The 141,943-nt window shown below is 39.4% G+C and overlaps 6 protein-coding genes across 7 annotated transcripts; 2 read left to right on the forward strand and 4 right to left on the reverse strand.

Moving 5' to 3' along the window:
- Nucleotides 1-439: 439 nt before the first annotated feature.
- Nucleotides 440-21,111, reverse strand: LOC103703668 (E3 ubiquitin-protein ligase RLIM-like). 2 transcript variants are annotated; one of them, XM_008786593.3, is made up of 6 exons: nucleotides 20,866-21,111; nucleotides 5,652-6,626; nucleotides 5,056-5,229; nucleotides 2,135-2,277; nucleotides 1,079-1,189; nucleotides 440-983 (listed from the first exon to the last, which is right to left on the reverse strand). In XM_008786593.3, exons 1-6 carry the CDS (start codon nucleotides 20,998-21,000, stop codon nucleotides 920-922), a joined length of 1,602 nt encoding a protein of 533 aa, XP_008784815.1. In that variant the 5' UTR covers nucleotides 21,001-21,111; the 3' UTR covers nucleotides 440-919. The 2 variants fall into 2 exon arrangements, with proteins under 2 accessions (XP_008784815.1, XP_026659026.1); XM_026803225.2 differs by lacking the exon at nucleotides 20,866-21,111 and adding an exon at nucleotides 18,883-19,166.
- A 15,855-nt stretch (nucleotides 21,112-36,966) lies between these two features.
- On the forward strand, nucleotides 36,967-43,536 carry LOC103699287. The gene is made up of 3 exons (XM_008781327.4): nucleotides 36,967-37,121; nucleotides 37,354-37,442; nucleotides 43,140-43,536. The coding sequence occupies exons 1-3, from the start codon at nucleotides 37,083-37,085 to the stop codon at nucleotides 43,285-43,287; spliced, it is 276 nt and encodes a 91-aa protein (XP_008779549.2). The 5' UTR covers nucleotides 36,967-37,082; the 3' UTR covers nucleotides 43,288-43,536.
- Nucleotides 43,537-51,404: 7,868 nt separating this feature from the next.
- Nucleotides 51,405-59,238, reverse strand: LOC103699278 (putative multidrug resistance protein). The gene is made up of 7 exons (XM_008781318.4): nucleotides 58,612-59,238; nucleotides 58,456-58,510; nucleotides 58,155-58,333; nucleotides 57,551-58,008; nucleotides 56,901-57,441; nucleotides 53,572-54,468; nucleotides 51,405-52,950 (listed from the first exon to the last, which is right to left on the reverse strand). The coding sequence occupies exons 1-7, from the start codon at nucleotides 58,861-58,863 to the stop codon at nucleotides 51,574-51,576; spliced, it is 3,759 nt and encodes a 1,252-aa protein (XP_008779540.2). The 5' UTR covers nucleotides 58,864-59,238; the 3' UTR covers nucleotides 51,405-51,573.
- Nucleotides 59,239-78,445: 19,207 nt separating this feature from the next.
- On the reverse strand, nucleotides 78,446-95,578 carry LOC103699268 (protein EDS1B-like). Its single transcript, XM_008781309.4, has 3 exons — nucleotides 95,074-95,578; nucleotides 80,851-81,642; nucleotides 78,446-79,364 (listed from the first exon to the last, which is right to left on the reverse strand). Exons 1-3 carry the CDS (start codon nucleotides 95,416-95,418, stop codon nucleotides 78,630-78,632), a joined length of 1,872 nt encoding a protein of 623 aa, XP_008779531.2. The 5' UTR covers nucleotides 95,419-95,578; the 3' UTR covers nucleotides 78,446-78,629.
- Nucleotides 95,579-99,356: 3,778 nt separating this feature from the next.
- Nucleotides 99,357-106,343, reverse strand: LOC103700046. Its single transcript, XM_039126687.1, has 4 exons — nucleotides 106,245-106,343; nucleotides 105,936-106,118; nucleotides 101,893-103,524; nucleotides 99,357-99,940 (listed from the first exon to the last, which is right to left on the reverse strand). The coding sequence occupies exons 1-4, from the start codon at nucleotides 106,260-106,262 to the stop codon at nucleotides 99,911-99,913; spliced, it is 1,863 nt and encodes a 620-aa protein (XP_038982615.1). The 5' UTR covers nucleotides 106,263-106,343; the 3' UTR covers nucleotides 99,357-99,910.
- Nucleotides 106,344-110,343: 4,000 nt separating this feature from the next.
- On the forward strand, nucleotides 110,344-136,293 carry LOC103699261 (dynamin-2A-like). The gene is made up of 22 exons (XM_008781304.4): nucleotides 110,344-110,875; nucleotides 111,062-111,112; nucleotides 111,220-111,340; nucleotides 111,563-111,670; nucleotides 113,574-113,635; nucleotides 113,904-114,021; nucleotides 114,176-114,518; nucleotides 115,447-115,594; nucleotides 119,404-119,505; nucleotides 119,595-119,714; nucleotides 120,419-120,502; nucleotides 120,639-120,766; nucleotides 123,535-123,619; nucleotides 123,822-123,960; nucleotides 124,326-124,402; nucleotides 124,509-124,565; nucleotides 130,757-130,904; nucleotides 131,014-131,177; nucleotides 131,864-131,977; nucleotides 132,060-132,127; nucleotides 134,033-134,205; nucleotides 135,660-136,293. The coding sequence occupies exons 1-22, from the start codon at nucleotides 110,738-110,740 to the stop codon at nucleotides 135,908-135,910; spliced, it is 2,799 nt and encodes a 932-aa protein (XP_008779526.2). The 5' UTR covers nucleotides 110,344-110,737; the 3' UTR covers nucleotides 135,911-136,293.
- The last annotated feature ends 5,650 nt before the right edge of the window (nucleotides 136,294-141,943 follow it).

Raw genomic sequence — 141,943 nt, forward strand, 5'->3', positions numbered from 1 at the left:
ATGTGATCTTAAAGTCTGCTGATTTTGTCTTCATTTCATTCTTCAGCTGCTACTAGTCCTCCAAAGGTAGAACAGGAAGAAGAGATGCACGCCAATTTCATACGACCTAATCGAGTGGCATAAAATCTACCTCTTAGCTTATATCAAGAAATTGATTTCTCCCCACAATAATTTGTTTCTCATATTGAGAAATTAGAAGATATGCTAACTAGCAACCGTATTTGGAAACAGCAATTAGTGGATATTGGTACCGTCACTGCTAAATAGGCAATGTCTATCTAACACCATGAAACTCGCCGTAGCTTATTTGAATGAAAGCATATTGAAATGAGAGACAGTTATGCTAACATTGCTTAGAATATAACAGAAAACTTCATTTCCTTTCATGTAACATTTTTAGTATTTAGAGCTTACGAGAATTTTCGAGACCACCACATGCAATATGAGGTAAATTCATAAATTTTGGGTCCATATACTATCACATGGAAGTCATCTGAACTTCAATACTACGACATTAATAATGCAAGCAGTACTTAGAATCCAAAACCTCGAATCAGATACTGATTCAGCCCTGTCACAGTTGCATCACAGATTAAGTTCCATGCAATAAAGTGCAAAGCATTTATTTAAGTCCGGAATACTGGCTTAAAACATCAGGTGACGGTAGCACAGTTCCTTTGAAATAGTTGGAACCACAATTCGCTAAGCACATCTTAGATTTTTGTGGCCAGCAACTGTATTCTGATCTTAAGATGCACCTAATTTGTACAGCGTGCGTGCGAATGCTCATGCAAGAACATCAAGACATGGTAAGATATGGGAGCTGAGGATCATCTATGGTGCTGGCGAAACATTGCTGTCAAACATTTCAGATGGCTGCATCATCAGTAATTACGCAGGTTTATTATACAAGGGATATTTACAAGTTTGAGGAGCTCTCAGCGATGCCCTCACAAACATCTCCACGGCACAGAGGGCACACCCTGCAAGATTCAGTAGTAAACAAATAATTTGATGATTACAGTGTTATATTGATAAGTTGATGCATTACAAAAAGAATGAGCAGATATGGCTATACCCATGTATTTCTTTAAGCCACTTATCAACGCATGACATGTGATACTCATGGCGGCAGGGAAGGACTCTTATTTTATCTCCATCCTCGTACTCAGCCAAGCAGATGTAACATCTGCACATGAGAGAGCAGAAAATGTTCATACCAGGTAGTAACAAAAAACTTACATGCGCACATACCCACACACAAAAGCATGCACCATTTAGCCAGTCGGATGAGAAATTATGATAAACAAGTCATCTGTAAACCAAAGATGTTTCAACCAAACCATGTACTTCAACAATAATAGAAACAGGTTATGTCAGCTCAAAAGAAATCCATTTCATGACAAACAAGATGAGCAACTAAATGGTCAATAAGAGAAATAAACTCCAGAAAATACAGATAAACATAACAAATGTGCTTGACAAGAAATAATAGTGTATGCCTTCTTATTAGAGAAATGACCCAATACTTAAAAGACAATTAAAAGGAATAACCAAAGTATCTCCACACTAAATAGATTACACCATTTTACTAACATCCGGCAGTATTAAGATATGGCATTTCTAGTTAGTTGTTGGGTGCAATTTTCAGCAAGGTCTTGCCAATTGAACTAACCATGCCACTCGTTACTTTCTTTTGCATGTTGTTTTTATCATCAAACCGTACATGGATTGGTTTAAAGAGAAAAGGGAACCTTGACCAGAAAAGGCGAAGGTAATCTCATGAAAAGAACAGTAGCATGTCTGATTCTAGCATTGAAATGTTACCGTTGCTACTGCAGATTTGTCTAGCATCAGCATCAATTCATTGATTTCACAAACAAAATCGTAATATTAGGCCAGTAAAATGGATCTCCTTAGGAGATTGATTACCCTAAAAGTTTTTTTTCTTTGATGCAATGAAATTTAAGTTACATCATCTTCAAAAACTGCTGCTGCTTCTTTTTTGGTACATAAAAACAGCTTCTTCATTAAACACTGGTTAAACCTGTCCAGTCTGAATAAGGTGATCAAATGCATGCCAATAAGCACCTGAAATTTCTAAAAAACCAAAATGACGTAGATTAAGACTTACTGTTCCACATCATCTCCACTTCGAGCTACATCAAGCTTTTCATAATTCTTGGAGGGTAATGAATTAATGACAGATTCTGGTGCTGGAAGTGAAACCATTGAAAGTGAAAGTGACACTGGCTGGCGATGGATTTCATCCAGGACCTGCAGGGTAATTAAGCATCATAAGATATAAAGAAAAATTACTCACACCAAACAATATGTCTCACGCAGTGTTTTCATTAAGGGTGGCAATGTATGACCCGAGCCGCAACCAACTTAAGAAAAACAGGTTCAGGTTTGATATAATGGTTCGAGTTGTAAACAGGTCAACCTAACTTGACCTGTTTACCAAATGGGCCAGGTTTAGGTTTAGAGTCCTAACTTGTTCAACCCATTTTGACCCGTTTAATAGTTAGGATGGGTCAACACGGTTATAATTAACCTATTTAAATAGTTTAAGACCCATTTAACCCATTTAAAACATGTTTAACCTATCTAATCTGATTTGAAATGCTTATTGAGTAGGTTATGCAGGTCCAGCCTGGTTACATGTTTAATCAAGAGGTTGGATCCAGTTTTGGATTTTTGATCCATTTAATAAACAAGTCATGCTCGGGTTGACATATTTCCGACCAAGATTTCCCGAACCGGTATGGGGGTTGTATTGGCCGACGGCTGGTTCTATACAGTATGGATTTACACCGAGCTGTTCCAGGGCATACTAAAAATAGGGAGAGGGAGGGGGAGAGGTCCGAGAGGAAGAAAAGAAAAGAGGAAGAGATAGAGAGATGAGAGAGATGAAGAGGGAGAGCGAGGGAGGGAGGGAAGGGGAGGGCCGAGGGCTAAACTCTAACCCTAACCCTAGCGGAGTGAGAGAGGGATGCAGGGGAGAGGCTTACTGAGGATGGCTAAAGGAGCTGCGAGCAACATCGAACGAGAGAAGGGGGAGGAGGTTATAACCAAACCAGTAGGGAAGGTGGTCGAACTGAGTGGTGGGGGAGGAGTCTTATAACCAAACCAACCCAATCCAACCTGCTGAACCGTTCCTACTTGCCATCTATTCAGTTTGGTACAGACCGAACCACTCAGTTTGGCTCAATTCGGCAATCACTATTTCCGACCCAAACCCTATCAATCCGATTTGACCAATTTGCCGCCCCTAGTTTTCACCCACAAAGATGGGTTTTGGAGATCAGCAGCAGCAGCAGGAGCCTTTTTGCAAATCAACTACAAAGTCAACACCTAGAAAACCAACAGAAGCCCCAATGCTTGCACATGCAGCTCAGTTAGATGAGGATCAAGCAAGGTAGATTGTGCATAAGTTGGACAAATTGGGTCAGGTTGTGTTCCAGTTGAACATGTTGTGCAAGTCCCTTCCCCGGTTAAGAGTGGACAACCCTAAATTCTGACCTTACAAGTTGAGAAAGGTAGATGCTAGTCAGCTGTTGTCTGCAACATATAATCAAGGCGGCAATAATTGGAGACACAGGAGGTGGTGGAAGATAGCAAGCAAGGAAGTACAGTACATTCTATTCCATGTAATCTTCTCCTCTCCTCCACCTGCCTTCCTCCTTTGCCTTCTCTCCTCCCAAGCACCGGCTCCGCCTTCCTTTCCTCCTCTTTCTGCTTATGTTTTTTAAATTTTTCTGATTTATTTCTAGTTTTCTATTTTTATATATTTTAACTAATTTTAACATTTTTATAACTATTTTTTAATGCAAACCACCCAGTTCCTGCCTAGGCAAACGCATACATCCTCATATGCCCCAACTATGTGCATACTATGGCCACATGCAAGAACCTTGATGATGATTAAAACAGAGGCATGAGAGTAACATCACAGATAATTAATGAGATACTTTTGAGGTATCTTTGATGTGGTCACCTGAAGCATACATGTCATTGACACAAATATATAGTTTACTAACTTCATGACAATTATATAATAAGATTGTATGATAAAACAAATAACAGAAAGGGAAACTAAAAAAAAGAAAAGAAAAGAAAAGAACAAGAAAAAGTGATATATGCTGGACAACCTCCATCCATTTTCCACATTACCCCCCAACAAGGACCTTTGATCTTTTTCAGCAATAATAACAGAACATATTGTAAATCAGTTGTATACCCATAAGCCATTTACCAAGAAGTACCACAAGAAAGAAAGAGAATAACAAGAATTTATAAAGGAAGCTAAGCAGAATATAATACAAAAAACTGCACAGGATCCACTTTGATCATTGAAAACAACAGGTATAGCCGGTTCATGTTAGATGCAATGCCAGAAACAACTCATACATACATAATGTATGTATCTATATGATTCATATATAAGTACATTGAATAGATGACCAATTTAACTTGCATCAAACCTACGAAAATGCAAAAAGGATTCAGATTTGCTAATTCAAATTTGACTGAAGAATGTAAAGCCTAATGGAACATAAGAATTTAACTCATATTATTTAAGAAAGCATCACACTAACAGGATCTATAAGTTAAACCAAGATGTACTTTGACTACCAGAATTTTTTCGGAACTATAATAACAGGGTATAACTAGTTCACAAGGAAGTTCATGTGACCAGTTATGCTCAAATGCACAGATATGCTTGACAATATCCCCTGCTGCTTCTTGCCCATCCTTTAGGTCAAGTCAATAATTTCAGCATCAAACTATCCAGTATCATCTCAAAGTCCAATAATATAGTGCAAATATGTCATAATTTCTGGGAGCAATCAAGAAAACCCATATGATATATTCAACAACAGGACAATGAAACATAATAAAAAAAACTCCACCAAGGTTATAAGTTTCAAGAAGAAGAAATATAATATTAAATAGTCATTCATATACCTACAAATATACAGTTCATACAGATTGGTCAAGCAAGAGGATAAATTAAATACAGGGTGGAACAATTAATATGAAGGAAGCTACCTCAAATAAGGCTTCAGCTAACATGACAATTCTTGAAATGCTTGCTCGAGTGCTTGACTCTTCAGTTATTAAGAGTGAATCACAAGAGCATGTACCATCTGGATGGAGACCTGATGGACAGAAGGAAGTTTGCCTATTGCTATCATCAAAGCCAGCACGAAGTCGTTCTCTTATCTGCACTCAGAAGAATTACCTGATGTGGCAGATCAAGTTCAACATAAAATGCAAGAAGAAATAACAATAAAAGACTTCAAGCTTCTTAGCTGCTTATCTTGTTTAGAAATTTTACATAATAAATCAAAGGCAGGTAATTGAGAAAAAAGTAAAGGCATCTTCACCAAGAATCAGGCTATGAAGACATCCAGATATTCTGGCGTACATATGAGCATAAGATGTGAAAGAGCAAACAGTAGCTATAACATCCAATTTTGTGAACAGATGTAAGTTAAGCATGCATGGTCACTTCATCATTATTAAGAGCCTTGATAATATCTTGATGTGCGTACACAATCTAAAGGGATGCACACACTTACCATGAGTAGCATTAATTACATGTGATGCACAACTTGAAGAAATAAAACTGGATAAAAGATCACCTCGGATCTAGAATGCCAACTTAGTCCACTTGGATGATAACGTCTCCGGCGCATATAGATGGAATCGTCTTCAACCCCACTCCCGAAAAGATCATCACCAATGTCAAGTAGCCATCTGTCACGAGATCCTAGATCATCATTATCTTCAGCTGACAAAAATATTGATGGAGAGTCAATATTCCTAGAACTGCGTCTTGAGAAAGCATCCCAAAACAGTCTCCTACTATTCCTTCTTGCATCACTGCTACCTGCTTCCCCAGTACTACTGGGCAAAGCATTGGAAGAGATACTGACCACATCAACATGAAGCACAGTTCCATTTCTTTGTTCTCTTGACCCATCAGAAGAAAGGAATGCTGCACCAGCAGAGGTTATGTTTACGGTGGGTTCTTGACCCGAAAAATTCCAAGTTGAAGAGGAATTGGAAGTAGAAGAGGAGCTAAGGATGTCCAGAACATTTGAAGGATTTTCGGTAGGTGAAATCCTGCTTGCAGGTGAATGTCCAGGTCCCAGATGAGGCACGCTATTAGAAAACCTCATTGGAGAAGTCTGCGAGCCACAATCACTTGGGGGATTATCTAGATCAATAGCTGGAGCTAATGTAGTTTCTACATTTCTCAATAATGGTTCCAAATGTTCTGGTTTTCTAGAAGTGCTTGCCGGATCACAACTACATTCTGCATGAGTAACGTCTGGGCCAGAACTTGCATCTGGTAGAGAAGGAACAAGATCCTTACTTGCAGACAGGCACTTCCCAGGATCACTAGTTTCACCATTTCTTTTTTCTGTTGAGTGCTCCATAAGGTCGCCGTTACTGTTTTGACCAGACCTCATGTGTTGACTTGTGGAGCTGGAAGAGTTATTTGCTAAGGAGGTCAGAGGAGACTCCTTCACCAAAACCTGAAGATTATTAGCTAACACTGGTTCATGAAGTGTGGATGATATCACTGACTCCTCTGATTGCTGAATTTCCATCTGCAGATAGAGAATGGCATTGTGCATCTTCAGGTCATGTGTCCTAAATCCCATTGTCCAACATGAGGTAACATTAAAAAATAGGAAGTAATTTTTTGCCAAGAACCATCATGATGCGTAAGCAACCAAAAGATAGTTACAAAAAAAAAGGCTATTGTACATAGATGAGGTAAAGCAATATTTGCATAATTTTTCTCTACAAGGGCGGGCATTTTGAAAAAGAAAAATAATATGGTAATGTTTAGGTGCTCCGAAATTCCAGTCACACATTTCACTACCACATACAAAATTTGACTTGAATATTGAATGAAAGAGGAAGCGCGGATCCACAAGACAGGTATATAAATCATGCTTTGGGCTGACATCCCATATCTAAAATTGATGCCAATAATTTACAAAATTATCTTTATGTGAAACCTATGATTTTCATCACACATGACCATGTTGATCCTTCAAATTCTGTTCTTACCACTTACACCACATAATAAATGGATTGAAACCATCAAAACAATCAGATGTAATTATTGTCTGCATTGGACAAAGAAAAAGAAGAATAATTAATGTTTTGAGCACCCTTGACGGATAATCAAATTGAGATGGTATACGCATGTACAATCAAAATCTTGGGGGCTCCTTTGAGGGGTACTTGAGGATGATAGTGTTATTTTGATGATTAACAAGCAATTATCTAGAGTATATTATAAGTTAAATTGATACTTCATTTATAAGTTCATTACTCTCAGTATATTTGTATGAATTGATATAGATACATGTCTTTGTTCATTTGAATGAATCTAACCTTGAGATGCAGCAAAGTGTAGATTGAGTCGACCCAAAGGATGATTGGGTCGACCTCGGGCACATCAAGAAGTCATTTGGCACACTTCTGCAAAATTGGCACAGATGAACAGTGAGTTGGGTCGACCCAAGGTAAGCATGAGTCGACCCAAACTTCAAGAACCTCAAAACATGAAAGAAATATGTTCTCTGGATTTACTGAGAGGGTCGACCCAAACAGTGGTTGAGTCGACCCAAGCTTGAGTCGACCCAAACCCTGAGAGGGTCGACCCAAAGGCAAGACAGAAAGGCAGACAGAAAATGGTTCTCTGGAATTACTGAGAGGGTCAACCCAAGAAGAAGTTGAGTCGACCCAAAGAATGGTTGGGTCGACCCATGGGAAGGAAGGCTGAAATTTCAAGTTTCTGTGTTTTCTGAGAGGGTCGACCCAAGGAATGTTTGAGTCGACCCAAGTGAAAGTTGGGTCGACCCAAGGACAGGTTGAGCCGACCCAAACACGGGCTGAAGCATAACGGCTAGTTCTGCAGATGTACTTTTTGTCCTTCCCAAGGTCAGTAACGGCTAGTTTTTCAAATCTAACCATTGGGGCTTGTCCAAAGGATGTGGGAAGCTATTTAAAGGGGCACTATTCATCAGATAGAACAACTTTTGAAAGAGATATCAAAGAGTACACAAGAAAACAAAAGTGCCCTAATCTTCTTCATTCAAGTGCTTCATTCAAGAATCAAAGAAAGGGGTTGAGCAGATTCAAAGAGTCATCAAGAGCTCCATCCTCCCTTGAAGAGTGAAGCATCCTTGACAAAGAAGAGCAAAGCCACTTCAAAGCGATAAATACTTTCTAACTCTTCTTTGTAGTTAATATTGTTTCATTTGCTCATTTAGGAGTTTGAATCTTTCCTTTTTGTTTATCAAACTATTTGTAAAGGTTCGTTGGTGAGCCCGTAAAACCAACAAAGGTTTTTGGTGAACCCGAAAAACCAAAGTGTATAGGTTCGTTGGTGAGCCCGCAAAACCAACAAAGGTTTTTGGTGAACCCGGAAAACCAAAGTGTATAGGTTCGTTGGTGAGCCCGTAAAACCAACAAAGGTTTTTGGATTGTGAGCCCGGAAAACAATCCAACTGTAATCCGCGAGATTATAGTGAATTCCCAAGGGGTCGCTTGGGGAGTGGACGTAGGTGCTAAGGAGAGCACCGAACCACTATATATTGTTGTGTTTGTGTTGTGTTTGTGTTTACATTTATTCTTGCATTATCTTCCATCTTTGTTCTAGTTTAACTCATTCAAATAATCTAAGAAAGCAACCACCGCACTTAATTAAGAAAGCTTTTAAAACACCAAAATTGAGAAGAAATCAATTCACCCCCCCTCTTGGATTGTCACCTTGGGCAACAAGTGGTATCAGAGCAAGGTGCTCTAATAGTACTCATTGATCTCACAATCAAGAGTTAAAGATCATGACAACCCAAGTGGGATGTGCAATGAGTGAGGGGCAATCCACAAATAGACCACCTCTATTTAATGGCACAAACTACACATATTGGAAAGCTAGAATGAGGATATTCATTCAAGCTTCAGATTATGAACTATGGCAAATCATCACTAGAGGACCTCACACACCCACACTTAACATAGAGGGCACTATCATACCCAAACCAGAAATGGATTGGAATGAGAGTGATAGAAGATTAGCACAGTTAAATGCAAAAGCTATAAATGTACTTTACTGCTCATTAGATGTAAATGAATTTAATAGAATATCTACTTGCACTACCGCCAAAGAAATTTGGGACAGACTTGAGGTCACACATGAAGGGACCAATCAAGTTAAGGAGTCTAAGATAAACATATTAGTACACAAATATGAATTGTTTAAAATGGAATCTACTGAGTCCATAACTGATATGTTTACTCGTTTTACTGACATTATAAATGGGCTTAAGAGTTTAGAAAAATCTTACTCTAACTCTGATTTGGTGCGAAAAATTCTCAGGTCTCTACCAAGGAATTGGGAGGCCAAGGTAACCGCTATTCAAGAAGCAAAGGACCTCAACACACTGCAGTTAGAGGAGCTTCTAGGATCTCTCATAACCCATGAGTTGACAATGAGGCAAAATTCAGAAGATGAGGTCAAGAGAAGAAAGCCCATTGCCCTAAAGACTACCACCCCTAAACAACTAACTGAATCGGAAGATTCAGATGATGATGAAGAAATCGATGAAGAAGGGATGGCTGTGCTTGGGAGAAGATTCAGAAAATTCATGAGAGGTAAGAATAGGTTCCATAAAAAGAAAACCTTCCTTAAAGGTAACTCAAGCAAAGAAAAGGGTAAGGACAAAGAAAAGGAAAAAGAAACTCTCATTTGCTATGAGTGTAACAAAGCCGGGCATTATAAGATAGATTGCTTGAAGTGGATGGCAAGAAAGTTGAAAAAGAAGAATTTCATGGCTGATTGGAGTGAAAGTGAGGAATCAAGTTCGGAGGAGGAAGATCATCAAGAGACGGCCCAAATGTGTCATATGGCCAATGACGATGAGGTAGATTCTGTACTTGAGTGTGATTTTACTGTTGATGAATTACATGATGCTTTCTTAGAACTCATGGAAGAACATAAGAAACTAATTAATAAAAATAAAGCTTTAAAAGAAGAAAATCAATCTCTTGTCAAAGATAAGCTAAAACTGTCTCATAACTGTGAAACATTAAGTAGGAAACTTGCAAATGAAACCAAGAATCTAATTGCTGAAAATATCAAGCAAAAAGAAGATGCTGAAAAATATAAAACTTTGGTAGATAAATTTACTCTTAGTTCTACCAAATTAAATTTGATTCTTGATAGCCAAAAAGCTGTATATGATAAGGCCGGTTTAGGATATAAAACAAATAGGAAACAAAAATTCTTAAAGAACATTTTTGTAAAAGCTAAAAGTGAAAATATTACTTGTTACTTGCTGCAATAAGTTAGGACATAGAGCATATGAATGTAACTTTAGAAAATCCAGTCAAAACAAATTAAGTTATAATCAAAAGATTAAATTCAAGAAAGTTTGAGTTCCAAAAGGAACATGGAGTACTAACCCTAAAGGACCCAACTTAGTTTGGGTACCTAAAGTTTCTTCTTGATCTTGATTGCAGGTGTGTCTTGCAGCTGACAAAGTGGAAAAACGATGGTATCTAGATAGCGGCTGTTCAAGACACATGACCGGTGACGAAGATCAATTTGTCACCTTGGAATCAAAGAAGGGTGGAGTAGTAACCTATGGAGACAATGGTAAAGGGCATATCATTGGAAAGGGTAAAATTTTCATTGCTCCATCTATTTTTGTAGAAAATGTCTTATTAGTTAAGGGTTTGAAACATAACCTTCTTAGCATAAGTCAATTTTGTGATAAAGGGTTTAAAGTTACATTTGAAGCATCTGTATGCATAATCACTAATCCTAAAGATAATAGCATTGTACTTGTAGGACAAAGGCAAAGAAATATTTACTTAGTAGATCTTCATGAGTTAGGCAAGAAAAATGGATTATGCTTAATTACTAATGAAGAAAAGAAAAATGAAACTAGTTGGCTTTGGCATCGAAGATTAGGACATGCAAGTATGGAATTAATATCAAAACTAGTTAAGAAGGAATTAATAAAAGACGTGCCAAAATTGATCTTTGAAAAGGACAAAATATGTGGACCATGTTCATTGGGAAAACAAACTAAATCATCTTTCAAATCGAAGAATGTAGTATCAACAACTAGACCATTTGAACTTATACACATGGATTTATTTGGACCTACTAGAACTACAAGTCTAGGAGGGAAGAAATATGGACTAGTTATTGTTGATGATTTCTCAAGGTATACATGGGTTTCATTTTTGGCACATAAGAATGAAGCATTCTCAGAATTTTTGAAACTATATAATAATATCATAAATGAAAAGAAACTCACCTTAGTAGCAATTCGAAGTGATCATGGTACGGAATTTGAAAATCAACACTTTGAAGAATTTTGCACTAAAAATGGAATATCACATCAATTTTCAGCACCTAGAACGCCTCAACAAAATGGGGTTGTTGAAAGAAAAAATAGGACATTGGCAGAAATGGCACGCACAATGTTGTGTGTCAAATCTTCCAAAGTACTTTTGGGCTGAAGCTATAAACACTTCTTGCCATATTCTAAATCGAGTTTTAATACGACCTATAACCAAGAAAACTCCTTATGAACTCTGGAAGAATAAGAAACCAACTGCTAAATATTTTAAAGTGTTTGGATGTAGATGTTTCATCTTAAATAATGGCAAGGAGGATCTAAGTAAATTTGATGCCAAGTCAGATGAAGGTATCTTTTTAGGATACTCCACATCTAGCAGGGCATACAGAGTATTCAATAAAAGAACCTTAGTAGTAGAAGAGTCAGTCAATATTATATTTGATGAGTCTGATAGTGAGTCTGCTAGGAAAGAAAATATTGTTGATGATGATACAGGAATTATCGACTTTGAAAAGTTGAATATTGATGACGTGCCAAATCAAGATAAGGGAGATGATTGCGTACCACCACAACCCCAAAATTTGCCAAAGGAATGGAGGTATGCATATGGACACCCTAAAGACTTAATCATTGGTGATCCATCACAAGGGGTAAGAACTCGATCATCTCTTAGAAATTTAAATGATTATCTTGCTTTTGTTTCACAATTAGAACCTAAGACTTATGAAGAAGCTGAAAAAGATACTAATTGGATAAATGCCATGCAAGAAGAATTAAATCAATTCAAAAGAAGTAATGTATGGACATTAACTGAAAGACCAAAGCATAATTCAGTAATTGGAACAAAATGGATATTTAGAAATAAATTAGATGAAAATGGATTAGTTATAAGAAATAAGGCTAGACTTGTAGCTAAGGGATACAATCAAGAAGAAGGAATAGATTTTGATGAGACATTTGCTCCTGTAGCTAGATTAGAGGCTATTAGATTACTTCTAGCATTTGCATGTTTCATGGATTTCAAATTATATCAAATGGATGTGAAGAGTGCATTCTTAAATGGTATTATTGAGGAGGAAGTATATGTAGAACAACCTCCAGGATTTGAGAATCATGAATTGCCAAATCATGTGTTTAAACTACATAAGGCATTATATGGATTAAAGCAAGCACCTAGGGCTTGGTATGATCGTTTAAGTAAATTTCTGTTTGATAATAACTTTAGTAGAGGAAATGTAGATAAAACTCTATTTCTCAAAAGAAAGGACAAAAATCTATTAGTGGTACAAATATATGTAGATGACATAATCTTTGGTGCCACTAATGATACTCTGTGCAAAGAATTTGCTGATTTAATGCATGGAGAATTTGAAATGAGTCTAATGGGAGAACTAAGCTTCTTTCTAGGTTTACAAATCAAACAAACTAAAGAAGGCATTTTTATTCATCAAACTAAGTATACAAAGGAAATACTAAAGAAGTTTGGGAATGAAAATCATAAGGGAATTGGCACTCCAATGAATCCTACTAGTAAGCTAGACAAAGATGAAAAAGGAAAGAGTGTTGATATTAAGCTCTATAGAGGACTAATTGGATCCTTGCTCTATCTTACTGCTAGTAAACCCGACATTGTATTTAGTGTAGGGATATGTGCTAGATACCAATCGGATCCTAAGGAGTCACATTTAAGTGCTGTTAAGAGAATCCTTAGATATTTAAGAGGAACTACCAATATAGGATTATGGTACTCGAGAGACTCCTGTCTAGATTTGCTTGCATATTCAGATGCTGATTTTGCCGGATGCAAATTAGATAGAAAGAGCACAAGTGGCACATGTCAATTCTTAGGAAATAACTTAGTATCATGGTTTAGTAAAAAGCAGAATTCAGTGGCACTGTCCACAGCTGAAGCTGAATACATAGCTGCTGGTAGTTGTTGTGCTCAAGTATTATGGCTCAAGCAACAACTAGAGGACTATGGAGTTAAACTAGATAATATTCCTATTAAGTGTGATAATACTAGTGCTATCAATCTTACTAAAAATCCAGTTCAGCACTCCAAAGCCAAACACATAGAAATAAGGTACCATTTTATTAGGGATCATGTGCAAAATGGAAATGTATGTATTGAGCATATATGCACGGAAAAACAATTAGCCGACATATTTACGAAACCATTGAGTGAAGATAGATTCTGCATGCTAAGGAGGAAATTAGGCATATGTGATCCTTTTTATTGAAGAAATATAAAAGGGAGCTAGAAGTCTCATGATACACTCCTCTAATTTCAAAAATCCCATGAAACATGAGTCAAATTTGTTATCCATAGATTCCTTACTCATGTATCATTGTCCCATAAAGAGTTTATAAGGACTGAAAGCAAGGAAAACTTTTTAGAAGCAAAAAGGAAGAGAAAAGAAAAAGTCTGCACTTGGGTCGACCCAACCCAGAATAGGGTCGACCCAACGTTGAGTCGACCCAACGTCGGGACCCCACTGTTAAAAGGGGACCCGAGAGCATTTCTAGGGCACTGTTTGCCCTTTGTCTTCTTCCGAAAAACCTTTTCCCCACTCTCAAATCTTCTCCAATCATCTCCAAACAGTAGATTTTCTTGAGATCTTAGAGAAATGGGACCCAAAAGAGCCGTAGCCAAGAGATCCGGATGAGTGACACGGATCCAACGGGAGGAAAGGCAACCTACTGAGCCATCTCCCGTGTCTCCACGACGTGAGGCACGTGCGGAGGGCCCTTCTCCTCCTTCCCCCTCAGTGATACTTGCAAAATTTGCGGGGAGGCCGGTTACAACGGGGAGAAGGATCCATTCCGAGTTCTTCAATCAAGAAGGGTTTCGGATTTGGGAATGGATCCAAAGGCAAGGTTGGGAGTATCTTTGCTCCCTAGATGTGGTTATCTACCCCGGATTGGTACAAGAGTTCTATGCCTTCCTCAAAACTGGTATGGGAGGGCTTGTTTCGGAAGTTCGAGGGGTTCGAATTCGAGTTTCCGAGGAGAGCTTGAGTGAGCTACTTCATCTACCCTGCATAGGAGCCACTCCGGAAAAGCCAGAAAACAAAATGAGAGCTCTACAGTTGATCATGGAAAATGAGAACTTCGACTTTTCCACGAAGGTAATAGCTAGTTCTCTTTCCGCTGAAATGAGATTACTGCTCAATATGATCAATAGGATTTTATTTCCAAAGACCGGGAGATTCGATCTCATCACAGAGCGAGATCTAGCTGTGATGGAGTGTATGATTCGGGGGATTCCCCTAAATCTTCCGGCTATGATACTGAGACAGATGAGGAAGGTAATGTGCAGCAACAGGGTATCACTACCTTATGGTATGATACTCACCTTGATTTTCCGTCAGCACGGTTTACCTCTCGAGGAGGAGGCATCCAAGAGTCTGCATCATACTGATACATACACTGCACGGACACTTATACGCATGGGATATGAGAAAGTGAACGGGCAGTGGATTCACACTGGAGCAGGCATTCAGGGTGAGGCGCCAGAGGGAGATGCACCAGAGGATGAGGATGAGGAGCATATGGATCATCCTACTGCACCCTCAGAGGCTGGACCATCGTCATCCGTTCCTCCGACAGATACGGATGAGTTCTGGAGCAGGATGACTGAGCTCATGTCAGCTCAGGCGAGGACTATCACTGACGGGCTAACGAGCCGATTGGACGTCCGGTTGGATGTCATGTCTGCTGAGATCAGTGATCTGAGGCAGCAGATAGGAGCACTCCGGAGAGAGAGAGACCCATGGACCATCTGTGCCACAGGCTGCTGAGTCAGAGATTTCGGCACAGAGTCATCCAGCTCGTCGTGCTCCACGCCAGACACAGTCTCACCAGGCTCGACCTCCCCTCGCCACGCCAGGACTAGATCCCAGCCGTTAGAGTCTCCCTAGGCTGATCTTAGCATCTATGTTTAGAGCCTAGGCTAGATATCTAGTTCTCATATGTATCTTGCTTTTATCATGTATCTTTAAATCTTGATTAAGGAACATTGTATCTGTTTTTTTTTTGTTTTTGGACATGAATGTATGAAAATGTTCCTATTTTGATCAATGAAGTTTGAAGTTTGTTGTTTATTGCATCTTTCCCATGTATCTTTTTGATGATAACAAAAAGGGGGAGAAGTAAAGAAAGAGTATTTATTTATTTTAGGAAGTAAAGAAAGAGTATTTATTTGAGGAGAAGTAAAGATCTTAGGTGAGAAGTAAAGATTTTGTGTAGATTAGATAAAGCAACAAAAAGGGGAGAAGTAAAGATATCTTTAGAGTAAGTAAAGAAAGAATAATAAGAGCAAAAGTAAAGAAAGTTAAAGAAAGGAGAAGTAGAGAAAAAGAAATAAGAATTTATGCAAGAAAAGAGAAATAATTGGGCAAACAAATTAAAAATCATATAAGAAAGCTTATACATCTAAGGGGGAGCAATTTGTAACAATGAAATTGATTAAATCAAATATTTTCTATCAAATTTCAGAATTTGGCACATATAAATTCAGAATTTGGCACGCACTTCTCGCACCCCGATACATAACCTGAAACTCATATTTTATCTCAAATTTTTGAAGTTTCATCGCTAATAAATTATAAATGAAAGGGGGAGCAATTCAAAGAGTCAAATTGGCAACATTTAAATAATATAGGGGGAGATTCCACTCTTATATATGAAAAGCTGAAATTCAGCAATTTAAACCCTTTTATAAACTGTTTTTAAAGACAAGTATCAATAGGCTTATACTCTTTATTTTGTAATCATCAAAAAGGGGGAGATTGAGGATGATAGTGTTATTTTGATGATTAACAAGCAATTATCTAGAGTATATTATAAGTTAAATTGATACTTTATTTATAAGTTCATTACTCTCAGTATATTTGTATGAATTGATATAGATACATGTCTTTGTTCATTTGAATGAATCTAACCTTGAGATGCAGCAAAGTGTAGATTGAGTCGACCCAAAGGATGATTGGGTCGACCTCGGGCACATCAAGAAGTCATTTGGCACACTTCTGCAAAATTGGCACAGATGAACAGTGAGTTGGGTCGACCCAAGGTAAGCATGAGTCGACCCAAACTTCAAGAACCTCAAAACATGAAAGAAATATGTTCTCTGGATTTACTGAGAGAGTCGACCCAAACAGTGGTTGAGTCGACCCAAGCTTGAGTCGACCCAAACCCTGAGAGGGTCGACCCAAAGGCAAGACAGAAAGGCAGACAGAAAATGGTTCTCTGGAATTACTGAGAGGGTCGACCCAAGAAGAAGTTGAATCGACCCAAGTGAACTTTGAGTCGACCCAAAGAATGGTTGGGTCGACCCATGGGAAGGAAGGCTGAAATTTCAAGTTTCTGTGTTTTCTGAGAGGGTCGACCCAAGGAATGTTTGAGTCGACCCAAGTGAAAGTTGGGTCGACCCAAGGACAGGTTGAGCCGACCCAAACACGGGCTGAAGCATAACGGCTAGTTCTGCAGATGTACTTTTTGTCCTTCCCAAGGTCAGTAACGGCTAGTTTTTCAAATCTAACCATTGGGGCTTGTCCAAAGGATGTGGGAAGCTATTTAAAGGGGCACTATTCATCAGATAGAACAACTTTTGAAAGAGATATCAAAGAGTACACAAGAAAACAAAAGTGCCCTAATCTTCTTCATTCAAGTGCTTCATTCAAGAATCAAAGAAAGGGGTTGAGCAGATTCAAAGAGTCATCAAGAGCTCCATCCTCCCTTGAAGAGTGAAGCATCCTTGACAAAGAAGAGCAAAGCCACTTCAAAGCGATAAATACTTTCTAACTCTTCTTTGTAGTTAATATTGTTTCATTTGCTCATTTAGGAGTTTGAATCTTTCCTTTTTGTTTATCAAACTATTTGTAAAGGTTCGTTGGTGAGCCCGTAAAACCAACAAAGGTTTTTGGTGAACCCGAAAAACCAAAGTGTATAGGTTCGTTGGTGAGCCCGCAAAACCAACAAAGGTTTTTGGTGAACCCGGAAAACCAAAGTGTATAGGTTCGTTGGTGAGCCCGTAAAACCAACAAAGATTTTTGGATTGTGAGCCCAGAAAACAATCCAACTGTAATCCGCGAGATTATAGTGAATTCCCAAGGGGTCGCTTGGGGAGTGGACGTAGGTGCTAAGGAGAGCACCGAACCACTATATATTGTTGTGTTTGTGTTGTGCTTGTGTTTACATTTATTCTTGCATTATCTTCCATCTTTGTTCTAGTTTAACTCATTCAAATAATCTAAGAAAGCAACCACCGCACTTAATTAAGAAAGCTTTTAAAACACCAAAATTGAGAAGAAATCAATTCAACCCCCCCCCCCCCCTCTTGGATTGTCACCTTGGGCAACAGTACTTTAATCTTTTTTGTAGACGTAAGAAACGAGGCAAAGAACCAAGCTTGTAATAACATCTAAGGTTGCCCTAAATAGGAATGGTTTGTAAATGAGGATCCATAAATCTGAGCCCAAATAATTAGAACAAGAATTGATGGTTATTATGGTTACAGTTGCTGTTTGCAAAATGGGAAAAGTAAAAAAAAACATTGTTTCCAACTTCCAAATGTGTTGTCTGACATGTCCCCATTCAAAAATCTGGAAACCTCCATTCAAGAGGAAGGGCTGCCAACTCATCCTATAAAAAAAATTCAAATACGAGATATACACAACACAAGATCTAGATCTGTGCCTCGTGCACTACTGGCCCTGAATCGGTAAATAGCAGAGGGGAATTGGCACAAGAAAAGACTGGTTTTACTCTTTGTGGCTCCTATATGTTTTTTTCTTTTATACAAAAATAGGATATTTTTTTGCCATCCTAGCGAATCCGCCCATGCTCTTGGTCCAGTAGTCAAGGGGGAAAAAGGAAAAATTATGTCCAGAGGTCGTGCAAACAGTGTTTAGAAGGGGTGTAAGTTTTCTTATAGAACTACTTAGCCTAAATATCGAAGACATATATTCAAACATTCTGCAATAGATCTTCAAAACTTGTGCAACCTCTGTTGTATAAAATTGTGCAACATTAAGGAGGAAAAGAGAAGAAAGTTTTATTGATAACAGCATGTGCAGATTGTGAACTTTACTTGCTACAAACTGCAAATGTCTTGGTTAAATGTTCTACCACAAATAAATTTACACAAAGCCTTTGCACATGCAATACTGCAATAAAAATAAGTAGATAGAAAAGGCCAGCAGATTTACTGCTTCCTGGTATTTTTACTCTTCAATTATAAGGCTACCCCTATTGTTCTCTTACATATACAGTCTTCACCTGATAGCTGAACTGCTTAAAAGATAAAAATAAGAATAGAAAAAGCCAGCACGCATGCATGCACACACACCCTGACATACGTGCATATATATATATATATATATATATATATATATATATATATAATTAAAAGTATATTCCCATGACTAAAATATCAGACCACCATAGCTGCCTAATTTCTTTAGTTGGACACCTTGTGAAAATATAAAGCAGTACTCCTGATGCAATCACGAAAACACCCTCTCCTTAGCCTGTCTTCCACCAGCCAAACCAAAGCCCAAGAAGGCCCCCAAATCCAGCAAGCAGTGAAAATAGCAAAATTCATGTAAGATCTGTAAGTTGACTATGAGATGCAGTACTGGCTTGCATCCAACTAAGGGTTAGACCAGGATGACATCAGCCTTCCTCAGCATGCTAAGTAGCCCCCATGTCCATAGGTGTCCTTCCTTTGCTATATCCCTTTCAAAGTGAGTTTGGCACTATGAGTCTACAACCACTGCATCGGATCCATACAACTGAAAAAATGCAGTGTGCATCAGGTTGGGACGCATCAGTTAGGGTGTCAGCTTATGATTTTGATGTCAGTCATCCATCATCTGACCATCATTCAATATAAAGTTAGCCAAAACTGACCATGCAGCAAATTGGATAGATTTTTTCACTTCTTTTGAGCTGCACTTAGGTTTCCAAAGCCCATATAAGTTAAAGGGTTAACATAGGTTAACCCTCCATGCATTTAGAAGTTGAAGAACCAATTAAAAGCTGAGGTCCTTTTGTGAGTATCCGCGGTTCTTGTTTTAGTATAATGGTAATGCCATAAAACCTTACTTCAAACTTTTAGCCACAAGAGAAGCCCTAGTGCTGACTCCAACCGTACAATGTACCAAACCCTCAAATATTTTTCCGTGTCAACTTCTTCAAGATACAAAAATGGGACTATAAGATGAAGGACTAAGTAATTTCTTCAGGTGATCATTCTCGTTTTCTATATTTAGGAACAATAAGTTACTCCCCTTGCTTTAGATTGGCTTACTTTTGAACTCCTTGCCTTATTCAAAAACTCAAATAAGATTGTGTCTGCAAGGGTCATTGCTAGAGATCTTGTAATCTCAATAGGAATCTCATAAAAGATTCTGTAAATGTTTACTCCTAGCATCCTAGTCTCCTCGTGCTTTTGATATAGTATCTTTAACATTATTTACAACCCTTCACCTAACTAGCTATCATTTATAGAGGCGCAACCAAAAAAAAAAAAAAAACCGGCAAGACTAGGGGTGGTTTAATTTTCTTATTTGACTCCCGTAACAAATATAGCTCTGACAGGCTTATGCTATAGAAAGAATGATTATCTTCCAACAGTCATTAAGCTTGTTTGAGATAAAAAATGGTGATTGTGAGGCCAAATCCACATTTACATAACAACTCAAAGTTATCGTGTTGTTTCTCCCCTTATCACTAAGACACTTCTTTCAATTCACCAGATTTTTCTTTTATTCGTCATAAATTTCAGCCATTATTCATTGTCTTATTTAAAATCGTTCAAGAATGTTTTCAGATTACAAGAGCAACAAGATAACCAAAGCATTGACACAAATAGTTACAAAGAGGAGGTGCAAAACATAAGCATCCTTCTAAGATACAACCTAAGAACTACTACATCATTTCATATGCATACAATGTCAAGCAATCCCATCATAAAGAGCAAGCTAAAAAGCAAATGATCATCTAATTGATAACAAATTCAATGTTCGAAACATAATCCAACCGTTAGAGGGAGAAATTTCCTCGAGAAGTCGTGAAATACTTATTGACCAACAAAGTACATCGAAATCCGTAAGAAATAAAAGGACAAACTTAAAGATTTCAAGAACAAGAGTGTTAACCTAAAATTCCATGCAATAACCACCCAAACATATATAAACAAAATTAAAAGTCACATACAGAAACGAAGGAGGAAAAAAAAAAAAAGAAACACCCATCACCACAAAAATCATGATAGAAGCACGAAAAAATATAAAGCAATAATCCTCTTGCTAGCGCTGGCCCTTTTTTTCAAAACCAAAGAATCAAATCATCCAGCAGAAAAATTAAACGGATAGCCAAGAAACGAAAGAATCAAACAGGAAAACAGCAGGGGTCACTAAAAATTCTTTCAATTTTTAGCCTGAACTGAGACCTCGGCAGAAGCGGAGGAGGAGGCGGAGGAGGCGGCGCCCCCGCCGCAGAGTAAGGAGGCCAGACTGAGCCTCCCACGGCTTTCAGCCCGTGGGCCCGGCGGCCCCGGCTTCAATCGACTGCTCCCAGAACCCATTTTCTCGTGAGTCGGAGGAGAAGGAAGAAAGGAGGGAGAGAAGAAGAGATAGGAAGAGGCGTGGAAGCCCGGGGTGGCAGCGGAGCGAGGAAAGCGGCCTCCAAATAATTTCGCCCCTTCTGATTCTTTCTTCCTTTTTCGGAGATAGAATCCAACCACGTATGTCCGAAGCGCGGGCGAAGATAGCGTGGTGGGTGGAAGGGGCGTCGACCTTCGGTGACCAGATTCGACCGTGATGTTTGACTCGTGGCCCAACGTATACGTGCCGGGCTGGAAGGGTAGTGGTCGTCCTCATTGTCGTTTTCCTCACGGCCATCGGGTTCGTTCGATGCGCGGTATCATCTGGCGGAGACACGGGGCCCAGGTACAGGGTAACAACTCTCCTAAACGTTCAACCTACACCAATACGATTGTCATAATGAGAGTGCAGGGTGCAATGAACCGAGGTTCAAAGCCCAAGAGAAGAGAAGAGGGGAGGGGGGGTTGTTCAATTCAAAATATTTAAATTTAAAATTTATTTTATTTAAATTTAATTTAATTAATAAAATAACATTCGAGATGGGGGCGATCGAGGATTTTTCATATTTTCTAGAGGCTTCCTCGCGGGACCCGATCTTGAGGAGCAGAAAATTAGTGCTGTCTATCTGGCCTACCACTATTAGCTAGATAGAAAAGTCTAAACCATTGAGAAATGAATCACACATCCGAGAGTAGTGGCGGATAGAGATTTACTTCGTGCGGCAGAGATTATCAGCACTACTGAGGTGTCGCCCTTTGAGTCGGCTAGGGTAATCTGGAGTTTTTATTCTGCTCTTGCAGCATTCAGGACTATACTTGTTTCCTGAGAATCCCCACCCTTTCGTTTTCTCATGTAAATTTCGACAGAAGTGTTGGCGAGGGAGGGAACATGGAGGTGTGGGATTTGTTATCAGAGACCACAACTCTAAATTGATGGCGGCCGAGCGTTGGCAGATATTTGATACGTCTATCGTCAGCGCCTAGCTCAAAGCTACATGGGAGGCCATCACCTATGCGAGACTTGTGCTGGGTGCGGATCGTATCACCCTCGAAGAAGACTCAGCTACTGTGATCAAGTGGGTTCGGGGTCGGAGATGCGCTGCTCCATGACATTGACAGACTTTTGAAAGAGTGTGGCTCCTATCGGGCCACACATGTCTATAGGAAGACGAACAATGCTGTTGATTGGTTGCATTCTTTGCGGCTCACCACTCCAATGATTTTATTTGGGAGAACCATATATCTGTGTTTGATCCTTTGTGTGATCTTTTTTTCTAATTTTGTTGGCCACATTGACATTTATCACATGTGAGCCGCCGTTGTAAAAAAGAAGAAAAAGAAGAAAGGAGAAGGAGGCGGAGGATATATAGGGACTTGACTTGATATCTTGAGCTAGCTCATGGGATTATATCGACTTCCCAATTCTTTCAATTGGATCACGCTCCTGCAAGTGTCATCACAGAAAAAGGCCTGATAAGATGAATACTTGCACTCAACTAGCAATGAAATAGATGGCTTGAAACTAACTGACCTGTCTCACACCACTAATTTCATCACGGGTGCGGTAGGTACTCCCAGGATCTGACATGGAGTGACCATGGTACCTGTAAGAGTCCATTTCAAGAATCTACGAACCAACAATAAAATATGAGCTCCATAACTACTTGTCACTACATAGAAAAATACGATGACCTCTAGTATAGGGAACAACACATTGTCTGCCTACAATATATATATATATATATATATATATATATATATATCAAAAAAAATAGAAGATGATGCTTTTTAGGAAACCATCAATTTGTCATACGTAGAATTATTGAGCACCAATAAGAAAGATATAGAGCCATTGGAAACTAATAAGAAAGATGTAGAGTTGTTGAAAACAAAAAAGAAATTTTTCCAACATTCTAATTAAGTTGTTAAAATCTTTATAATTATCTTTCTTTCCATTCTATTGTTGTAAGTTTTCTTATTTATAATCAAATACAATCATCTCTTAAATTAAGAAGAGTTTCACCTAAAAATATCATTAGCTAAATCTTTCTCCAGATGCTTCCCACCTGCTGATATCTACCATGTCAAGCTAACATGTCCCCAATAGGTTCTAACATGATGGACATGAACTATAGCTACAAACTACATTTACGATATGGAATATATGCCGTACTGGCAGGACAGTATCAAACATGTTTCCCAGGCACTGGCCTGATGCATGAATAGTAAAGGGCAGTGTAATTATGTCCTAGTCCCTAAGCATGGTAGGCAACCGAAGTCAACGATCCAATATATTTATCTTATTCAATTTCAACGTACAATAAAAGCAAGCCAGGATCTATCGAACCGGCTGTGATAGCTATTGATTCAATAAGAAGAATTAGATGGATGGATGTGATCTCAACAAATAATGAAAACTAGTAGGATAATAGGAGTTACACAATATATATAATTTTTAATTGCAGGAGTTTATGAAAGTACAACATTATGGTGATGCTTATGTCCAATTTTCGATCAAATTAATTCTAATTAAAGCATGTTTTAACCTTTTTCCTAAAACTGTTAATTTGTTGAAGTATAATTTTGGTTCAGATCTCCAGATTAAAAAATCCATCATCACTCGTTCATCTGTTTAAAGTAGTTGTTTCTTGATGAAAAAATACATATGAAGACACTATATTCCAATAAAGTTGTCACCAAAACGTCTTTTATAATGTTCAAAGAAGTCACAGCTTTGAACCAAGATCAACACTAATTTCCAGGTAAAATAGAACAAATATAGTTAAAATAAAAAAAAAAAATTCAAGTGAGTGAAATTCCCAATTGCCATTGACAAAACAGAAATTTCCTTCTGCCATCACATACAAGATATCAATCTGAAACAAAATTTGAATTGGCAGATCATATTGATATTAGATAAGCTAAACTAGGAAGGAGGAATAAAACTTTCAGGTACAATTTATCAGTATCACCATGCATAGCAAGTCCTTGTGAAATCTATTGTATCACTTCAATCATACAGAGTAATTTGGTGTTGTTCCATTTAAGATCATTTTGAGCACACAAGTTTTGCGACCACCATGAAAGAAGCTTCAAGTCATAGGGACCCAGAAAAAAATCACTTGTTAGATCGAATATTCAAATAGATATATATCAAGGTTTACAAATTCCACTAAGGAGCACAAAAAGCACAAGGATGGCTAGGTACTCACATCAAGGGTCCATTCTTCAAAGCGTAGTCTTTAGCAAATTTGTATGCTTGCTTCACAGCAAAAACATCCATCCCATCAATCTGTTCCACAGTATGGCAATATTCAGGATGCTAGTACTTGTTATTTATTCAATGTTACTGATAATATAGTCTATGCTAGGTTTACAGCATAGCAGGTCCCTTTCTATCAAATAAACTCCACTAAATAACTTGAATATATGACAACAAAGTGATACATAGCAACTTGTTTTTCAAAATTGGGTAACATTCTGAAATTTGCAGGGGAACCAAATTAATCTGCATGCTTAAAGAAGATTCAAACTTCAGATCATAAAGAGAAACAATTACATGCTCAAATAACCTGCCGTCCCTCGTATCAGTTGGGACGCATGCTTGGAAAAGATATATGCTAAATTATACTGTATAAGTTTACCATAATAGAACTGTAATCACGAATAAAATGAAAAGGCAGGAGTTTTATTTGCCAACAATCAAAGAACACCCCAATGCCAGAACTTCTCTAACATGTACTCTTCACACTGTGCTTTTGCTAGAACTTTGTTTATCCATTGCTGCCAATCATTCGTAGTGGATATGCTCCTTGATTCTTGAACTGCAAACAGACTTTTAAGCTCTTAGAGAGAGACTGGCACTACTATTTTGGAAGGTGACCGAAAAAGTATATCCAGTATAAAAAAAAATCCCCAGTCTGAAATAGCTTCCAAATTAGCTGTGAGGATGTGTTTTACCCATTGACAGAAAAATAGAAAGATTGTTGGATGGTGGTAGCAAAGTATATTTGCTGCGGAAACAATGTTATCAATACTGATAACTGCAAAAAATTGAAGTTTTATTATTTAAGAAACCTAGAATTATTCACCTTTCCTGTACATACCCTCCTAATTTTGCAGTGAACAAACTTTCCATAATACATATCCAATTTCTAGGAAGCAATGGTTTTTTTAAACGAAACATGGAAACAAAAGACCTATAAAAAAACATATAATCTAAAGCAGTACAATCAACTAAAGTTACAATACGTAGAACTTCATTGTGCAGCCTAATATGACATAAAAATCTGTCCCTCAGAAAACCAATAGGAGCTTTTAAAATCATTCCACATAGTTCATGCCAAAAGATTGATACCATTTCTCCATAAATTTAACCAGAACAGAACTTCACGCCACAGAAGATGGGATACTTCAATCGCAGAGAAAATCCAATATTATAGTACATAATAAATTGTAATGTAACTAATTTACAAATTTTTCAATGATCAGGAATTCATGTTGTAATGCTATATATACAAAATTTAGCACAATTAACTTGCATAAGTGGATACCCGAGTAAATGTATTGTCTTAACATAAAAACAGATATTGTCTTAATACTAAAAAAACCTTTCATATCTAGCTGAGATTACTTAAGGTTTCATACACAGAACTACAGTTAACATATAATATATCACACTGACGCACACACATAACATGCATGAAGATATAATTAGATGGCAGCAATTGAGAATGCATAGATGTAGAAGTCCATAGCTTTGCTTGCAAGGAACAATGCATGCTTGGCATCACAATATATAAGCACAAACCACCAAAAATACACACATAATTTACACATCTAAGCTTGAATATGCTTTCTTGATGATTATTACACCACTATTGTTCCAAACTGTAGTGTGGATCACTACAATAGCGATGCAGGAACAAGCTTCGTTTTTGCCGATTTTGAGCTTCATGTTTAAAGTGTAGAAGACCTAATGGCTCAGTTGGTCCTATAAGGTGTCATTAAATGAGGACTAGGGTTTAGATATAACTTTTAAGATGATAATGTCAGTAGTGAGGAGCTAGATCTAGTTTCTTAATCTCCATAATTGTAGGGCAGAAATTCAGGTTTCCAAAGGTTTCGCATGGAATTTGCGTTTCCATGAAAGTGAAAATAACGTTGAAATGTTGATTTTCTTTTTAGATGATAGCTTTGATATCTGAATTTAGATGATTTAAATTGTTAATGGTAAGAAAATTCAAGGTAAGATGGACAATAAGCTGAACAAAGCATGCTTCCTAGTAAATCATGGTATGAAGTTATCACCAACACTACAGGAAAACCAACCTATACCGACGCATTTTTCGACCTTTCGCGATGCATATAAGCATTGGCTAAAGTCCCGCCGATGCAAAAAAAGGCGTCGCCAAAGCGTCGGCGATACCTGAGTGAGAAAAGTTTTTTCCGACGCTTTTGAAAAGCATTGGAAAAGGTAGATTTTTAGCGACGCTTTATAGAGACGCTTAAAAGCGTCGCTAAAAGCTTCAAAGCCCACGCTTATAAGCGTCGGCTTTAACCTTCAATTTTTTTCAAAAAAAATTATTTTCTTCACTGGGGACCGAGTGTAGGCATTATCGAGAGGAAAGACCACCAGATTGAGCAGCAAAAAAATGCCCTGAAATGGAATCAGAAATTCTAGACTTTATCTACTTGGGACCATCGAAAGCAAGAAGAGGGGTTAAAGAAATAAAATCAAGAAACTCACCCGTCTTCACCTGGAGAGAGAGAGAGAGAGAGACCTAGAGAAGAGGATGCCGTAGAGGGTCATGGCGGAGGGGGAGGAGGTAGTCGGGTGAGCGTCTTTTAGCTGGCAGCACATAGGAGGCTGTAATCCATGGTCGAATGGGAAGGGATTTTGGAACCAAGCATGTTAAAATCACCCGAGATCATGGTCGCTGCGGCCGGGATTTCAAAATCGGAAGAAGAGTAGAGAAGTGAAAAATTGAAAAGAAAGAAAAGAAGGGAGAGGTGATGCCGAACCTGGTATTGGAGAACCCGTAGAGCTTCATCTCCGTCTTCCCCCTCACCATCTTCCCTCCTCCTCTTCACCTAGAGTCAAGTTTCCCAAAATAGAAAGAAAATAAAATAAACAAAAAGAGGGGAGGAGATCTGAATACCTGGAGTCATCTTCCCTCCTCCTCGCTTGCCTCCAGATCGGGGCTCGGGTTGGAGGTGAGAAAGTAAGGGGAGGCGGTGGATTGTCGGCACTGCAGGGAGGAGGAGAGGAGAGGAGAGGGTTATTAAGAGCTAGAAAAGAAGGGAGAGGTGATGCCGAACCTGGTGCTGGAGAACTAGTAGAGCTTCATCTCCGTCTTCCCCTCACTATCTTTCCTCCTCCTTTTCCTCCTCCTCTTCACCTGGAGTCAAGTTTCCCAAAATAGAAAGAAAAATAAATAAACAAGGAGAGGGGAGGAAATCTGAACACCTAGAGTCATCTTCCCTCCTCCTCGCTTGCCTCCAAATCGGGGCTCGGGATGGAGGTGACAGAGGGGGGGAGGTGGTGGATTGTCGGCGCCGTAGGGAGGAGGAGAGGAGAGGAGAGGGTTATAAAGAGTTAGGGCATCGATCGGGAAGAGGCTGATATTTGAGTGGATTTGGCCTCCGACGACACTTATAAGCGTCGTCGTAGGTCCAGCCATTAACGTCGTTGATTTCAAAGCTGTACCGACACTTTTTAGAAGCGTTGGCAATGTTCGGCGCTGGAGGGGGATTTCCCGACGCTTCTCCCTAGCGTCGGAAAAAAAGCGTCGGAAAATCTCCGTTTTCCTGTAGTGCAACTAGGTGTATAGGAAGACTAGAGCTTCTTCAGAAGTTGTCGCCTAGATGAAGCAATAGGTTTCATCGCCCTATTGACATGGAGCAGCCAACAAAAGAAAGTTAGGAGAAATAACTAAGGATCCATTAGATTCTATTTCAAGTTTGTTGCTTCCATTGCATCTCTACATAAAGACTTTACAACTAAACCATAATTCTATCCAAATCAAAATATTTCCTGATCTACATACTGGGTTAGGACTCCCTATGCATGTTTAATTCCTACTCATAAAATTGTTCCAAACTTCATGCTAACTAATGAACTTTATTTACTCATGTAAAAGCTCACATGGCAATCTATGTGATAGCCCAACACAAGTATAGTCCTCAAAATCAATCAGATAGAATACTCAACATGTAAGATGCCTTACACAAAGTGGGATTCTCTTCCCTTCTTTTTTCATCTTTTCATTTTTCTCCATCATTCTTACCCCTCCTCCCTCATAGAAGGTCCTAGAACATGGGTAAATTTGGCATGAGTCATATAATCAGTAGAGCTGCCAGTGCATCTGGGTCTAACATTAACATCTGTTGCTAAATGCATGAAAAAAGGCTTCATGTTTCTTGGGCTAATTCACCCTCACACGCTTTTATTTTGCTCTTATTATGCCCATAGGCATCTCAATTTAGTCTACATTTGTCATCGAATCCATCATGCAAAATATAATTTTCATTCCTTATTCATTTAGATGTTACACCTAGGAAAATGCCCATCACCTTGTAGCTCCCTTTTACCTTCATCTCTACCACTCACATCTTCCTTCTTTCACACCTTTCTTTTCATAAATATACATGATGTATATATACAGAAAATATAAGTTGGTGCAACCTAAAATTAAGCTAAGCTATAACAGCAGATCTTCTATATAAGGAATGTAATTTCTAGAATAGTGCTACGCTATAACAACTTTGTAACATCATATCTTTTATATATGGTAAACAATAAACCAGCCAAGGGAATGCTTGAATCTCGCTGCAGTTGCCATTCATGGAGGAGTCTTTATAGCTGATTGTAGTGGATTGGTAGCTCTCCGTATATGCCCCCTCAAGATGGATGTGCCATCAGCAAGGCCAATCTTGGATTTGAGAAGTTGAAAGCGCTGGCGAGCTAACGGTTTAGTCAGTAGATCTGTTAGTTGATCAAGAGTGTGGGCATGATGAACACTGACTTTTTCTTTCTGCACAAGATCACAGATAAATAGCAGGTCAACTTCAATATGCTTCATAAGAGTGTGCTGCACAGGTTGAGACTAAAATGCTTTGCTCCTATGTTATCACAGTAGAGCTATGGAGCATGAGGGAGCTTGAGACTAAGTTCAGTGAAAAAAGAGTGCAACCAAAATGTTTCGGAAGTAGCAACTACTAAGGCACAAAATTCTGCTTCGGTAGAAGAGCGAGAGATGGCATGCTGCTTGCAAGCTGTCCAGGAGATGAGATTCTTTTCAAGAAAGGTGATGAAGGCAATAATAAAAATCCGAGTGTCATGATCCCTAGCCCAGTCAGCCTCCGTGTAGGTACATAGTTTCAGTGCACTGTCCTTTTGAAGGTGAATGCCATCAAAAATCGTATGCTTAAGGTACCTAAGTAATCTCTTGACAATAGCCTAGTGTGTGGTAGTAGCTTGATGCATGAACTGGAAAAGGCAGTTTACAGCGAAAGCAATATCCGATCCGGTGAGACTGAGATACTGAAGGCCAACAATGACTTTGTGAAATGCAATGCTATCCACGGGGGGTGAACCATGGGGCAGAACAAAGAGAGTGCTTGTGGACAGGAAACTCTGAACCGTCTTGGCGCCATCCATGTTGGTGCGGGCTAAGAGATCGCACACGTACTTGTGCTGCAAGAGAAAGAGACCTTGACTCGTAGGTATCACCTCGATGCCCAAGAAGTAACGGAGATTACCCATGTCTTTGCTAGAAAACTGGGAGCCAATTTGTGCTATGATCTTGGACACAAAGGGGGAATCACTGCCTATTATAATAAGATCATCGACATACACTAGGCAGTAGCAAGTAAGATCATTAGAGTTGTGGATAAATAAGAAAGTGTCAGTGCATGAATGTGTAAAATCATAGCTGAGAAGAGCTGCTCGAAGGGACTGGTGCCATAAGCGAGGAGCTTACTTAAGACCGTAAATACTTTTCTTCAATTTACAGACAAAATGGGTTTAGAGGGATCTTCAAAACCTAGCAATTGTTTCATGAACACTGATTCTTTGAGAGTACCATACAGAAAAGCATTATTTACATCCAACTGTCGGAGAGACCAACCTTTCATCATGACAAGGGACAATATAAGTTGGATAGTGGCCGGTTTAACAACCGGACTAAATGTCTTCGAGCAATCAACTCTAGGGCGTTGATGAAAATCTTTCGCAACCATACGGGCTTTGTACCGACTGATAGAGCTATCTGGGTTGCGTTTCACACGAAACACCCACTTGCTGCCAACCAGATTTTGATCAGCACGAGAGGGTACAAGATCCTAGGTTTCATGCTTGAGAAGGGCCGTGAATTCATCCGACATAGTTGCGTGCCAGCGAGGGTCCTTGAGAGCCTGACTAACACATGTAGTTTTTAGGGGTATAGGGAGTGGATATTTCATGGCAACAAAGAATTGCTTGGGTTGGTAGATGTTGTTCATAAAGCGGGTGGTCATGTAGTGGTTGCGAGTAGGTATAGGTGGCGGAGGTGGAGCCACAAGTGCATCAGTAGGAGGTGTAGGTGGGGGGCTCAAGTGGGATGGCAGGGTGGATAGGGAGAACTCATGGGGCTCAGTCGAAGTAGACGGGGAAGAAACCTCACGAGGATGTGCTTGCATAGGTGTTGTGGCATGAGAGACCCCCAATGGCACAATAGAGACTGCTAGAACTCCAGAGAGATGCTTCTTAGATGGTGGCAGAGTCGATTTTGATGCTATGGTGGACTTTTTGTATGGGTAGACATATTTATCGAAGGTGACATGATGGGAGATATGGAGTCTGTTTGTGGAAAGATAGAGATATAGGTAGGCACTCTGACTTGTGGAGTAGCCAACGAAGAGACATGCAATGGATTTTGGTTGCATCTTATGGCTGTTGTAGGGCTTTAGCCACGAGTAGCAGAGGCAACCGATGACCAAAGTTTAAGGTAGTTAGGCTGCAGACTGAATAGAGCCTCAAAAGGGGACTTGTAGTGCAGTACAAGAGTTGGCAACCTATTTATGAGGTAGGTTGCAGTAGAGAAAGCATAGGCAACCAGAGTTGTTACAAAAGAGAGGTATGAGTGAGTAAAGTGAGACCAGTTTCAACCACATGGCGATGACGGTGTTCCGAGACTCCATTTTGTTGAGGAGTATGTGGGGCTGACATCTAGTGACTGATTCCATGATCAAAGAGATATGATTTTAAGGCAACAAATTTGCCGCCATTATTAGAGTAGAGAATGCAAATTTTGGTGTTAAACTATGTTTCAATCATTTTGTGATATTGGTGAAATAAGGTTCGAACATCAGATTTTTGTTTGAGAGGGAAGAACCACACATACTTAGTGAAATGATCTATAAAAATGATGTAATACTTGTGACCGGTAACACTAGTGATGGGAGACAGACCCCAAATATCAGTGTAGATAAGATTAAAGGGAGCATTGCTTGTCAGACCATGCTTATGGAAAGGTAATTCGTGAGTTTTATTAATGGCACAAGAATCACAAAGTTTGGAACACGACTTGACACTAGTAACAAGAAGAGAAAAAGAAGCAACAAGACGAAAGACAACTTTGGGAGAGGGATGACCAAATCGACTGTGCCAACCATTCAAAGAGGTCTTCGGTATGCCAATAGGGTCTGGTAGAGGGTACACACCATGCTCAAACGGTCCTCGTAGAAGAGTCTTCCCTATTCTCCGATCCTTCACAAGAAAAAATGATGGGTGAAATTCAAGAAAAACATCATTTTGTTTAGTGAAATGATGAACAAATAGGAGATTCTTTTGAAGAGTAGGGACACATAGAGTATCGTTAACATGAAAGATGCGATTAGGATATTGGATAGATAAAGAATCAACATGTGTCAGAGGCAAACCTGAACCATCGCCAATTACAACTTTATCGGTGCCGTCATATCCAAAATGCAGATGGAGATTAGACAGCTTGGTAGTGATATCATGAGAAGCAGCAGAATCAATAGCCATCGTTTATTCTTGCTTTGAGCAGCGATAGTGCAGTTGGCAGTGGGCTCCGAAGGGTGCAGCTGAGGACAATGCTTGGCAATGTGGTCAAACTGATCACAGAACTGGCATTTAAGAGAAGATTTCTGTTTGGAATACTAGTTTTGGGAGTCACCCTAATGGTTGTGGTTGTTGCGAAAGAAGGACGAGTTCTTTTTGTAGTGGCACTGAACAGAGGATGGCTTGCACTGAGATGAGTTTGCAGTGTCCACCAACACCTGAGAGGATGCTTCAAGGCGTTTCAAATAGGACTCATGACCTACCAGCAGATCATGGAGCTCTTCGAAGGACAAGGAGGATTCTCTTGCTCGAATAGGAGCAGCAATATCTCAGTATTTAGGGCCAAGAATATTTAGTACATAGAGGGTGGTATAATCATCAGAAAATAGGGCATCAATAAGTGCAAGTTCATCAACAAGAGTTTTTACAGTTTGTAAAAGCTCAGTAACGCTGTGGCTATTGTGCTGAATGAGAGTTAACTCCTCCTTGAGTTGTATGACATGAGTGCGGGGACGGCTGGCATAAAGTTTGGTCAGTTTACTCTAGGCATCTCGGGATGTTTTCGAGGTTGCTATGAGGGGTATCACAGCATTAGGGATTGATGCAAGAATGGCACTCAAAATGAGTTTACCTTGACAGAACTAGTGGGTATAGGTAGAACTGGCCATTGCATCAGGTGTCGAAGATGTAGCAGCAGGCGCTGAAGGACATTTGAGACTGCCATTGACATAACCATATAGGTTATAGCTAAGAAGAAGAGACTCAAATTGAGCACTCCAGGAGGAAAAGTTGGTTGGTGTGAGTCGAGCAGTAATCTGAGTTGAGGCATTGATGGCGATGAGAGAATTTTTAGTGGAGGAGAAGGAAAATTGAGTGACATTCGGAGAGGTTTGGGATGTGGAATTAGCCATGGTGAAAGCTTGGATCAAAAAAAAACTCAATGGAGATAAAGGCTTTGCTCTGATACCATATAGAGAAATAAACTGTAGGTTTTTGAAAGGCTCGCACACTCTTTTCATTGATATACATGACGTATATATACAAAGACAAGTTGGTGCAACCTAAAATTAAGCTAAGCTATAACAACAGATCTTCCATACAAGGAATGTAATTCCTAGAATAGTGCTACGCTATAACAACTATGTAACAGCATATCTTTTATATAAGGTAAACAATAAATCAACCAAGGCAATGCTTGAATCTTGCTGTAGTTGCCATGCACGGACGAGTCTTTGTAGCTTCTTGCGGTAGATTGGTAACTATCCATATACTTCTGTCCCACCTAAGAGATAAAACAAATTTCCACTTTTCATGACAGCAATTAATAGATGAAGAGAAATCAACAGAAACATAGACTATCAAAACTTAGGCAAGTGATGAAGATTAGTTAATGTTGTTCCATTTTAGGAAACAAATCCAAAAACACAATTTTAAATCCTACCGAGATGTGAAGTGTCCCATTGTACCATCCCCACTACCTGATTGATCCGTCCATCCGGATCTGAAGAACTACTCCGACACTCTCCTAATGGTAGGGGTGGCAATCGGGTCGGATCACATGTAGGTCGGATTAGAACATCATAAACCTGAATCCGACCTGTTTATTAAACAGGTTAGAAATTATAACCTGAACCTGACCTGTTTAATAAATATGTAATTCGATCCGATCCGTTTAACCTGTTTGCCCAACCTGACCCTACTTGTTTAACCTACTTAGTCCAACCATCCTGACCCGACCTGTTTAACTTATTTAGCCTAACCCGATTCGACCTATTTAACCTGTTTGCCTAAAGCTATCAGTAATTAAAGAAATCAGTTGAAAAAAGGGTTGCTTGATGATCACTAAAGCTGAAAAAATGGTTGATTAACACTAACAAACTTAGGAGCTTTAAAATCAAACACATAAAGCTGAGATAATAAAACACATAGAAGTTCTGATAGTTCAGACAATAACGACATCATCTAAATCTTCAGAACCTTGTGAACAAAAATCTAAATCATGTGAGAAATCCTTGCAAACCTTGCTTAACCTAGATCGATTGAAACCAAAAACAAAACAAAACAAAAATAAAAAATTGGGGCAGTAGCGAAATTATGAGAACATCAAAATACTAACCGCGGTGATCTTCGCCTTCCCCTCCTAACTGCGGTGATCTTCCCCTCCTCCTAATCGCGGCGATCTTCGTCTTCCCCTCCTCCTAACCACGGCGATCTTCCTCTCCTCCTAACTGTGGCGATCTTCGTCTTCCCTTCCTCTCGAACTCGCGACGATCTTCGTCTTCCTCTCCTCCTAACTGCGGCGATCTTCCCCTCCTCTCGGACTCGCATGCTTCGGTAGAGAAGGACTGAAGGGGCCAAGGCTTCCAACTTCAAGCCCGCGCACGGCACGGCCGCACGGCGCATGGAGAATAGAAAAGGGCTAGGGTTTGTGAGACTGATTATAAACCATCGGATCTGAGATGGACGACGGCATCTCAAATTACGACTTAAATGGGTTAAACGGGTTAAATGGGTCAAACATTTAAAATCTGTATCCAACTCAATTAATAAACAGATTAAATGGGTCAACCTGTTTACGATCCGAACCTGTTTAGGCCAAATCCAAACTTGTTTATGGAGGGTTGAACACAGGTCAGGTTGGCGGGTCGGGTCATATTTACCACCCCTACCTAATGGTATCAGAGTCATTTGTCATCTACCCACTGCTATCTCTGATGCTGCTAATTTTGTTCCTCTACCTTCAGATAATTATCGATGATAGAAGAATTAGTGTTCCGGTCCCCCTCTATAATCCATTGTATCCTTGATTTCTGTCTCTAGAGGATCTCTTGCTGCCGAAAGAGCGAGTGGTGCATGAATAACTACGTCCTCAGCTCTCCCTGTTCTCCTTCAATCAGCCCCCCCTTTATTTTTCTCGAGACTGGAAGTTGCCTATAAAGGCTTCTGTCTCCTCTACCCTTTTGATATGTTTCCTACCTCTTTCCAATTCCACCTGGGCAGTCGGCACTTGGTCGTCTCCAGTTTGCGGGTCACACTATACATTGCATCTCCCACACTGACATCTGCCATGCCTCCCGCACAACATCCCACGTCCAAGGATAAGATAGCCAAATCTTCTCAATTCGAAACGGACTGCAGTAAGGGGTAAAGGTCAAGGTACTAACTAGGATGGGGTAGTGGTCTAATGCTATTCGGGGTAGGCATCTCATCCGATAGTCCGGGCAACTCTGAATCCAGCCATTTGTGGCAAATACTCTGTCAATCCTCTCCCATACTCTCACTCGACCCAACTTATTGTTGCACCAGGTAAATCTCGGCCTGGTGAACCCAAAGTCAACCAAGCCTTTAGCCATGACGAAATCCTAGAATTTTCTAGCCTCAATCTTGCTGGTAAAAGCCTTTTCCCCTTGCTTCTCTCAAAGGCCATCCATACAGTTGAAATCCCCAGCGACCACCGTTGGATATTTCTACTGAATCAAATTGGCTCCCTCATCCTATAGCGCCCTTCTTTTCCTATATTCAATACTAGCATAGATTGCAGATAGGACCCATAGAAGCCCATTTTCTTCTGAAATTACCATAATCACTTATTGGTTGCACTTATGAAAAATATCAAAATTACAACTTCTTAATCTCCAAGTCATAATAATTCTGCCCGACAACCCTTGAGATTCCACTACATAAAACCCCCAGAATCTAAATAGGGCTGCCTTATGTGCTAGAGATTCCTTCTTGACAGCTGGGTTTCAAATAGCACACACACCCCTAAGTTATGCAGATGCACCGGTTTGCGAAAGGCTAAGCTAAAAGAAGGCTTCCCACCCTCCCACCCTTCGTTCTCCAACAGTTCCACAGTAGGACCTTCATTCAACATGTTGGAGGGAGGGCTAGCCCTCTCCCTCAGGCCCCACCCCTACCATATAAGTGTATCTTTGAAATGTAGATTCGACTATAACTATTTTAATCAGACAAATGATGTAATGATGTCCATGGTGTGATATGAGATGATATTTTCCAAACCAACCAACAAAGCAGGGATGTACAACTCTTAGGCTGAAGTGGAATTTATATTAAAAATTTTTTTAATTATTGATCTTGCAAGTTTATTTTCTCATTTCGGGTTCTCTTAATGATCTTATCCTTACATCTAACAACTAGGGAGGTGATAGTTTGAACAAATATATATCAGATATTCAAATTATATGTTTTAGTAATTTAGTATTTATAAGTATATTGGACATTTAATAATATAAATTGTCTATATCTTATTTAGATCCAAGGGCAAAATTATACTAGAACTCCTAAATATATATTATTTTGTGAAAAAAATCTCAAGTAAAGAGGCGGTATTCTTTTTCATCTCTTGTACTCATGTACATTTTTTTTTTAAAATTTTTGTTGTTTCTTCATAAATTGCCATGAATTATGAAAACTTTTCAATCCGACCTCGACTAGAACACACTTTTGCTCTTTTCATTCCTATCAAGCTACGGTAAAAAAATTCTAATGCTTTGACAATTATTATTAGTTAATTGTTTTAATATTTTTAAATATACTATAATTTATCTTTTTTAAGCAATTATTATTAGTTCTTGTAAATGAAAAGTAGTTGACATGACGATAATGGTCATTATATATAATAATTGAACTATGATTGTTATTTATTAAACTTTTATTATATGCTATAACTATGACATTATATAAGCATTCGAAAACCACTCTTGTTACTTAAGACATATTTCCAATCAAAATGAGAGGATACATGCTTAGGTCGCAATGTACTGCAACCCTAATACATACACTAACGATGGATCCGGATATTCTTCGAAAGGTTAGGGCTAAATGGTAAATGCAACCTATTCCTCCTCCGCGTCGTCTCCGCCTCGGTCCCTAATAAATTGGGACCACTTGCCCGTACTCCTATCCATCAACTAAGTCCTCGCATCTTCGCTCCATCGTCGGCCTCCCTTCCTCTTCTTGTCGACCGTAGCCTCCCATGGCTTCTTCCACCGTTAGCCGCTGGCTGAGGCCCGAGGTATGCCTCATTTTCCTCCTCCTTCTCCTCCCTCTCTTCTCGCTCTTTCTCTCTCTCTCGCACACACTTTTCTTCTCCTGTTTGGATCTCCTTTTCTCTTTCCCATGATTCGTAAACTGGGACTTTAGATCTTCACTGCAATCCAATTTTTTTTATATATCCGTTTTTATACCTCTTATTTTTAACGATGATTTGGACGGTTTTGTTTTTGATTTTTTTTTTTAATTATCAGGTCTATCCCCTCTTTGCAGCGGTCGGAGTGGCTGTGGGAATCTGCGGCTTCCAACTGGTCCGCAACATTTGCATCAATCCTGAAGTGAGGTTGGTTACTGGTTGGATCCTTTAATTTAACTGCATATCGCGTCCATGATTATAAGTTCTGTCAATAGCTATCTGCAATTGGTAGTAGTTTGATATCAAGCACCGGACTAGTGTTATACCATCAATCTTCCGAAGATCTGCTGTTATTTGTGGTCGACGATGGCTAAACAGATGGGTACCCTAGCAAATTACATCTATTATCATCCATGGCGGGAAGCCTTTATGTGAGTTCAGGGGGAGGTCCATAGTTGATTGCATCTGGAAGCACCATTAAAAGTTTTTTATTTCTCCTTTTAGTGCAGATGTAAATGAACTGGAGGTTCAGAGTTCAGTAGAACTCTATATTAAGATCCTTAGAGCTATTCCTAGCTTTTACATATAGAAGGGAGATCCATGATATAACTTCAAAGATATACTTAGACCATGGAAACTATGTGGTATTTAGAGGAAATTTCTGTCTCCTTTTTCCCCTGCTAAGGATTTCGTTGCTGGACATGATATGAGATGGTAAGTAGTGTTACATAAATGGTATTGAGGAGATAAGGATTGAGAAATCCTACATTGTCTCGCCAGGGAGGGGAAGTTGGGATGTCATATTATCAGGTGCCTGGCACCATTTCTGAATCATCTATTGGATTATATTTTGTATATCATCTAAGCATCGATGTTTATTATAACATCAAGTGGTTAATGAGTTGAAGGCTAATGCATCCTTCAAAACAATGGAATCATTCACTGAGCCCTCCTATCCAGCAGAGATGTAAGTAAATCTACAGTCGGGATTGATGGCTGCTATGACATTTTGTGTTGGACCCTTTTTGCCGTGGAATCGAGCAATGATCACAACAAGCACCATAGTATCCATGCGTCCCATCCAGTAGTCCACAACAACTCTAGGTCCATACTATGAAAGTTACTATATACTTAGTAAAGGAAGGGAAATCATATGAATCAAAGAGCAATCTAACTAAATACAAGTTACCTTGAAGTATATATAGTAAGTAGTGTTCGATTCCATCTCTGGATGCACCTAGCTAATGGGCTTTTGAACATAAAGTTCTAGAATGGAAACATAGCATTTAATACTTGATTGAATGGAGGCTCAATGTCTTCCTAGATTCTACAAATATAATGCCAATCACCTTATTCTTGGTATTATGTCCGATGATGTGGAGGAATGTAGCCAATTGTTCCTTAATAGTCACATGGATGGTATCTTTTAGAAGCCCATAGTCCCTGAGTAATCCATCCAAGAAAGAAAACTCAACATCCTTACAGAGGTAATGGACACAATAATTGTGCCCCCAATGTGAAATCCTATGAAGATGTCCATTCCTGTATGCTTTTCTACTGCTAGAAGACTCCCTAGGGATGTTTTTGCCCATCCTATGTGTGAGCCTAATATAAAACCACAAGCACACCATCGAAAAGTATTTGGGCAGCTGATTTCCTACAAACAATCGCCATTGCAATTTCCATTTCCATGTTGAAATGCATCTATAGATGTACAATTTAGTATGACATCAAAATCTTATCTTAGAAGCACGATCAAATAGATTGTATGAATGAACAGGAAAGTAGATATTGAAAGTATATGAAGCAAGAACAATTACAAGGTTACATCTTACTTATACATGTCGATAAATATGAATTTTTAGATGTCTTCTATTATAATAATTTTGCAACAAGAATGTTTGACCCAACCTATATATCCAACCCGACTGGGACCCAACCTATCTAACCCGACTTTTTGGGTTCATAGGTGGGGTATGGGTCAGCCAATCCCAACTAGATGGCGGATCAAGTTGGGTTTGGGTTAGGGCCTCTCAACTTGTTGGGTCAAGAAGGGTGTATAATAATTTTTATTTTAATATATTATTATATGTTTAGATTAGTTTTATAAGTTTTTGGCTGAACATGAGTCATTGGATAATGATCCAATGGCCTAAATATAATAGCATGAGTGGACTAAGGACTTGGGAGCATGGGCTCAAAGTCCCAAGCCCTACCCACCTCTCTCCATTCTTCTCCATCTCATCCTTTCTCCTCATTTCAACCTGTCTCTGCAACCGCAAGGTGGCAAAATTGCTTCACTAGTGTGGGAGTCTGGGTGGATGTGTGGCGGATCAAGGAGTAGGTCTACATGGCGAACAACCTCAACGATATCACGTGTAGCACCACCTGCAAGGACCTCGCCAGTGACTATGGCTAGGCCCCTGCCTCTCTACTGAGATGTCCGACTCCATCCACATCAATATGTAGATTTCAAGGATCTAGCTGCCAAGACCATCTATGACCTCATCAAGCTCTCCTCCAAGCCCCCTTCCTACCCCCATCACAAGCTCATCTTTTAATTTCCCTTTATTTCTTTTAACTAAAAAAATAGATTGCAGGTGAACAGGATAGCTGCAGGTTAGTGGGTAGGCTACGGATTGGGTTTGGGTTGGTCATTCTTGACCCACTGGTGAGTCAAGTCGGGTTTGGATTGGGCCCAATAAGCCTTGATATATGACCTCAACCCAACTTGGATCCGCTGATTGCCACCTCTATTTGCAACCAAACAAGACCCAAATGGTGACAATTCCATATATTGGTTGTTACATATTTTCCAAAAAATTAAGCTATATATCTTTCTTATTAAAATCTCTTGGTCCTTTAATCTAAGGTGAACTACACAGATCAAGTAGCTCACATTTTAGATTGCTGGAACCTTGGGACGAGGAATTTACCATCTAAGTGAGCCACTAGTTGTTGTTTATACCAATGTTCGCAATCTCGATAGCAAGGACCATATTGGTCAAGTACTAGGATGGTAACATACCAACACTCCGGTTTGATATAATTCGGTACTTTTTATTTTTTTATTTTTTATTTTTAAGATTATTTTAAGATTTATGAATCTTTGAATTATGATTTTAAGGGTATTCTAATGTTATTTTATTTCATATTGATCCTAAGAGATTGTATGATTGCTTAATGGACGTAATTATAATAGTTACTGTATGATTGCTTAATGGATATAATTGTAATAGTTAAATATATATGTGTGATAATTAAACATAGAAAATATATATTTTTTGAGCTTGAAAAATACCAACATCTACTCCCTTATGTAGTGTTTATGGTGCTTGTAGACATTGGGTGCTATTCATATTTGGGACCTTGGACATGACTTCAATTCAGATAGTATGCCTTCTTATGTATCTGATAATCTGAGCCTCTTGGATAGCCATCTAGATATCGATCTTCTCTTTGGTATTAGGCTAGCCATCTCTCTCCCATATGGTTGAAGATCATGGCAGCAAAATTTGATCCATAATCTAGTTAAGGCTATGGAGGATAGCCGCTCGAGCACAATGCAGCAAATAAAGGATATACATATAAATTATATTCTAGCTATGCAAATAGGATCTGGTGTACGATGAGGATCCAGAGACGTCTAGGGATCCTACTCTGGATGCTATATTATCAATCACAATAGTGTTTTGCTTGAACTAGCTTGAGAGGTTCACTCTCGTATGTTATTGTAACCTCGTGGGCCTTACGATGTGTACAGTGGTCCACATCCTATGTGGCATAAATGAAAGGTGACTTGTCGGTGAATTGACTTGGACTAGGTGGTTGAGTCATATGCTTCCCCACCACATCCACTACTACCTCCTTGGTCATTGGATGCATCATCACTTGAACATTGTTAGCATCATTACTCGTATTACAAGATGGTTTGGGCAATCGGTTATCCAAGGGCTTAGTGGTCTTAGAATTTGAATGAACAGGCTCCTCATTATCCCTCTCCTACGAATTTGTAGCATTCTTTATCTTTCTTGCTACTCTGAGAAAATATTTTCTTTTCCAGCTAGCCTGCCTGACTGGCTTTATTAGGTGCCTTGACCTAGGCCCATCACCCTAAAGTACCTTGTCTTCAGATTGGACTGAGTGCCATAATAACCTTTTCTTGGCATCTTCTTATCATATCTCTAGGTGGATGTCTCATATATAGAGCCTTTCATTCTCGTTTGGTTCCCTTCTGACCTCCATGGTTGCTCTTGCTATTGGGCATTGGCTCGTTGTGAGCATAGCATGTGTTGTGCCTTGCACTAGGCTCCGAGAGACTTTAGCCTTTTAGGACTTGTTTGGTTCGCGGGAAGAGTAGGAGGAAAGTGTAGTCAATAGGAAAAGGAGAAATGCCTCATATTTGGTTTAAGTTTTCAAAGGAGAGAGATGGAAAAGTAACTTTTCTATAGAGGTAAGTTTCTCACATTTTATAGGAAAGAAAAATTCATGTGTGACATGGAAAAGTCACCTTTCCACTGGCTGGAAATTGGGATAATTTTTTTTCAAAAGTATTCTTAAGCTTTTAGATAGAATAGGGTAAGGTCTTTTCCCTTTATTAAGGGCATAACAAGTATTGTACATAACTTTTCTAGGAAGGTAGTTGTTCAACCAAATATAAGCCATTTTAAAATGTCACTTTCACGTGGTCAACCATACATGCAAAAATCACTTTTTCAGGCATCATGTACCCAGGCATCAGTTTCTCAGGAAAACATTCCAGTGAGGAAAAATTATTTCTATGAACCAAACGAGTCCTTAGTGCGCCTTAAGCGTTTGACTACTTGTTATTGGGTACAAATGTGGCTGCTCCAGGAAAGTATGTGTTATAGTTTGTTGGCAATACATGATTGTTTGGTTATTGATAATATGTAAGGTCAAAGACAGCAACAACCAGTGCCGCGTGAACATGGATTTTGTCAAATCAAACTCTGATATATGCTGGGGAGCCTTACTTTGCAATATCAATAAATCAGGATATAGGGATTCATGAGGATATGGATAGCATATTGTCAGCAAAATATAAGTCAATATTTGTTAACAAAAGTAAAGTTTCTAAATCTAGATAGAAGAATTTGGCATAGTTAGTCATTTTGTATAAATTTTCAGCAACTCTGGCAGCTTCACCATTTGTTATCTGCTGATGAGTAGCAGGCCTGAACTGATCATTTTCTGATGCTGAATGTGCTCCCACATCACATTAGTTGCATCTGCTGTGATGATCCTCCCTGTTCTCTATATTCTTGGAAACATCCTAATCAGCAGCCCCACCCATCATTTTTGCATTCAGATTTTCAATTCATTTGTTCTGTTCCTTGATCTTGATACATCCAAGTCTTGTCCTGGCTATTGGCTAGTTATATGATGTGTTTAGTTTTGACTTATTTTTTATTTTTATTTTTTATAGCGCTCCATAATTTCATCAATATTCATTCTATCCTACTCTTATAAACACTTGATTCAGTAATGCATTCTTCCACAACTCCATAACCGCATTCACCTCTTTATCTATACTGCAATCAATAAAAACCAAGTCTCGAAGTTTATATTAGTGGTGTAAAAATCCGAAGCTTGAGAAAATTCTGTAATATATTGATATAGTATTCTTCACATCCCTTTTGTTGCATGTATGAAAGACATACGAGAGATCCTTGCAATATATGAATGTGCCTTTATTTCTGTATGGAACTGGTATCAGTGATCATTAAAATTCAGAGTCTGTCTCAATCAACTCATCTGGCTTTTGGCCTTTCTCTGATTCACTGCATCTGAAAACTGTATCGCTATATTGTTTTGTTTGGTACCTTTATGTTCTTCATGTATATATGGTGACATTCTTTTTCATATGTATGGTAATTTTACCAGGGTCAGCAAGGAAGGTAGGGCTGCAGGAGTGCTGGAGAACTTTGCTGAAGGACAGAAGTATGCAGAACATGGTCTCAGAAAGTTCGTTCGCAATAAAGCCCCTGAGATCATGCCATCAATCAATAGGTTTTTCGCTGATCCCAAGTGAAGCCTTTTGGACCAAAACAATGCAAAGCATTTGTGGTGGTTATTACTCTTGTGTTCAACTTGGTTGCTCATTACAATAATTATGGTCATGACATTGGATGACAGTTGTTTGTGATGCTATTGGACCACCAAATTATATTATGAATGATGTGTTTTTAATCGCATTATGTCACCGTTGCTTCTCCTAGAGGTTAAGAAACTTGTTTTTTTTTCCATGTACTGTGAAAATATGTACATCCATGGTTTGCTCTGTTTCTTCTTTTTTTTCTCATCCTTTTTTTAATGAGTTCGCAGTTCATAGTCAATGATGTTTGTAGTATATCTATTATCCATTGTTTTCATCTCTTGTTCGTCGACAAGGCTTGTGACCTATGAGCTCAATTATCTATTTGAAGAACACATCAAAACAAATATATAGAATTAGGCACTTGTTTTTTTTTTTTTGCTGAGGCGGAAGTATCATACAGGGTACGAATATAGCCAAAAAAATTAAAAAGTAATACATTACAGAAAGTACTTGGCAACTCCGTCTCTTCCATTCATAGGTGGTCCCTGAATAGTTGGCGACAAAAGATGCCATCTAATTCGCAGCTCCATTAGCATCTCTAAACACATGCTTTACCTGAATAGACATCCCATCACAAACTATAGCCCGGATGTCTCTCAACAGCGGAGGGTAAACGCCGACCCCACTTGAACCCTGCAGGAGTCATCCAACGACCGTCGCAAAGTCACTCTCAAGGAGGACCTTTCTCACCTGCAAAGCACGCTGCACATAACTCAAGCCAGACCATGCCGCCCTCAACTCTGCCTCCAGAATTGAGGTGTCAAACATCCGGCAACCTCCAGCAGCAATCATCCTAGAGTTCGGGCCTTTAACAATAAAGCCCATACCTCCTCTCCCATCGCCCTGCAGGACGTATCCATCGAAGTTGACCTTGAAGAAACTCGGGAGTGGGGGCTCTTAGGTGAAAAACACCATGCAGGGCGCTCCACGAGCAGAGGTAGAGCCCTAAATGTCTCGTGCTATCAAAGGTCTATCCGAACGGATCGTATGAGAGACCTCTACCACCAGCAGTCGCGCCCTTTCCACCACCACCCCCCGGAGGGGTTCTCTTCCCAAACATTCATGCGTTCCTCGCTAGCCAGATTTGATAAGCAGTATAGGTCGTCCGCACCGCCTCCGGCCTAGACTGTGAGGCCCTAGCCAAATGTCCAATCACCTGAAGAAAGGATGCCACCGGACACCAAATCTCAGTGGAGAACCCCGCCCACCTCCATATCCTTCTAGCCTGGTGGCACTAAAAAATAGCTGTTGGGAATTGTATCCTAAATGTCAATCGTCAGCATGTTGATAATTGAATTTTATAAATGAATTAACAAATTAATAAAGTGTTATTTGGCATTATTCATCATTTCATTGTACATCTTCAATGAACTCTTATATGATGAAGTTTTTAGGACTTGTTTTATGATAAAGGAGGATTTATCTTCAAGTCCTTAAAACTGTTCGCGATCAAATGATATGCTGTTACTAGGACGACAGCATTATCGAGATTAGGTCGTTTTGTGGCATATACGTTGGTTGTCTTCATAACCAAGGAGTGTGGAGACACTCGTATGCCACACAGGTGAAGTGTAGGAGTGCATTTCATGGAACGTGACCAATTTCGAAACGCTCTACTGTCAAGAGATGTTCCGAGTGGATATGGGTATAAGTTTGGCCCTTGACCTGAGACCGCAACCTGTGACTAGCAAGCAACTCACTGTACTTTGGTACCGGACTACCTAAATTTCTAATTCAGTGATGGAAGGTCACTGGGTACAGTCAAGTACTTGCGTAGTAAGTTGTGAGTCAAGATGGAATTGACCCCTCCTGAAAATAGGAGATAATGCTTTGTGTTCAATTTAGCAAAATCTTAATCAGGGTAATCCTTGTGAGGAGTCACAAGATTTCTAAAGTTAAATCACATCATGGATGCACTTATTACAGAGTTGACAGAACTCTGAAGTCATCCTGGCATTTAGGAGTCAAAGGGATGAATTATACGGTAACCATAGTCCAAGGGTTCTTGAATGTTGCTTTGCAATAATTCGGCCTATCCAGATGTCGGGTACCATTGCTAGATGGTCATTTCGATTAGTACAAGAAGTTATTCTTGTGCTACCGGTTTGGGTTCGAACCTATAGGGTCACACGCATAGAAGTTTCTAAGTTGATCAAATGGCTGATTGATGATTAAGAATCATTCAGAGGTAATTTGATCAATTCGATTGACAAATTATCCTAAACAAAAGTTGCATTAAAATAATTATTGAATTATTGGAGGATTAATTAGCAATTAGATTCCTAATAAACTCAATTTGATTGAGTAATTGGGCTTAGGTTGAGCAAAATTGAATAGGATTTAATTTGGGCTACATCAGAGTTTGACCTAATTGGATTGGGTTCAACCCAAGTAGATTGAGCTTGACCCAACCCAATTGGATTGGGCTTGATCCAAATCAACTAGAACACCTTCTTTGATGAGGATTTTGAGTCCAAATAATCAAAATTGGATAAGGAGAAGAATTCCTAAATTTTAGGAACCCATCCTTATCTTTTTGGAGAAGAATAACACCTTGATTTATCCCCAAGATTTTCCATGCCTATCCTATTTATTTTTAGCCAAAAATTGGCATGAGAAGAGAGGAGGCGTGGGGCTATATTTCCTATAAAAATGGCACCTCAAATCTTCCTAAAAAGATTTATATGAATTTCCTAATTTGTAGGGACTGCATGGCGCATGAAATAGGGTGGTCTGCGGTTGAACTTTCAACGCATGAATTCCTATCTTTTAGGGATCCAAAATACACGAAATTTGGATATTTTTATCTCCTCTTAGCTATCAAATTATCATAATTTTTTGGGGATTTTATCAGCCAAATTAATTGGCTAAATTAGGTGTGAGGCGTGGAGAGTCTTTGGCCTATAAAAGACCCCCACGCCTAGGGTTCAAGATATACAATATTTAGAGGTTTCAAAAAATTTTGAAAAAATTTCTTGAGGGCCTCCATCCCTTCTTCTCCTTCTTCCTCACGTCCATCCTCCATCTTCTTGAAGAACAATCAAAGGTTAAGTGTTTGGAAGGAGAAAGCTTCAGCCATTGCAGCGTTCCTGCGCGAGCTAGTACTCCCGCGGAAAACGATCTACCTAGGGCTTCGCGTGGACAATCTATAGAGGCCGGATACGTGTGCGGCTGCAAAGCGTGATCAAGGAGTCATCCAAGACCTCTAAGGAATCAGGTATGAGATTTGATCTCATTAAAGTTAAGATTAGATCTTAAACATGGTTGCTGAAATTTCAGAATTATATGTTAGACATACATTCATTGTTTCATGTTTTACATAAACATTTAAATCATGGTTCTTAATTTTGTTGTAGAGATATGATCTCTAGCATGCATGAAAATTAAATAGTTTAATTTTTAAATACTTCCGCTATAAATTTTTTTTGAAAATAAATGCATGCAGCCCGCAAGGGTTACTTTCAATAGCATGGTCCAGCGACTCATCTGTCTGACACTCAGGACACTCGGGGTGGATACCCATGCCCCTTCTGCATAGCAGAAGTCTCATCAGTAGCCGACCCCAAGCGACCTTTCAAAGGAATAGGGCCACTCTAGAATGCAATCTAAAACCGCCAGATCCAGCCAAAATCCACCTCCAACTGCCCTCCACCCTAAACAATGCAGCAGACGTCGGCCACCCTAACTCTAGACCTGTAGGACGTGCTCCATATCCTATCGTCAAGACAGGGGTGCCTCGAAACTGGGAGCGATTGAATTCACTCCGCAAGTGGCTCCCCGAACATCTAATCAATCCGGTAGGTATCCCACCCCCCTCCGAGAAGAAGAAGAAGGTCACGCACCCGAAGTCCCTCCCCAACCTCAACACTGACCAGGGTCGGCCAGCGCCTTGGCGGAAGCTCGTCTACCCATGCATCCTCCACCACGTCCACCCTCTGGCCATCACCAATCAACCACCTGCATCTGAACAGGACCATAGGCACGTACTTGCAGATCTCGCGCCAAACTGGTGATGCCCTCCGGCCCCCAGATGGGGTTACGCTGCTCCCAACATGGCCATACCTGACGACCATCATTTGACTCCAAAAGCACTGCAGCTCCAAGATAACCCTAGCCATGTGCCGAGCAATCAACGCCTCCCTTCTGGTCAGCAGAGACTAAACGCCCAGCCCCCCTGTCTAGTCGGTTGGCATACCTGCTCCCAAGCCACCAGATGCACCCCCCGGCCACCGCCCTGCGTCCCCCAAATGAAACTCTGAGCAAGCCTCTCAATCATCATCAACACCGTCTTTGGGACAACGGTGTTAGACATAAGGTAGACAGACACAGACATAGAGCAAAGCACTGACTTGACTAGTCACCCTACCCATCATGAAAAGCGAGACTGCTCTCCAACCCTTCAGCCTCTGCTGCACTTGGCGCACCACGTCCTGACAGTCCGAAACCCGCAACCTCCTTCCAGTGATAGGGACTTCCAGGTAACTCCATGGCCCATCCTGCTCCCTTTGCCAAGTAACCCTCTGATCTTCTGTCGCACCTGCACCTCAGTCTTCAGGCTAAAAGCAATGGTTAATTTCTGGAGATTCACCCTCTGGCCCGATGCTAAGCAATAATCCTCCAAGACTCTCCGAAGAACAAAAGCACCCCTGGGCCTAGCCCTAGCTGGTAGAAGGCAATCATCTGCCAAAAGGAGGTGAGAGATCGGCTGGGCGCCGGGGGCTGGGACATAGGCCTCCAGCGCCTACTCTCCACAAGCATGTCACAGAGCACGAGACAGAATATCAGCATAGATGATAAATAAGTATGGGAATTAGGGACAACTCTGGCACAACCCGACAATCGACCGGAAGAAGGGCGTTGGTGTGCCGTTGACCAAGATGGATAACGACGGCCCCTACACACACCCCATAACCCAGGAGATCTAAATCTTATGGAAGCCGAGGCTCACCATTGCCCTCCATAAGAAGCACCATCGGATTCTATCATAGGCTCTCTCCATATCGAGCTTCACTACTATGTAACACTGTTGTCACGAAACTCGCAACAAGTCCCACATCATCTCCTGAGCTATCTTGACGTTGTCGGTAATGCTCCGACCACTAACAAATGCCCCCTGATTCAAACAAATAGGACGGGGAAGGAGAGGTTGCATGCATCCTACCAATTAGTATCTTCGCTACCACCTTGTAGAGGGTGGTGCAAAGACTAATGGGTCTGTAGTAGCTGGGCTCCGCCGCATCGCGCTGCTTCGGGATCAGGGTGACAAAAGTCGTCTTCCAGTCATGTGACATAGCCGCTAACCTGAAAAATAACTGGACCGCCTCCACGACTGTCCTTCCAACAATGCCCCAATACATCTTAAAGAAAAAAAAGGGGAAAAATCATCAGGCTTAGGGGCTTTGTCCTCCCCCAAAGCCCAGACCAGACCACCTTCCTGATCTCCGACTTCATCACCTCCTCAATCAGGGCTACGTTCTCCGACGTCCCCACCATAGTGTCCGGACGCGAGAAGAAATCCCCACCGTCCGAGCCCCCCTTCGCAGCCATCTCGACCGAAAAATGTCAACCGAAGAACAGGGAAGCAGGGGAAAAGGCATCATAAACTTTTTTTTTTTTTGTTCTTTTTCTTCCCTGGCACATTCACTCCACATAAACTGAATAAATCGATATCAGTAGAATGTATCGGTGCATCTCAGACTCCATTTTTCCATTGATGGGAGGCTGGGTTGAGGGGAGCTGTGTTCTTCTGCACGTTTTGGATTTCTATTTATGGACAAGCGATGATAAGCCGAGCTCCCGCCTCCTATGTTGATCATGTCATAAAAAAAAAAAAAAAAAAAAACAGCTACTTCAGTGGCAATTAGCAGAGCTAATGAGGAAGATTGTCCTTGCAGGGAGATGGAATATATTTCGAGAGAAGCAATGAAACGACCTGTGACTTGTTGCAGGCTCTAGTAAGTTCTGGCAGCCTTCGCGTCGCTTTTTAGATCTATTGCTTGATGACTTGGTAGTGGCTGAAGCGACGAGCACTCTTGGTGCTTTTTGACTTTGTGGCGGCTGAACCGGCACACTTGGAAAGAGCACGTTTCTTGGTTGCTGAATTACTTTCCACGAGCTGAATGGGGCTGTGTAAAGGGCCTATTTGGACGGTTGAGAGCGGGGTGGACTGGGAGAATGGCAAAGGGTAGGAGAGGAGCAAGTTCGTTGCATCAAGTTGACCTTTCTCATTCATAATATCCGCATTGTCGTCTTGATACCATAAATTAACTTTTGAGAGGATTCCATTACCTCTTAAATTTTGGATTACTGATGCTGGCTTCCTTTGGGATGCCATTTTTTTACTTTTTTAATTTCCACGCGTTCTATTTCTCCCTATGATTGTAATGAATCATGGATTCCACCAATCCAAGCAGGTAAAACGAGCAAAAATTGGGTGGAAACAAATAGGGGTCTTACATGTAATCGACAAAGATCTCAAAGGAATTCTATCACACCCTATATGCGGGATATAATAAGGCTATGCTATCGAGGAGTACTGCTCATAATAATATGAAGCCAACAATCATAAGTTGTATATAAATCTACGTCAAATGAAATATAACATGAAACATCCAAATCCTTCATCCATTAAATAAATAAATAAATGCCTGTTGAAGCCATCTAAGTCCAAATTCAGATAGCAAAATCTATAATCTCAAAATTCAAAAAATCATCAACTACAAATCATAGTCAATCAAAGAATTAAAATTCTACTACGAAATCGCCAAACTTACTAGCAGGCACTCCAAACTTAGACCATCTTTTATTCTCAGTGACCCTATTTGTCTGAAAAGAGAAAATAAAAAGAGATATGAGCTATATAGCTCAATAATTAAAATTTACACTACTTTACTGAATTATGTATAAGTTTTTCTATGACAATATATTATTTAAGAACAATAATAGATATTACAAAAATAAATCATTTCATGGTACAATATGATAAAGCAAGTCATAAAGCAAATTATGCATGAACAAATCATCCATCCTTCATAAAGATAGTTTCAAGTTTATATAGCAAATAAATTCATAAATCATTCTTTATATCATTTAACTCTTATCATAGTTCAAAGTATTGCTCACAAATATTCGTACTAAAGTAATAGGGCATGTGTTTGTAATTGACAAAGTATCATATTTTATATACCAATTTTATACCTGCTGAGAGAGCCTATATTCGCATGGAACTAGAGGTCATACATAGCTACATAAGAGCCTTAAAAATATTTATATTTTTTCTTAAAATATACACAAATAGATGCAAAAATACTAAATGGTATGATAAGATTCGTGCTTCATAAATATATTGTTTTTAATAAAAATATTTATAAGATTATTTTTGTAACAAAGCATCATTTTCATAATATATATGCCAATCCTGGATTTTAAGAGAACATAACATCATTAGTTACAAACCGTATGCATAAAAAAATATGATAATTTGAAAATTAATAAGAAGTGTAAGGCCTATTTACAAGTTTAAAAACTAGTAAGGAGTATAAGGTTTATTTATCTTTTCCGTCTTAAACCTTCAAATTTCATTAGGCGAATTTGCTAAACCTCGATTCCGGTGGCATTCTCTAGCCTCAATTTTCGACAAGTACAATGATAGGGAAGGGCGAGTTCGAAGGAAGAAAGAGAAAAAAAAAAGGGAAGAAAGAGGGAGAAAGAAAAAAGAGGCACGATGATCGCCAATCGAGGGCCATAGAGGGGAGGGAGTCCTATTTCTCGGAGTTGCCGACTTCAGTGGGAAAGCAGACTCCTATTAGGAGCCTATTGCTGCTCATTGCATACGACCTATGCACGAGTTATGTGGTTTGGCCTGCATCTAAGTTAGGTCGATCAAGTGGATCAGATTAAAAGAAAAAAAAACTAATCTGTTTCCCTTTGCAGCCCAGTAATTAACTAGGTATATTAGCTTTTTTTTTTTCTGTTTACAAAAATGATGATCCAGACAAAAGATATATTTTTGTTCTGTTTTCATGCACCACATTGACATTGCACGGCGAATATCATGAAAGATATAAACAATTTATAGCATTAAGAGAAATAGAAAACCCTATCGGCATAATAAGCGATTATTTTCCGAAGCACTTATAGCCAAACCAAAGGACATCCAAAATCGACGATCTACTGCGCTCCGTGATCAGAGAAAAGCGAATGGATATTTTACAGTTGTGCTTAGGATTGCCCCCCCTTGTTGCCTCGTTGGAGGCTGACTAACCCGTAGTAAGATCCTGTCGGCCCCTTGGCCAGAAGGGAGGCATGAGTCCCCTTCTCCACCACCACCCCTTTCTCGAGCACCGCTATGAGGTCACAATTCTGTATGGTACTCAACCGGTGAGCCACCACCACACTCGTCCTCCCCACCATCACCCTCTCTAATGCCTCCTGCACCACCTTCTCTGATTGACTGTCCAATGCGCTTGTTGCTTCATCCAATAACAGGATCGCCGGGTTCTTTAGAATTGCCCTCGCAATTGCAACCCGCTGCTTCTGTCCCCCCGAGAGTTGCACCCCACGATCCCCACACCAAGTGTCATATCCTTCCTCCAGGTTGCTGATGAAGTCATGAGCGTTGGCTGCCCTCGCCGCGCTCTCTATCTCGGCCTCCGTCGCTCCTTCCGTCCCATACAAGATGTTCTCTCGAATGGTCCCAGCAAACAGAGTCGGCTCCTGTCCTACCAGTCCGATGTGCCGCCTCAGAGAACGAAGGTGGTACGACTTTATGTCTCTGCCGTCAATCCTCACCGTCCCCTTTAATGGGTCATAGAAACGTTCGATGAGTCCGATGATGGTCGACTTGCCGCACCCACTTTGCCCCACCAATGCCGTGGACTTCCCTGCCTGGATGCTGAGGGTGAAACCTCTGAAGATGATCACGTCCGGGCGCGCGGGGTAGGCGAACTCGACGCCGCGGATGTCCACGTCGCCGATCAGCTTCTCCGGATGGTGGCCCTCCGAGTCCTCAGGCTCGATGCGAGTGAACCGATCCAGAATCGCGAACACCGAGCCCGCGGCATCGGCGCCCTTGGCGAGATCGGTGGTCATGCTGCCGGCATCCGCAATGACACGGCCGGTGCTGACGAGGACCATGAAGGTCTGGAAGAGCGCTTTCGCGGTGATGTAGCCGTGGGAGATGAGCCTGCCGCCGTACCAAAAGTCGAGGGACCAGGTGCAGGTCATGAGGCTTTGGGAGGTGGCAAGGCCGAGCCCCGCGAACCAGGACTGCCGAATGCTCTCCCGCCGAGGGCCCTCTTGCGCGTGATCGAACAAGCGAAGGATGCGATCCTGGGAGGAGAAGGCGGTGACGGTGCGAAGGTTGGAGACCGCCTCGGCGGCGAGCTTGCTGCTCTCCGACTGGGACTTGATGGCCTTGCCGGACATGCTCTTCAGGAGGACTCGACGGGCGTAAAAGCATACGATGATCACCGGCTGGACGGCAATCATAACCAGGGCCAGCCTCCATGCGATGATTAGACCCATGGTGCATGCGATGGTGACTGCAGACACGGTCTGAATGATCAGAGCCATCCGATCACCCACCAGTGATCTCACCTGCACAACAACAAAGAATCATACTATTTGATCGATCAGGCGATTAACATGTCCCGAGATATGCATAGTCATCGCACATCAAGTTTGGTCGTGTCTTTTTCAAGTTGGCAGCATAGGTGATGTGCCATGGCGTGCACCTTCCGACTACTTTAGCCGTTTGGAAAGGAACGTCGCAACCTCGCATATGGACCCCAAGCACGACGCATCTTCCCAAACGGACAAAGTTGATAGAATTATTGGCCACTTCACTTTGTCTCTCACGGTATCAGCCCTCTTGGAAGATGCAGTAGAAAAGACAAAACCAACTGTTTCGCTAATAGTGGAAGAGTTGACAGGCATCTAGCCTTGCGCTTTTTCTGTGCTTTGTCTTGACATGCATTGTGGTTTTCTTTTCTATTCTAACATGGTTCGTACTATTTCTACGTCCAGAACCACCAATCAGACGTCATACCTCAATGACAGCAATCGCTAAGCCACCCTCTTAATTACCCTACCCACCTAAGTAATTAGCAAAGTTGGAAGAGTGAAGTGATCAGCAAGATAACATGTTATCACTTTTTAATTCACTCAAAAAAAAAAAAAAGCAAAAGGAGAGACTGAGAGAGATTCTATGTTACCGACCACATTGGCATCCTTGGCGAGACGAGAGCAGATGGCTCCTGTTGAATTCTCATCCTGGTCGAACCAGGCCACTTCGAACGTTAGAATCTTGGACAGCATCCGCTCCCTGACCCTCTTGGTGAGATACTCTCCCATGGCTCCGAAGTTGTAGTGCTGCCCGATATTGATCAAGAAGGAGAACACCGACAGCGAGACGAAGATGAGAGAATAAGTCCTCGTCTTCGACTTGATGTCATCGTGGTCGGTCAAGAAATAAACTGAGATCATGCTTCCCATAGCAAATGCGTACAGCGGCTGTACTGCCCCGAACACGGTGGCGCTCAAGCTACCCAGCAATGCCTGCTTCCACTCCGGCACGTTCAGCATCAGCAACCTCCGGAACGAAGGCACCGGAAGTGCTTCGGGTTCCGACTCGTCCGCCGGCCCGGCGTTCCCAAAAGACCGTGCGGAGCTGGACCTGCTGGCGGCGGAGAACCTCTGGCTCATGCTGCTGCTGCTGCCCAGATGAGACGATAATGCTAAGTTCATCATCGACGAGGATGCGGCGGCGCCTTCTTCGCCTGCCGTCGAGGTCTGCTGGAGCCGAACGAAGGACGAGTAGAGCCCGTCCTCGCTGCGGATGAGCTCGTCGTGCGAACCGATTTCCATGACCTGGCCGGCTTGGACCACGGCGATGATGTCCGCATTCCTTATGGTGGAGAGGCGGTGAGCGATGACGATGGTGGTCCGGCCGACCGTCGCCAGATCGAGCGCTTCCTGGACGATTCGCTCCGACTCCGAGTCCAGCGCGCTCGTGGCCTCATCTAGGAGAAGTATCTTAGGCGACTTGATAATTGCCCGGGCTATTGCTATCCTCTGCTTCTGACCTCCAGACATCTGAACGCCTCTTTCTCCAACCTGTGTGCATCCATATGAAATGATGACAACCCGGTTTTTTTTTTTTTCAAAAATAAATCCACCAAGAAAAAATTTTCGCTCCATGTTTTGGCAATAACAATGGGATGAATGGTTTCACTAACTCACCATTACGTACGTATGGAATGAAAAAGAAAAAAGAAAAAAGAAAAGAAAGAAAGAAAGAAACATGCCAGATCCAGAGCATGGATTTGTTGACCAAGAAGTAGTAATCGTTAAAGAGATAAATAATTAAGGTACTCTGTCAAGATAATATATTCTTTTATCATGATTCAGTTTCACTAATAATGAGGAATAACCTCTGTTGATAAGTATAGCATTGGAATAAAGAGCAAGGCCTAAGGCCTGCTCATGGTTTGCCCTACGTAGAACCACGATTTGGCGCATCAAGGAATATATAGGTCGAAGACTTACCGAAGAAAAAATAATAATATAAGCAGGTGCCGCAGGCCCGCAGCAGGAGTTGATCGTATAATATACGTTTATCCAGTTTTTATTCTATGTTGGACGTAAGAAATAAAATACACCAGTTTAGGGCAGCTTTCAAGAGTCAAGATATATACTCTATTCAGACCAATTCATGTATTTATAATTCATTATTGACTTAAATCGACGATGGAAACTACGACCCGGAAGTGTTAAGGGGTATTAGAAAGCGAGGGTAATTAGCTTTTAATAAGATATCCGCCATTTTTTTGTCATCAGAAGTTGTCAAGCAAACAGTGGGCATAGTTGTCATCAGATTCCTTGGTGATACCCAAAGCATCCACCTAGTGCCCTTCCCAGATCCACCTAGTGGAAGGCGTGAGTGCAGCCCAGCGAGCAGGACATGAGGGGCTTTCTTCTGCCTGTCCTGCAGAGCACTGGCCTAGTGGACTTCTCCTGGCGATCACGCTGCCACATGGCCGTCCAGTGTGAATCTCTCCATCAACTCAACGGCCTAGATTGCAGGTAATCACACCGAACTTTCGCCATTTTTTGAAGTGGGGGCATACCAATCATTTCTCGTGCTTTTTCACCATCTCCGACGAGCAAATTCCTCGCGAATGGATGGATGCTATGACAAGCACCAACCCTTTCACCGGCGTCCGCACTTGGGGTGTAACATCACACACCGGGAAGCGAACGTCAAGCTGAGGAAAGAAATAAAACCAACAGGAAGTACACTAGAGTTTTGATTCCTTTCCTTTTCTTGGTCTGGGAGAGAAGTTGTTGATTGTGGGTTAAAAAAGAGTTTGTTATGGAACCAACATTCAGTTGGAGCTAATGGACGTTTGTTAGCAGCCTAATGCACACACAAAAAAAACAATAAATTTATTTATAAATTTTAATACTGTTAGCAAGCTCGTATCAGCAACTAGTGCCAGAAATAATAAAAAAATATATGATTTGCATCATAAAATGCTATGCATCATAAGATAACACCCATCAGATGATAGAGAGTCATTAAATAAGATGTCTCATATATGATGTTAATAGGTTGAAGCTATATGCAGGGTCAATATTGGCGGAACCGATCCGAATCAGACAGTTCCGTCCGTTTCGAATCATACCAGTAAATTGTACCGGTGGTTCATCGGTACGGCTTTAGCTCCAAAAACGAGACACGAGCCGGAGAAAGAGAAAGATAGAAAGAGCAAGAAAGAGAGAGAAAAAGAGAAAGAGAGAAAGGATGCCGGCAAAGGGCTAGCAGAGCCCGGCGCTGGAAAAGAAGAAAAAAATTAGACGATTCATAAGTAAAATTGGCAAATTTGCTGGCTTCATTTAAGAATCAGCAAATTTCTTAACAGCTCTTATTTCCGGCACCAGCTCCTTGGCGAGCTCCGCCGGCGTGTCTCTCCTCTCTCTCTCTCTCTCTCTCTTTCTCTTTCCTATCTATTCCTCAATGCCGGTACGGGCTCGTTTTCATCAGCCTTGCCGCATATAGCAGTTCAGTGTTTAATGGAAGGAAATAATTTGGGCGCTATTGAGCTGGTTCTCCACATCCGACCAAGAAAACAAAGAGGGATGCTGACATAGACGGGAACGCAAGTTGGTCCATACACGTTATGTGCCCCTATATGTTAAATTGCCAATGGTTCCACCCAATCCACACGTGGCAGCATGCAGTACCAAATCTTTCAGGGAAGTTTGTGCGGCTCCTATTGCTTGCAGGGGAGATTATTGTGTAAATTACAACGAAAATCATAGGTTACGGTCCGAAGAAAGTTTATCGGGTGGTGAGACTTTTCCGAGGATTTCTCGTAAAGTCCACCGGCATTTAAATGGGTCTCAGCAGCGTACATTAATGGTACCCTTCTCACCTAAACTTTTTGTTTTGAAGCGTAGGTCTTGGAATTTGGCCTCCCTACCTTTCATCAAATTCCGAGAATTTCGCTAAGAGAGAGAGAGAGAGAGAGAGAAGATTAGGGAACCTGAGTGTCGTATCCCAGAGGCAGCTGAGAGATGAAGTTGTGGGCATTGGAGGCCTTGGCCGCTGCCACCACCTCCTCCGTGGAGGCATCTTCCTTGCCGAAAAGTACGTTTTCTTTGATGGAAGCCGCAAAGAGAGCCGGCTCTTGGCTCACCAGTCCCATCTGTGACCGCAACCACTTGAGCTGGAGCCTCCTGATGTCCACCCCGTCCACCAAAATCTCTCCACCGGATGGATCGTAGAACCTCTCCAGCAGCGCAATCGCCGTCGACTTCCCCGACCCGCTGCCGCCGACCAGCGCCACCGTTCTCCCCGCCGGCACCTTCAGGCTGAAGTCCCTGAAGATGAGGTTCTCCGTCCGCGATGGGTATGCGAACTTGACCGCTCTGAACTCCACATTTCCTGATACGTTCTCCAAGACCTCACCCTCCATGCTGTCCGAATCAATCTTCGGTATTCTTTTGATCACCTCCATGATCCGCTCCCCCGCCGAGCTCGCCTCCGAGAAATATTTCAAATTCGAAAGCCCCGACCCAAGAGCTCTGCATGCACCACCCATCGAACACATAAGCAAAATATATGCGTATATGCCGTCCGTCCGCAGTCAAATAGATTAGAAGAAGATGAGTCGTTGAGGTTAGGGAGTATTACAGGCCACCGACAACGATCGCAGCTCCGACGGCAAAGACGGTGCCGCCTTTGCCGCCATGGTACATGACGAGCCGGCTACCGTACCAAACCAAGAAGGCCCAGATGGCAAAGGTAACGCTGTTACTCCCGATGGCGATGCCCTTGGCCAGGCCCTGCCGGAGCCCGAGCTTCACCGAGTCATCGAGCGCGGCAGAAAACTTGGCCATGGTGCGGGACTCCGCGACGAAGGAGTACACGGTCCGGACCGAGGAGATGGCCTGCTCGGCGATGGTGCCGGCCTTGTTGTACTCCTCGCGAATCTCTCTGGCGAGGCTCGTAAGAATCCTGCCGTACATGAGGCCAGGTATGATGAGGAGCACCACCGTGGGGAGGGCCACCAGGGCCATCCTCCATACTAGAAAGAACCCCACCATGTAGCTGCCAAAGAATGTAGCCCCGTTCATTATGAAGTTGGGCACCTGCAACTCATCCGTCATTCGCTTTTTCGCATAAGCATCGATTATTTTAGGCCCCGGGGGGAGGAAAAAAACAAAAAAAAGAAAAGAGAGAGGAGCATGCAGCTGATAGTTGTTACTTAAGAGGCCATGGAAAGGAGAGAGCGGACCTTTTCACTAAGGACGTCTTGAATGACGAGGCTGTCGCTGGAGACGCTGGTGATAACTTCGCTCGTGGAAGCCACCTTGAGGTCGAAATACTCCACGTCCTGCCTGAGAACTGCCTTCAGGTATCGCGCTCGCATCCGCGATGCTTGTCGCTCTCCCGTTCTCGTCCAGCAATATCCCTCTGCAATCATCATTAGGAGCTCAGAAGCATCTCAAGATGAGTTTAAAAAAATTCAAAGAAGCCATAATAGCTAAGTTTTTTTTTTTTTCTCAATAAAATAAAAAAGGGGGAAAAAAAGGTACCTAAGAAAGACATCACCCACGAGCCGCAAGCCAAGTAGAGCAAATCCACCGAATTCTGGAGAAAGAGCCAAAAAAAAAAGGAAACCATATATGAATACTTCGGCAGGCAGGCAGGCATATTGGAAGGAATTAGAGGGGAAGGGGAGGATGGGTCACCGTGTCAATGTGGTGAACGAATTGAGAAGAGTCAATGGAAGAAGAGAAGCCGGAGCCCAGATTGTTGAAGACCTTGCTGGTGATGAAAAGCATGACGGGCGTCGAAAGTCCGTCTCCCGTGGCGCCGAGAAAGCCCAAAGCCATCAGCCACATATCCACAGTATCTGCATGCATAAAGATCGTCCTAAAAGAAGAGATGGAAGACGAGCTTCCTCTCTTCTTGCTCCCCTTACCCCCTTCTCCTTTCTCCATCTTTCTTTCTACCGCGCGCTTCTCCCAGGGTGATACCACGGAGACTACTAGCCTAGGGAGACACCAGAGGACCGTAGCCAATCTAAGAACAACCTTATACCGCTTAAATGTTCGAAGCAAGCACCTACTTTCTATACGCACTCACATATGAAAGGTGGAATACTCGTGCCGTGCGCCCCCTCAGCTAACAAGCGTGGGTGGGGAACGCCATTCAAGGGAAATGTTTCTTATAAAGCACATGAGAGGTGGAATTGGAACGGTGGCAACTTAAATTTAATTTAGAGGGCAAGATGGACATGGCGAAGGTTGCAGGTTGACCATGGTGCATGGCAGTGGTATCGTCATCAGTGACGGCTGCTGCGGGTCCTCGGGGCGTGAAATATTGAAGTGAGGGGGGCCGAGGGTGACACAGGAGCTAGATGGAAGCTGGAAAGGGATGGCCATCGGCTAATCCTAGCTTGTTAAATGTTTTTAGAGGTAGGTATATATCTACGTTATTAATAAATTGACCTCTCCTTGCTATACGGCCAAAATGGGGACAGGCACTTAGGCATGGGGATCTTCTTAGACGTGGTTCGCTTAGGTACCGATTCCAATTTCATTTTGGATTTTGTGAACACCGACAAGCGATCTTCTTAGACGTGGCTCGTTAAATTATGTCATATTATGATACGCTTCTTTCACACCGACACGCCCCGACGTAAGCTTGGATTTTCGACAGGTTTCGAGCACGTTTTTCTACCTGTTTCGCTTACGCCCAGATCGAGTCATCTTCTATTCAATCTAGTAAGTTGGTGTTTGAGTGGTACGGGACTTGATTTACTCGGTATCATAAGTTCTTGATTGTGAGATGAAATCGATCACTATGACAAAAAAATAATGGTATCTTACGAAAATTATGTATGTAGCTAAATTTATGAGTAGACCATGCCGGACGAAATTTTGTCCTGATTGTTGTTCTTCAGAAATTTTGTTTCTTCTCTTGTTGCTATCCTTTGACTGGTAAAATGTTTGTACAAGGAGTTGACCCTGGTTATGAAATCGTGCTTCAAGATTAGATTAAGTCAAGTCGGATTCTTGCTTGATCAAGCCCCAACATGTCTCTTACCTAGCTACAGCCGTGTTTAAAATAATTTGAGCTTAAGAATTGTCCAATAATACAAAAAAAAAAGAAGAAAAAGTTGATCCATGGCAATCATCTTGCAATCAGAGAGTTTTTCCTGACTTTGGTAGTTGGTACCACAAAGTATAAAAGATATAATGAACAATAGCATTATTTAAATAAATAATAACTATTATTGCATCCAGTTTCCAAAAAAAAATATCATTAGTTTGAGGTTTAAATAAAATGTGCTTAGAAAAATAAAAGAAAACACACTAACTAAACCTCATAGTGGTGCTAAGATTTGCATGGTGGATAAAAAGGAAAAGATTATGAATACATGAGATTATATACATGAAATGTGGTATTAGCTTAATGTATTGTTAAATTTCATCGATAAATTGGAGTCAATAGCAAGAAGCTGTGTGCAACAGTTGATGCATCTGTGTTATATGTGGCAGTAATAAGCTCATTAATCATTGAAAATAAATTAAAGGAGTTTCTCAAAAAAAAGAATAGAAATAAAAGGAGATTTGAAGGTGATCGATATCTATTTTATGTAAGTTGGAAAGGGTACTTTCACTTGGATTGTTCATGGATTAATATTGTTGATGAACCATGAAAAGCAAGAAAACTATATGCAATAAAGTAACATTTAAATGCTCCAATCTAAAAATTTAAAGCATTTTATCATGAAGGTTGAGAAGGGAGGCGATCGAAAGCAACATCCATCAAGAGTAAGGAAACAAGCAGGTCATGAGAGCAGAATTGGTCATCCTTTTCGTTGGAGGAGACCAACATAAGAGCTGAAACACCCTGGGATTTATTGTCCTCCAACAAGATAGGAGTAATTGGTGCACATCAGGAAGCAAACTACTAGTTTCACTTGTGGACATGCAGAAAATGACCATCAGGAGTAATCCTACGAACCTGACCAATTAATCTAGTGTGCGATACATTTGAACTTGGTCAATTTGGGCATAAAATGAGCTGTTATGAACATCTGATAGATATCCAATCTGACTTGGTTAGCTTTCGACTTAAATCAACTACTTGTAAAGCACGATCCGACAAAAAAAATGGCTTTTAAATCCGTTGCCAAAATTAACGTAATCTAGACTTTTACCAAGATCACTCGATCATTATCTTTAGAATAAAGAAAAGAAAAAAAAAACTCACCTAATCATAAACGCACATTTTTCCCATGGGGCTGTAGATCTCTAGGCCAAGATAATACGAAAATGATGTCAAACGGTGCTTTTAATTAATATTAATGCCGGTCACATGGCTCCTGTTATAATTTCCCAGAAGTTTCCTGATGATACTCCTTAAATAGTTGGCTAGAAATTATGCCAAGTTATTAGATGTGCATCCAAAATTACACCCCCCGAGGGGGGCGTATTTGTTCATTTCCACTAGTCAGCGGAGCCAGCTGACCTCATTGCTTATGTAAATCAACCTTCTGCTATGAAAAAACTAAGGATACATATACGTGGCTAATCACTCGATCTACTATATGGATGACTTTGCAGGATATTCCTACTGAATTTTTCAATATTTTATACTGATTCATATTTTTTAATAAATCCGATTGACCAAAAAAAAAAAAAAAGGAATGCAATGACTTTTCAATTTTTTTCTCCCATGGATTGAATGAAGATAGGAATCCTTGTGAACCACACATTGCTTGACGTTCGTTGAAACAAAATCACATGATGCTAGCTTCAGATACCTTTGAATGAAAGCTATTGGCAGATGCGCACTAATCTCAGGTCTAAAGGTTCTTTTCTAATGAAATTAGTATCACATGACCCAGTTTCCTTTCTTCCCTTATTGTTCCCTTCCCAACTTCTTTTTACATTCTTTGGTAGGTCTGTGCTAAAGAGATTAGCAACAGGTTGGAAATGGAAGCAGGTTCCTTACAAGGACAGCATGGCTAGCGCCAATTAAACGGGAGGTTCACCGGATTCATGGATTCCAACGAAATTATGTCATCAGGCACGCAAGCAAAGAATTAATTGGACCTCCAGCCTTGATGAAAAGGACTCCCATGAGATGCCATGTTCCGGAATAGTGTTTTTTTTTTTTTTTTGCCTCCTTTTCACCCATGCCTGGTCTAGCTTTTCTGGCATGCTTTTTGTCTTCCTTTAACTCTGAGTTGACAGCTGATACCGCCCACGCAAAAGAACTTGTTGGCCATATACAAGAAAAGGAGAAAGGAAAAAGAGAGAGAGAGAGAGAGGGCAGCAATGGAGGCCTGGCTCCTCGAGGTCCTTCTAAAGAAGTTTTGACAGGACTGTAGAGATGTGAACGTTGGAGTCGCCAAAGTTTCAAAAAAGGCCAAGACCTATCCCACTCCCTAGCGAGAATAGATGAAGAGGGAGGATACTTTTGGCCTGGGTCCGTCGTCCATGCCTTGGAGCACATGGCACGCTATCATTCAACAGTAGTTCCTCGCAAATCCTTAAGACTGTGTACAGTCCTCATCCTTTATATCACAACCATCATTCGATAAGTTTCTACTCTCTTTTGAGGATAAAATTATTGTATTGGAAAGAAAAAGTATACATGATGTTTGATACATCCTCTTTTACTTTTTTTTTTTCCTTCCTCCTTTGGTTGATATGTTTCACCATCTTTTTCGTGCGTATAAAGGAGCAATGGAGGATCAAAAAGGACTGCGTGCTGTTCTCAGGATGGTATGCCTTTTATAATTAATGGGACCCGGAATGCAAGGCCCAAAATGCTACTGTATTGTAGAATGATAGAGATATTCTTCTATCTTCTGTGTATCAAGATTCATGTAGAATGCAAGGCACTCTTCTCCACTCCTAATTATTCCACATCCCCTGTAATTTTGAATTTTAGTTTCATCCTTAATAATTAGAAAAATACTTTACTAGGCCACTCTCTTCCCCGCCTGTGGTGATCGACGAGCTAGTGCGAAGGCCTGCTTGTCACCCATATGATCCACCATGTAGCTATGCATGCTGCCAATCATAGCCATTCGTTTCTATAGGCTCCATTCATCCAACCTGGGATTCTAATAATTATGTTTTTATTTCAAATATGCATGATTTGTTTTTCCTCCTCCCCCACCATTTCTAGGGGTCCAAATGAAGAGCCACAACGACCGATCATCTATTTGAGAAAAAAAAAAAAAAAAATCTTAACCATGACACCACTAAAAATGTTCTAGGTCTTGCACACTCAATGTCCACTTTTATGCACCGATATCGGAGCATCAAGTATAATGAGAAAAGGCTAATCAGGTTAGCAGAAAGTCGGAGAGAGAGCAAACCATGATCTTTTTCATATGCATGATTTCTTTTTAAATTAAGCTTTTCATGGAAATAAAAGTTGTTTTATGGGAGCCCAGGACAGATTGGACGGTTCATGCACCACTCGCAAGTTTAGAGTGCCGCTGCCACAGTTGTTGAAGACATGCGCAAAAAGAAAAAGTTTCATCTCTGCATTCATGCGTGGAAGACGGCAGCACACCACGCGAAAAATGGAACTTCGAGTGGCACGTTTTTATCAAGGTGGTCGTGCGTTTGGTCTCGATAGGGTAGGCACTCTGCAACAAAGCACGGGAGCACTCTTATGATGGATGTGGGAAGTCTATGGTCTCTTCTTTCTCGTTTAGAATTAGAGTTTGGTTATTCTCACGAAGAGTCTCGCCCCTCTCTGTTAGTACCCAGATGCTGCGTGCCTACAAAAGCTTGTGCCCACCTACCAGCCCCCAACCTTCCCTGTAGTTGGAACGGACTGACCAGGAGGAGAAATTGTACCCTATATCGCGTGCACCGGCGTGGCGAAGCCACCCCTATCACTGCATCTTATTCATGTGGGCAATCACCAAGACGGACGCATGATAAATGGAGCCTACAGGAATGAGATACGGTAAAAAAAGCTTGTGCACACCTGCATGCATGTACTAGCCTCATGTTTTGCATGCTTCCCTGCTTGGAACGTGTAATCAGAGACTGATGCCGGACTTTGTTGAAGTTTGGAACAAGGATTGGAGGGTCCCTTCCTTGCTTGCAGATGCCTAGAGGTCAACAATGCCAATGGAGTATCTTTCTCCTCACAGAAAATCCCACATTGAGATGCCTTTTACACCACCCTGCAAGGAAGAATGTCTCATATGATCCGTGGGAGAAGTGGCTGAACATTTGAGCCGTTTTCTGTCTCTTCTTTTTTTTTTGGTACAAGAGTCGTTTCCTTTCAGGACCTGTCTAACGACGTTCTCTTGATCCAATATAATTGTATGGTCATTCTTATTACTGCTATGTCTGTTGCTATCTCTGTATCGATCTTTGTCCTGGGTTACTCTGTTAAACAAACAGGAGGCTGTACAAAGAGGGGTTGAAGTTGAGAGAACAGGCCGTGACTCAGGTGATTTTGTATGAATGTAAGCAGCTCTAAGAAAGGCAGCGCTCTTCAATGTATATTATTCTTTCCATAACAAAAAAAGGGTGGCTTTCACCCCCTCCCTTGTCGTTGTCATCGTCGTCAGAAAGAAAAAAAAAAAACACACGTCGGAAACATCACTTCTTCGACCTAGCCTCCTGAAGAGCTAGTCTTCAAATCCCAGTACCATGATTTTTTTGCTGAAAGATAAAATCTGAGTTATTAATTTAACATATAGAAACAAGTTAAATGAATAATTCATGAAGGCCGAAGAATCATATTATTGTTTTTGAGGTGAAGAGAATCAGATAAACTAAAAAAGAACAATAAAATATGTAAAAAAGGATCTTTATATGAGCCATGGCAAGGACTACATGTGTTAGTATTTTATGCATCTCCTTATCAGCAAAATACAACATTTGTGCAAAAAAAACGTGAAATTTACTTTGCTGTTCATGCCTTAATCAAGCATAGTCAACCAGAATTTGTACTAAGAAACTTTAGGAAGCACTTCTAGATACATCGAATCATAAACAAATGGCAAAATGGCACAAGCGTGCTTTGATGGAAAGCATGATAGCCATTCATGATCAGACACCTTTATCAAGCACGATAATCATAGAAACAGTAAACTTTTTATAACACGCACGCACGCACAAAATGAACAGCAAACTTGTAAAAGCTACCACTCCAATTATAATGGACCTAGTATAACCACATCAACTACCATTCTCTTGATTAAAGCAGATCACTATGCCATAAGAATCACAGGAGGCATTGTTTGGCATCACATATAAGCCTTCTATCTGAAGCAGCGCATTTAAACCTTTAAATCAGTGCAAAAAAAAACGAAAAATGAAAAACGAAAATCACACAACTATACCTGTAGGTAAAGTCATGCAACAGCATCAAGTGTAGCTCAACATCATTCAGCATGAGATGCCAGCCTTCAACCTGAATATAGAAGCCCTTAAATCTTGCAGATGAAAAAATTTACCAGCAAATCACACAAGATTAGTGGTAGATAAACTCATTGTGACATGTAGTCCTCTTGCTCTGAATGCAATAGCAGTAAACAACAGAACTTTCATTACCCAATATGCTGCCCAACCAGATGTCTATATTCATTATTGACACTTTACTGAACCATTAGAGTCGAACAGTCTTGCATCAACAACCTTTACATAACACTGAACAAGCCTTTGGAGAGCAGCTAGCAGAGCGGATTATGGCACTTCCTATCCCGGCTCAGGGGGAGTCAAACGGACTTGTTTGGAGATCAACAGGACGGTCGAGAGTGAGGGCCAGGGACCTTCAAGCACTGACGACCAGGGGGCCAGTCCAGTGGATAGATGGAGGGTGGATCTGGAGGATACGGATACACCCACGGGTCGCCCTCTTCATTTGGAAGCTGGCATGGGGCTATCTACCGACCAGAAGGGTGTTAGCTGGGCGGGGGGTTCGGATTACTCCATATTGCGAGATGTGCCCGGATGCGGAGGAGACTATTAGCCATGTCGTCTTGAGGTGCCCCAGGGTGGTGCAGATCTGGGAGGCGCCTTCAGCTCCTGTTCCGCCAGTATGGGAGTCAGTAGAGGAGTTACTACATTATTTGAGGGAGGCCTGGAGAAGGCCTAGCACCTTTGAGATGGGATCATGAGGGCATAATTGGCTTATAACATCTGGTTGGATAAGAATGCCCGCTTGTTTGAGGGCAGGAGATCACCGATCTGGATGGTGGCGGACAAGGCTGCTCGGCAGGCAGCAGAGATCATCGCGGCTACCGCTATGGTTTTCTCTGGAATGTCTAGGAACATCTGGGATACCTCATTCGCTACTACAGCGCCCAGATGGTTTTCGGGGCATTGGATTCTCACCAATGTTTGCGTTACTCAAGCCGACATTCTCGTTGTCTCTTTCTCTCGAGTACCCCACCTCCTGGTCATCTCAAAGTGAACTTCAATGGTAGTAGGCCGACGGTTGGTGTTTTTGGAGGAGTGGGCTTTGTGATTAGGGACCACTATGGTAAGCTCATTGCAGCCGGTGGGCGGCGCACTACCAACCCGACCGTCGCTAAGGTAGAGCGCCAGGCCGCCTGGGAGGGCATTTCTTATGCGAGGAGGGTTCTCGGGGCTGATAGGATATACCCTGAGGGGGATTCTGCTATAGTTATTGACTGGTTAGGAGGGGCGGATCGGATTGGCGATGGTCATCCGCTACTCCGCGAGACTTCCAGATTGGTCGAGGGGATGGGCTCCTTTCATGTAGCCCATGTATACCGGAAGGCGAACAGAGCGGTTGACTGGGTCGCCTCCTTTGTTGCCCGGCATGCAGGAAAGTTCACATGGACGACTGTTGCAGACATACCACGTCCTTTGTATCAGTTTTTTTCTTTTGACTTGGCAGGTTGTACTCATATGAGAGCAATATAAATGCCGTTTTCCCCACAAAAAAAAAGGTCTTCACTTCCCTACGAAGTATTTCACATAAATGAATTATGGGAAAGTTTCATCTTAGCCACACAAAAAAATTAGTGTTGGCCCGCTAGGAATATTCAGCCAACCATTTAATACACCCTGCATGAAAACAGTATGAGATACTAACCAGGTTAGCAAAAAAAAATGTGTGAAGAATAATTTTTCCCTCGATGCCAGCTTCATCATTGAACCAGACAAAGTTCTACTTAATATGCTTGAGGGATATATCAGGACACGAAACTTTTACAGCAAAAATATAACAGCTACAAACAGGAGATCAGCATCTCAAAAATCATTTTTAGACCCTACCATCCACTGTAGAGAACGTCTTATTTTCAGTCAGTGACCCAGCAACATCAATAATTTGATCTTCTGAAGCAGGTAATATGCCAAGCAATGCCTATTATGCCAATAAGATACTGCAGAAATTATATCTGTATAACAAAAAAAAAACTGAAAAATGCTTCTTACAATAGTGAAATAACATGCAGGAATGATCTGGTTAAGGTAAAGTAGACAAAACATTTTTAAAATTTTAAGGTAATTTGATGGTTCCACAATCTCCAAAGAAATTAAGAAGATCACAAATAAATGGGTCGATCGGAACTTCAAGTGATAGCTTAGTTAAATGCTGTATTATTATAATGCTATAAGAATCTTATGAGTTTTTGGTCCAGAAGTCCTCACATTAGCTTCAAGAAAAAGAAAGAAAAACCTACTCAAGGAGTATGCAACGAGTTTCTCTAGAATTATACAATGAGCCTAATCCATGGGTGTGGAATGAATGCTGCAGAGGGAGGAGACAGGTTCTTACTTTAGGCTATGTGATCATTAAGGCTAACCAAAAAATGTCTTTGATATGTATCAGTTGAATCATGGCAACATAAATCTGCAAACTGCAAAACTGATTGAGCATCGCAACAGTGCAACAATTGCTTGATAAGAAATGACCAAATAAAAAAGTCACTCCATTCACTTGAGAGGCCACTAGCCTAAGATGGACCCTCAGCAACTTTGCTTAGTACTCCAACCACCAAGGCGACCCATATATGCTGTCAGAATGCTAAGCATGCATCCGAGGAGACTACCTCAGCCAAGACAACCCAGAAAGGTCAAGTTTGGACCGTGCTCATTGCAGCTCAGGATTAGCAATGTGAGCTAAGGTATTAGATGAGTTGAACAGGCATAGCCGCATTGGTATAACCCACACCCCCATCTCTTGCTAGTAGTGTAAGAGGTTGACTTAGTTGTCCCTTAGAAGTCATAGAGTAATATAAATTTTGATCAGTTTTTAATTTCATTTCCAGCTTTGTATTAATTATTCGTCATTCACTAGTGTTGGATGTGTGATTTTACATAATCGAGCTCATCGACTATTGTTTACTACTACTGGGCATCTTATAAGAGAATGTTAACATTTTATTAGTTAACATGTCATGTTAAACTACAACAGGTACTAAAATACACATAAACTTTTCCCTCCATTAACCATCTTTTTCTTTTTCCTTATTTCATTTCTAAAATCAATTTATAAAAACATATTTATAAAATTTAGTTTTAAGCTAATGATATTTTTCAAAAATTATAGCTTAGGTGCACATCTGAGTGCTGGACTTATATCTAACTGCTATACAATCCCCTAACTACCCACATACAATCAACCACTCAGAAAACTCATAAAAAAAATGTGAATATAGCCCATGGGACAAAACCCATCTTGAAAGGATGAAGGTCAAATCATTGACTGTTAAGACTAGATCAGCTGCAAATGCACACATGTGCTGAGGAGGATGACGGTCAAATCACTGACTGTTAATACTAGATCAGCTGCAAATACAAACAAATGTTAGAGGAGGAGGAGGAGGAGAAAATGCACACAAGTGCCGGAGGACGAGGAGGAGGAGAAGGATTCACAACTGAGAAACAGGTCGAAGCATGCATGGGATTCATTTCAAAAGATCATAATCCAAGAATCAATTCTCGTCATAACTATTTGGAATTGGCCATATCCATCCCCATCCACCAATCATTCATATTAAATATTAATGTAGAATTCATATCCAATGTTTGAGCTACTTTTTACTACTGAAATTCAACCTAACATCAAGCTGCCTCTTCTTCTCAAGACTTGGGACTTCTTCCAAAAACATATAATGATGACTGGACTTTCTGGTAGATACTACGAAGAAAGAGAAATAGTGTAGCACACTAACTACGATTTTATCAAAGTCCCATTTGTGAGATTTGCGCACCCACGGATTCTGTCAATAATTTTATGGTAAAAGAGTTGATGTGGAGTATGACAGTGACACGGTAAAGGAATAAAATTCTGTGTTCCCCAAAGAAAAGGCCTTGTGAATTAATAGACCTTTAGGTTTCTGCTTTTTTCTTTCCCTATTTTTGACTTTTTGTAGTTGTATTGTGCCTGAAGATCTGGTGGATCGATCAAAAAGACAAGTGACAAGCCTAAATCTATACTCAGTTGAGTTGAGCTCTATTTTGGATAGGAGGAACCTGTCGTTGTCTACTATAAACAAGCAATAATGGGATTAAAAAGATAAAACAAGATTCTATGAACAATTAATTTAACTAGATTAGTTGATTGCTTGATGTACCAACATGGATGTGACAAACCCTGGAATAAATGAATGTTTGATGAATTCTAGTTGCAAGTTCTTTGGATATAATATAATGACAAGTAAGATCCTCTTTGGTATGATTTGCAGCATTGTGGTTGCAAGCTTCTCATTGAATCATCCATGCCAACAGGTATTACTCAAAATTGGGTTCAAAATGAGTGCAACAGAATTAGTTATATATATAGATATAGGTATACCTTTGGGTGCCTGTTTACTAACTCAACAAGATAATGGAAACTTTAATAGCATTTCTAAGATAAAAGAGGATTTCTCACTAAGAAAGTAAATTTTATCTTCAAAATAATATGAATGCATGCAATTGAAAATATATTAGATAATCTCTACTTCTACTTGGTACAATAACAAAGAGAGAAATTGGTTAAGGTCGGATAGGTAGATTAATAGATGCTTGGATTAATAGATGCTGGCAAATCAAGAAGCTTAGGCAACACAGTTAATCAAAGTGGCATCGTAACATTTTCATATCTTGTCCACCCTAATATTCTAGAACAAACGAAGAAAAAAACCTTTCCAATGAACAGGAATGGCAAGAGAGGGATGATTACTAGAACGTGGTTCTCGACACATTATAGTAAAGAGGTTCAGTAAACTCAACTCAATAGAACAAATGCATGGCTGTCAGGATGGAAGCAAAATATAGAAATATCTTTGACAGATCATGAAAAAGAGTGAAAAAAAAATCAGATTCTTAATAGTCTTCAGGTACTACATGTTGGCTTCATTTAGGTCAGAATATTTATATAATGCCCTTTGTCAACAAGAGGTTTTTTAAGGCCAGAATATTTAGGATCCAATAGTTGATACATGTTGCCTTTATTTAAAAAAAAAAAACTAAAGGGAAAAGATTTGTTTCATCTCAAGCTCTCCTTCAGTCCTTCACAGATAGAATATTTGAATAAAATATATCAAGAGGCTAAATAGTCAAGTGGTTACAGTCCGATATAATGAACCAATCCAAAACATTTCACAGGACAGACTAAGGGTGAAAGATACATCGCTAACACATTTCAGCATATAAGTAATTGTTTGTAGAGAAATGAACAGAAAATCAGAACAAAACACCAGAAGAGAAACTCAACAGGGAAAAAAAAAGCCCATCCAGTAAATTGCCAAGATCTTCGCAGGAAACATTTCTGAGAGGTCCTGGAATAGAATAAAAGAAAGATCTCATTTCAAAGGTTTAGACTTTTATTTTGTTCTCTTTTTCTTCACTTTTTTTTCTGGGTTGGTGGGGCTGCCAAGAAACATGATTGGAATATATCAACATCAAACTGATGTAGGACTAATCAGTATCAATTAATTTCAATAATCAAACCTTTTCAATTCAATTTTAACAAAAAACATGTGCACATGTAAACCCCAGAAGAGAAATTGTTATAAAGATACTGATGAAGGAAATTCTAACCCATTCAACAAAAACAGGTCTACAAGTCTGTGTAAATAGAATTATGATTCACTACCAATATTTTACCAAACAAAGGCAGAGTCTAGAAACCCAAATGAATTTGCTTTCTTTCAGCAAAGAATCATTCATGAAGATTACTTCAGCCTATGGAGCCCCCTTTTATTATAGGAAGCTATGTACAAAGTCCTTCTAACACTTTCTACATTAAGTGAGGATGGATGTTTCTTAGAAGATGCTCATTGATTCTCTATCACACAGGAATGAACATGAGAACACCTGAACTTCCCACGTATACATTTCATATATCAACAAATCAATCACATTTAAAAGGTCTTGTACTCCATCTCACTCATTCCAACTTACCAAATACGATCTGCTTGAACAAGTCTTCCACAGACCTGTCTGTGGAACACATTTTGATCGAAATTCTAGTTGGGCCAGAAGCATTTAGGATAGAACTAATTCATTAGCCAGATGTAAGCCTGAATCCAATTAATTAGCCAACTAAATAAACCTAGTCTAGGTAAGTGTCATCTGCTCCGAGAATAATCCGATACTTCTAACATAAATATACATATATAATATACTGCAACTTGATGATGGCAATATTCTGGGCCTTTAGCCCAAAAAAAAAAAAAGTTGAATTGCATGGATTATTATTAAGATAAACATTTTTTAAAAAAAATAAGAAAGAAAAAAAAGGAGCATTTGAGGAACAGCCCATCATTCTTATTGTCTAGTTAAGTTAAATTCATACAGGTGCCATGCAATTAACAGCCTCACCAACTCTCCATTTTCTCCCTTCTCATCATATCTGATATTAGTGCTGAACGCATGTTTGTGTTCTTATAAAGAAAATTCACATTTGATGTGATTTCAAAGAATTTGGTATCAACAGAAGTGGAGGTAGAACAATTAACACTAATATTAAATGGCAAAGGAATTCTGACAGATGTCTACAGCCAATAACAACAAAATTTGAATTCCTTTATGTAATAACTTTCACTAAATGTTATTTTGTCAAAATGATGATATGCAAGAAGCAATGTAGACAAGCTCACCTATTTTTGAAAATCATGAAACGACAAGGAGAAAATATTTACCTCGGCAACATTGACTCGTCAAGATCTTTGACCACCACTTCTTGAAAAGAAATGAGCTACAGATGATGCAAAAGCGAGCACATACTCCAATAGGGGACCAACAATAATACCAAATACATGATGCTCTAATAATGTCAAAGAAAACCTGAACAAAGGACATAATAGATATTAGAGAGCAATCAAGATCACATATGGGAAGAAACACCAAGCATTATGCAAACTATAAATTAGAAATAAGTATCATACAATCTTCCAAGCAGATGGACGTGTCTATAGATTTTCCTGAGATTTCGTTTTCTCGGAATGATATGAAATATGCAAATTTCATAAGTGAAGGAAATGATATCAATTCCACAAAAACCAAATGTAGATGAGAGGCAAAGTATCAGTAGACTTCACTGTCAAGTAGCGCAGTGGAACACCTCAATGATGGAATAAACCGATGATACCATTATCAATTTGCAAAGACCAGAGAAGAACCAATATTTTCGCATGGGTGCTTAAGCAAAATTCTTAATTGCCAATTGTAATTCCACAGGATAAATGGAGATTAGTTGTTTTACATTTCCATATCCAGATGAGTACATTATGAAATCTCTGCATGAACAAAGAAAAAAGCAGAGCTCCCACAAGTTAACATTAGAAGAAAATATAATAAAACATCTTTTCAAATATAAATACGTATATTTTTATGTCCTATCTATTCACATCCAAATCCTCCGTAGCAATGTAATGGAACACACAACCAGAACCAAGTTTCCCACAAACTCAAAACCCATGCCAGCATTCACAATGCTTTCTTCGTGAGATGCACAAAAGACAAAAAGATCGCAAAGACCCACAAATTTCCCCTTGAGACAGCATTCAAGAAACAAAAAGATGGGAAAGGAATGTCGCGCCCCAAACCCCAACATGACTCCACTCCCTCTTAGGATCTTGAATTCGTGCTCCAAGAACAAGAAAGTCGGAAAGCTAAAGGCGGCATCCCTTCTGCCACGGCAGTGTACTGCTTCCTGAACCCAGGGCAGCGCCCATCAGAAGAGATAAAGACGGAAGCCGCAAGAACTGGGGAGGAAGCTCGGGTCCGTGAGATCCAGGTCCTCGTAGCAAATGGGGACCGGCGAAGACGTTTGAGGGGTAATGTACGGCTTGATCTCATCATAAGCCATATGGTTATGAAACCACTGCTTTTGGATGGTTGACCATTTAGTTTTTCACCTCTTGTATTTTTCCACCTTCTTATTTTTCACCTTCTTATTTTTCATCTTTTATAACTCCTAAATATGTCCTTTATCCCTTAGAAATATCTATATTCATCCATCTTTTCATCTTTCCTTATTCTTAGGTATCTTGTCATTATAACTATTCTGTCTCTTCATTATAATCCTAGGCCTATGAAAAGATACTTTGACGAGAATGAAATGTACATAAGTAAAAAGGAAAAAAAATATAAGAAAAAATAAAAAATATTACCAATTTCTAAAGAGCTAATTTTCTATATTTTTTTGTCCTATTTATTTTATTGTCTCTAATATTTTTACTTTTTATTTTACAACACGTTATCAGCACGAAGGTTCTACCAATTGTGGAAATACGAGGTGTTCTTTTCACAAGAGATTTTTTGTGTCATTCTCAAATCTCTATAAGCTTCTTTCTCAAATTAGTATTCTCAATATAAAATTTGTGCTTTTCATGATTGACCTAGAATGGTCATATTGTTCATTTGCAATTTGTATCAAGCTTTTATTCTTGAAGAAAGTATAGAACAATATTATTGTTATGTGAATATTATATGATACAAATTCTTAATCCTATAATTCTTATTTGTAGAGAATGTCGAATCTTACCAAACTTGAATTCGTTATTCTTGATATTTCTAGCAAGAATTACTTATCTTGAATCCTTGATGCTGAGATCCATCTTGATGCGATGAACCTTGAAAATACTATAAAGGAAAAAAAATCAAGCGTCCCTGCAGGACCGTACTAAAGCAATAATTTTTCTTCGGTACCATCTTTATGAGGAATTGAAAACTGAATATCTCACGATAAAAGATCCCCTCATTTTATGGAATAGTTTAAAGGAGAGATATGAGCACCATAAGTGCGTAATCCTCCCAAAAGCTCGATATGATTGGATGCACCTGAGGTTGCAAGATATTAAGAGTGTTAGTGAATACAATTCTGCACTTTTTAAAATTATCTCACTTTTGAAATTATGTGGTGAGAAAGTCACCAATGAGGATATGCTAGAGAAGACATTTACTACTTTTCATATCTCGAATATGCTCCTGCAGCAGCAACATTATTCCCTGAAGCGAATAGTACATCATTCCAGAAGAATCATGGATGTGGGAGAGAACATGGTAGAAAGAATTATCATGGTAGCACTAGAATTGAAACCACCAAAAGAAAAAATAATAAGCGGGATGCACCGTACCACCAGAAGTGGAAGCACTAGAAGTGAAATAACTCAGATAAGAGCAAAGGCTCTCAAAATAAAATAAAAAAAAATCTAAAGATGTGTGTTATAGATATGGTATGAATAGACATTGGTCGCGTACTTGTCGTACACCTAAGTATTTGGCAGATCTCTACCAAACCTCTTCGAAAGAAAAGAAAAAGAAATTGAAACAAATTTTGTTGAACCATTAACACATTTCGAAAACTCTAATGGGGTTGATAGTACTCATCCTGATGTTTCTAATTTCTTTAAGGATCCTAGTGGTAGAATTGATCATTTGATTGGTGATGGAAGTGTTCCTTTTAATTAGCGCATTTTTCTTTATCGTGTTGTAAAACTTTATGTCATGTTTTAAGTAATGAAGGTTTACATATGTTTTGCATGTTTGTAGAGGATTGGGTCCTACTGATAAATTGAATGGTGATGATGCTTGTCTAGTAGACAGTACTACATTTCACACAATTATTAAAAATTAGAAGTATTTTCAATACTTGAAATTAAGCAATGCCAATGTCAATACCATATCGGGTACATCGAATTTAATTGAAGGTTTCGAAAGAGTATATCATGTTGCCAAAGGGTACAATATTTTGTATTGATGATGCTCCCTCAGCAATTGCCTTTGATTCTCCATCAAGGTCGCCTCATCTTCAGGCTCCATATAGCCTTTTTCTACCATCTCCCACACATCTTGCAAGCCGAGTAGTTCCTTTATTTGGATGCACTAATTCTTGTAGTTGTCTCTGGTAAGCTAAAACACCGAAAATGTCATTGTATTGTTGGCCATTGGATCAATCTAGGTCTAATACCACTTTGTTAGAAAAATGAGGAAGAACACTCAAGAAGAATGTGGTAGAAATTCTTAAGAACAAAGTTTGGAAGAATAATAATTTTCAATCAACTCCACTTACAAATGGATGCTTACAACCCTTTTTTTCGTTAAAGCGGATATGTCATACAATACGAGTATGGATACACCCAATAAAATCAGAAAATAATAAATAATGAAGGGCACAAGGCAACTCCACCTATACAGCCCATAGGGTGCCCCCAGAGTGACTGGCTACATAAGCAGCCACCCAGTCCACGGCTGCATTGGTCTCTTTGAATACATGCTTGGCCTAAAAGACCACCCTATCTCTCACCATCGTCCAGATGTCTCGAAGCAGGGGGTGACCCACTCCACCACTGCTCGGACCCCCTTGGATACAATAGATCAACGTGGCCAAGTCACCCTCCAATATAATCGAGCAAGCCCGTAACACTCGCTACACATAACCAAGGCCAGCTCAAGCAGCCCGTAGCTCAGCACCGAAAACTAAGATGTCAAAGAGCTGACAGCCACCATCCTAGAGTTCGAGCCTCTGATGACGAAGCCAGCATCTCCCCTCCTACCTTCTTTCATAACAGACCCATCAAAATTGACCTGAGAAAATTCGAAATTGGGGGCTCCTAGGTGAAAAACACCATGCGAAGCGTTGCCTGAACAGAATAGAGGTCCTAAGTGTTTCGAGCTATCAAAGGCCCATTGATAAAGTAGCATGATAAATCTCTATCGCCTGTGCCCGAGCGCGCTCCACCACGAACCTCGAGGACGAGCTATGCTCACCGAATGTCTGAGCATTCATTGTCAGCCAGATGTGGTAGGCTATACAAGTCGCTCCAATAGCCGCCCGGCGCGTCTGAGGGGCGCTCGACGGATAGTATGCAAGAAGAGATTCCTCCGACGCCAAGCCTCCTGTGGGACCCCAATTAGCCTCCAGGTCTACCTCGCCCACGCACACTGGAACAGCACGTGATCCACCGTCTCATCGCCATTGCACTCTGAGCACTGAGGGAAAATCGGCATCCCTCGCCTACTCAACACCAATCTCGTTGGAAGATGTTCTCAGACCACCTTCCACAAGAATAGTGCAACCCTCGGATGAAGTCCGACTGGTCAGATCCAACCGCACTCCGGTCTCGGCTCATGCTCCCTCCTGATAACACGAAAGACATCCCCCACTCGGATACTAGCCCTACATGACGTGCTCCAAACTCGGACATCCGAACCTGCACACCCCAGAACCGGGAGCAACTGGATACGCTCTGCAAGATGCTCTCCAAACAACTGATCAAGCCTGGCGTCATCCTACTCCCTCCTAGACCGAGGAGGTCACACACTCGCAGTCCGTCCGCCGCCTTGACACGAACCGAAGTCAGCCAAAGCCTTAAGGGGAGAGCGTCCACCCATTGGTCAGCCACCATATGAATGCGTCGCCCATCCCCAATCAGTCATCTGGTATTTGTCAAAGCCACTGGCAAATACCTTCCGATCTCACGCCACATGAAGGAACATCTCCGCCTTCCTAGGGCCACACCATCAGACCTCGCATGTCCATATCTAAATGCCATAATCTGACTCTAGAAGTCCTGAGGCTCAGGAATAAACCATATCGCATGGCGAGCAATAAGCACCTTGCACCTCTCCCGAAGAGGCTGCACCCCAAGGCCACCCATGCTGATGGGCATGCAGACACTCTCCTAAGCAACCAAGTGTACCTTATAGCTTCCTCCATGTGAACCCCATAGAAAGCTTCGAAGCAGACGCTCAATCCCATCAGCACTGTGCTCAGAACCACAATGTTAGCCATAAGATAGATAGGCATGGAGCACACACACCAACCTGATCAGCGTCAATCTACCCATCATAGAAAGAGATGACGTCCTCCAGCCTGCTTTGGATCCATTGTACAAGATTAGTGCACTCCGCAACCTGTAGCCTCTTGCCTGAGATGGGTACCCCTAGTTAGCTCCATGTCTCCTCCTGCTCCTGCATGTCCAAGATCCCCCTAATCTCCCTCCTGACCCTGCGCTCCATGCTTGGGCTGAAAAAGATGGATGATTTATAGAGGTCCACCTTACAACTTGTTATATAGACTTTATGTAACTCTAGAAATTCTTACATATAACTCATAACTCTTGACCTTTAATATTATTCCTAACTCATAACTTTTGATATATCCATGACTCATACCTCGTAAATCTCATATAACTCATGACTCTTTACATTCTGCAACTTATGACTCTTAACCTTATATAACTCATGGTGACATCTTGCGACACTTGGTCTTTCATCTTCTTGACCTTGACTTGACTTTCACTCTCTAACTAGGATCCTAGTTGGAAGCCACATCACCTTAGAAATCAAATTTATTATCCTACATCCCTTCTATCAACTTATGTTGAATCAAAGATATCCTAAAAACAATTTTAAAATTTAATCCTTCCATCCCCCCTGTAATCTGACCCCTGCTGACCACCTATGACGCTGGTTTTAGGAAGCAAGCAGTTCTCCCAATATGTGAAAATAATAATGAGATAATAGCTAAATAACAATTGTTCTTTGTTTCTTTACTATGAAAACAGACACCATTATTTGAAAATTTATTATATATACAACAAGAGGCCTTCAAAAAACTGTTGTGGTTGGTGTTACAAACCATTATCTCAAGTTTTTGGCTCTTGTCATCCAGCGGCGAGAAGGTTATTCTCACCTCGTGGCGCAAGTGTTCTTTGGATGTATCTCAAAGACATGTCTTCTATAGTTCAAAAGATTGATGGACTTCTACATATATTTCATAATACACTTGAAATTTTATTAGTTATCCGACTTACAAATTTGATTAGTGATAAAGGTTTATACTCTGTAGTCTAAAAAGGTCAGCCCATCTTATATTCTGAGGCAATTTTTCAATAAAAAAACAAATTGCATATTTATATATAATATTTTTATTAGTAATTTCTGATATAAAAAGAATGAAATACCGCCTGGGAGGATGAGCTCTGGTGCAACAATAAAGTTATTTCATTATGAACCAGTAAACGGCCTCTCTAGATGAGGAGATAAAACTGTGCGCATCTGATTCTTCGGAGATCTCGCAACGACGGAGGCCACCCTGCTTTCTAATAACTCGAAATAAGAGAACCTCACAAACAATGGCATTCTTATTTGGAAACTGATTCTTCGTCCATTAGGATTATATTTCACATAAGGGTGTTCTAACAGAACACAAATGAAGCAAAAGATAGCTTGTGCGACTATCAATGCAGTAGGTGTCTTTTATCATGCTGCCACTTCCTCCAGGTTTCCAAAGTGCCGATCTAACTTCCAGAGATATTCTCGCCATTCATAAGCCTCGAAATACAGGACCCCAGTCTGTGTTGTATGGGTAGAGTCTTCCACCACTTAACAAAAGTGGACTCCTCGAGCAAGACATCCTTACCCAGCTTCCCAGAAGAAAGCCACATCGATGCCTCCTTTTCGAGTTCCAATACCTTTCCCTTCATCTCTTCAAACGGCTTGCTGCTGCTGCTGTCGATACAAAGTTCTTCAACTTCTGCCCAGAAACATGATTCCACGCTGGACCATGGAGGCATTCGGTTGGCCTGCTCGAGCCATCTTTGTGTGTACTTGTAGCGTCTGGGCCTGCCTTTCACCATGTAAGGCCCTGTGTCCTCATTCTTTGCGTGCCTGTAGTAGTTGGCGATGTCCAATGGCTCAACCAAGCAACGGTAGCTTGTGCCCAGCTCCACCCAATCAGTCCGTCCCTCAAAGTTGTCAGGAAGTTCGTGCCTTCTCAGCATCTCAACAATCTCATCCCAGAGCCCTGCAAGCTCAAGTCTCCTGACATTAGCATCGAAGTCTTCTCTGTCCTTCTGAAGTTTGAAGGTGTCGTAATAACCCAATCCGCGTATCTCGCATGTTGCACGATAGTTGCTGAGGGAGCTAAGAGCTTCTTGGATCTTGCTGTAGTTGGCATCAATCTTGGCCTGGTTCCTGAGTTTTTGGCTCTCCCATTCTCCTGCTGCACGTAGACAAAGCCTAGCTTCCAGGCTCTGAAATGCAAGGAAAAAAATGTATGGTTGATATGGAAGAAGTAACCATATGATGCTAACTCAACATATATTGAGATAACAAAAAATATAGACAAAGCCTTTTTTTTTTGGGGGGGGGGGGGGGGGGGGGGGGTGTTGGAGCCTTGGGGGTGGCGGGAGGGGGGAGGGGAGAGAGAGACAGAGAGAGAGGGAGAGAGAGCAAATAAAGACTGATGCCAAATAAATATATAAAGAGCAGAGGAGTCTTGAGGATACCATATGCAGTAGATTATATAAAAATCATAAGTATGGCCTAGCATAACTTACATCTAAGTTCCTATATTATGTGGATAATGCCAGCTTGTAACTTGTAAGTCCAAAAAAATAAAATTTATGATGCAGCAACTACCAAAGATGCACAAAAAATCCGGTAAGAGTTGTGAGTGGACTGGGGATTATGGAGTAAAATAAAATTATACTGTGATCTTTGGCCATTATTCTGTGTGAGTTAGTGTGCTTCCACAGGATATGCACTTAACAAAGGAAAACAAAGCTCAGTGATGCTCCTGAAGATTCAATAAGCAACCAACTTGAATTTCTAGTTCTTGTTCTGCATTGGGAGTCTGGACGAGCATAGCAGAAACAATGCATCATTGGTGGAAGAATTACAAACAGAATGGTGAATAAGGATCGAGAGAGGGTTATAGCGAATAGCTCAATGAACAACATGAAAATGTTCGGAAGACTATGGTAAACTTGGAAGGGAACTCTTAAAGCTCAAATCACATCTGCAGGATTCAATGGAAAAGTTTCAGGGTCAAAAGAACCAAATTTTAACATGCACCTAGACCTCTTACTGATATCTGAACCCACATTAACATAGATGAGAACTGCAGTAATGAGAATGTTGATGTAGAAGAATTAGAAGTTGGATGATAAACTGCTATAAAGGTACCATAGCTGATCCTGGAATCATGGGGAAAAAATGGAGCTCAAACTTGGGAATAGAAGTCAAGAATGAGAAGTGAGAAGTGGGGTCTGTGCATAATAAAACTAGTTCAAAAATTTGACAAAGGGCATGGAAAGGCATGTGCTATCAAGTTCTCTATCCTAGTTGAAAATAAACAATGAAGTAGAATTCATATGAATGACAATATTAAGATGGGAATATGATATGTCTCAATGGACACCCTGGTATTTAGGTTTACAATAGACCAAGTAAGCTACGAGCCAAAGGTATATGAGGACACACTACCGATTACAGAAAACCAGGATTATAATGTTAATACCCTCTAATTATTTATCCTAGATTTTTTTTCTCTTGTTTTTATTTTGCATGCCTTTTCAAGTGGCTGATTTCCTTGGGTCTTTCTGCAGCTAAACTATTCTGGAAGTAAATTACATAGTAAGCAAGCTAATACATTCAAGCATTGGATTACTTGCATTGCCACGAAGCAAGAATTTAAAATTGGTAAAATTATCATAAGCCAATAAAAAAGGAATTTACCAACTGAAGATCTTCTAACATTGTTTCAATTGACTGCATCTGATCACTTATGCCATCATTCAAGGACAGTGGAATCGCTTCCAAGCAGTCCACGGAAACTACATCTTGCATAGCTAAGCAATCTTTGATCTTTGGCTCGTAGAGCAGATGCTCCTCTAAACTTCTGTATGCAACCTCGGTTAAGTCCTCTTTGGAAGTTAGTTGAAAACTGTAAAATAGCACTTGTAAAATAGCATCTGGATTCTTCAAACTAACTAGTCGCCCATTATTGCTACAGAAAACGTAAGTTCCAAAGGGTCTGTATGGAGTAAGTTTCACTAAGCCAGGTATGACTTCCAGCAATGGGTTTGTACATCCCATGATCAAACAGGCCCGATGGCTTGAAATGGACAGAGCATTCCTCAACATGGTGCCATAGAAAAGTATGACTAGAGGTTCTCCAATGGTGTTCAGACTGAAACACAGTGATTTTGGGCATAAGAAATGCAGAATGGCCTGAAATTCTTGCTTAAAGGATGACAGAGGAGCCAGCAAGCTACGTGGAATAGCATCCACTGCTGTGACAAAATGTAAGAAGCAGCAAGACCAATCTTCACGCTGGAGAGCATGGCTGAAAACCCTGTCACCAACTAGGGGAGACCCAAAAGTCACACAGAAAGGTAAAACTTGATCTTTATTGTCCAACTTGAAGAATTGTTCAAGAAGCCAGATTGCCGCAAGCACTGAAACTGAACCTCCTGACGAATGCCCAGTGAACACTATTCGCTTCTTCTTAGCTAAAGCTCTATGAACCTGTAAATTAAAGAGCACTTGAACTTGTCAACATCCTCCCTTCCAACAGAAAACAACAGAAAGAATTTGAGGATATCAAAAATTGTATTATGATATTAATATATATATGTGTGTGTGTGTGTGTGTGTGTGTGTGTGTGTGTGTCTTTTTCAGTGCACTCATTCTACTAATCTGAAAAGGGAAGTTAAGATTTGACATGACTTTACCTCTTTGTTAGGCCATAGAGAGGTCCAACAGTTGTATGGCATTAGTACATTATCACACTTGTTAGAGCAGAGACCATGTCGAGTCCCAACTTCCCCTCAGAACATTAGTAAACCTCATACCACTTCACAATTCCCCCCGCTCACTATTGCATTTGGGCTCCATCAGCAGCACTCACTCCAACACTTGCTATTCAAAAACTAATTCAGAGCCTGGGAGCCCCCCATTCCTAAGTTTTCTTAAGATAGTGTGTCTGATGGCGGAAGAAGAAATGGCGCTAGGTTTGCTATCAGAGGTTCTGATTCCAAATTGGTTGCAGCGGGGGTTATCGGCTCTACAACACTTCTATTTCGGGTGGTGAGCTGAGAGCAGCCTGAGAGGGCATCTGTTATGCTCGTCATGTTCTAAGAGCTGACCATATTCATCTTGAGGGGGGCACGGTGATTGTGATATGGTGGATCCAAGGACACACCAGAGCGGGTGTTGAGCACCCCCTTATGTACGATATTCATGGGTTGTTGCAGGACTGCGTGGAATCCCATGTTACACATATATACCGAAAGGCAAATAGAGCAACTGATTGGGTGGCTTCCTAAGTTGCCCAACATTTTAATGGCATCTTATGGGCTAGTTATCAGTCACCCTCCCTTTTTGTCTTCTCTTTTTTTTCTGATTTTGTTGAATGTACTCATGCTAGAATGTTACGAACACTAAAAAAAAAAAAGTCTTTCCCAGTGCTTTTCAGAGCCTGTACCAACGCTTATAAGTTCGAAAATTTTAGCGCCGACGCTTTCAAAAGCGTCTGGTAGGTGGGAGTAAAAAAAAAAATTTCCTATGCTTTTTGAAAGCGTCGGCAAAAACAGAAACTATGTCGACGCTTATAAGCGTCGGCCTATTTTGGACTCCACCGATGCTAATAAGCATCGGCCTTTGCCGGGCAACCTCATATATAATATTTTTTTAACAATTGAAAATCTGTTGTCGATGAAGAAGCATCATCATGCTCCGAAAATTCAAGTTCAGAAAACCTAATGATGTTTTTTTACAAATTACAATAAATTACATATAATCTCATCAATGATGTTTCTTTTACAAATTACAATAAATTGGTAAAGATTCCTAACACCATCCCCATCCCCAACCCCATCTGAAGTTCCATCTACAAATTACAAATTACATCACCTAACCCTATCTCAGGAAAGTTCTGGTTGCCGAAGGAAAAAAGCCTGGTATCAGCAATAGAACAGTTGATTTCTTGGTTTTGTGGCATCTCGACATTTAAGAAGAAATACTAGATGGCCCACTGAAATCCATATTTTGATCCACAGATGCAATCTAAGGACGTTTCTTTTCTTTCCTATTTTTACCAACAAAAGAAGCGAAAACTAGAAGCGAAAATCCCGACCCCACGGTTGAGCATCTCCTTGTACCTCACGATGGAGTCGAGCCGCCGAAGCTCGAGCTGCTGCCAGAACCAGTTGATAAAGTTGTCGGCACGGGCGTCCACTTCCCTACTTAGAAGTGTTGGCAAATTTTGGTGCTGGAGCGAAAATTACCGACGCGTCTACCTAACATCGGCATGTATATATCGGCATTACCCTTTTTTCTTGTAGTGGATGTTGTAGTAATCAACTCAAAGAACTCAAATAAAACTTAAATAATTTAATATCACTGAAACAACTGATTCCAATGCGTACCTCTTTGATGTCGTTTTCTTTAGATCCAAAATAAAATAGATAATACCTGTAGATCGGTCCGAGGCGTGTAGTCACTGTCTTTGAAAGAGATTCGCCTCCTTATATGCACCGGATTCTGGCGATCCCTTCCCAAGATACAACGGACCGTTGATTTTGTAGACGTGCACAGTACTACAAAATCTCTTGAACTCCGCAGGGATTTTTCTGTATGCTCGTACAAAACTGATTCAAAGCCAAAAGATGAAGAGTGATCGGCGAAGAGGAGGCCAACCACAAGATAACCCCTCTTGTCTTCTCCCCTCACCACTTGAAAGCCAAAAAAAATCAGAAAAAGCAAGGAAAACCGTAGAAGGAAAAAAGCCCTCTAACGGATGTGAAGAGAAGGAATTAATGAGTGTGAGAGAGCTCTCCTCTCTCTCCCATCTGGATCAACGTTGGAGCCCAACGTTTGTATTGCATTTAGGATGGCTTTAAATGAGTTTAAATGGGGAGAAACGGTTCACAACCGTTTCAAATTTCAAATTCAAAACCTCTTACATTCCCCACCATTTTGAAATTTCGGAAAAAAAAAATTTTTGAGATAATTTTGAAAATGTCAAAATTTTGAAAAATTCAAAGTACGAGCATTCAGTACACTTAGCTTTCGATGAAAGGTGTCTTTCGGACTTGAACCTTCATCTAGTTGGTATTTTGCCATCCACACCGGTCCGAAGTGAACAAAGTCTTGAACTTGGACTTTATATATAGATTTTAAAATACTGAACAACTAAGAGTTGACCCTGCATGTGAGTTCCATCGGGGTAGCGCATTACGGCCGTGCACAGGTATCTTGTTTTGAGAGTGTCTCTTAGAGAACAAGCCTTAATTCTCTATTTGACTGCGGCCCCACAGTCACACTCACATCAGTGATATCTCCAAGGGTATACTGCAACTCTATACCTTGCTATAATAGCCTTGATATCATTAAGGCATTACGCCATCCTCCTGTCTAGTGCAGTTGAGCACCTGCTCCATAGAGATGGGTAGTGAACTGAGTTCACTTTAAATCTGGTGCTCCTACCAACCACTCAGTCAGCTTGTTTGTCCCATTGAACCTACATCTTGGGATCTCCAGTCAGATAGGTTGGGTTGCCGCTGACGGTGACTCAAAAATAGGCTTTAAACCCATCCCCCTCGAAGCATATTGAACTTGTCCTCTCGACAAGCCCTTGGTCAGATGATCTGCCAAGTTCTCCACTGATTTAATATAACTTAAAGTTATAACTCCAGTAGAGGTGAGCTTCCTTAAAATTTTATATCGAAGCTCAATATGCCTAGACGACTTCGAGTTGTGATTTTTACTTTTTACTTTTGCTATAGTCGCCTGATTATCACAGTTAATTAGAATAGCAGGAATAGGCTTATCCATCATGGGGATATCTGATAACAGACCCCTAAGCCAATCTGCTTCTCCACCAGCTAACTCTAAGGCTACCATCTCAGCCTCCATGGTGGATCTAGTAATCAAGGTCTGCTTGGAAGATTTCCAAGCGACTGCACCACCACCTAGTGTAAAGACAAATCCACTAGTGGCCTTTGTGTCTTCGGAATCAGAAATCCAGTTAGCATCACTATACCCTTCTAGTACAGTAGGAAAACCAGAATAGTATATCCCGTAGTTAATGGTACCCTTCAAATATTTAAGAAGCCTTTCTATTGCATTCCAATGTGTTTTATCGGGATTACTAGTGTATCTACTTAGTCTTCCTACAGCATAGGAGATATCTGGTCTTGTACAGTTAGATAAATACATAAGACTTCCAATTAATTGAGAATACCTTAATTGGGAAACACTATCCCCACTATTTTTCTTTAATTTTATGCTAGGATCATATGGGGTGCTAACTGGCTTGTAATTTTCGTACCCAAATTTTTTTAACACTTTTTCAACATAGTGAGATTGACTTAGAACAATCTCATTTTGTGTCCTTCTAATTTTGATTCCTAAGATTACTTTAGCTAACCCTAGATCTTTCATGTCAAAATTATCACTTAAGTATTTCTTTACTTCAAAAATTGTGACATGTTCACTACCAAAAATTAAAATGTCATCTACGTATAAACATAGGATAATAATAGACCTATCAAATATTTTCCAATATACACATTTATCGAAGTCACAAATATTAAAGCCATATGATAAAATGACTTGGTCAAACTTTTCATGCCACTGTCTAGGAGCTTGTTTTAATCCATATAACGATTTGACTAGCTTACACACTTTATTCTCTTGACCAGAAACTACAAAACCTTCTGGCTGCTCCATATAAATTTCTTCATCTAACTCGCCATTAAGAAAGGCAGTTTTTACATCCATCTGATGGATTTCAAGTTTATATGATGCTGCCAATGCTATAAGCACTCGAATTGTAGTTATCCTAGTGACTGGAGAATAAGTGTCAAAATAGTCCATTCCTTCTCTTTGACTAAAACCTTTAGCAACTAATCTAGCTTTGTATTTTTCAATGGATCCATCAGGATTTTGTTTCCTTTTAAAGACCCATTTGCACCCTAGTGGTCTAGACCCTGGAGGTAAGTCGGTTAACACCCATGTATTGTGTGAAAGGATTGATTCCATCTCACTTTTAATGGCTTCCTCCCATAGAGGTGCATCACTAGATTTCATTGCTTCAGCATAAGTCAAAGGTTCATCTTCAACAAGGAATGTGTAGAAGTCATCTCCTAGGTTTTTCTCTATTCTAGGTCTCTTGCTCCTTCTAAGTTCAACTTGGGGTTCTATTTCAGTGTTATCATTTTGTGATTCAGAGGATTCTCCTATTTCTAACTTTCTCTTTTCTTTCATAGGAAACACATTCTCAAAAAATACTGCATCATTCGATTCTTTAATAGTGTTCGGTGTAATGTCAGGTACATCTGATCGTACTACTAAGAATCGGTATGCGTTACTATTTTCCGCGTATCCTATGAAAGCTGCATCGAAAGTCTTAGGAGACAGTTTAGTCATCTTGCTAGAGTTAATTTTAACTTTTGCAAGGCAACCCCAAACTTTAAAATATTTTAGACTAGGTTTTCTACCCCACCATAACTCATATGGTGTTTTCTGGTTATCTTTAAATGGTATACGATTAAGTATTTTACATGCTGAAATTAGAGCTTCACCCCACAAATTGTTGGAAAGACCAGAACTAGTAAGCATTGAGTTAATCATGTCAAGAAAAGTTCTATTTTTTCTTTCAGCAACTCCATTTGACTGAGGAGAATAAGGGGCAGTAGTCTCATGTATAATCCCATGTTCCTCACAGAATTTTCCAAATTCTATTGAACTATATTCTCCTCCTCTATCTGACCTGAGTCTTTTTATTGTTTTCTGGGTTTGATTTTCAACCTCTGATTTATAAATTTTAAATTTTTCTAAGGCTTCATCCTTAGTTTTTATTAAATATACATAGCAGTATTTTGACATGTCATCTATAAAGGTAATAAAGTATCTTTTTCCTCCTCTCGTCAAAATACCGCTCATTTCGCAAATGTCACTATGTATTAAATCCAGTAGGTTAGAACTTCTACTTGTTGATTTAAATGGTTTCCTAGGTTGTTTAGCTTGAACACAAATTTCACATTTTTTGTTCTTCTCTAAATTATATTTAGGAATTAAATCTAAATTCATCATTCTTTTGAGAGTATTGTTATTCACGTGTCCAAGTCTACTATGTCACATCTCTAAAGAGTCAATATGCATAACAAGTGAAGAAGAAACATTTTTATTCATATTGTTGCATGGTAATACACTCAATTTAAATAACCCATCAGCAACATAACCCCTCCCTACAAATGTCCCACCTTTGGTAATTACAACCTTATTTGATTCAAACACTAATTTAAATCCTAATTGACTCAAAAGAAAACCACTAACAAGATTCTTGCGAACATCTGGCACATGTTGCACGTTGTGGAGAGTAATAATTTTTCCAGATGTGAATTTCAATTTTACTTCTCCTTCTCCAATCACTTGTGCAACACTGGAGTTGCCCATGGTCACAGTTCTCCCTTTAACCTCCTGGTAGAAAGAAAAAGAGGAAATATCAGAACATATATGGACAGTAGCTCCTATATCAATCCACCATTCGGTTGGATTGTAGGCCAGATTTAACTCAAGTTTTGAGATCACTAACCTGTCCTCGGTTCCAGCAGAGCCAGAACTGGTTATCATGTTTGCCTGAGGAGTCACTTTGTCACCTTGCCCCTTGACCTTGTCCTTTCTATGTCTACACTGTTTGGCAAAGTGTCCTGGTTTTCCACAGACATAACATGTTCTCTTGCTCTGTTCCTTTTGAATCTTTGGTTTTGGCTTCTCAAAGTGTTTCTTGGGTTTATTTCTCCAGAAGTTAGTTTTCTTCGTTTCTACTAAGTTTGCTTTTGCATTAACTTCTGAGTCAATACCCAAGTCCTGTTTATGGTTATTCCTGTGTTTTTCTTCTATTTGAAGGGACACTAGTACTTGATCCAAAGAGAGGGTGTGTCTCTTATGCTTCAAAGAGACTTTAAAATTTGTCCAGGAAGATGGAAGCTTTTCTATAAGGGCTGCCGCCTGAATTCTCTCATCTATAGAAATTCCCATTGCGATGATCTTCGCCACTATATTCTGGACTTCATGTGCTTGATCAATTACTGATTTGTGATCTACCATTTTGTAAGAAAAATATTCTCCTATGATGAACTTTTCTTCTGATTCAGTTTCTTTACCATATTTTGACTCAAGTTCATCCCACAATGTTTTAGCTGTACCCTCAGCTCTAGAGTAGATGTCGTACAAGTTATCATTTAGTGAACTAAGTATCAAACTCTTACACAAACGATCATCTTTATCAAATTTGTATTTAGCAGCTGATCTGCCGGGTTCATGATCCATTGAGTCCTTAGTTGAAGGATTGTTTGAAACCACATAAAGTAAATCTAATGTGTCCAACCAAGACTCCATCTTTGTTTGCCATCTAACAAAATTCTTTCCATCGAATGACTCGGGTTTCAGGATATCGTTTAATGAGTTCTTAACTTTGTCCATCTTTGTGTTTCGGAAACAAATCTCTTTCAAAAATGTTGTAGTAATCAACTCAAAGAACTCAAATAAAACTTAAATAATTTAATATCACTGAAACAACTGATTCCAATGCGTACCTCTTTGATGTCGTTTTCTTTAGATCCAAAATAAAATAGATAATACCTGTAGATCGGTCCGAGGCGTGTAGTCACTGTCTTTGAAAGAGATTCGCCTCCTTATATGCACCGGATTCTGGCGATCCCTTCCCAAGATACAACGGACCGTTGATTTTGTAGACGTGCACAGTACTACAAAATCTCTTGAACTCCGCAGGGATTTTTCTGTATGCTCGTACAAAACTGATTCAAAGCCAAAAGATGAAGAGTGATCGGCGAAGAGGAGGCCAACCACAAGATAACCCCTCTTGTCTTCTCCCCTCACCACTTGAAAGCAAAAAAAAAATCAGAAAAAGCAAGGAAAACCGTAGAAGGAAAAAAGCCCTCTAACGGATGTGAAGAGAAGGAATTAATGAGTGTGAGAGAGCTCTCCTCTCTCTCCCATCTGGATCAACGTTGGAGCCCAACGTTTGTATTGCATTTAGGATGGCTTTAAATGAGTTTAAATGGGGAGAAACGGTTCACAACCGTTTCAAATTTCAAATTCAAAACCTCTTACATTCCCCACCATTTTGAAATTTCGGAAAAAAAAAAATTTTTGAGATAATTTTGAAAATGTCAAAATTTTGAAAAATTCAAAGTACGAGCATTCAGTACACTTAGCTTTCGATGAAAGGTGTCTTTCGGACTTGAACCTTCATCTAGTTGGTATTTTGCCATCCACACCGGTCCGAAGTGAACAAAGTCTTGAACTTGGACTTTATATATAGATTTTAAAATACTGAACAACTAAGAGTTGACCCTGCATGTGAGTTCCATCGGGGTAGCGCATTACGGCCGTGCACAGGTATCTTGTTTTGAGAGTGTCTCTTAGAGAACAAGCCTTAATTCTCTATTTGACTGCGGCCCCACAGTCACACTCACATCAGTGATATCTCCAAGGGTATACTGCAACTCTATACCTTGCTATAATAGCCTTGATATCATTAAGGCATTACGCCATCCTCCTGTCTAGTGCAGTTGAGCACCTGCTCCATAGAGATGGGTAGTGAACTGAGTTCACTTTAAATCTGGTGCTCCTACCAACCACTCAGTCAGCTTGTTTGTCCCATTGAACCTACATCTTGGGATCTCCAGTCAGATAGGTTGGGTTGCCGCTGACGGTGACTCAAAAATAGGCTTTAAACCCATCCCCCTCGAAGCATATTGAACTTGTCCTCTCGACAAGCCCTTGGTCAGATGATCTGCCAAGTTCTCCACTGATTTAATATAACTTAAAGTTATAACTCCAGTAGAGGTGAGCTTCCTTAAAATTTTATATCGAAGCTCAATATGCCTAGACGACTTCGAGTTGTGATTTTTACTTTTTACTTTTGCTATAGTCGCCTGATTATCACAGTTAATTAGAATAGCAGGAATAGGCTTATCCATCATGGGGATATCTGATAACAGACCCCTAAGCCAATCTGCTTCTCCACCAGCTAACTCTAAGGCTACCATCTCAGCCTCCATGGTGGATCTAGTAATCAAGGTCTGCTTGGAAGATTTCCAAGCGACTGCACCACCACCTAGTGTAAAGACAAATCCACTAGTGGCCTTTGTGTCTTCGGAATCAGAAATCCAGTTAGCATCACTATACCCTTCTAGTACAGTAGGAAAACCAGAATAGTATATCCCGTAGTTAATGGTACCCTTCAAATATTTAAGAAGCCTTTCTATTGCATTCCAATGTGTTTTATCGGGATTACTAGTGTATCTACTTAGTCTTCCTACAGCATAGGAGATATCTGGTCTTGTACAGTTAGATAAATACATAAGACTTCCAATTAATTGAGAATACCTTAATTGGGAAACACTATCCCCACTATTTTTCTTTAATTTTATGCTAGGATCATATGGGGTGCTAACTGGCTTGTAATTTTCGTACCCAAATTTTTTTAACACTTTTTCAACATAGTGAGATTGACTTAGAACAATCTCATTTTGTGTCCTTCTAATTTTGATTCCTAAGATTACTTTAGCTAACCCTAGATCTTTCATGTCAAAATTATCACTTAAGTATTTCTTTACTTCAAAAATTGTGACATGTTCACTACCAAAAATTAAAATGTCATCTACGTATAAACATAGGATAATAATAGACCTATCAAATATTTTCCAATATACACATTTATCGAAGTCACAAATATTAAAGCCATATGATAAAATGACTTGGTCAAACTTTTCATGCCACTGTCTAGGAGCTTGTTTTAATCCATATAACGATTTGACTAGCTTACACACTTTATTCTCTTGACCAGAAACTACAAAACCTTCTGGCTGCTCCATATAAATTTCTTCATCTAACTCGCCATTAAGAAAGGCAGTTTTTACATCCATCTGATGGATTTCAAGTTTATATGATGCTGCCAATGCTATAAGCACTCGAATTGTAGTTATCCTAGTGACTGGAGAATAAGTGTCAAAATAGTCCATTCCTTCTCTTTGACTAAAACCTTTAGCAACTAATCTAGCTTTGTATTTTTTCAATGGATCCATCAGGATTTTGTTTCCTTTTAAAGACCCATTTGCACCCTAGTGGTCTAGACCCTGGAGGTAAGTCGGTTAACACCCATGTATTGTGTGAAAGGATTGATTCCATCTCACTTTTAATGGCTTCCTCCCATAGAGGTGCATCACTAGATTTCATTGCTTCAGCATAAGTCAAAGGTTCATCTTCAACAAGGAATGTGTAGAAGTCATCTCCTAGGTTTTTCTCTATTCTAGGTCTCTTGCTCCTTCTAAGTTCAACTTGGGGTTCTATTTCAGTGTTATCATTTTGTGATTCAGAGGATTCTCCTATTTCTAACTTTCTCTTTTCTTTCATAGGAAACACATTCTCAAAAAATACTGCATCATTCGATTCTTTAATAGTGTTCGGTGTAATGTCAGGTACATCTGATCGTACTACTAAGAATCGGTATGCGTTACTATTTTCCGCGTATCCTATGAAAGCTGCATCGAAAGTCTTAGGAGACAGTTTAGTCATCTTGCTAGAGTTAATTTTAACTTTTGCAAGGCAACCCCAAACTTTAAAATATTTTAGACTAGGTTTTCTACCCCACCATAACTCATATGGTGTTTTCTGGTTATCTTTAAATGGTATACGATTAAGTATTTTACATGCTGAAATTAGAGCTTCACCCCACAAATTGTTGGAAAGACCAGAACTAGTAAGCATTGAGTTAATCATGTCAAGAAAAGTTCTATTTTTTCTTTCAGCAACTCCATTTGACTGAGGAGAATAAGGGGCAGTAGTCTCATGTATAATCCCATGTTCCTCACAGAATTTTCCAAATTCTATTGAACTATATTCTCCTCCTCTATCTGACCTGAGTCTTTTTATTGTTTTCTGGGTTTGATTTTCAACCTCTGATTTATAAATTTTAAATTTTTCTAAGGCTTCATCCTTAGTTTTTATTAAATATACATAGCAGTATTTTGACATGTCATCTATAAAGGTAATAAAGTATCTTTTTCCTCCTCTCGTCAAAATACCGCTCATTTCGCAAATGTCACTATGTATTAAATCCAGTAGGTTAGAACTTCTACTTGTTGATTTAAATGGTTTCCTAGGTTGTTTAGCTTGAACACAAATTTCACATTTTTTGTTCTTCTCTAAATTATATTTAGGAATTAAATCTAAATTCATCATTCTTTTGAGAGTATTGTTATTCACGTGTCCAAGTCTACTATGTCACATCTCTAAAGAGTCAATATGCATAACAAGTGAAGAAGAAACATTTTTATTCATATTGTTGCATGGTAATACACTCAATTTAAATAACCCCATCAGCAACATAACCCCTCCCTACAAATGTCCCACCTTTGGTAATTACAACCTTATTTGATTCAAACACTAATTTAAATCCTAATTGACTCAAAAGAAAACCACTAACAAGATTCTTGCGAACATCTGGCACATGTTGCACGTTGTGGAGAGTAATAATTTTTCCAGATGTGAATTTCAATTTTACTTCTCCTTCTCCAATCACTTGTGCAACACTGGAGTTGCCCATGGTCACAGTTCTCCCTTTAACCTCCTGGTAGAAAGAAAAAGAGGAAATATCAGAACATATATGGACAGTAGCTCCTATATCAATCCACCATTCGGTTGGATTGTAGGCCAGATTTAACTCAAGTTTTGAGATCACTAACCTGTCCTCGGTTCCAGCAGAGCCAGAACTGGTTATCATGTTTGCCTGAGGAGTCACTTTGTCACCTTGCCCCTTGACCTTGTCCTTTCTATGTCTACACTGTTTGGCAAAGTGTCCTGGTTTTCCACAGACATAACATGTTCTCTTGCTCTGTTCCTTTTGAATCTTTGGTTTTGGCTTCTCAAAGTGTTTCTTGGGTTTATTTCTCCAGAAGTTAGTTTTCTTCGTTTCTACTAAGTTTGCTTTTGCATTAACTTCTGAGTCAATACCCAAGTCCTGTTTATGGTTATTCCTGTGTTTTTCTTCTATTTGAAGGGACACTAGTACTTGATCCAAAGAGAGGGTGTGTCTCTTATGCTTCAAAGAGACTTTAAAATTTGTCCAGGAAGATGGAAGCTTTTCTATAAGGGCTGCCGCCTGAATTCTCTCATCTATAGAAATTCCCATTGCGATGATCTTCGCCACTATATTCTGGACTTCATGTGCTTGATCAATTACTGATTTGTGATCTACCATTTTGTAAGAAAAATATTCTCCTATGATGAACTTTTCTTCTGATTCAGTTTCTTTACCATATTTTGACTCAAGTTCATCCCACAATGTTTTAGCTGTACCCTCAGCTCTAGAGTAGATGTCGTACAAGTTATCATTTAGTGAACTAAGTATCAAACTCTTACACAAACGATCATCTTTATCAAATTTGTATTTAGCAGCTGATCTGCCGGGTTCATGATCCATTGAGTCCTTAGTTGAAGGATTGTTTGAAACCACATAAAGTAAATCTAATGTGTCCAACCAAGACTCCATCTTTGTTTGCCATCTAACAAAATTCTTTCCATCGAATGACTCGGGTTTCAGGATATCGTTTAATGAGTTCTTAACTTTGTCCATCTTTGTGTTTCGGAAACAAATCTCTTTCAAAAATGTTGTAGTAATCAACTCAAAGAACTCAAATAAAACTTAAATAATTTAATATCACTGAAACAACTGATTCCAATGCGTACCTCTTTGATGTCGTTTTCTTTAGATCCAAAATAAAATAGATAATATCTGTAGATCGGTCCGAGGCGTGTAGTCACTATCTTTGAAAGAGATTCGCCTCCTTATATGCACCGGATTCTGGCGATCCCTTCCCAAGATACAACGGACCGTTGATTTTGTAGACGTGCACAGTACTACAAAATCTCTTGAACTCCGCAGGGATTTTTCTGTATGCTCGTACAAAACTGATTCAAAGCCAAAAGATGAAGAGTGATCGGCGAAGAGGAGGCCAACCACAAGATAACCCCTCTTGTCTTCTCCCCTCACCACTTGAAAGCAAAAAAAAAAATCAGAAAAAGCAAGGAAAACCGTAGAAGGAAAAAAGCCCTCTAACGGATGTGAAGAGAAGGAATTAATGAGTGTGAGAGAGCTCTCCTCTCTCTCCCATCTGGATCAACGTTGGAGCCCAACGTTTGTATTGCATTTAGGATGGCTTCACAACCGTTTCAAATTTCAAATTCAAAACCTCTTACAGTGGAAGCATTACGTGTTACTAAAAAAAATTAATTCAGTTATTTTTTTGGCCACATCAATTTATTTCCTAACCTAGGTGTCTTGAACTCACCCAGAGAGAGATAGACGAAGGGCCAGCAGAAAGTATCTTGTTAGGTTTATAATGTTTAACAATAACCCTTCTATTTAAGGATTCAACGATTTCCTTGCTCTCGCAGTCCAAGTTATATCAGAGAGAGATGCTACTTAATTTTCCATTTCCTATTCCACGGGTTAGGGTCAGCAAGATCCTTACTTGAAAGGAGACTTACTGTTTAATTTCCACTGCATGAGTTACCCAGCTACTTCAATTCTCTATGCCGTCAATCTTGGAACCCTGATGCTTGTAGAAGACGAAAATTCTCAGCATATCAAGTCTCACTACTGTGTCGTAGAACTACCAGAGAAGATTCCGTATTACTTTACAAAATAACGAAGGCAACTGCAGACCATGAATTGAATTCCCCAACACTCCAGTTCTATAATTTGTTGGCTAGAACCATAAGAGCAAAAATTATATATATATATATATATATATATATATATATAATTTGTTATTTTATGTTATTTGTTTTTTTTATGTTAAATGTTAACCTCATTGAGAGGCATAAAACGAAGAACTTGACCAAAATTTCAGCACCCCATACCTCAGCTTGGAGCCTAGAGTCCTTGAGAAGCCTCTGGAAGGATCGCAAAAAAGCCGTATTCACACGAGCAGCCTCGTCGTTGCCGATGCTCCTAAGAGAAGGGAACAAAGAAGCGTCGATCTCCGACTCCCCGAAGGGGCCTCCCCGTTCTCCGGCGAGAATCCAGTCGTCGACGGACCAGGACGCCGGAAAGGCGAAGACAGCGGAGGGGAAAGGATGAGAGACGGTCCGGAGAACGAAAGGGGAGGAAGGGGATCGGTGGGCGGACATGCAGACGGAGCAACAGACCGCGACGAGAGCCTTCTCCTCGTCTCTCATCGCCGCGAGGCCCTCCCTCGACGCCATGGCCTCGCTCTCGAGGGGCGATGTTGGGGCTCGATGCTTCTTTTTTTTTTGTTCCCCGCCTTCCACTACTCCTACGGATGCCAATGTCGGGGGGAAGAAGAGCGGGTCGGGATGGTGGATCTTTCGCGCGAACGAAGGATTCACCTTCCCTTCGTTGGATCACCAACCGTTCATCGGTGGATTCGCGCGAAGGAAAGACACCCGATAAGAGGACGAGTGACGTGGCCGCGCTTCTTCAGGGCGGGGCCCGCGGGTAGTGGACGCCACCGCCTCCGCCTCCCCCATCAAACACGTCGAGGACCGGATCGAGAGGTATGATTGGGGTAAGTGAACAGAACACCTAATACCTTTACCGTCCATATAGGTGGGATCCACTGATCGACGGTTGCGATTGCTATGGGCTGGTGGGACCTGCCTCCAGCTACCCTGCATGTCCAGCCAGTCCGGAGCTAGTGGTGATACTCAAACGAGGAACGCGTGCCAGATGCCGGGTCCCACCGTTTGTCGAGTCAACTGGATTGATTGGTGGGACCCACTCGAATGGACTCTTGCCCGTTAACGTCGGGACTAAAAACGCGGACGCCGTAAATTGCACACGACTGCATCCACACTAAGGCCCTGTTTGGGGGGAGCTTTTGGAGGGCTAGAAAGCACTTTCTGGTCCTCCAAAAGTACTTTTAGATGAAAAACTGTGTTTGGTAAATTTTTCAAAAAGTTGTTTCAGCTTTTGCGGGAAGCTGAAAACAGCTTTTGGGAGGAAGCTGCAATTTGGAGCTTTTGGGAGGAAGCTGTTTCAGCTTTTTCGGAAAACTGTATTTTTGACAAAATACCCATATTAAAATAACATAATTACATAGTTTGTCCCTTTATAAACCTAAAAATCTGCTGGAGCCAAGAACCCTATCCGTCAGACTCCCTTCTGTAAGAAAAGGTATTTTTCTTTTCAATTTTTGTATGCATCTCTTGAACCACATTTAGAGAAAAAATTTTTTAATCCTTTTCCATACCTTCCAAAATCAATCTATTTTTTTTTTTTATCATCAACCTCGCGGCCCACGCTGAGGTCCTCCTCGAGCGTGGACCACGAAGAGGAGCCCCTGGACCGCGAAAAATTATTTTATGGAAAATTATGAAAAATTATTAGGAAAAATTATTTTATACTAATAATTATAATATTTTGTACCTTTATTTTTTATTATACTATAAATATAATATCATATTATATTACATCATAATACATTAATATGTTATGATAAATAATTTAAAAATTATGTTATATTATGGAAAATTAATTTATACTAATAATTATAATATTTTATACCTCTATTTTTGTATTATACTATAAATATAATATCATATTATATTATATCATAATACATTAATATGTTATGTTAAATAATTTAATATTATGTTATATTATGAAAAATTAATTTATACTAATAATTATAATATTTTATACCTTTATTATTGTATTATACTATAAATATTATATTATATTACATTACATTATAATACATTAATATGTTATTTTAAATAATTTAATATTATGTTATATTATGGAAAATTAATTTATAATAATAATTATAATATTTTATACCTTTATTATTGTATTATACTATAAATATTGTATTATATTACATTACATTATAATACATTAATATGCTATTTTAAATAATTTAATATTATGTTATATTATGAGAAATTAATTTATACTAATAATTATAATATTTTATACTTTTATTATTGTATTATACTATAAATATAATATATATTACATTATATCATAATACATTAATATGTTATGTTAAATAATTTAATATTATGTTATATTACCAAATATTAATTTACTCTAATAATTATATTACTATTATGCTATATTAACATAATATTATTTTATATTACAATAATATTATACTATATCGTATATTTATGTATTAATTTATGTTATATTTTATTATGTTCTGTTGTATAATACTATGCAATGTCCTTTATGGTAATTTTGTCATACAAAAGTACTTTCTCAGTTTGTTTACCAAACACAAAATAAAGTACCACAGCACTTTACGAATGTAGTTACCAAACAGCAAACAGCTTTTTATAACAGCTCTACTCCAGACAGCTCTACTTCTAACAGCTCTACTTCCAACAGCTCTACTGCCAACAGCTCCCCCAAACAGGGCCTAAGAAGGATATCCAAAGAAATTAGCATCCACTCCATTTAAATTAAAATATAAAGAAACTACCCCCATTTTAGCTGGATCTTAGAGGCCATCCATTAAGAAGAGAACTACTGATGTTGCTCCGGCGGTCCAAAGTTCTAGTTAAGCCTTGATGCGGAGGTTCTCAATGTAGCATTCGAGGATTTCATTCCAAGGGCATGTCCACTTCAATATAACCCCACAGTTTATGATCCGCATGATATGCAGGATGTCATTTTTTTTTCCTTTTTTCAATTATTTTAAATTATAGTAGCTAAATATAATAAACAAATTGCTTTAATAGCTAAATTTTTGTTATATATTAAATAATAAACTTTAATAAAGGCAACCAGAAGTTTCCGTTAAGATTGGTTTCATTAATACTATCATTTACGAAGAACTCTATACAAACTGAAACTCCATATAGAAATTTCAATTATTGATACCAGCCCCCGGCACGATGCACAGGTAAGATTTTTCTTCTTTTTCTAATTGCTCTTGATATTTCTATTTTAAGGTAAACTTATTGTTCATGATATTCAATATAATGATATAATAAATTATAATAAGAAAAGGCTTCAACAACCAAATTTCTATTATATATTAAGCAATAAATATTAATAATGACTAGGCAGAAAGTTTCATCATAAGTAAACAAAGCATCAATACAAAAACTCCTATCATCAATAGTAGTATTATTAATGGCGATTACATGCGACGAATATAAGTCTATGTACAAGTTGGGCCCAATTAAGCAATAAAGTTTAATGATTGCCAATAGAAACTCCTATTATCCATGCCAATGTCCACGTGAAGAATGAAAAATTCCAAACAAGAGATCTCGTAGAAAAACTCCCATCACTAATACGAGCACCATTAATATTGGCTCCACATGATACATGGTCTATAATTTTTTTTCTCTTTTTTTTCAACTATTCTTGAAATACAATATAACAACATCCACATGGTGAACGAAGAATTTTGCACATGCTGAGCCGCATTAAGCAATGAGTTTTCACAATGAGGGAGCAAAAAGACCCATCATTATTACTAGCATCCACATGACGATTTGAAAATTTTGCATGAGCCTCCACATAGAATCTCACATCATTAATACTAAGCCCATGCAATAAACGAGGTAAGATTTTTTTTTTCAACTATTCTTGAAATACAATTTAATAATCTAACAAATTATAATAAATTTTAGTCTTCAATAGCCAATTTTCTATTACATTAAATAATTAATTTTAATGATGATTGAGAATATTAATATCAGCATTATCAATATCAACATCGAATAGAGAACCCTGCACAAGCTTATCCATTATATTTTAAACAGTGAACTTCAATGATAGCTTAGCACACTAATACCAACAACCATATTGTAAATGGAGAATCTACATAAACAAAGCGTTTATACATATATAGAAAATAAAGATTGCTAAAGCACTATACAGATTGATGAATGGATCGACTGACATAATTTTGTGCAACTTCAATGTCAAACAAATTTAGCATTATAACATGAATTCACCTTGTGGGTGGAAAACTAAAGCGCAGGCCATTCAAAATAGTTTCATCAAGCTGGTGAAGTCCTAAGCAAGCATACACCAAGAGAAAAGAGTGGTTTCGCTGACCCATTATCTAAGCAGGTTGAACAGATAGGTTTCCTCCAACTGGCCCAAGAAAAGAAACAAAAGATTGGGAGTGGAAAGAACCAGCACATCGTCCTCTCAATTTTGGCTGTAAATGTTAAACAGAATACAATACAATAATATTAAATTGCAAGAGTGCAGTCAAGTTTCGTAAACTACTACAGACATGCAATTAAAGCATCTGCCCACCATTCCAAAAAGGTATAGATGCATATATAGGACTTCTGCAAGCTAATACATGAATTAAACCAATATGAGTGTTGATTTTTAATGTAAAAGTTACAGATCAAAAGAAATTGTAAAATGGGATGACGGCAGTAAATTGACTCTCAATGATTATTCTTGGGGAAAAAGAAACAAATAAAACATAATATAGTGCATCAACTATTATAAATAGCTAAAACAATAGTCATATCTTGTGATTCTTCTGCAGTCAGTCTTTCAAATGTTCCCTTGAAGTCTCCTGCAGTAGTGGTACAAATATGCATGCCCGCTTTACTCAATACCGGGCAGCATCAGTAGAAACCATAGTACCAGCATCAATCAAGTCACAGTCCTCGACATCTGAAACAGACACTCTATATGCCTTCCTCCAAAGGTCCTCCCACATGTTCCTTGGATTGGTCAGGAAGCAACTCTTCACCATCTTTTTCTGGACAAGGCTATGAGCTGAAATAGGAGAAAAGATATCAAAAAGTGGGCACATATAGTTTTCACAGGGAAAACATATGACCGTATTTCATATGTTATGCAGCTGAGTCCTAAAGCAGCTTTCAAGCAGAAGAACAGGGTTGGTTTCCAGCTGAGTGCCTTATTCGTGAGGACTGTGACTTTCAGTAAGTTTCTGTCCAGGTCATTTTCCTTTCTAGATTAGAGTCCTTAATCTAATATTCTTCTTAATAGAAGAATTCCATTTTTCCAGCACAATTCTAAATAATTCCATTGGTGACTAGACTTTTTAGCCCCTTTCAATGGCAGAGAACTAAATTTATTAATCCTATTGTTACAATAAAAATAATATATTACTTACATCTTCAGCTTAAGGAAACTCACAATCATTTCATCTGTATTTTTGTGGTGTTTGATTCTTTCTATATCAAACTCCATTTCATTCCAATTCATAGCTATAATAGAGGAAGTTTTATAAATCAACATAAATCCTTCTGTGACTGTCAATCTAGAATCACCAAAGTTTGCCAGCCTATATTCATTGAAAGCAAGAGAATTCTAGAGATGCATGTGGATCTCTGAGTGATTCCAATTCATATGGTTGCAGATTTAAGCAATCCGACAAGACGAAACAACATCATTTTCCCCACCGATCAGAGAGATGGAGCAACCGAACAGTAAGCACTGAGATTGATCAACTTCACAATCTTTTGGAATGAATAGCAAAAGGATTTTATAGATCCAGGCGCTGAGAGTGCACATGTTAATCTTGACTGATACAATCAAGACCCACCTCAATGGAGTGATACTCTCTGTGACAAGTTTGGTAGAGAAGTACCCATAAAATATACATGAAAATCAAGCACGGGAGACATTGTCAGGACTCAAGCAAGGCTGCTATAGAAATCAATATCCATAACTCTCTCTGATAACTTTCAACCAAGATCCTCAATTAAAGAAGTTGGAAAGTTCAACACTTTAGTTCCACTAAAGCACCAAAACTTGTGCCCAAAGATGTTTATTGCAAGTTGTAGAATTCACAAAGATTGACAAAAGAATAACTTGAGGACTAGTTTTCTCCAGCTAGAACTAATGCAAGCAACCGTAAGTATTTACCAGAAGAGACCTTTAATGAAACGTATTGGAGTCTAGCCATCCAGGTCCCTAAATATCCCTAGGAACGTTAGTCTTTGAGGCAATCCCAGTCCCGAGCCTGTCTTTTGATTGTAGTCCATATATAGTTCATTCAAGAAAATTTTAGTTAGGCATTTGAGTTACAAAAGGATCCCATTGAAGATCTAATTTGTCAATTATCCGCAGCATTTGGAAAATATGTAACTTTTTTTTTGGTTACAAAAGCTGTTAAGAAAGTATAATACTATGAATAGGTCAAGTTCAGGATATTTTATCAGGATAATGTTCATATGGTAGTTCTGGAGTTCTTTTATAACATAATTATGTAACCTTAAATTGATGGTTTTGAAAATTAAAAAAGAGGTTGGATGCACATAAGACTTTGGTCCATTCTCAATGCCGGCATTGGAACACAAGTGGCTGCATTCCCTTTGTATTATAGTTAAAAAGGAAAGAGGAAGAGGAGGAAAAGGAGGTTGGATTAAAACCACTTCAGATTGGCCGCCCAACCTTGGCCAGAAAGAAAGGAGCCTGTATAGTTAAAAGCAAAGTTATTACTATCACTCATCTCATATAAAATCAATATTTCAGCAATCCATCTTCTACTGTTTCTTTTACTTATTTCTTGTCTTGGTTGCTTTCTATATTTAGTTGTATTTATATGTTTGATGTGTATGATTTTGAGTATCACTGATTTGTAAAGGGTTGTAATAAAAAGTGAGGTATGTCCATTTCCATGGATGTGCGAAAGCTAAAGAATTCACTCAGCAATCCATGTCTTAGTAGTTTCAGTAAAAAAGAAGGGGATAATCACTAACCTGACGAGCAACCTGTGCCACTCTCCTATTGTCTCTGGATGACTCCACTACTAAACTAGGTCTCTGAGGCTCCAGCGAGGCTTTTTGTTTATCACCGATCCTCTTTGATGCAATCTTTTTCTCTACGGAAACAGTTTCATTCTTGCTAACTGGAGATTCCCTCTTCCGCTTCCTCTGAAATGTCTTGAGAATTCTATCACTTCCAGCTTCAGCAGGTCCACTTGACCTGCAAGTCTTTTCACACTTCAAATCAGGATTCTCCAATAGAGCATCACCTGTTCCATGGATCATTTTTTTCTCATGCATAGAAACATCCAAATCCACTGCTACTCTATGGTCTGTTGTTGTTAACTTCGAACAATCTGTCGGCAAGGAGTCATTAGTATCATCATCAATAGTGTTAGTTGTTCTCAACAAAGGAGGCTCCCTGACATTATTTTCTTGACCAGGATGTCCACTTCTAGACTGCAGGTTCTTACAAATTTGGTTCACGGAATGCCAATTATGTTTTGTCACAGTTCTCCTGGTCATTATTATACTATTGCCATTCAAAAGCTCTGGCTTCTCATTATTTAATAATCTGCTCAAGTTAATCTCTCTATCTTTTGAAGTTTTACTATTTCCAGTGGATAGATAAGCCATACAAGAACTCTGAGTTTTCTGAGGTGCCTCACTGAGTGCCCTATGCAAAGTTTTATAAGATTTAGTCAAGTTATTTTCCACAACAATCTTAGAACAATTGATATCAGATGATCCATGACCTGACTTTCCATGAGAAGTACCGCAGCTGGTAGACTTCTTAACGAGCTTACCTCTTGCTCTTTGTTTTATCGAAGAAAGAGTCCTCAAATAATCAACATCATATGGTTCGCAATCTGCCTTTTCATGATAAGTACCACGGCTTGCACACTTCGCCACTAATTTCTGTCTAGTTCTTCGTTTCATTGAAGAAAGCCTGCTAGCTTGCTGGGTCACTTCTTTAGACACAAAGGGATTCCCCGCCTGATTTACTGTTTTGGCTGCCACGGCAAGATCTCCAGTTTTGGGCCTTTCGGCATTTCCATTCTCGCACACAGTTGTTTCATTCTTTAAGATTGACAAGTGGTCAACACTTTGCCCAGGCTGCTCTCTCCCAGTCAACAGATTCTGTTCAAATGCACGGATCCTTTGGGTGCATCCATTTCTAAAAAGATCTGGTTCTTTGCTACTCAGTATGAAGGATGCTAAATCATTTCTGTCAGCAGACTTATTTAATGCAGTTAGATCTTTTAATATTTCAGCTTTTTTTGCATTTTCAGTGCAGCAGCAATAGTGACCAACTACAGTTCTCTGACTCAAAGCAGTACAGTTAGTGTCAGATGTTGGAACATTCGTAGATCCACTCTTAGAACACAGCAGTGAATGAGAATTAGATTTGCATTCTTGGCAGCTGTCTTCATAGGTGCCATCACGATCTTTGCTTTGTTCATCCAAAAGCTTAGCTTGGGTGTTCTTCTTATTTTCCAACTCAGTTTTCACTATTTTCAATTCGGATCTAAGATAAGCTATTGTATCCTTTGCTTCATTGAACTGACCTTCAAGCTCCTGAATCTTTCTTACCTGACCTAAGTTTGCCCTTTCTGTTTCTTTTATCTGGAAAGCCAGTGTACCTTGTCAGTGGCAATCAGTCTTCTTAATTTTAAAAAAAGAAAAGAAATTCCAAGCAGATTGAGATTAATTGAGGTGGAGAACAACAGCATAACAATAAAAACTATTCAAAAATTGGGCATAAGAACAAAAACTAGTTAAGATAAAATCATAGTCACAGTATTCTCTGAGTTACCAAAATATTCTTCAATTAGTAATGAATTTTGGCTGAATTATCATCTGGTAACAAGTGAAATATTTACTAAAACTAGATAGGAATTCTAGAAAAATGAGGATTTATAAAGCTGATCCTAAATGGTCAGGACAAGGCTTGATAGTTGTGGTAATGACTGTGATTTATGAACAACTGATATATTTAGCCATTTATCAGAGTGCACAAATTACTCACAGCCAATTCATGAAATATCAACATGTTTTAATTGTAATTTCTTTAATCACTCACATGCTTGTATGACATGATCACCAAAAATTTTGTATAGTTAAAATTACCAAAAGATGGCCAAGCAATATGCACCATAGGGAGAAGCAATAAAATTCAAGCCATTCCAGTATGATTCAAATGGGTTCTTCAGCCAATCAATCCATAATGATCTCTGTAACAAATCACTAATCATGAGAACTTACACTTATCTGTAGGCAATAAAGCTTCCCTCAAGTTGAGAAAATGCATTGTATGTGCAAATAGAGATGGAATAACATGATGTGTGGTGAGACATATAGATTTAGAAACCACGAAATTGTTCATCTTTTACACATCTAGAAACACATCTATACCAAAATGTAGAGGACTCTACCAGCATTTATTTTATAATTGAAATTTACAATGTCGCCGATAGATGTGGAAGAGACCTACAGACACTTAAATTTACTCTTTGATTATCTTTTATATCTGTTCACCGTTTTATTTGCAGTATACATGCAGATGCAAACATATGTATGTATTCATGCGCATGCATATAAATGAATTAGATTTAGATATCAAAGTTGCAAATACATATACATGTATACAGGCGTGCACATAACAACAATAGTTGGTAACAGGAATACTCAACCCGCGACTATTATGAGATATTTGGTAGTGAAGGGCTATATGTGGTCAGTTTCATCTTCAATTTGATCTATGAAAGTGAACTTGAACCTTTGTAAATTGTAACAGTGTTTGGATGGATAAGATCAACCTACTTCACGTGCACGGAATTGAGCAACCTGTGCATTGAAGCATGCATCCAGTCTGTGGGGAAGAAGGATCAGCTAATTGAATCACGAATTCATGATTTGCATGTTTAAAAGATCTTGAAATTTTCTTCCAGCAAGCATATCTACCGCGTTCAGAGCTTCTCTTTCAACATACCAAAAATATTAATCCTATGGTGTTTAATGATTTTCGTAGTTCTCCCACATCAAAAAATATAACCTTCTTCTTTTAGAATGCAGAAATTTTCTAATATAAAAACTGTATTACTTTGTCAAAACTGGACTTAATCATCAACAGAAGAAGATACAAGCTACTCCAAGGTATATATGAAAATGATCTGTTTTCTGATGGCAATCATCATCAGCAATGCTGAAAACCTTATTCCTTAAGCGTTAACACAGTTAATCCAGCAGTGATCCTGGTCTTATCAATAGTTGGATGGAACTAGACGTGGGATGAAAAGGAAACAGACCTAACATAACTTATGCATAAATCATAAGGAAGGAGGGAACAGAGTGATATAGCCCCAAAGAGGAAGTGTGGCATGACAAGATCCATAAAACCAAGACAGAGAAAGGGATTTTGCCCATAACTTAAGGTGGGGAACTAAGCATCAGTTCATAGCTCGAGAAGAGAGTGTATGCATTGCAGTTTGCAACGTAATTTTAATGGCAATAATAATAACTGGAAGTAGCAGGAAGAAACTAGAAAGCAGACATGGCAAAAGTTTCTTCGAGCAAAACAAGCCGAGTACTTCAGCTATAGCAGTGGCAGATTTGACGAAACATCAAGGTTAGGCAAAGATTACTTTGAAGGGAATGGATTCTTAAAAAAAAATCCCGTTTTGATATCACTACTTTGCGAATCCCACATCCAATAAGAGATATAGAGGAGTGGTGGGAAAGAGAGAGTAGGGATTTTAGCCAGCAATAACGGTGCCGCACACCAACCACAAGGATTATTCTTCCTAAAGTCAAGTGCCATGACGTCTTCTGAGATAATCATAGCTTGCATCCCAGTCGAAAAGAAAGAATCAAAATTTAAATAATCCAAACAGACACGAACCCAGGAAAAGAACATCACAAGTAACTCTTTTGACCAAACAGATGCATAAGAATCGATATCAAGAGATCGCGACCTAAAAATAAAACAAGACCCTGCGTAGCCACGCATGTGGAATAAATGTAGCAGTGGCAACCACCTTTAAGTCCATGATGCTCTTGAGACGGAGAAGCGTCGCGAGAGCCTCCTCCTTGGCGAGGGACAGGCTGTGCTGCAACCGGATGGCCCTGCGCTCCGATTCAAGAATACGAGCTGCCGATTCCTTCGCCATGTTCAAGATCATGTCCGCGTACGCCCTCTTCAGCGCTGTCATTTTCTGATCCTACAAACCAAAAAAAAATTTAAAAAAAATTAAAGAAACGAGATGAAGAAGAACGAGAGCAGGTGAGAGAAATGGCGTCGGGGTTTTTTTTTTTTTTTTTTTTGATATCTTTTATGAAGTGGGTACCTCGGAATCCTCCATCATCGGCGGAAGAGAGAGGAGTCGGTCGTTGGCGGGTCGGCGGAAGGAAGGGAAGGCGAAGTGGGCTGCGGTTTTACCCCAGTTTCCTCACGCTACCGCCCCTGGTCTTTCTCTATATTTACTGCTGTTTGGCGATTCAAATCCCCAATTCGAATTTCTGACCCTTTTTTCTTTCTGGCAACTGACGCGGTGGACCAATGGACGACCGAAGTTCTGGAAATACCACGACCACGTCCGGATGCGTCATGCCGCTCCAAAAATGCGTTGCTTGGCGCGGGATCGAGCTGGGAGCGTTTGTGGTGACTTTGGTCCGCTGAGACACGTGGCGGTAGCAACATGACCCTGCGGTTATGCGTTCTTCCGCCGTGTAACGAAACCGTCAACACTGGTCAACGGCAGCGTTCCCCGAAGACGGGCTTGAGCCCGTGTTTTTGATGGGTTGACGTCACTGCTCTTCAGTCGGGCTTAAAAATACGACCCAGATTGAACATGGGCTGAGTACAGCCAGTTTTTACAAGCCCGATAAGTTAAAAAAAAAATTCCTTGATTTACGACATAGAGTGGAAGTGCCAGTTTATCGAGTTCTTGGACCGAGTGATCTGAAGCTGTTTCCCATCTTCATCAGGGCTGGACAAGGGTTGTATCTTCCACACGAACGACTGATCCACCTTCTTTCACGAGAAACCACTATTAGGTCATGCAATGGTCGCTTTAGTATCCATGTGAGTAGATGAATGAAATAGTTCATAGCACTTCGAAAGCTGTGCAAAATGTGATCCTATCACACCCGGAACCTGGAGCACAACAGATCTGAACTCAGAGCGTAACATACACTGCATACCAGCAGAATAGACCATACAAGTATGTAAGACTATAGATCAAATCATAATAATCTCAAAGCAATGATAATAAAATTCTTCGATCCTCAAAAACTAATTTAATCAATAGCTAAATAAAATTATTCTCATAATATATTGTTAGACCGAGTGATCTGAAGCTGATTCCCATCTTCATCAGGGCTGGACAAGGGTTGTATCTTCCACACGAAAGACCGATCCACCTTCTTTCACGATAAACCACTATTAGATCATGCAATGGTCGCTTTAGTATCCATGTGAGTAGATGAATGAAATAGTTCATAGCACTTCGAGAGCTGTGCAAAGTGTGATCCTATCACACCTTGAACCTGAAGCACAACATATCGGAACTCAGAGCGTAACAGACGCTGCATACCTGCAGAACAGACCATACAAGTATGTAAGGCTACAGATCAAATCATAATAATCTCAAAGCAATGATAATAAAATTCTTCGATCCTCAAAAACTAATTTAATTAAGATCTAAATAAAATCATTCTCATGATGTATTGTTAGGCCGAAGTCGCTTGGGCTTGCCGACTTCAGTCCAATATGGGCCCGTTATCACAGATCCAATGGTTGATATAACGAAAGAAGATCAATTATTCTTTCATGGGAAACATACAATCCAAATCTATCAAGGTTTGGGGTTAGAGATATTCGGAAAAAAATTACCTTTTTTTATATAGCTCACAGCTTACATGCCTTCCTACTAAAAAAATGCAGTGTAACTGTGTTGCGTAGGTTGAGCCGGCAATGGACTAAGCCACGCTTACAACATGAACTAAGTGCCCAAGCGCATTCTAGCCCCTCGCAAGGCAAAACATCCTGCCACCACTCCCTTCTAGAGCAACTCATCGATCCTTTCATGGATCTCTCTCCCTCTGCTTTTTTTTTTTTTTTTTTTGTCTCTGCATGGATCCAAGTGTCCTTATTTGTCCCCTTATTTGTCCCCTCTGCCGTTCAATTGGGAACAGTTATTGTTGGAACAGCTTGAACACCCAAACCATGCATTTCTTTCCCAGGGAGAAGTGATGGAGAGCTTCTACACCCGATACCCCATCACCACGCGGAGACAAATAAAAAAGTTAATGTAATCAAGTGATTGGAGTGTCCTCCGTTTTTTTTTCCCACCCAAGTTCTAGGGAGGTAGAATTCATTGTCCTTCGATTTTTGCTAATAAAATCAAAAAATAAAATACCTCGGAATACTAGGGGCAACTCCCCATCACCAACCCACAAGGCGCTACTGGAATGACTGGCTGCATAAGCAACCATCCAATCCGCAGTTCCATTAGTTTCATGAAAAATATGCTTGGCCTGAAAGGCCTGCCATCCCTCACCATAGTCCATCGGGCTGCTGATACCCAATTCGGAGCTATGGTCCATCGGGCTTCCATATAATTAACTCACCAGTTCCTGTTACCGCTAGTTTTTGGATCGTAATATTTTGATGCACCTGTCAATCTATAATGGGTTTGACCATTTTGAATGAGAGTATGTAGTAATCAGGTTAGATTTTGATTCAAGAGTAACTCAGTTATTAGTGAATCAAATCTTAATTTGGTCTCTAATAGATGTGTAATTGAAGCCAGCCCAGTTGAGCTCCGGTACAATCAAGCTTGATTTGTGTATCATTGCTTCGAGCTTAATTTTGAAGCCAAAAATGTTGATCAACTTGATAATCCAAATTGAGCTAAAATTAATTCAAACTTGAATCAAGCTCGATTAAAATTTCAATTATAACTAGATTCAAGCTTGAAGCTTGAGCCCGAGTTAACATTTAATTGATTCCAATAACAGATTTCTGATTAAACCCTTGATCCAACAGTATATCCATAATTCTATGCATACAATATATATGATTGTAAATACATCGAGCTTTGTCCAACTAAACTCGACAAATTCAGGGTAATTTATGACCACTTTAAAATTAATTTCGAGGGTGCTTTACCTGTTTAGTTTTGAGTGACGGAGTTCAATTAGAGCCCTGAGCTCATGGATCCGAGAGAAAAAAGGCGCAATAAGCGAACAAGAGTTTCAGCGCTATTCACGAATCATGACACCGAGTGCAAACCGATCCTTTTGCTGTCTGCTTTCCGGTCCTCTGCCCTTTTTCCTAATGCACTATGGGATGAGTCCATAGGTCCGTCCACGCATCATCTTAAACTAGCTTTGCTTTATATTTACTATATTGGGTAGGGGGGGATATTATTTTTTTATACACTTATTTTTGTCTCTGCGTACGTTATGAAAGTATTCATGTTGTCTTCACATACCTAATGAAATGAATATGAATAATTTGAGATTAGGCCAAGTTGCTAGTGAGCAGGTCAAGTCATGACTGGTTTCAACTTGATCTATGAACGGCACGAAATAAATCGAGCTTGACATTTAACCCATATTTTGTTGGGTCCTTCAGTGGGATAGTTTAGGCCAAAATTTGAGGCCCATGCTTGTTTCTTTTGATTGGATCCTTGACGCGTTTGTCGTCAATGCCAAACTCAGAACCGTATGGGAGGGCATTATCTATGCGAGACGGGTGTTGGTTGCTGACTGAATTCTCCTCGAGGGGGACTCGACTAAGGTGATAGAATGGATTCGGAGTCGGAGTTGCGCTGTTGGTGGAAGACCGCTGCTCCTCGACATCTACAGACTCTTGGAAGAGTGCGGCTCCTACTGGGCACATATGTTTACAGGAAGGCAAATGTGCTGTTGACTAAGTTGCCTTTTTCGCGATTCACCATTTTGAAAGCTTCATCTGGAAAAACCTCGTGATTGCGCCTTATCTTTTGTACTATATTTTTTTTCTGATTTCATTGCCTACAGTCAAGTCCGTCGTATGAGAGCCGCCGTCATAAAAATAAGCAAAGTATGCGAATTCCACAAACAAAACGGAGTCCGGGTCTACAACGTAGAGACCGCATCCGCTTCAAACATGGATTGGGCTCCACCTTGCCACTTTCGGTCGGTTGGGCTGGTCAAGGGCAATCCCAGCCGGAGGATGTCGATTTGATGATTAGATATCGGTTAGCACATTCAAACTCAAAAATCGGAAAACCCTACCTCATGCATGATCTCTCAGAGGGTAAAACTGTAAATTAAGGACAGTTTCAGATTCCCTCTTCGCGAAGCGACCGAGAGGCGCCCCCGCACCATAAAGTTTGAAACCCCGTAAACGACCGGCCTCCGACTAGGTAGTCGTAGGCCTCCAGTCTTATTAGGGGGAGTGTGTGTGCGTGCCGTTTAATAACCCCTCCTCACGCTCTCTCTCTCTCTCTCCGTCTTTACGCCCCTTCTTTTCCGCCCCTCCCCCTCCCCCTCCCCCTCCGTTCAATCATCGCCCTGCCGTCAAGGAGACCCCTTAGGTCGGTGCGATTGCGCGTCGGTGACCCGACCCCTCTCCCTTCTCCTATAAATTCCTCCGATCTCTTCCGTTCTCTGTCGTTGGCCCTTCTTCTTCATCGAGGTCGTCCGGCCGGCGATCTCGTTGGAATTCCAGATCCGGATCTTTTTTCCCCGATCGGACTCCTCCCGGGGCCGTTTCTTGGAGGACCTAGGTCGGCGCTCGGATCGGATCGGTGTTCCCTGAGATCTAGATCTTCTCTCGTCTTCAGGAATCATGGAGGCCGTGGAGGAGTTGATCCAGCTATCGGACTCCATGATCCAGGCGGCGGCCCTCCTCGCCGACGAGGACCCCGATGAGCCCTCGTCCAAGAGAACCTCTACCTTCCTCAACGTCGTCGCCCTTGGCAATGTCGTAAGCCCGCTTCTGACCCTACTTGCCCCCATCTTTCCCTCTTTAATTCGTGGTTACGCTTTCTTGAAAACCTAAAACTCTAAAACATGGGGTGCTTTCTTGATGGATTCGGTTGTTCTTCTCTTCGTCTGAATTATGTTTAATCTTGTTGGACATCTCGTTCTCATCGCTCTAAGATGTTCCCAGGGCGCTGGAAAATCTGCAGTCTTGAACAGTTTAATCGGGCACCCTGTTCTGGTGGGCTTTCTTGGAAATTAACTACCAAGTCTTTATTTTGTTTCCTTATGTTAAATCTTACCTATGAATGTGGCCTGTATTGATTGGTGGTTGTCATCTTGGTAAAGCCAACGGGAGAAAACGGTGCCACTCGAGCGCCCATCAGTGTTGACTTGCAAAGAGATGGTTCGCTGAGCAGTAAATTGATCATCTTGCAGATAGACAACAAATCTCAGCAAGTTTCTGCAAGTGAGATATCTTATAGCCCTGATGAATGAACGGCTTTTATTTATGTACTCCTCGTGGTTTCTTTTCTTCTTTTAGTACTATCAGCTAATTAGATGCTTTCTTTTTTTCTTTTTTCTATTTTTTTTTTCTAACCATTCTACCGTGGTGACTTGATGAGCCTCTACTGCTGTGTTCCTGCGACTTGATTATGATAGCTGTCACACGTTTTTGTTTTTGCTTTAGGTGCTCTTAGACATTCTCTTCAGGATAGGCTGAGCAAGGGCACAGGAGTTCATAGCTCAGGAAAGAGCCGCTCGGATGAGATATACTTGAAGCTTCGAACTAGTACAGGTTTGTCGATCTTTTTTCCCCTCTCAGATACAGCTTTAGATGCCACTGACCTTGTCACTGTTGTATGCTTCTTAACACTGAAAATTAGTTTTTACAAACTTATGCCTTTTCTATTCACTTTCATGAAAATATGGAGGTTTTGATAAGATTTTTTTTTTTTTTTTTGGGGGGGGGCATGAGAGAGAGGGAGAGAGTAAAATTCAAAATCTCTAACTTACCATGACTATAACTATTGATGATATCATGCATATTATTATGATCAACTGCTTGCCTTCTAATTTTCTTGTGTGGAGAGCAAAGATTATAACTCTCACCCTCATATCATAAGAAGCTTATCAAGTTCCATACTTGTCTGTGGCTTATTATTGTCTTTCCTGCTTTACCTCTGTTTATAACATTGTCAACAGCTCAGTCATGATGTACAAGTATACTTTGCTTATTTTTAAATAAAGAAGAAAGGTAGACAAAATATCGCTGCTTTTATGGCTGGTGTATATCAGAACCTGACTTACTTTAACACTATTAAGTCAACAGTTAATAGAGTTTTGTCAACTCAATTTTTTATGGAAACCAACAATATTGTTGGGCCCAATGGTTCTCTCACTGTGGGATTTGGATTGGGTTAGCTAGCCAGCCATCATACTTATTAATAGATTGGAAAATCCAGTGGTTGTTTCATCTTGGATGTTGCTGTTTTGATTGGTTAAGCCGTAAGGGTTATGTGAGTGAGTACCTGTTAGAGATCTTAGCAGTCAAGTTAAACTAGAAGATACGTGTTTGGCAAGAGGGTGTTCTCACTTGATATCTTTAAATTTACATCTCAAGGCTGCTTTTAGGAGTCTTTTGGAGCTACAGTAGAATGACTATGGTTTTAATTCAAAATCTTAGAGATACATCTATTATAGAGATGATAGCAAACTGCATACTTAGCTTACAAGCTTTTGCCCCATCCTTCTTTTAATATTCATACAGTTTTATACCAATTGTTGTGGGTCAGTCCTTAAAACTTGACATCTCTTGCTTTATTCATTGTTGGACCTCAGCTTTATTTATTCCACATCAATAGTGATTTCTTCTAAATTTTTATTATGGATTTCTTTATCAATTATTGTAGTGTGCAAATAACCACCCAATTTCCACATCTGCATACTTTGTTTTCCCTCTTGAATGTCTAAATGGTTCATCTTATCCTCATTCATCCTCTGGTATCACCCCTTTTCCTTTGGTTTCTAGCATCTGTAATTACAAAAAAAATGTTGTTTTGCCAGACTTACTAGCAATATCACTTGATAATCCGTACCCCACAGCAAATTTTTCATCACTAGATCTGCTTGTAAGCTTGCCACTTAAATTTCAATCATCATTGCCCATCTTCATGTTCTTAAATTTCTGCTCTAGCTTTAAATGCACTAACTTTAGATATTTAGGAGGCCTCTTAGTGTGTTAATGTAATATGATATTCATTGTCGAGACTAAAAGGAGGTGAACGCCAAATTGTAACTTTCAGAATATAATTGGAATAAAACATGAATACATGGAATGCAACTTGAGTGGGATTATAGGTAGAATGAACTATCATACTTTACTTGGGGAACGCTTGCTTCTTCAAACATATCTTTTTTAGATGGCTGTTTACTTGTGCACTTTGACCTTAATTAAACTCTCTGTGCTGGTCTTCTTTTCATGAGAAGGTGCATTAGAAGAAGATTTAAGTGCATGCTTTATAATTGCCTAAGACTACAAAACTTCAAAACTAATATGCAATGTTTATATTGCATTACTTGCTTTCAGGTGGTTGTTTGCTTTCTTTAATGTCACTGTTCAGCTGCGGCATACTTTGATTTCCATTAATTTTTCTTGTATTGGTCACTTCTACTGGCTAACTTGCTTTTCTTTTTACCAGCTCCTCCTCTGAAATTGATTGACCTTCCTGGCTTAGACCAGCGGGCCATGGATGAGTCCATGGTAAGTAGCTATAAACACTTACCTTCATTCCAATAGTCATAGATGTTGTTGGATAATTAGCTATCTTCCTACTGACAGCTGCTAAATTCTTGATAATATGTATGATATGTGCCGGATAAGAGTAATTGGCAGAATAGAAATCAAGCTGAATATAAGCAAAATAATGGTTTTGAATTTGCTTGATGTTCTTTCTGAACATCTGTTCTGGCAGCACTAATTCCTTTCTTGTCTGTATTGGGGGATGTGGTGGTAACTTTTATTGTTTCAGATCAGTGACTACGCGGCACATAATGATGCAATTTTGCTAGTTATTGTACCAGCTGCCCAAGCACCAGAAATTTCTTCATCTCGAGCTCTTAGACTAGCTAAAGAATTTGATGCAGAAGGTTAGTACTACTCTATAGCTAATTGCCCATCTCCACAGTTATAACAGTAATCCTTGGAATGATATTTATGTGAAGCTTGTTCGCTGATGTTTTTGTTTGTTGTCATCAATTGATTTTGTTGTCATTGTTGTTGTGGTGTTTCTGTGTGTTGCAGGGACAAGAACAATTGGTGTTGTTAGCAAAATTGATCAAGCAGCGGGAGATCAGAAAAGTCTTGCAGCTGTTCAAGCTCTTCTTTTGAATCAGGGACCACCAAGAACTTCTGATATGCCATGGGTCGCATTGATTGGACAATCTGTTTCTATTGCTTCAGCACAAGCTGGATCTGTGGGATCTGAGAATTCACTTGAAACTGCTTGGAGAGCTGAGAGTGAAAGTCTTAAATCTATACTTACAGGATCTCCCCAAAGCAAGCTTGGCAGAGTAGCATTGGTGGATACCCTTGCCAAGCAGATTCGGAAACGGATGAAGCTTAGGCTTCCGAACCTTCTTTCCGGGTAAATCTTTTTACAAGTTTTACATACTTTTAGCTGCGCAATAGTTTTATTCTATCAAATATTATTTTACACAGGTTAAAAAATTCCAAATGTTTGTCTGGAGTGTCAGGTGTTTGGATGAAAATTATGCTAGACAGATTAAATTCTCAGTATGCTTTTCATCTGTTCATCCTTATTTTCCATTTGATTATGAGTTACCCAATTTAAGAGGCATACTTGATTCACCATAACAAAAAGGTTATTTAATTGGCCCAACATCTTCAATAGACCTTTGTATTACTCTTCTCCCTAAAATGAAGCATTAACATGGTCTCGGTTTTTGGCTGTGTTAAAATTTCATCAAATGCAGTAATGCACAATTCCTATGTTGAGATGTGGACCATCCATGCAGTTTTGCACTTTTGCTATGTGGACACAGCATGCTGGTATTGATGGCATTTGGTAGTTGTTGTTTCAAGCACGTTGGAGATATGGACTGATACAGAAATTATCTAGTCTAAGGGTGTTTGTTCATATGCTGATTCTTGTATATCATGCCATCTTCGATATTTGAGGGGTCATTACATTTTCTCCTTTTAAGTGCATTACTAGCCTATGAGACTATTTTCCCTCCCTTGGTGGATGTGTTTCATTCTTGCAATATGTGACACTCTCTCTCCTCAAGCAACATGATTTCGGAGTAGAAAATTGCATTCCAGGTTTGTTGTTATAATTTCGATGATTTAAATGTGAGATTTGGCTTAATCTCTGCTAATTTACATCAATGTTGTAATTGATTTGCCTGCTCCAAGAGACAGTATATTTGTCAAGAATGTCACAGGCTGAAGTTGATCATCTCATAGATATTTTTGCTGGCTTACATTTCTTAAGTTGAGGGAAAGCCAAGTAAAATTTGAATAACCATCATTGTTCAAATGAATCTTTGCAGGTTACAGGGTAAGTCTCAGATAGTGCAAGATGAATTGGTAAGGCTTGGTGAACAAATGGTACAAAGTGCAGAAGGTACTAGGGCTATTGCTTTGGAGCTTTGCCGAGAATTTGAAGATAAGTTTCTTGCACACATTGCAGGTGGTGAGGTCAGTAGTTCCTTATGTTTGTGGTTTTATCCCGAACTTTTCTTTTTACGGCATATGAAACTGATATGCGGTTGCAAACCTTCTGGTAGGCTACATCATCATGCGCTTGCATTTCCTTATATCTTTTTACTTAGGAAAATAGGTTGGTGAATGCATATCTCACTACACCACATTGCCATTTGATTTAAGAATTAGGGTGCTTCCACATTCCAACTATGCTCTAACTTGACGGCATCTTGATTTGGAGATACCTCACTATAAGTTCTGGGCAACATGAGTAAATACTGAAGAAAATAGAGCAAATAACGGACATACGTAGCAATCCTTCTCCTGTAATGTGTGGTTGGCTATAAAAATCTTGCTTTCTAGTAAGTTTACATATTAGATCAGTTCATTATGACATGGAAGGTATTCTAAGCCACTTGTTACTAGTTCTGCTCAAGTGCATATAAATATTATTCTTATGGGCTGGGAACCTGATAGCTTCAGAGGAAGTGGGGTGCGCTCAGCTGGACATCTAGCTAGATTCTTGATTAGAATAAGACTAGAAAATTCGCAATTAGTTGAAAGAAATTAAAGGTTGAAAGTTTAATTGGGGGAAAAACCTTTTACGTGCACCTGAGGACCTATTTTTGTATAATATGGAAGTCACCGTAGTAAGTTCAGTTATGTTACAAATTAATAAATATTACTTATTCATAAAAATTCAATTCAAATATTGTGACAAGCAACTGTATCAAGTAATGAATGATCAACAGTCTCAAATTTAGAGATAAACAGTTCGGAACTTTTGATGAACAAACAATAAGGGCTGCAATCAGCATTTTTGACACTCCAAATGCTGCAATGACCCTGACAATCCTGACACATCTTGAGTAAGCTGCCTGGGATAAGTGAGCTGCTTGATCACGTGCTAGATGGCCTGTTTCATGCATGGGTCATTTGGTTGGTTGGGCCCAAGTAGGGTTATTGGAGGATGCCTAAGCCTAGGTGGATCTGATTAAAAGAGGAAATAGGCCTTTGGAAAGACCCCATTGAGAGTAAGGAGTGGATGGCTAGGTGGGGCAGCGAGCCTTTGTTCTTGCTTTTCTTTCCCTGTCTTTCTTCTTCCTTTCTTTTTTCTCTTTTGTTTCTTTTGTTCTCTCTCTCTCTCTCTATCTATCTATCTCTTGGCCTCTCCTTCCCTCCCTCCCTCCCCTTCATCTTGTCCTTCCTTAGTCCAGACCCTTGGTTGCTGCTTCCTTCATGCTGTTGTAAGATCAAATGGTCGTCATAATTCTGAACTGCTGGAGATGGCCCTGCTCAAGTCAGCTAGTTGGCCAGTCCTCTAGGCTGACTTGGGTAAGTTTGGGGCCTCCCAACTTGAAACACCGACTACAGGACATGATAAGGGCTATAGTTAATCTTTATTCTTGCCTGATCTAAACTCAGAAAAGAAAATGGGTAACCATCTAGAAAAAACTTAGTCATGAATCCTAAAAGAAATTCTAAGACTTAACAAAATATCATGCCTTCTAATGAGCTTTTCCACACCCATATTAGCCCCCATTCACCCTTAAACTTGATTTCCTTCTGGAATAACCTAAGTCATTGGTAAGGTGAATGTGTATTTGTATATGTCAAGTACTTCATATGATTGAGGTATAATCTCGAGGATATTGGAATGAAGAGGGTTTAGTGTGAGGAAACTACCATTTTGTTATGTTAGATTTGTGAAAATCTTTGGAGATATTTTATAATTTCAACTCAAGGATTTGTCTGGATTTTTTGTGGCTTTTTAAGATTGATTTCTGTTATTTTGAACTTTAGTACCAACTATGAGCAAGGATCTAGTGAAGTCGGATGAGCCATCTTCTATATAAGTTGAAAACACGAGTTCAATAGTTGAAAGCGGAATCGTTTATAATTAGGTATAGAACCATCTTAATCCGCTACTCTCTTCAACTTGTTTTTATTTTAATAATTTGAGCTTATTAGTGTTTATAGTATTGTGACAAATTGAAGTCTTTTCAGGCTCTCCTAGTCTATTACAAGCCTAGTTAATCTCCTTTGGTGCATTTGACTCTTAATGTAACCTGTAATCAAATCAGTAAGCCATGACAAGTTACAAGATTGTGAGGCCTTTGAATTTCATGGCCTTCAAGGGATCAATTGTGAAAGATACACATGCAGACTGCATGGTAATTATACTTTAGTAGTCCTCACGTGAAGGCAATAGTCTCACTATTGGAAAGATGACCCGGTCATTTGGATCTCCCTAGCAGAATGTTATGATTTCATCACACCTCAATTAATCAATGATGCTTATGTTCAATCAAATTACTACTTAAGGACTCAATCGATGGATATTCCAACAAGAAGGTCCAATGATCAGATTTGGTCCTTTTGGGTAATGAAGCATGCATGGAGAGCTTGTGAGAGTGCAACAAACTTATTCTATTCTGGTGGGTTATTTTTTTGTCATAATTTAACAACTTTTAGTCATGCCTGAGGCTCGATAGAACCTTCATAGTTCATAATGTGTTTTTTTTTGAGTATTCATCTTAAAATAAAGTTTAGAGACAATGGCCGTGTCATTCTATTGGTGCAATAGTAGCTGTGACTGATAGCTACTGATAATCCTACAAGACATTAAGCGGCATATTTGCAACTACCATCTGGAAGGACTATCAAGAAAGTCTTTTCTGAGTGCACCCATTGAATGATTTCTGTTGGAGGAACAGGAGCAGACAGAATGGTGTCAATGGTGTCAATGGCTGCATTGAGATGAGGATCGCAAAGAGGGAACAAGTTGGTAAAACTGCAAATAGAGTGCTTATTGATGATGAGACCAGTCAATGACCTTGACAACTCCTTTGTTGTTGCAGAGTAACATGTCAAAGTAGGCGCAGACAGACATTTATCTTAAAGTCATTTGATGATATTTGAATTTCTTTCTTGCTTAGCAGGATACTAGTGCTCTCAGATCATGTGAGCTAAGGGTATTTAAACATTGAGCAACAATGTTCTTCATATTTTCAGAAGCACCAGTGACTTTCTTTATTAGAATGTCTCTGAAGCGTTTTCTTGTTGGGTGGGACATTCTGGTCTTCTGCACCCTTTCTGTTATACTCTTTCAACACGTGCACTACAAGAAGAAAGTAATGAACACCTACACCATGCTGGTATGTCAAATATTGATATTTATTGTTCAATTCGACATGATAAGTGTCATACTTGAATCCGTGGTTAAGTATGCTGCAGAGATGAGGGATATTTCTGAGACGATCTGCACCTAGTTGCCTAATTTTGGTGCCAGTGCTGGAATGGATTTCATTGCAGGTGGCAACGTGGATTACTAAGGAAGGATCTGTGTTAGCAAAATAGATCCATCTTGCTACTAAGGTCTCCACATCTGAGGAAGTCCCAAATTAACCACATTATGGAATTGAAAGCTGATGAGGCTAGACCAGGCTATTTACCTGGTGTTAAAGGCTGTGGAAATCTTTCATTTGGGTCAGAGAATCATAAGAGAAGTTTTCAAAAGACCATAATGGATGGAAATTATTTATGCCTTTCAAGCATTACATTTCGGGAATTAAAGCTTGCACTGCTTTGTAACAACGAACAACATTTTAATGCTATATCCTTTGTATGGTACAAATATTTTGTTGTATTTGCTGGCTGTCTTGTTGCAGTTGTTTAGACAATACTTAAGGCATGTAATTCTCAAATGTCCACTAGTTGTCTAATTTCAGCAGTCGATTGATTTCTGCTCTTTGCTCTTTGCTCTTTGCTAGATACTCCTAATCCATTCATTTCATTTACAGGGTGCAGGTTGGAAAGTTGTTGCAAGTTTTGAGGGAAACTTTCCTAACAGAATAAAGCAGCTTCCACTGGACAGACATTTTGATATCAACAATGTCAAAAGGGTAGCTTATATATATTTATTTATCAATGAGCTTTTTTTACTCTGATCACCAGTTTCTAATTGCTTCTTTTATCTGATTCTGCAATCTAGATTGTGCTGGAAGCTGATGGTTATCAACCATATTTAATTTCTCCTGAGAAAGGTTTGAGATCTCTGATAAAAGGAGTACTAGAACTTGCAAAAGAACCAGCACGTCTTTGTGTGGATGAGGTATTTAAAATATTTGTATGTAGCCCGTTTGCTTAGTTGAAAAATCTACAGTTACATGTTGAATTTCTTCATTGCATGATATACACAAGCCATCGTGCATTGTTTGCATTCTACATAATTTCCTGCAACTTGTACATCTTGGATGTTGATGTTAGAATATATGTACTCTATCTTTCAAAGTATTAACTGGTCCTTGGTTGCAGTTCTGCTTTGTTACGAAATTTGTTCATTTGTACTTTACAGTGTTCATCAGCATGTTTCTCATTTCTGAGCACAGACAGGTCTTAGTAAGGATCAGTACCCTTATATGCTCATTCTGTTCTCGTATTAATCTTTATTGAAGTTCATTTCTGTGTTTTTTCACATCCTCTCCTTATCAGAGACTGAAGATGTCCTCTCTCTCTATCTAATGTTTGCTTATAGTTGCTTGCATTAATATCTTCAACTCTCTTCAAGAACCACCTTCAACTTTTTAAATGGGGGCTCGGCATAATTTTTGAATATTTGTATTTCTCTTCAGCAGGCCTATTTGTATTTGAATGCCTCCTTGTCAAGGACATAAAACCTATCATGTAAAATTGACAGCCTTTTTTTTAAACATAATCTTAATATGTCTTTTTGTATATAATATATATGTTGGATGCATCTGTAAATTTGGAGTGCATATCTTCTATTGGTACCTAATATTTCAAATGCCCAAACAGGTTCACCGTGTTTTGATTGATATCGTTTCTGCTGCTGCCAATTCTACCCCGGGACTTGGCAGATACCCATCATACAAGCGTGAGGTAGTTTCACTGTCAATACCGATCTAACAGTAACAATTTTTTCCCCTATTCTTTTCTTTCTGACTAGTACATATAACTGTCCCCATGGTAGTTTTCTATAGAATTTCAGCATCATAGTGTTTTTTTTTGTGGCAAGGTCATTGCAATTGCAATTGCTGCACTGGATGGTTTTAGAAATGAAGCTAAAAAGATGGTTGTTGCATTAGTTGACATGGAGCGTGCTTTTGTTCCTCCTCAACATTTCATCCGCCTAGTGCAACGAAGGTTTGTTTTTGTGTCCTGATGATTCTATTGTTTGATCAGGTTAGGCTGATAAATTTTACATTCATGATTGATGGGCTTATATCTAATAGATAGATTGCTACAATCTGCCCAAGCAATACCTCCAACCCCCCGAAAAAAGATATGTTACTGTACTGCCAATTATGTTCCTCCTTTCCTGCATTGACACCTGATAGCTGCTGCAATACCACTTCTGTAGCAAATTACTGACTATTCTTTCTGAACTCAGCTGCTTATGGTTCTGTTTATTTATTTTTGGGTGAAAAATTGTTCCTACTACTTTTAAGTTGTTAATCATTTGTGTAACCTGTGAACTGTGAAGTATTATCGAAGTTCCCTTTTTTAACGCTTTTGTGGATTATTTTATGTTCTTGACTTCTATGATTTTTTAAAGATTTAATCAGAAATGCAGGCCATTGTGAGTTTGCAGAAATCTGTATTGATGTTATTTGTAAACCCAAAGTTATCATTAGCTAGAAGATATTGCAGATTAAGCATATAAATATCTGGACAATTGAGTTACACTGCTAATGTTTTGGGAGAACATAGACTGAGGATCTCAAAGTCTTTGGACTTTGCATTCCTCCTTTCTTTGAGTAACCCATTTAAGATATTACTGTTCTGCTGGGACGAAATTTATTTATATAACTATTACGTATTTAGGTAACAAATTAGGTTATTCATTCTTGATTTTGCCCAAATGGCACTTTTGTTTTTCTTTTTGCAGATTCTCACCACCGTTTCTTTTTGCAGGAAGATCCTAGTTTCAAAATTTTTTGGATGCTTTTGGCCTTGGCTCCAGCAGATACTCTCCAGACATATGTGTAAATTAAGTTGAGTGCACATACTTGAGTATGTAATGCAAATTCTCTGGCTGGAGTCCATCAGCGGGGCAAGGGGCAAAAGCATCTGAAAATTTCAGGATTGGGTCATTCCTGCTGTAGAAGAAGTTGGACAAATCTGCAAAAGCAAAAATAAAGCGAGCCTTTTCTGCAAATATTTACTTATTTTTTTACTCATTTCTACCGGTATAGATCCAAGCATTGCAGAATCTTGAAGATTCATCTTAAGGGCAGTGGAATGACTCACGTTAAATTCATAAGATCAAATTCATGATAAAATAATCTCGCCTAGCATCTGAAATAATAACATCTATACTTAGAGTCATGTGACCACATTAAATCCTGTTTAGCCAGAGTTTAAGACACCTGTCAAGTTTCTACCAAATTCTTACCACAGCTTTCTGTGTACTTCGCGGGTGTATTATTTTGCCATTAGTCCACGTACCTAGATAGTATATACATAAACACATATATTCTTATATATATATTTTTGTTTCAATTAATATCTTTTGCAATATTTTTTTTTTGTATTTATAGCTAATTTCTACTGTTTCTGACTTGTCGACGGTTTGAGCAATTTTAAACAATTTAACCCTATTCACACATTTGTGGCAATTGATAAATAAGTTTCCAGCAATTCATTTCATGCATTTCTGATGGGCTTAATGCATACTGATGCGCACTGAATGGACTTGTTAGGTTCTACAGGTCATGTCAGGTAGTTTATGATACCTTGACTATGCATACATTAAAGTTATAACATGATGCATGGATCAGTTGTCATAAAAATGCTGTCTAAATGTTTTCAAAACATTAACTTTGACTACTATAATAAACAAACACAGGAAACAGAAAAAAGTTATAATAAACAAAAACAGGGAACAGAGAAAAGTTATGGTAAGTCCGTCTTATATTATAGTCATTATCTGTCTCATTTGTGGTCTTTAAATAGTATTGAATTTGTATTTGATACTTCCAAAGTTATCAGTCGACGAATCTCTTTGCTGCCTCCTTATATACTGCGACAATTTAAGAAGTACTTTGGCATATACTAATTCATGAGTGTAATGATGCTCTTTAGCAAATTTTCTAGTTATGTGGATGAGTAAAGAAAGAAGATGAAGCAAACAGTATTAATGTGGATGGAGATGGCAGTCGACCATTAGAAAAGTTCTTCTGAGGAGGCTAGGGTCTGATCTTTTTGCCTTTGCATTGTTGTTTGCAAGCACTAGGTGCATATTAAATCAGTAGATATGCATTGTAAAAACTTGGGTTTCTTCTTTCACTTCCTTCTTGCTCTCTGGATTTGTGTGCTGCTGAGTCCTTTTTTCCATGTTGTCTAGGACGTTTTAAGTTCTTGTTTGCTACGCATTTTGACCCTGATAATATTTTAATTAATCTCATAGAATGTCTTCCTGGTGTACAATTAAGGTTAAAATTTTCTATTATTGCTTCATTTTTTTTTAAAAAATAAAAATCTTAATATCCTACAATCCTCATTCTTTTGGCTTGGACTGATGGTAGACCTTCCCTTCCATGATGATCTTACTTAGGAACTTCAGGAACTATGGAATTGTTCTCATTGAGGTACTTCCACAAATTGCCCACTGGCATAAGCCAGGAATCGGCAAAATTTGCAGAAATTATTGAGATCACGTTGAGAATTGTTAAACAATTTTCACCTTTTTTTAAATATATCCACATGCGCATATATTTGGTTGTCTTCTCATCTGAGTTGTGTGCAATAAGCAGTCCCTAGTCATTGGGAAAAGGCTTGGTTGTTATTCTTGATATGAATGGATTCAGATGTGCTGTCAATTTAGTCAGGAGTTTGGTCATTCTATGAGAGATTTTCAAACTACTATATCAGATCTATTTATGCAGTTCCCTAACATGAAATTTTACCAGAATGGATAGGCAACGCCGTGAGGAGGAACTGAAGAATCGATCGTCAAAGAAGGCGCATGAGGCGGAGCAAGCTATATTGAACAGAGTTAGTTTTTCGTCCTTTTGTATGCAATCTAAAAAATTCATGTTAGGAATAAATGGCTTACATGATTTTTGAAATGTTTGTATTTCCATTTTCTCTCGATCAAAAAATTGGAAATGTTTGCGTTGCTATTTAGATAGTTATGCAGCATTAACAGGGTTCTTCTGTTTCATATTTTATGACCTATTTCTATCATATCAACTAGGCAACAAGCCCTCAACCAGGTTCCCAGCCAACAGGTGGTAGCATGAAATCGATGAAAGAGAAGTCTAATCAAACGGAGAAAGATGCAAAAGAGGGTTCTGCCTTGCAGGTTGCTGGTCCTTCTGGGGAAATAACAGCAGGTTCATTCGCTAACAGTTGGATGCACTACTTTTGCTGGTCATGTGTTTTTTTGGCAGTATATTTTATACCATATTAATTACCTAAGTTTTATGCAGTCCTCTGATCGCCTGCATGTATTATAACTGTCTTTTAGAACACTGATAAGGTCATGACAGAGAAATGGCTCAAATTGGTTTCCCAGTGGGCTATCTTCTTTGAGTCACTCATATAAGTTACTTTGATAACCGTTCACCCACTTTTAATTACCTTCCCCCACATGTACATCTAATGTTGGTATATCTTGAGCTAGGTTTCTTTCTTTTTCCCTGAAGATTATATTGGACTAACTTAAGGCTGAACATTATGCGTTCCATCTATCTAAAAGGGTATTTGTTGAAGAAAAGTGCAAAAACAAATGGCTGGAGCAGGCGATGGTTTGTTCTCAATGCAAAAAGTGGAAAAGTTAGTAGTATGATCTTTCTATATTTTTATTTTTTTCCCTTTGATTTATATAGGATGTCTTTTGTTGGAATGATAGAACCAATCTGACAATGACTTGCTGTTTCAGCTTGGTTACACTAAGAAACAGGAGGAAAGACATTTCCGTGGTGTCATCACTTTGGAGGTATTATTTGCTTTCCTTTTAATTTCTCTGGATATCATTTTCCAAAAAAAACTAGAAAGGCTGGTATGGGATTTCATTTCACAGCAAGGTTGCTGTTTTTTGGTATTTGTTGGATCTTGGAGATACGTTATGATGAACCTGAAAAGTGTGCTTAATATTCAAATATTTTAAAATCATAATTAAGTTTGCATAATGACTTTCCAAGTAACCTTAGTTTTGGTAATAATGCAATTTTAGCATTCCATGTTATTGTTTCTAAGAACCAGGACAGTAGGAAACCTTGCCGAAATCAGGTGAGAGTGGGACTTGAACCCAGGTCATTGGTTTGGTACTCCCAGTGACTTTGCCAATGCATTCCATGTTATTTTGAGAGGGTTTGGTTATAAAAAATTGTGCAGTTTAAATTCACCCAGCGAGTTAGCATCCTCCTATAAGCACATGTGCTTATTTTTTTTTTTTTTTGCCTGACTTTGGTATTTACAAGTGTCTATGTGATTTGATTATTTAATATCTTGATCCTTGTTAAAGTTACATGTACAGACATAAAGGAGACATCCTCCTATAAGCACTTGTGCTAATGTTTTTTTTCAATTTTTGTGCCTGACTTTGGTATTTAAAAGTGTCTATGTGATTTGATTATTTAATATCTTGATCCTTGTTAAAGATACATGTGCAGACATAAAGGAGAAATCTTTCTGTTACCATTTGGTTTGGCACACAAATTTCCAGTTATTTTTCAGGACTTACTGAATTAAGTTTTAGCTAGATGTCCGCTCAACTTTTTTACTGAAAAAGGTAGATTGCAAATGAGTAACAGATTATTATATGCATATTCTAGACTCATGTTTACTTCAGTAGGAACTGAAATTCTAAAAGTATTGCAAGCGAGGGATTTCTCATTAGTCAGAGGTGCTTTTTGAGAAGTAGGTAGGCGGAATTGTCAAGAAGTCTTAAACTTTACAGCTACCACTTGCTATTCAATTCACAGATCTAATCAATGTGAGTTATGTTTGTTGTTGGTGCAAATGGGCTGAGCATGGGTGAGGATTTTCAAAATTTTTAACAAGGCTGTCCTGACATTTTGGTCCAAATAATATGAATTTGGACCACAGGCTGGCCCATTTGCTTCCCTGTTGCTAAGGGCTAATATATTCAATATTAATAATAATTGGATACATTATCCTAAAAATGACTTTATGCGGCTGCACGCACATATTCAGCCTCCTGACTGCCCCAGATAATGTTGTTTAAAAGGCAGCTGTGATGTTCAATATGCGGCTGGCCAAGAGATTGCATAGTGCATATGTGATATGTAGACCGCATATATGGATGCTTATACAATCACTATTTTTAAACTATTTAAAAATAAATATAATATATTAATATGAGAGTCACAACAATCATGTTAGTAATTTTTTTTTGTATTGGAGGATAATAACTAACAATCAGTGCTTATTGCTCAGTATCTAATAACTTAAAGTAATAATTATATTACACTCAATATATTGATATTATTAATACCCTTGTTAGGTCCACCAGGAAGGCTTGAACTTGCTTCACTTGCACATGCCTATATAAGTGGTCTATATATGGCTCCTAAATGCTTAGCAGGCTCACAATGCAGTTGCACCAAGGATTGCTATGCCGGAACTGGGGCCTGGACTAGTTGCCCGGCGGCACGGGTCGGTATGCCCCTATGTCATTTCATGCCGGGCCCATACCGACACACTAGAGGAGGCGGGGGAGAGGAAGAACTGGAGAGAAAGAGAGAGAGAAGGGGGAGAGAGGGAGGGAGAGAGACGGGTGGTGGACATCCCGTGGAGGCCGGCGGAGGGCCGGGGAGCCGCACGGAGGAGCGGAGGAGGGGCTCTTAGGTTATCAGGGGTGGGGCCAGGAATTTCATTAATGGGGGCCAGCATTGTTAATTAATAAAAATCGTTAAATCTTAATCATAACTTTGTTGTTTTATCACAAGTGAACTAATGTATGAAAACTTTAAAAGTTTAACTAAAAAATGTATTGATCAACATTTTCTCTTGGATATTATTTTTTAACTACAAGATGTGTTAGGCACACCTATTGCATTATTTTTTTTCATAAGATTTGAATTCAAAATGACTAACAAGTTGGGAAAATAGCATGTTCTACGAATCATGAATCAAAACACTGACAAATTATAAATAACAATTATATAAGTGAACGATAACACTGGAATATTGGAATGAATGAAGAAAATAAAGTAAACAAGTACCTACCTTGATACCCAGCTCAGTCCATTCAAAGGAAATTTAATCAATGGGAGATTTAAGGAATCTCTAATTGAGCAAAGAAAGCTAAGAAGGAATTGGTCCAATTACCCCAAAATTTTCTGTCTGTCACAAATAATAAAAAAAGAAAAGAAACTATAACAAGACATATTATTAAAAATAACCAGGTTTTCTAGTCTATTAAAAATAACTGTCTTTTAGTCAAGTAACTATTCACTAGTAATTTTGTAGCCCTAGGCCCATAAAGCATGCTTTGTATTCTTTTTTCTTCTCATCTTAAATCTTCATCATTAGATTAATTGGAATTGAAAATTCAGCATAAGCCTCTGTATCTTTAATGATTCACATTGATTCAGGCTTGGTAAATATTGGCTTTGAATAGTAAAGAGACCTTTCTTTTTTTGCTACGCTCATTTTGGGATTGTTATCCAAGATATTTATTTAGATCATGAATTTAAAAGCATCTGAAATTTATAGATCTTGAGCTGGTACTTTCAGAATAAATTTATGTTGAAATAAAAGACACTAAGGATTGGACGTATGAGCTATTTCGAAATTTCACTTAGATCAAACTAATTGTTCACATAAATGCACACTGACAAACACACAAAGAGAGAGAGAGAGAGAGAGAGTCACAACCATTGCTTCTTCTCTCTTTTTTTTTTTTTGTCAGAACACTACTTCATCTCTATAGAATGCTGACCAACACCTGGGATTAGCTGGCTCAGGTTATGGGAGGGAAATACAGATATCAGAGGAGGGGGAAAGATATAGAGGGGGTAGAGAGAGGAGACTTGGAAAGGCATTCTCTGCTTCTATTGACATATATCAAGATTTTGAATCCTGCAATTTTTTTGCTTTGGGCATGGTCTCATACTAGACACATTTTACACAAAAAGGGGCTTGTGGGTCCGATTGTGCTGAGCTGGCTGCTTGATGGGTTTTACTTAGGGTCCAACTCGAGAAGGAGAGCCCCTGCTTGTGTGACACTTCGCGGATGAGAAAGAGGGTCCACTACACACTGGCTTAAAATAGACCATGAGTGAGGAAATTTGTGGGTTAAGCCACTCCTAGGATCCATCCCTGTAGGTTATTCATTATGAAAACCTTGTCATAGTGTTTTCTTGCTTATATGAAGGATTTGCAAATAATATTGCAAAATGCAGCCTTAACCTTGTCACTATAACCAGTGGCATCCTTGCCGTTAATTCTATAAATATTTAGATTTACATTATGTGAATCTTGCATTAAACGTTTTAAAGTCCTTGCTGATATATTTCTTATGACTTTCTCACCTAATCCAAGCTTTTTGAAGTAAATGTTGATTTTTTGAAGGTGGTAAACTAAACAGAACATTTTACATCCAATTGCTTCTTCTTGGACGGTGTAATTATTCTGTTAACTCCTGATTTTGTAGATGATTGAGGTGTTCACGTGGTTCATTGTTTGAGGGAAGTTCTTTGCATGCCAATTTGATAGGGGGAAGGAGTTGGACCAGGATTGCAACCTTGGTGGCTGAAAAATTGATAGCATATAATTTTCATAGATGCACACATGCGCACAGGGTCAGGAGATAGTTTGGGACTATTATAGAGTGTTCATGTATCCAATATATTGCTTATTTGCATCTTATGTGATTTTTTTAGCCTGGATATTGCTACAATTTCGACCATGACACTGTCATTATTCTCTCTTTCCTTTTTCTTGACCAGAGATTGGGGAATAGGCATTAGATTTTTGTGTGTGAAAATTAAAAATGCTGTTTTTGTAGCTAAACGTACTAATATGGGAGTTGATGCAGGAATCTGAAATGTACTTTCTATATCTGAATGTAGTTGAAAGTATTTAAGTTGGGAATTGAATCCTTTGGTGGGCATGGAGGTTTTGTGCTTTGTTCTGTAGGTTGGCTGATGAGGTTTCTGTTCCTATCATTCTTCTGATGGATTGCTCAGTTCTTCATTTTTTAGGGATCCACTTTACAATTTTGGCACAAAAAGAAGCTCCAATCCCAAGGAATTGAAATTTCAGTTGAAACTAAAATGTTTGTCTGGATCTGAAGTTGCCCAGAGTTTTGCCTGAACTAACTGCTTCTAGTTTGATTTTGACCTGTTTTGGCTGCTTAAGTTGAAATCAACTAGTTTTTGAACTGACAATGACTTATGTAAAGGTCAAAGGTCTTATTTTAAGCTATTTCTTCTTAATTTTTTTAAAAGATTGAACTTGCTCATCGCTGATGAGTCGATATTCTACAAAGCAGGGTCTGCGGAACCGATACCGGTTGCTGGCCGAGTCGATACGGGCCCACGCCGTGCTATGCTGTGCCAGGCCTGTACCGACACAGTAGAAGAGGCGGGAGAGAGGAATAACGAGAGAAAAATAGAGAGAAGGGGGAGGCCGGCGGAGAGCAAGCATGGGAACGGAGAGTCGCCGCATGGAGGAGGCGGAGGCCGGAGAGCTGCAGAAGAAGGGCTTGGCCTCTGTTTCGACTTTATCAAGGGCCCCTCCGGCCTCTGTTTCGAACGGAACAAGGGGACCGAAGCGAGCCCCTCTTCTGCGGCTCCCTTCTTTGCGCAGTGACTCCCCAGCCTCCATCAGCTGGCCTTGACCTTCCTCTTTCTTCCTCTCTCTCCCTCCCCCACTCTTTTTTTCCTTCATCTTCTCCTCCTTTGGCGTCGGTCTCGTTTTTGTCGCCGAAACCGGCTTGGTCTGCGGTCGGTACAGCTCGGGGCACTCCGAACCGGACGGTTCAGAACGGTTCTGCCGACCTTGCTATGAAGCATCTTGACAAAATTGGACTCAAACTAAGCATGCTTGAGTAGATTTGATAGCGCACGTGTTGTATGGACCAAGGTTTGCAATCTCGATACAGGGTACCGTATCGGTACCTTATCAGCTCGGTATGGTATGGTACGGTACTGTATGGTATACGTTTGTACCGAAATAACTAACCATTTTTTTAATTTTTATCTCGGTATGGACTAATACGCATCTCAGTCCGTCTTGGTACACTGGTACGAGATGGTACGCCTTTGTATGGGCGGTACAAAGATTGTACCATCTTGAAGGTAAATTTTCTACTGGTTTTCTTTTTGTATGGTACAGTGCGCCCTATATCGGGCGCCCAGTATGGGGCGGGACGGCAGGCCATGGTATGGACAAGGCTGTTAGCTTTTGCTCACATTTCATGTACTTCGCATGATGCATATATTTGGTGTATAAAAATTTTGCCAACTACCATATCAAATTTGCAAATGTATCTAATCACTTTCAAAAGTTGTATGGTAATTTTTATTTTTGTATTTTCTTGATTTTTTGAAGTTTTAATCTTTTAATTCATTTGGACAATTTTAAAAAGATATCAGATGCTGAAACTATATGTTATCTATTAATGTATCCTTTTGTTTTTTGTTTTTTTTATGATTATTATTTTTTTGGTTTTGTTATTGTTTTATATCCAGAATTTCAAAGTTTGAACAAAAACTAATGCAACTAAAAACTCTTGTGGCTCAACGGAAATCAGATCTGAAACCAAGTTGTCAAACCTATAGCCCAATTCTTTTATCGTTCATGCTATTCTCTCTCTCTTGTTATCAATTTATTCTTTTATTTATGATCTTTCTGAAGAATAAGAAGATTTAATGCATATTAATTGTGATTGGGTACCTTTGCAAGAAACTCAGTTGTCTCTGAAACATAGTAAAGTTGTAAGGTAGTTTGCAATTTTTGCATCAGTTTCCATTTTTCTGAGAAGATTGTTGCTTATAAATCTACATATGCCCTCTTATTCTTGATTGACAGGAAGCATGTAACATTAGCTTTAGAATCTAAAAGCATGCTATTTTCTTTAGTTTACTATTCCACAACTTACACCAAACTGGTTGGTGTCCTCCAATTGTTTTCTTAATTAGTTTATTAGTTCTGCAGGAATGCAATATTGAAGAGGTCGCAGATGAGGAAGAACCTCCTAAAAGTTCCAAGGACTCAAAAAAAGTAAATGGACCAGATTCTGGTAAAGGCCCAAGTCTTGTGTTCAAGATAACTAGCAAGGTTCCATACAAGACTGTTTTAAAAGGTAACTTCTGCATGCATACATTACTGCAAGGCTAATTGTTTCTCCTTGTTGTCTCTCCTCCTCTTTATCTGGTTAAACATTTAATTGAAAACAATTGTTGAGCTTGCAGCACACAGTGCTGTTGTGTTAAAGGCTGAGAACATGGCTGACAAAGTTGAGTGGGTAAACAAGATACGGAATATCGTCCAACCTTCAAAGGGATCACCACCCAAGGGCATGCCTGGTTCTGAAGCTAATCCCTCCATGAGACAAAGCCTTTCAGATGGCTCTCTAGTAAGTCCAAACTTTGTGAATACCATCATCTTGAACAAAGCTTGGAACTAATTCCCATACCCTAAACATTCCTAGGTTTCATCGTTTTCCTGAAAAAATCTGGGTTTATTGAGTTAGCATGAAGAAGTTGGTTCTTACAGTTCAAGTTAAACAGCCCCAACCTTTTCATTTTCCAGGGGTATATTTAATGTGATTGCAATTATCTGGAAGTGATGCTCCCTGTGCTGCTACATAAATTGATAATTGTAGTCTTCCAAGTCTCTGAGAGAACTTGCGCAGTTTTCAAATTATGGTTGTTCTTTTTCTATTTTTTAATGATAGACCTTTTTTTTTAAAACATGAATAGTGATCTATCAACCATCGTGCCTCTCTCTCCCACATGCGTGCACATGCACATGCACAAAAAAAACACACTTTTTGCTTCTCTTGATTCTAGTTACTTTCGTTTTTCTGGGGTTTCTACTCCTTGTGACTACAAGTAAACATGCATGCGTGCACACCCATGCACGGCTCACAAACAGAGACATGCATGCATGTGCACATTTTTGTCTAGGCATTCTGGACCACCTTCAGTTGGTGCTGATGAGACACCAAAGATGTGCTGAAAACTTATCAACATTTCATTGTGCTTTTACATAGTAGATCTGCCAAATTTTAGTACGATAACTAACTTGATTATTCTCCAGGAGACGATGTCTAGAAGGCCTGCTGATCCAGAGGAAGAACTTAGATGGATGTCTCAAGAAGTTCGTGGTTATGTGGAGGCTGTTTTAAACAGTCTTGCTGCAAATGTTCCAAAGGTAAGTCTGAATTATAATTTGCTGGGCCTTATCCACCTAATTGGCATATTGTGAATTCTGAGTTCTACTTCTGACTGTTCAGGCAGTTGTGCTTTGTCAAGTGGAGAAAGCAAAGGAAGACATGCTGAATCAGCTATATAGTTCTGTAAGGTTGGTTGCATGTCCTTTTTTTAGACGAATAAATTTAAGGGTACAGTAATGTTATCAGGGTGGGAAAAGAAAATAGAATTTTAGAGCCTACCAAATTCAAAGATGGGGTTGCAAAATGGGACCTACACCATAAGATGTGATCTATAAATGCCTGTAAATTAAAAAAAGAAACGGTCATTTTGGAGAACTTTTTCCTTTGCATCATGTCAGCTCAATAGTTCTAATTCTAATTGCACGATACAATATTCTGCTTTTGGGATGATTTAGTGAATAGGCAAGGGTCGTCCAGAACCTATGATTTTTTGCTTATAGGCATTTTAAACCATGTATGATGTGGATTGCATCCAGTGTTTTAGAAGTTCATTTTGCAAACCCCATCTTTGAATTTGGTCAGGTGCGAGAACTCTTTTTGGCACCTTGACTGATTTATAACTCTACCTATATATATATATACACACACACACACACATACATGTATAGATATGAGAATTCATGAAAATACAATTTTGTTATTGCATCCTCGAAGTATTCAATGGAATCTGTTGTTCTCACCAGCCCACCCCAAATGTTACCTTTTATAGGGCAGTCCTGACTGTTGGTTTGGGGTCTGATGATCACCTTGCACATGTATATCCTGGGTGGGTGAGTTTGGAGGCATGTGTATAAGCTGTGTTTAAATGTGTATATTACTTTGCACTGTTTATGTACTTGCGGTACTTCCTGGCTTCCCTTGAGCTCACTGTAGGCGAGGCTGGATGAAGTTTACACGATTTCATAATATAGCTAGGATTGTAGTGTGCCGATATGTATCGGTCTGTACCATCCGTTCCTGATTGTACTGTTAAGATACAGGTATAGGTACAGCCCCTGTGTGGTACTATACCGACACATCTAGTACCCTCATTTTTGCTGTGTTTGCACAGGGAAGCATCCTGTGTGCCTGTATTGTTCCACATAGTACCAGTATGTGTGCCAATGCTGGTAGTTTAAACCCTTACTCTAGTCTATATTCTTTCACATTGTTATGCCCTTTCTAACTTATACTAAACTTTGATGATACCTTGCTTGAAAAAGCTAAAATTTTATCATGATTGACATTTATGATTTTTTCAACCAGTTTGAATGTTATCAGAACTCTTGCCGTGTCATAGAAATAATTGCACACTAGAAGAATACATGCATTCCTTTGTTTTCAATTTTGTTATGAGAATCTTAGCTGTCATAATAACCATATCGCATTTAATAGTAAAGAAATTACAGCATTGTTTGCCTGTCCTTCTTAGTTTTAAAGATAGAAATCATCCACCAAAGATTTGTGACTAATTGTCAGGCACTGTTTATTGCCATGGTCTTGGAATCTCAAATTACAGTAGTTATTGAAGAACCCAATTCCTCTTATATCATTCTGGATATTATCTGCCCAAATATATATAGAGAGTCTTCCTTAATTGTTGTTTGTATGTTCCTTGTATTTAAAACATTATGTTCTAAATAATTAAATCATTGATTACATGTGATTTTGATGTGTGCAAGTTATTACGGATGTTACTTCGTATGAGTAAACTTATGGACCTTTCAGTTGTACCTTATTCATCTTAGCTAAATGATACAGATTGCGTGATTAATACAGTTCTTTGCAATGAGAGGCATTATGGCTGATGGTGATGATTTACTGAGTATATGTAAAAACTTGAAGATAACATATTTGAACTATTATTTTGTTTGAGGTAGAAAATTGATATCATGATGTGAAAGATGGTGATACCTTTTATGCTGTTTCTTTCACACTAAAAAGGATGACAAGATTGCATTGTTTGCATCTAGTTTATGCCTTTCCATCACTGTGGTGAGTTTTATCAATTTTATAAACTGTAATCAAAACCTTGTTTTTGTTTGCTTGTCTAGTGCTCAAAGCACAGCAAGGATTGAAGAACTGCTCCAGGAGGATCAAAATGTCAAGCATAGACGAGAAAAATTTCAAAGGCAGTCTTCACTTCTTTCTAAACTTACTCGTCAGTTAAGCATCCATGATAATCGAGCAGCTGCTGCTAACTGGTCCAGTAATGGGACTGGTGCAGGTAAGAATTTTGTGACTTCTATAACACTTATGTTGATGTGATCCATAGATTCATCATTCTTATCTGGAGTATAAGCTTTTTCTTGGAGAAAAAGCAATGATAGCTGATGCTTGTATACACATTTGACTGTTTGGTAGCATAAAACTAAGCCATTAAATCTTGTGACAACAAAATTAAGTTTAGTATCAAGAGGAGTATTACTAGTACATCATTGGTTTTAGGCAGTTCCTATTTCGATCACCTGGTGGTGATTTGTGAATTGACATGTAACAGCGCCAAGTTGGTTTGGCATAATATGGATGTTAGATGACTCATGCTAAGAACTTCAGATAGAAGTTTATCCAATTAACTTTCATAACCTTTCAGCTTTCTTCTTTACACTCCTTGCGGTAACAGTTATATTCACATCTCATATGCTATGATAAATACAAGCCATGTTTTCTTATTAAAAATACTGTCCCATAAAAAACGAAGAAAAAAATCCCAGTCTGTCCAATTGAATACAACTTCTGAAGAGCAGAAATTGTTGTTGTGAAGCCAAGCTAAAACCAAACAAATGGACACCTGTCTCACAATTTAATGTAAATTAATGATATTTTGATTTTGTTTGATAAACTGCAATACTTTGACTTGCAGATTCTTACTGTTAGTCGTGTCATACAGTAATATCTGCATATTTTTGTATTGTTGTTGTTTCATATGAATGATCCGGAATTGACATATTTTCTTAAATTAGAGTGGGAGTTCGTTATGTAGCTATTCTGGTTTGATAAATTTCTTTATCTGAAAAAAAACACATATAATCAAAAGAATGGAAATCTAGTTTACTGACTTTGACATTGTCTCAGGGATAGGTCAATCCAGAGTTTATGATGTATTTATTCAACACTTTGTAGCTCCCTGTAGCAGACCAGATTAGATTTTTCTCATTCTCTTATACATTTTCTTTTGGTGCATTTAATATCGCTGCTTTCTAACACAGATGATATTGTTTCGCATGAAATATGAATAATTATTCTCCAATATTCCATAATTATCTCAAGCGTCAAAAGTTTCACTTTCATAAACTGCACAATAGAAGTTCATAAAACAAATCTTATTTTGCTCCATGTTTCTGGACAAGAGGCAAGCTTTATGTTTGTGTTTCTAACTAAGCTGGCTGTGTTCCAGACATCACCTCTAACCTGTGCAGTTCCATTAGTTTTTTTTTACCTTTTTAGCACGGACTGCATGGGGATGGAGGTATATATGCATGACATGTATAGGCCCTTATCTATGCTAGGATTCCACCCCTTGCATCTTTTTTTCTGGATAATGGTGTGACTTGTGTTTTACCTGGGAAAATATATGCATGATGCATGCTCCGAAAGAGAACTGTAAAGCCGATTAATTTCTGTTTGGAGTGCCCAATTTAGTCTGGAAATATGATGTGTTCTGATTTTAATGTCCCGCAGAAAGCAGCCCAAGGGCCAATACTTCGGGTGATGATTGGAGATCAGCATTTGATGCTGCAGCAAATGGACCTGTGGACCGCTCCTTTGACCGATCTAGCAGCAGATCTAGCAGCAACGGCCACAGCCGTCGGTACAGTGACCCTGCACAGAATGGTGATGCCAGTGCAGGTCCGAATTCTGGTAGCCGTCGGACACCAAATAGGTTGCCGCCTCCGCCACCGCAAAGCAGTTCATCAGTGTATAGATACTAGGCAGCGAATGGCTTGAATGACAGCTAATATTCTATGTATTCTTGCTGGGTGCACATCTCCTTGTGCTTTTCTCATTTTGGTGAGCTGATTCAGGCAACAGTAGAGCAGAAACAGCAGTGTACTCCGACCTGGTAGACCATTCCATTCCTTATAGAAATATATTTCTATTTTTTTTTTTTTTTGAAAATGGGGAGTACAAGATGTCCGTTCTCTTGTCATGCCATGCCTCAGCAAGGAACCACTTCGTTACGAGTTGTAGCAATTTTCGTTTGTGACTTTTTTGTTAATAGAGTTAATGATACATTGAGATGTATTTCTTTTCCTCTTCCAAGAAACTCCGTGTAAATGCATACTGCCAGATGGATGAGTTGCTTCCATGTCCATGTTTTTGGTAGCCTCTCTGCTCTTGTTAGCTTGATAAAATTGACTACTAAACAGTAAGCAATTTGCTGGGGGTGTAAAATGACGCTTTGCTGACAGACCTCCCAATTAAAGAGTTGGATAATCAATCGGAATGTTGGAGGCATGAAAGGCTATACCACTGTCGTGGTGCTGAGCTAAATTTTTTTTTTGGTACATCGTCTGCTCACATTAATTTTGTATGAGCACAGCCAGCATTATCAAAAGAAAGACAGTTTAGAAGAGAAGAAATAGTAGTTTGTCAAGTCCAAAAAAAACTCTTTGGAGTGATGTGTTGTATAGGAGGCAATCTAGTCAGCAATTTTATTCATCTCTCGGTATACATGCACGGTCTGGAATGCCTCCCAGTGCACATGCACGATTTGGAAGGCCTCATATTTCCTCACAAGCCATTGGATATTGCCTAGAGGTGGGTGTTCTGATCCCCTCCTCTCCTTTGGTATCCACTCAATTACCACGGTTGAGTCTGTCTCAAGGATGATGCGTCCAGCTTCTAACACCTGTCTCGTGTAGGAAATTTCCTTCCACGTTGCCTTGAGATTAGCCCAAATAGCTGATGCCTCGAAAGAGCGTCCTTCCTGATCACAAATGCTGCTCCAACTCTATCGCTACCAATTGGTAGGCTCCCATCGAAATTTACCTTGAGATGGCCAGAGGGTGGAGGCTTCTAAGAAACAAGGACAAATCTAGGCGTTGTAGCAACAAAGAGGGGGTTCCAAATTTTCCTAACCATCCCATATGAAGCAGCCATAGTAGCCTCAGTGACCTCTACAATCTGATAGTGTGCCCTGTCCACAATGGTCCTTAGGGGTACCCTTTGATTCTCGAAGATCCTATCATTCCTATCTAGCCAGATGTGATTGGCCAAATAGGCACAGGTGATACCGCCCTATATGGCAATGTTCGGCGACCGCATGGTAGCCCTCATGTGGCGAAGGAGATCTTCTACTGTCTCAAAGGACCTCGGTATGAGGAACAGAGCCCTCCTCTAGATCTATGTGACTCGTGGGCATACAAGCAATGCATGACCAACGGACTCCACCGACTCAAGACAATCCACACACACCAGAGGGACCCTAACCCTCCTCCTAGCCAGTATACTCCTAGTTAACAGACAGTCACAGACCACCTTCTAGATGAATAGAGTAACAGGAACAGCGAATAATCCTTCGCTTAACCCATTCCTCCGATACTATAGCACCTGCTAACAGATCTATGTATAGCTCTTAGGATACGATCATCCTAGTTGGTTTTTCTATTAACCACTCTCTCCTCTCTCTCTTCTATATGTACCTTATTCCTCTATCATGAAATATACAAACTGTTAGGAAAAATTTAAATGCGCACGCGGCCCGAAATTTGGCCGCGTGCGCGTTTGAGAGGGAAAACAAAAAGGTAACGCCCAGCGGGCGTTACGCGTTTGGTTTCGGAAACAAAAGAAGGAATTAAATGCGCACGCGGCTGGTCCCGGGCCGCGTGCGCGTTTGAGAAATACCGTTTGAATTGGAAACGCCCAACGGGCGTTTTTGGTTTAAATGGGAACACGCCAGCGTTCGCGTGAAGAGCGCGGACGCGTCCGCCAAAAAGACCTTTTTGCCCCTGCGTAAAACCCCTATATATACCCCCTATTTCATCTCTTTTGAAACACGAAAAAAAAAATTGAGAAAAACAGTAGAAAAATTCTGGAAAAATTCTTCTCCCTCTTAGCCACTTCCAAATTCTGTTTTTACATTTTTATTAAGTTTATTTAGTTCTTTTCATTCCGTTCTTTGCTGGATCTGCAAGTCCGATCGGGTTCGTTTTGACTTCTTCCGAGACGTGCCGAAGAAGAGGTTGTAGGGTCGTCGTATCTCCGAGAAGGATTGCCGGGTGACCCGTACGTGGGGGCAAATACTTCTTTGGGACAGCGTCTACGCGCTTCGACCTGCTTTCAATCAGGCTACTTTCTTCTACCTTTATTTTTAATTTAATATTAGTAGATTGGTAGGATTTGAAATTCTATGATATAGACTTATTAAATGCATAGATTTATTTTGTGCTAGAATAGATTTATTTTGTATTAAAATAGAATTATTTGGATGCCGAATGATATGCATGTATATTATTTCCTTTAAAATTTTCCATTAATTGAATTAATAGATTTATTGTTTATTTAATTGATATATTGCTAACAATCCAAAGAAGTATTTATTTTTGTTAGTAATATATAATTAATTAAATTCTTTATTACAATTGTGGCATATTAGATTTTAATTGCAATAATTGTTTTTGCTAGCACATCATCAATAATAAATTATTCTAAAGAGTTAATAATTTGGTTAACCTCCAAGAGGTTTATTATACCTCCATTTGGACTTCTCAAGGAGTAATTTCCAGATCCCATTCAAACGGAAAATTCGGAAATTGGTTGATACATAATAGTTAATCTATTGAATTGACTTATTAGATCTCAATAAATTATTCTAATAAAGGAATAAATATTTTAATTCGCTGAATTGACATTTTAGATCTTAATTACAATAATTGATTTGCCATAAAATTAGTAATCAATTATTTCAATAAGGCAATAATTCAAATCTAACATATAATTCATTAAATTGATATTTTAGATCTCAATTAAAATAATTGATTTGCTACTACTAAATTAGTAATCAATCATTGCTAATTCGGAAAATTCAAACGAAAAATTTTGAAATTAGTTAATCCACAATATCTAATTTAAATTTGCATTTAGGTTATTTTAAATATTGAATTTGTGTGATTTCTAGTGATTATATCCACTAACTAATAGTGTCTAAGAAAAGCTTGTCAAAAAGGCATACGTGCCTAAGAAAGGCTGGTACTTAAGTGAGCCTAGTGCTCCACCACCGATCTGGAGCTGATCTGGCTATTAGTTTTTTGGATATATCAATTAGACATCCAAAGTTCAATATAAATATTACTGCAATCTTTTGACATAGATTTTTTTTTATTTCAATCAGGTTTCTGTTACTATTCTGTAACCCTGATCCTATGGCCTCAAATACTAGTGACCATCTTAGTGCCAAACCTGAAAAATTTGATGGCCATAACTTTAGGAGGTGGCAGAACCAAATGCGGTTCTGGCTCACCACATTAGGGTTAATCTCAGCCATAGGTGAAAGTACGATCGAAGTTGATAACGGGTCCAACCCAACTACCTCTTCCAACACTGAACATTCTGCCTCCACTAGCACACCCTCTAGGACACCTGATGAGATAGATTATCATTGTATCCATAGAATCCTAGGTGCTCTTTCTGAGAGGCTGTATGATATCTATTACACAGCCAAGAGTGCCAAAGAACTATGGGACACCCTAGATAGCAAATATGGTCTTGATGATGCTGGGGTAAAGAGGTTCAAGGCCTCCGACTTCAATAAGTTTAGGATGGTAGACTCAAAGCCTATGAATGACCAAATTCATGAATTTGAAACCCTGATCCACCAGCTTAGGGCTAATGGAACCAATTTGGATGAATCATTCCAGGTAGCCTGTCTGATAGATAAACTACCTACTTCCTGGTCTGATTTTGCTAAGACCCTGAGCCATACCCAAGGAGTTCTCACCCTAACCCAAGTCTTAAACTCCATTAGGATTGAAGAGCAGCATAGGCTCAGAAATAATACCTCTACTGGACCCAAGAATAATGCATATAATGTAGAGGCCCCTCCTAAGAAAAATCAAAACCGACCATTCCGTAAGAATTTCAAGAAGAAACCCTACAACCCTAGAAACCCTAACCACCACTATAATGGGAAGCCTATTCAATCCCAGGAGCAGAAGAAGAAGAAAGAGGAAGGTGGTGCTCGTTTCTGTTATGTGTGTGGTCGGACCAACCATTTGTCTCCACAGTGCTTCTATAAGAAGACTGCACCTCTTCAATCTAAGAAGAAGGGTCCACACACATCCAGTGCTCAAGTCAACATGGTGACTTCCGGCGCTGGCTCCTCTGAGACAGCTTTCAGGTCTGTTTTCTTCACTCCTGAAGTTAACATGACTTTACAAGCACTAGATTGGTGGATTGATACCGGAGCTGGTATTCATATTTGTTCGGATCGTTCCTGGTTTTCTTCTTACCAGATCTCAAGTGGAGGAGCTGTGATCATGGCAAACAGCTCAGAGGCACGTGTGTTAGGAGTAGGACGTGTGGACTTAAAGCTTACATCTGGAAAAGTCCTGTCACTGCACGGAGTCCAACATGTTCCAGTTGTCAGAAGAAACCTCATTAGTGGTTCCTTGCTTGTCCAGCAAGGCTTTCGTCTTGTCTTTGAGTCCAATAAGGTTGTAATTTCTCATGGTGTTATGTTTATTGGAAAAGGATTCCTTAGTGAAGGATTGTTCAAATTGAATGTAATAGCTCCTTCAATAAATGAAAATCCTTTGATTATGAATATAGAGTCTCCTTCTATTTGGCATGGTAGATTAGGTCATATAAATTATAATTCAATTAAGCAACTTATGAACCTAAATCTAATACCAAAAAGTGATCTCAAGAACCATGAGAAATGTCAAACTTGTGTAGAAGCCAAACTCCCTAGGAAACCTTTTAAATCTGTTAATAGGGATTCTGATCTATTAGAGTTGATTCATAGTGATGTTTGTGACTCTGGTAGAACTTCTAGGGGAGGTAACAGATACTTTGTAACATTTATAGATGATCTATCGAAGTTCTGTTACATCTACCTAATTAAAACCAAGGATGAGGTGCTCAGCAAATTCAAAATTTTTAAGATTGAAGCTGAGAACCAACAGGAAAAGAAAATTAAAATCCTTAGATCAGATCGGGGAGGTGAATATACATCAAATGACATAACTCAATTCTGTGAAGATCATGGAATCATTCATGAAGTGACTGCACCCTATTCTCCCCAATCAAATGGAGTAGCAGAAAGGAAGAATAGGACTTTAATGGATATGGTGAACTCCATGCTTATAAGCTCAGGAGTGCCAGAAAATTTGTGGGGGGAAGCTCTTGTTTCAGCCTGTTATATCCTTAATAGGATTCCCTCTAAAAATAATGATCTAACCCCATATGAAGTTTGGAAACATAAAAAACCTAATCTTAGCTATTTAAAAGTGTGGGGGTGCTTGGCAAAAGTGAAAATACCTGATTTTAAGAGAAAGAAAATAGGCCCTAAAACAGTGGATGCCATATTCATAGGTTATGCAGCCAATAGTAATGCTAATAGATTTCTGGTAATAAGTTCAGAAATAAATGATATTAGTAACAACACTATCATAGAAGCCAGAGATGCAACATATTTTGAAGACACCTTTCCACTTAAGACTAGAGTAGATAGCGGTATAGCTAGTAGCTCTAGTAGAATAAGGACAAGAGAAATAGAAGTAGAAGCAGAACCTAGGAGGAGTAAAAGATCCAGGATAGAGAAAACATTTGGAGATGATTTTTATACCTTCCTAATAGAAGACTCTCCAACTACCTTTGAGGACGCAATGAAGTCTTTGGATTCACCTTTTTGGAGAGAAGCTGTGGACAATGAGATGCAATCAATTATCCAAAACCATACTTGGGAATTGACTGATCTTCCTCCTGGTTGTAAAACAATAGGATGCAAATGGATCTTTAAGAAG

This window comes from Phoenix dactylifera, chromosome 1 (genome assembly GCF_009389715.1).
Source record: "Phoenix dactylifera cultivar Barhee BC4 chromosome 1, palm_55x_up_171113_PBpolish2nd_filt_p, whole genome shotgun sequence".
Taxonomy (NCBI): Eukaryota; Viridiplantae; Streptophyta; class Magnoliopsida; order Arecales; family Arecaceae; genus Phoenix; species Phoenix dactylifera.

What these genes read in the sequence shown, in the direction of transcription:
- LOC103699278 (XM_008781318.4), bottom strand. Translation starts at nt 58,863, where the DNA reads ATGGAGAAAGGAGAAGGGGGTAAGGGGAGCAAGAAGAGAGGAAGCTCG. An exon ending in GTGGGTGATGTCTTTCTTAG is followed by an intron (nt 58,334 to 58,455) that starts GTACCTTTTTTT and finishes TGATGATTGCAG; the next exon opens with AGGGATATTGCTGGACGAGA. An exon ending in AAGACGTCCTTAGTGAAAAG is followed by an intron (nt 58,009 to 58,154) that starts GTCCGCTCTCTC and finishes GATGAGTTGCAG; the next exon opens with GTGCCCAACTTCATAATGAA.
- LOC103699268 (XM_008781309.4), bottom strand. Translation starts at nt 95,418, where the DNA reads ATGGCGTCGAGGGAGGGCCTCGCGGCGATGAGAGACGAGGAGAAGGCT. An exon ending in ACTCTAGGCTCCAAGCTGAG is followed by an intron (nt 81,643 to 95,073) that starts GTATGGGGTGCT and finishes TTTAATTTACAG; the next exon opens with GTTCATAGAGCTTTAGCTAA. An exon ending in TGTTAGAAGATCTTCAGTTG is followed by an intron (nt 79,365 to 80,850) that starts GTAAATTCCTTT and finishes CTTGCATTTCAG; the next exon opens with AGCCTGGAAGCTAGGCTTTG.
- LOC103703668 (XM_008786593.3), bottom strand. Translation starts at nt 21,000, where the DNA reads ATGGGTTCTGGGAGCAGTCGATTGAAGCCGGGGCCGCCGGGCCCACGG. An exon ending in CCTCCTCCGCTTCTGCCGAG is followed by an intron (nt 6,627 to 20,865) that starts GTCTCAGTTCAG and finishes CTCTATCTGCAG; the next exon opens with ATGGAAATTCAGCAATCAGA. An exon ending in TGGCTTAAAGAAATACATGG is followed by an intron (nt 984 to 1,078) that starts GTATAGCCATAT and finishes TGAATCTTGCAG; the next exon opens with GGTGTGCCCTCTGTGCCGTG.
- LOC103700046 (XM_039126687.1), bottom strand. An exon ending in AGAGCATCATGGACTTAAAG is followed by an intron (nt 103,525 to 105,935) that starts GTGGTTGCCACT and finishes CTGGCTTTCCAG; the next exon opens with ATAAAAGAAACAGAAAGGGC. An exon ending in TGGCACAGGTTGCTCGTCAG is followed by an intron (nt 99,941 to 101,892) that starts GTTAGTGATTAT and finishes CTCCTATTTCAG; the next exon opens with CTCATAGCCTTGTCCAGAAA.
- LOC103699261 (XM_008781304.4), top strand. Translation starts at nt 110,738, where the DNA reads ATGGAGGCCGTGGAGGAGTTGATCCAGCTATCGGACTCCATGATCCAG. An exon ending in ATCTCAGCAAGTTTCTGCAA is followed by an intron (nt 111,341 to 111,562) that starts GTGAGATATCTT and finishes TTTTTGCTTTAG; the next exon opens with GTGCTCTTAGACATTCTCTT. An exon ending in ACCCATCATACAAGCGTGAG is followed by an intron (nt 120,503 to 120,638) that starts GTAGTTTCACTG and finishes TTTTGTGGCAAG; the next exon opens with GTCATTGCAATTGCAATTGC.
- LOC103699287 (XM_008781327.4), top strand. Translation starts at nt 37,083, where the DNA reads ATGGCTTCTTCCACCGTTAGCCGCTGGCTGAGGCCCGAG. An exon ending in GCCGCTGGCTGAGGCCCGAG is followed by an intron (nt 37,122 to 37,353) that starts GTATGCCTCATT and finishes TTTAATTATCAG; the next exon opens with GTCTATCCCCTCTTTGCAGC. An exon ending in TGCATCAATCCTGAAGTGAG is followed by an intron (nt 37,443 to 43,139) that starts GTTGGTTACTGG and finishes TAATTTTACCAG; the next exon opens with GGTCAGCAAGGAAGGTAGGG.